Source organism: Panthera leo, chromosome A2 (genome assembly GCF_018350215.1).
Source record: "Panthera leo isolate Ple1 chromosome A2, P.leo_Ple1_pat1.1, whole genome shotgun sequence".
In the NCBI taxonomy this organism is placed as follows: Eukaryota; Metazoa; Chordata; class Mammalia; order Carnivora; family Felidae; genus Panthera; species Panthera leo.
The window spans coordinates 167,723,567-167,867,745 of NC_056680.1; the positions used below are offsets into that span (position 1 = coordinate 167,723,567).

The window sequence follows — 144,179 nt, forward strand, 5'->3', positions numbered from 1 at the left end:
CCGTCTCACCTGCTTCTAGTCTGGCCTCCTGCAGGTCTGAGCTCTAGCAGTGTGTGGCAGTCCTCCTGAAGGGAGGTGTCTGGGTGAGCAGGGAGTGTGCCAGAGCTAGGTTTTATTTGCCTGTGACATACGTGAGGCTTGGGGTCAGCGTGCAGATGCGCACACGTGCGTGCACACGTGTGTCGGCCCTGCCCCCAGTCAGCAGGTTCTCGGGTTCCTGTGTGTGTGCAGGGCCCTCACCCCCAGGGCTGCTGGGGCCACCGTAAGTCATGATGACCGTGGACCAGGATGCTCTAAGGAGGATGTCCTGGAAGGCGGCCTACGTGCCTTGGGGAAGGGTGGCTGTTTCCAGCGGCCGTGAAGGTGCCAATGCCTTCTCCTTTCCCTCCTCTATCAGAGCTCCGCTTTACGTGTGGATTTCCCCTGAAGGTGATGGTGCTCAGCTAAAAAGTGCAACCTCTCATCAGTGTGAGACCCGAGGACCACAGGACTTGCAGAGCGAGTCTACCAGCCTACAGATAGGAAATGGGGTTTTATTGAAGTTTCCACACGTGACTTGTGGGTGTTCCATACACATGGACAACATTTAAGACGACACATGTTGATTCTTAGCCCACCAGCTCCTGCTGTTAGTAAATATTCAATTTCCCGTCCCCCTTCCCGTTCCCAGGCAGGACAGACCGGTCGACGCCTCACTGGGCCTTGGCCATGCCGGCTGAGGAGAAGGTCCCTGGATGGCCAGTGCATGTCTAACCCCGGAGCATAGCCTGCGGCCCCACATAAGCCTGGGTCTGGCTCTCCGCTGGTCACGTGGACCCGGTTACAGTAAATCATCTGAGGTGGGGGCCCTGGCTCCAGGTGGCCTCTGAACACAGCCGCTCTGCGTCCCTGTCTGTCCAGGCCTTTTACACACACCAACTTGAGCTGCGGGACCCAAGACTAGCGGCTTCCACTCTGGCCCGCCCCCGTCTGCCCCACCCCACTCCCTGGCACCGGCCATCGAGGCCGTTGGCCCTGTGGCCTCGGTCTGTGGTGCCTCAGGAAGAAGACTTAGTGGCCTCATTTTGGGGGGGCAACGGTATCATAAAAAGGGTTGAGGAACTGAGCGCAGCAGCCGGATGGGGTTTGGGCAGAACGCCCGTCTATTGGGTGTGCAGGGTTAGGGCCGGGACAGTGTGGCCTCAGTCCGCTCGCTGACTTCCTGCTCCCTCTGTGGTTGCTCAGCCACCCAGACCTCCCTCCAAGTCTGTAGACATCAAGGGAACTGGAAGCTAGGACTGCTGCTTGTCAATTCTGGACAGAAGCGCTCGACACATTTTTATATTTTGTTAGACTAATTCTCCATTTAAACAGAAATGACTTCAAGATGATTTTCATTAAGAGGAGAATAGGATTCTGCTCCCACTAAATAAAATGCCTAGTGTCTCTGTCGCCCCGATGACCAGATCCCACAAGCCCAGCCTTCTCACTGCTCTTGGGGGAAGAGGCCTGAAGTGGCCTCATGAAGAGTCTGTTTCAGTGGTTGAGGGCCCCTCACAGAGCGCAGGTGCCCTCGAGGGGTGATGTGCCACCCCTCCTGCTATCGTCTGACAGCTGTCTCTGCACTTTCCTTGGGCCAGGCCGGCCGTCCTGGTGGACAAGCAGGGAGAGGAGGCCCTGGGGCAGGAGGGGAAAAGCAGGGGCGCCCAGCAGGGGCAGGTTCCACCTGGACTGGCCGGAGTCTCACAGAAATCCTCAAAGGGCTTCTGTGCATGAGTCCTGCAGACAAGAGGGCTGCCCAAGTGGGGACCGGCCAGTGGTGGGGGTCATGCAGAGGGAGGGCCCAGCCCCCAGGTCAGGCCACTGCCTCCTGCCCAGAACTGGCATCGAGATAAGAAAACCCCCTTGATTTCTTCCCATTACAGTTGGACCCGAGTTCTGGTCAGGGGCCGGCTCTGTCTCGCTGTTCTCTTTGAAAATGGGTCTATTTGGCCAGACGACATGGCCAGACGTCATGGCAAAATGACCTACCTGCTGGAGTTTAACACTAACTGGACTTAAGACCCAGTTACAGCGTAACCCAGTCCCGTGATGGGTGAGCAGAGGCCAGCCCCATCATGTTATGGAGGATTTCTCTACGGTGCTGGCTCCAGGGGAGGCCCGAGGGCTCTGGGGAGTCTGCAGCGTGGTGGCACGCTAGATGACCGAGGTCTCTGTCTGCAGGAAGGACGGGGCACAGGAGCCCCGGCGGAGCTGCAGGGCACTCTCCGAGCCGTTCCTCGAGACGGACGAGCCGTGGAACCTGTGGTCCCGGCCGCAGGGCTGGCTCGGACACCAGCCCCGCCACTTCCTCTTCAGCTCACTCTGCACCTGCGGCGGGGGCAAGGCAATGAGGAAGTGGGGGTCACACGGGGTGTGAGCTTGGAAACGTAAACTCGGGTGCCCTCGAGAGAGGCCCCCCCGGGCCGGGTCGGCCCCGACAGAAGGCGCCACCCCAACAGCGAGCTCCAGGAGGAGAGGTGACAAAACAGAAGGAACCGGGGATTTTCCTGACATCGGGTGGGGAGTCGGTACTCGGGAGCCCAGTGACAGAGGTGAAGGGTGTTTGAACTGATGAAAGGGAGAGGCATGTGGTGAGCAGGTACACAGAGCTGCAGGACAGGAAGGACGTGGGAAATGGCATTCAGCGGGCAGAGCAGGGCTCAGAGGGGCTCACGCATGGACGTTCTGATGAGATGTGGGCTGCGAACTCAGGGAGCAGGATTCTCATCTGTGTGTCCCTCCCTCCCCACTCGGCCCCATGTCCAGGGTCAAGGAGCAAGATGGCGACCGTGCAGAGTGGCAGGGTCCCTCCCAACCACCCAGCCGGAGAGCCTTCCCGAGCAGGGCCGGGGGAGGCCAGGGCGACCGGCACTGCTGGTGTGGAGAGAAGGAGGCGGCCGTGGCCGTCTGGGGCACTGGGGCTGCCCGACAGCAGACCTGGACCCTCGTTCAGGTGGGGGGGGGGGGCACATGAGGAAATCCCGCACAAGCTGAATGTCACCTGCTGTGACAGGGCACGTACTTCACTGTTGAGAAAACAGTAGAGAACCGCCACCACCAGGCCCTGAAAATGAGAAAGGGTCGTCAGAGGCCACTCGCCAAGCTGGGGGGAGGGCACGGTCCCTTCCCAGGTGTACCTGAAACGATCCGATGCACAGTTCAAACAGTATCTGGTATTTGGAGGAGATGCCGATAGGAAACACGGCAAACACCATATAGTGCACTCCAAACAGGGGGATGAGCAGCAGAGTGGACTTGGTCAGCCTCCTGCACCGAAGAGAAGGGCGCGAGCTCAGGCCTGTGCCGGCACGTGCACGCAGGCCCACGGCCAGGGCCTCCCCCGTCTGGGCCTCGTATCTCACGGATTTAAGCGACACCCCCGCCCCCGCCACGGTCAGGGTGTGCCAACGTGGGGAGGAAAACGAGCACGCCCGGGCAAGTTCTGAGACGATGTCCCACGAGTTCGCCAACTGCGACGCCGGCCTGAGGGGCCTTAGTGCCCCGGGGTCGGGGCCCATCACCAGCACCTGAAGGGCAGAGTTTTACTCTGGGATCAGAAGAGCAGACTCAGCAGGGGTGCAGCTGAGCGCAACGTGTGGCAGCAGGGCGGCGACCCACGCTCTGGGTCCCACGCGTTCTGTGGAGCACGTGCAGACCCTCTGTCCGTCACATTCCCGCCCTCCCCGGTCAGGTCAGAAAGCAGATCTTCCGCTCACTGCATCACGCGCTGGGCTCGCTCTGCCCTCCCCACAGCTGCACCTGTTGTCTGTGTCCCCGTCCCCATCCCCTGAGCGAATACAGCCTCTGTCTCCAAGCCAGTGCTTCTGGAGCCTCAGCCGCACCAGAGCCACCCGGAGGGCCAGCTCCACCTTCGGGCTGCCGGCTCTGAGGTCTGGGGTGTCATCTGAGAATCCGCATTTCTATCAGATTCCCAGAGGTGCCACGGCTGCTGACTGGGAACCCTGCTTTGAGAACCACTGCTCTGAGCCGGGAACTCTCACCACAGCACGTGACCATCATGCAGGGATTCAAACAGCTCAGTCCAGCCTCCTCACTCCTATTAAATCAGGTCTCTGTGGGCAGCACTGGCCCTGGCAGTTCTGGCTGGTTCCAGCGTGTGGCCAAATTTGACCCTTGCAGCTCCAACAAGGTCTGTGTCAGGAGCATTGGGGTCAAGTCGGGGCTGGTCAAGAATGAGGGTCTTGGCCCCAGGCCAGTCAGGCCACCTGGTGATGTGCGTGCAGGTCAAGACGCCCTAATGAACACCCTGCAGCCTCATGCTGAGGGAGATGAGGGAGGAGGCCCCCCCTCCCCCCGACCTTCTCTAGTTCGTTGACCTTACCCAATGCTTAGAAAAAGTCATGAATTTCTTTACGTATTTTTGAGGCACATGCTTCAAAGCTAGCACCTAGAGCCTGGGATGTAAGTTCTGGAAGTTTCCATCTCTTCTGATTTCCCTCACAACAAAATACCACGTCCTGTGGCATTTACAAAAAGCAGGGTGTCTCTTATTTCATGCAATCTGCACAAACCCCAGAAGCCCGGGGTATGACCTAAGCCTCGTCGCAGAGGATGGCCCATCAGCAAGAATTGCCCCTTCACAGCCCCAGACGTCTAACCTTACAAGGTTGCTGCCCTTAACACCTCGGTTCAGCATTAGCCTGTGGACAGAAGGCGGGGCTGTGTGGGGGCCTGTGTCCTTCAGTTCACTGTGAGACGGGAGCCTGTCTGAACGCCCTCCTGTACTATGCACCTTGGCAGCTTGCTATGATGCTTGTCTCTGGAGGGACTTCCAGCGAGGCTGGTCCTGTTCTGTTACTGCTACTGTTGTAACAATAGTTACAGAGAAGAGACATCAACATACAACCACAGGTCAGCGTCACAGACATGCTCTGCCTTTTTTGCTATCCTGGAAAAAGAACAGATTCTATCTCCCTACTTATTTTTGTTTGTAAAATACAAGCAAGTATCTCTAAGACCTACCTAATGAACACTCCCAAAGAACCCGCAGAAAAGGTCAGCAGGGGAGCTAGACCAGACTGTCCCCAAATCAAAATTTCAGTTTCCAGGGCAACCGAGAACAGTCCCAGCCCTGAGCTGCAAGTGTGGGTGGGCTCCAGGACCTCCAGGTTTATCCTTCGTGGTTCGATGTGGGATCCCATCTCTAGGTCTGGCCTTTTATGCAGCCTCCTCTGACGGGCCAGGCAGAAGGAACCAAGCGGTTCCTTGGATTTCACGTGCCCCGGGGCACAAGCAGATGTATCTGTTTACCAGACTTCCCCACAATACTTACTAGTGCCGGGGACTAAATGTCTTTAAAATATTAACTCAGTTAATCTTCATACCTTAGTGACAATTACTATTATTTCCACTTTACAGATGAGGAAACTGAGGCAGAGAGCAGTGGAGTCACATCCCAAGGCCTCTGGCTGGTATGTAAACCCAGCACCGGGCCTCTGACCACGAGAGATGCTGCCTGTCTGGCTTCTAGGTCCACTCCTGTTGTCTGAAGGGTGGAGAGGAAGGAGACACTGCGTGGGGCCACCCCCGGCCACTAGTCAGATAACCTGCCCAGGGTCACGCAGCTCTGGGTGGCTGAGATTCCAGACCTGGTCTACCTGATCCTGAGGCTCCCACGGGCTGGACCAACCACTCCACACCAGTGTCCACTTTATAACAGAGATGCGGGCTTTACTTTTTCTTTATAAATTCTTGATAGAAATTTATAGAAGAATCTTTACGTTCTTTTATAGTCTTCAGGCCCTCATTAATTAGCTGGATGACTGTGGGTGAGTCACTTAGCCTCTGCTCTCTTCCCCAAGATGATTACCATCTTCATGTAATTACTCAGCCAATAAACGTGAGTTACTATGAGGCCCAAGCCTGGCATTAGGGGCCAGCGTGAACCGCGTGGTCTGATGGGGAGGAAGAATTAAGCATAAAACACAAATAATGTGTGGCCAAGGAGAACAGGCAGATTACAAAACGGAAAAGTGGGCAAATGCTTCGGTAAGCAAGCTCACTAGAGGATATCCATGCAGAAATGAAAGACGGAGGCTAGCCCCGAATAATAACCATGGCACCATGGCAACCGCCCCCCCCCCCCCCCTTAGAGAAGACACTGCTGAATTAGCCACGAGCACAGTCCTGCCCCTGAAGGGGGAGAACCTGGGCCATTTCTTGGTGCACAGACCCAGGACCCTAGTGTCTCTGCTCTCCATACATGCCCATCCTCCCCACTCTCGGTTTCCAGGCAGCTCAGCCCTTGGACCCACACACATACTCACCTATACTGTGACTGGTCATTGCCGCCGACGTCTGGGGACGTCAACTTCTGGAGTAAAATCCGTATAATACTAACAAAAAGGACAAAATTGACCTGCACAAATAGAGACAACATGTGGTATGTGAGGTGGGTGTGGCCAGGATGTGTCAGCCCCCCTGGGTTGTCTCCTCGCCTGGGACAGAGCTCCAGGCACCTGTCACAGAAGCTCAGGAGCCCTGCCCAGCCTGGGTCTCCCCCAAAGTTGCAGCCTTGTCTCTTGACTGCCTCGTGTCTCACAAGTGAATTTGAGATGTGAGATGTTAAAGGGAAAAGCAAGTGAGCCCTAACATTGTGACCTGGTGACTGTGACTCCCACAGGTCTCCTTCGCCACAGGGGAACGCGCAGCTCTCTCCGCTGCCCCCGCCCTCACTGAGATCTCATCCTGAAGGGGGGCGAGTCCACCTCTGCGACTGCGGGAAGGGGCCGGGCCACTTGTGTGTGGTTCTCCAAGACCGAGTAGAACAGGGCTATTTATATTCAGTACAGGGAAAGGGGCTCCTTCTCTGCCCAAATGTGCAACCCAAGGGATAACTCATGTTTCGATACCGGAATTACTTACTATAATAGATATTAAAATTGGTGTTCGTATAACCCACCAGGGAACACTGTGGTCATTGGTATCCCAGCAACTATTGAAAAGAGAGAAGGAAAATCATGTTACCTCTGATTCATCCACAAACCAAGCACACAAGGGTCCGTGCACTGCCTGTGGCCTCGCCCCTGACGCGTAGCTCGTGTTCATGCCAGCCAACATCAGAAAAGGGAAGTTTCTCTCCCGAAAATTAATTTCCTCTCACCTCCCAAATGTTTTGTATTTGTATCTTTCTTAAGTTTATTTTTGAGAGAGAGAGAGAGAGAAATAATGATTGGAAGGGTGACAGAGAGAGGGAGACACAGAATCTGAAACAGGCTCCAGGCTCTGAGCTGTCGGCACAGAGCCCAACGTGGGGCTCGAGCTCCCCAACTGCGAGATCACGACCTGAGCCGAAGTCAGATGCTCAACTCAAGCCCCCCAGGCGCCCCTGTATTTGTATCTTGAATGAAGGGTCAAATTGCCTCTGGAACAACTGAGGCAGGCACAGCTAGGAGTGTCTGTCTAGCAGGGTGTCTCCATTCTCGGTCTTCAGCGTAAGGGTGGTCCCCAGTAGGAACTAGGATGGGGTGCTTGCAAGTGTCTCCATTATTCCGTCTGTTACCCACACCCCCACAGTGGGGCTTTGCAGCCCCTCCCAGCAAGGGCAGAGACCAATCCATGCCTCTGAATCTTAGCTGGTTTTGGCAGTAGGATGTGGAGCTCTTGGAACCTGCAGGATAGAAAGGAGCCTTCCGGCTGGTGCTGCCTCAGACTTGCCAGCTCTCGGCCAACCCGGCAGGTGCCCGTGGTGTGTGAGCAAGCCGGGTTGAGGCCAGAAGAATGCCATGTGCACAGAAACACACCATGTAAACCGTGATTATGTAAGCCACTGAGTTTCAGGGCGGTTTGTTACCGGGAGTAGATAAGTGGTAAACCCTGACAACCCTTTATGAGGCACAACATTCATGGGGGGGGGGGGGGCTGGTGGCACCTGAGTGTGGGGCCATGATCCAGCTCACTATGTATGTGAAACAGAGGAACTTTGGGCCCTGCTCACGCTGCATTTTAGAGAACAACTATCTCAGAGAGCTGCACTCCCGCTGGCCATTTCAACCTGGTCTTCAACTGGTCACCTCTCCATACTTGGCTCCGGGCAAACAGCGCCTGCGTTTTGCTTGGTTCCCTTTTGTGAACACTGCTTCTCCTACCTGATGCTCCTCCCCTCTCTGCCTGCATTATCCCAACCCCAGCTTCGCGCAGGACCTGGTTCAGTTCCCATCCCTCACACGCATCTTCTCCAAACACTCCCGCCCCAAACAATTCCTCCCTTGTGAAGGTCAAGGTCTTCCCCATGTTCAAATGTTCAAATGATGGCCGCGTTACTCTCCGCGTGGCTGCCACTGCAAACGCAAACCTGCCTTCCAAGCAGATAATAAGCTGCTTTCTAGTTTCCAAAGACGTAAAACGATGCCAGCAAGTAGCCAGCATAGCTCAAGAGGTATGAACACAGCACTCACCCTGTGTCTTCTAAGGAGAGCCTGGCCGCGGTCCATGCGCCTGTGCAGATGGTGGGGATGCCTGCAGAAAGACACCAGATTCCCCCCAACCCCGCGCTAGTTAGCAGCTGTGCGCCCTCCTTCACCAGAGTCGGCAAGGACAAGGGCTTTCTGACGGAAAGATCAAGCGGAAACGCTTCAGAAGCACACAGAAGTTTATGCTCATGCCATACAAAGCAGTGGCGATACACATGTGTTTGAAAGCTGGAGCTTCTCTGGGTGGAATGCGTCATGGTGCATCGTGAGTGTGGTCACTGTGGGCTGGAGTGTGGCAATGATCGCAAGAGGTGACCCTCGCTGTGAACGTGGGTGTCTCGTGGCTTCACAGCCCTTCCAGTCCCGACTAGTGGAGGCTCCTGCCACCTGGCATGTCATTGGGACCTCCTGGTAGAGGGCTTTCTCCTCCAAGGCCCTTCTTTCTGACTTTCCCACCACTGGGGGAGCCCCAGGAGTGGGAGCTTAGAATAGCTTCAAACCAGGTTCCTGATCCCCAGAAATATGCAGGTGTTGTCTCCAGGAACCTAGTCACCCGAGAAAAGCCCGTCCTAATAGGACCTGAAGAGCATCGTACAGGGGCAGGAAAGGGTTTTCTGAACTGAGAGGTCTGCGTTTATAGATGAGAGGGGCAGGAACAGAGGCCCGGAGGGTTGCTGGGTGGGAGACAGGGTGTCGGCCACACACGGGGAGGACAGTCCTTACCCCATCCGATTAGGAGATAGGCCACGAAGCGTCGGCCGGGGGAAAATATGGCCACCAGGAGGGTGTGCAGGTACAGCCCCTCCACCAGCAGCCAGTAGAAGTTCGCCATGATGCAGTACTGGAAAAGCACCAGGCTCAGCTTGCAGCCGACCTGGAAAGTCACGGACAGAGCAAGAGAACATGTTCAGGCCATGGTAAGACAGCTCACGGTGGGCAGAAGTGCTCCAGGGCACAAGCAGGCACACGTTTGTGTGACGAGCTGAGGACACCAGCACAGCAGTGTTAGAGTGAGGCCCCTGGCGTCCACAGCCCTGGGACCCAGAACTTGCTGGAAGAGAAACACGGGCAGGAGGCAGATGTCCACAGACGCCTCTGAAGGCAGCGAGCTGTGGGACTGTGGCAGTGAGCACACCCGCCTGTGCCCCCTGCCCCCCCACCCTCTGCTCACCTACCTGCCCCGCTCGTCCTCACCACCCACTTGAGAGGAGACAGAAAAGTAAAGGGCAAAACAAGGGAATCCAGCAAGCCCTCACGTCCCCAGGCATTTTGAAAGAGGTTCTCTGGGAACAACCACACAGCATATAAAATAAATGTATTTTAACCTCTCAGACCTTCACATGAACGTACGGGTGTTTTAGCCTCTTGAGCAAATATGAAATTGAGGCTTTTAGTCAGTAAGTTTGTTCAAGTGTACTAAAATGATCAGGACTTCATTTCTATTCTTCTATATCTCTGCTGCCTCCCCTCCCGAATACATATGTATCCAGGTGCGACGGAGATGCACGCATACTTCCACGTGCTTATATGTATGTGTGGGTATATTTGATATATGCGTGAGTATGGCTCTATAGATGTGGATATGCTCACATACATGTGGATATACCGAGACACGCGGATGTTCTGTAGAGGAATATGCAGGTGGACACACATGTGAGGTAGATACACGTGTGCGTATGTGGATATACTGACATGCTGACCTGTGTATTTGGGGGCTGATGTGCTTACAGGAAACTCACGGTAGCCCTTCCAAGCTGGTGCCTGGGGCTGATGGGAGCGTTAACCAGGTGGCCCACTGAAGATGCCCCTGCACTCTCTCCGGTATTCCCACCCTGACCCTGTTCCGGTCTCTCTTTCCTAAGTAGGGCAAGGCTCAGCTTATCTTTGTAAGGTGCTGCACGGAGAGTAGTTGCGGCTAGTTGAGGCTGAGGGCCAGATGCCCGCAGGGCCGGGAGCAGGGCTGGCACGTGGAAACCACCCACAGAATGTCATGACCCGGGTGCTGTGAGCGGAGAGGCGCATGTGGGGACGCAAGTACGGGAGCAGGGAAACTAACCGAAGTGAACTTGTGACTTCGTGCCACAGAAGTGCGTGTTCCGCGCCCACCAGACGGCAAAGCTCTGAAAAGCTGCACGTCATTGACCTCTGGGAAAGCCAAGCGGCAATGTTTGTTTCAGTTTTTAAATACACGTGCCCTCTGGTCCGCGGTCCCTCGTGACTTCCTTCTGAGGGAAGAACACGGTGCATGAAGACACGTGTGCACTGACGTCTGTGGTGCTTGTAACTGGTGGGACGATGAAATAAGGTCACGTCCACACGCTACACTATTGTGCCACCATTCGATGTGACACACCAGGGGACTTGGAGTGTTGCCATGGTGTCCTGCCGCTTGAGGAAGAGAGACGCAGGAAAAGCCTGTTTAACTTGACTCCATTGTCTTGGTAAAACAGCGAAAACGCCGTCTCTGCCTTTCTTCTCATTTGTTCCTTGACCATCATGTACGGACAGGAGGTCTGCAGTGACAAGCTCTCTGCTGACCTCCCCTTCCTGGGTGGTGGTTTCAAACTGCATCCCTCAGGGCAGAGAGCATGGCAGGACCGCCTCCGGGACCCGCTGCAGCCCGGACAACACACACACACACACACACACACACACACACACACACAGGTGCATGGGCCAAGGCCCGTCCCCTGGTCCCGGAGACTCCCACCAGTGTGCATGGCTGGAGTCAAGGGGAGCAAGCCGGGGGCTCCTGCTGAGGGTCAGCGTCCAGGCACCCACCTGGTGTTCATTGTCTCTAGACTAGACTATGCCTTTCCAGAGGCCAGACAATCGCCAGGCAAAGCCGTGCAGAGAAGGAGGCCGTGTGTGCGGAGCTGGGCGGTGGTAGGGTGGTAGGGTGGTAGGGAACTGGAGGTGGGGCACTGCCCCCTGTTTGGCTTTATGATAGAACACAAGGCACTTGGCCTCGAGGCCCAACTCCCTGGAGAGAACAGGAAAAGCTGAACCCATGTCCAGGTTGTCAAAGGTAAGAGTGAGTAACACACCTCACCGTGCAGAAATGTAAGGCGTGTCCCTAGTCCCTGGGAGACTTATGGCATCTGTAGTTGTTGGTTAAAAACACCAAAAAAAGAGGCTATTTAAATGTGTGAAAACACCATGAAGCAGAGGGCTACGGGGTGAACGTGGCCCTTGGCGCATATGTGGGCCTGGCACGGCAAGCGACAGAGCTGTGTGCCTGTGGTGATGTCCCCTTGTGCAGCTTCACACGTGTCCTGTGTCACAGCAGTGCCACACTAGAGGATGTGGGGCTCCCACCGCACCACGCAAAGCCCAGACCAGCAGTCCTTTCAAGCACAGATCCGAACGCGGACAGAATAAAGTCCGAAGGTACATGTGTGTTCCTGTGTGTGTGAGTCCCCCTGTGGGTGCACCCATGCTTGTGACTGTGTGTGTGCACCTGTGTCTGCACACCAGTACCTGTGTTCATGCAGGTGTGTACCTCTGTGAGCATGCATGTATATGTTTGCATGCATGTGCGTGTGCACACTCTCACTCACTCCCTTCCTCCTGACCCCGGCCATTCTGACCTGGGCCGTGGACTGGCACAGCCACTCGGGGGGCCCAGGAGCCTCCATGACGTGCAGACGCTCAGCCTCCAGCCTGAGTCTGTGCCTCCCATCCTATCCTCAGCCCCCCCTGGGGCAGCAGGCAGCGGCCAGGTCAGAACTTAGCTCTGGGCTGGGTGCATCCCTGTTCAGATGTTATGGCTTCATTGCAGAGCTCATAGTTGCCATGTACGTCCCGACCCAAGCCCTCCCTGGGGCAGGCTGCACTCAGGCTCTCAGGGAGCACCTTGGAAAGCCCGAGGGTGGGTTTTTGAGAATCCTTGTCAACTACACATGCCATCTGTTCTGGTCTCAGTGCGAATAGACTGCCTGTTCCAGCCCCCTCGGCAGCCAGGAGGAGACACACTGAGCCCAGGGGTCACTGTTACGTCCAGGGTGTGTACAGAGAGGGGCCGGTGGAGGGAGAAGCCTTCTCTTGGAAGGAAACAGACTCTGTCGGGTTCCCGGTCCTGCAAATGTCTTGAGAAACAGACTCCTGGACCTATGTGGAGGAGATGTGCCCTGGGTTCGTCCTGGGAGCATAATGTTGGTTTGATCAAACCCAGCTGAGAACAAAAACGTCCACACAAATGCAACTGTAAGAAAAGGTGTTTTTTCTGTGCCTCATGCTGCGGGCTGACTGCATCTCTGACTAACTTACGCAAAACCTCCAATTCTCTGGGCACAATAAGAAGGAAGACGCAGTCCTCCTTCTCTCCTGCCTTCTTTCCTCTGTTGGCACACAGCTCAGTGGCACCGTGCTGGAGGGGTGCAGCTGGGGACTGGGCAGGGGGACCCTGTCCCCGCTCCCCCCTTCTCACACTTCAGTCCTCAGACCTGGATCCTTGGGGGATCTTTAATGCCAGAGCGTGCTGTGCCCCTGCGGCTTGAGCCCTGCCTGCGGCCCCATCGAGTCCACCCGGCTGCTGGGCTTCCCTCAGCCTGTGTCCTCATTCACAAATTGCTCTCTGGAAGGTCACTGGGCACTCACCCTCGGTGTCCGTGCAAAGAGCCTTGTCCTCTAAGACTCTCGAGAAATGGCTGGCCGAGGCCCCAAGTGTTGGGCATGGCGGAGGGGTCTGTGATTCCCAGTGTAGGGGCAGGCGGGGAGCGGTGGGCAATGGCAGGGCACTTGCTCCCTCCGGTCCCCGTCACTCACTCCCCTGCCCCTCAGGAGCCCACCAGGTCTTGTCTATGTGTCTGGGAGCACGGCCCCGGGCTGGACGCCCCACCAGGGCCCAGTCCTTTAATAAGAAGCAGAGGAAGGAGGGCTTCTTCCAGCAGAGCCTTGAGGCCCCCCAGAGAAGAGAGTGGAGGTTTCTCAGCAAGAGGAGAGCCCGGACTGGCTTTGGGGCTCACCCCTTGTCACCTACGTGGGAGATCCCATGGTGGGGCGTGAGCCCCAGGGGCCCTGATGTGCCCTCAGGGGTGGGAGTTTGCTAGGTGAAGGATCTTGTGTTAATTTTATTATTACAGCAAACTCCTTTTATTAACTCAGTCCAAGTGTGTTATGAGCTGATTATCCCCAGAAATACGTTCACCTGCAGCCTCGGAAACAGCTGATGTTCTGTGATGTTACAAAAGGCTTCACTGTCTTACAACTAATTCCAACCTGTTCAGTCCAGAGCCACAGTGCCACGCAGATGAGTCCATCTGCTTGGAACTCGCGAGGAGAGCCGGCATGCTGGCTCCTTAGGAAGACAGGGGCCAGCCTCAGAGCCTGCGGTCAAATCCAGACTGAGGCACCGGAGCCCAAGGCCCTGAGGACACTGCATTGTGCGGCCGCAGAGGAAACTCAGTGGAGGGACTTGCGTATCGGAGGGCACAGCAAATGCACCAAGCACTAAAGGCCCGCCAACACCCACCACGAACACAGCCAGGGGCGAAGAGCGGCACCAGTGGTGTGCATTTCTAGAAATCATTGGCACGGCCTCCCTTGTATCAAAGAGCTGGGCCCAGGCATACTCACAGATGCGCACTGGGCTCCTAGCAAGTGCTGCAGGAGGGAGTTCATTCACCACACAGGCGACTTCCTCCCAGCAACCCATGGAAGCATCTATGCTCATAATCTGGGAGATTTGGGGTGAAAATAATGGCGTTGTGCATCTGCATCAGGTTTTCTAGCCCAGAGCGGCTGCTGATCACTGGAGGCAGTGCCCTTGTGTTGTTCTGCCTCTGCCTGGGCTTCAGTGCTCAAGGCCCGTGACCTCCAGCCTCTGGAGGTGCCTGGGACATTGCGGGTGCCTTTGTCATTGCAGGTGAGACAAAGGTGAGTGTGCCTTTGTCTCACCTGCCCACCTGGACCTGCTCTGAGCCCCAGCCTCTTGGCCGGGCCCCTGCGCTTCTCGGGCCTGACCCCTTGCCCTCACCAGTGCCTCAGAGACCCCTGTGTGCTGGCTATGGGACTTCATCACAGCGTGAGCTGGGGACAGAGACAAAGGGGTGGGGCAGTAAGGAGGCAAGGGCTCTGGGGCCGTTCACAAAGGCCACCCTCCCCTCAGTGACAGGATCCTGCTCACAGGGATAGCCTTACCCAGGAGGATGGCTGGTCAGGGCAGTGCAGCGTGCCTGAGCTGGAGTACAGAATATCGTCCTTGACCAACACTGAGATGGCTCTTAGGATGAAGGAGAGGAACAGGTTCAGGTGGATGTAGTTCCGGGTACAATGCAGCTTCCTGTGGTGGGGAAGGCAGGGATGAGGGTGGGGGAGGCAGGGATGAGGGGTGGGAGAGGCAGGGATGAGGGGTGGGAGAGGCAGGGATGAGGGGTGGGAGAGGCAGGGATGAGGGGTGGGAGAGGCAGGGATGAAGAGTGGGAGAGGCAGGGATGAGGGGTGGGGGAGGCAGGGATGAGGGGTGGGGGAGGCAGGGATGAGGGGTGGGAGAGGCAGGGATGAGGGGTGGGAGAGGCAGGGATGAGGGGTGGGAGAGGCAGGGATGAAGAGTGGGAGAGGCAGGGATGAGGGGTGGGGGAGGCAGGGATGAGGGGTGGGGGAGGCAGGGATGAGGGGTGGGAGGCAGGGATGGGTGGGGGGAGGGTTAGATAATCAAACTCGGATGTTGTGAACACATTAACAATTACCTATGTGGCTTTAATCTTAAGGTTTTCTTCTTTTTGTATGGAAGTTACTGTTCCTTACTGTATATTTGGGATGTTTTCAGTTTTGCATTATGGTAACTATTTTTCTACATCAAGCTTTTCCTTTATTTTTGATGAGCTCCTTAGGCTGGGGTTGTGAAATAGGATTTCAGGATAACACTGTAAAGCAAACGGTGCTGAGTCCGGAGCCTGCAATGGCGTGTGCCCCCTTCCAGCCGCCAAGACCCCACCTCCTCACAGCCAATTTCCTGCGAGGCCCATAGCAGTGCTGCCTTGGAACTCAACTTTAATGATACCTTGCTTCTCTAAAAAGTGCTCGGAACATTTTGTTTCTAATTCTCTTGTACCACTTAAATTCTGCTCTGGAGAACACTTGTTTGGGCATTTGATTTGCCGTGGACTTTTAATTCAGAGCCCTCAGGAAGCAAGCTTCACACAAGCGCGCTCCCACAGTCACTACTAGATCTTTAGGGTTAAGTAAAGGTGCCATTTTTTGAAGGACATTAGAAAACACACCACAGAAGTCTTGCACGAGAGGCTGGAAAGAAGCAGCTTATCTGACCACCTCCCCCCAGGGGGTCAGTGTGATTTCAGAAAGCCACCTGAGGACTCAGGATTGTGGCCAGAGTGGCCAGGACCTAGAGGGCCAAGACCCAGGTGAGAAGGGAGACACCGAGATGCACCCTACGTCCTCCCTCCGCCTCGGGTCTCCTCATGTGAGGCAGCTACCCACACAAGGTGTGCCGGGCTGGGTGAGAGGCCAAGGGATGAGGCCAAAGCAGTGGCTAAGGAAGTAAGGCTGGGAAGAAATGTTAGCAATCCCTCGCACTGAGCAACGGCTACTGGGATTCAGGGTCTGCAGGAACAGAGGTGCTCCTGGGCTTTAATTAGAAACCCCGGAAGAGCTATGGTCTAGGAACTATGACAAACCAGAAACAACAGACTTCCCAAAGCTTGAGACATGGTCTCAAATCAGCTCAACCCCCGAGTGGCTCAGGGTGATCTGCCCATCTTGCTAGAAAAATTAAATCCTCTCTGTAGCAAGATATCACCCAAAGCCTCTACAATTTAATTATTTGTAATTTCAAAAATGAATTACAAGGCGTGCCGGGAACAGGAGCTAATGATCAAATTCAACAAAACCCCCAGGGAATAGAAGGAGATTCAGATACTGGCATTTTAAGACATGCACTGTCTTGCTCAGATTTACATAGTCAAAAAAACTGATGAAGAGGTAGAGAATTGTATTAAAGAACGGAATTGATTATAACAATCAAATGGAACACTGAAAACTCAGAAAGAACCCTGAAATGAACAAATAGCTGAGTCTGATGTTAGATCAGACGTAGTACATGAGAATACTCTGAATTAGAAAACATATCAGTGGAGTAAGTACAGATTAAAGCACAGACAAAATGAGGGAAAGCACAGAAAAAGTGTAGGAAATATAAGGGAAAATGGTGAAAACCCCGAACCCATGACAATACGGTTTGGGAAGAAACAGGAGACAAAAAAGGAAGAAGCAATATTTAAAGAATACTAGGTAAGAATTTTGGGAAACTAGTAAAACCCAGTAACAGATTAAAGGAATGTTATTAACCCCGAGAAGGAGAAATACCAAGGAAACTGCATTAAGTCCCATGATGGTGCAGCTGCTGAAAACCCGAGACCAAACAAAACCCTCGAGGCGTCCGGGGAAAACGACGCATCCCTTCAGTGCAGCAGCAGTGAGACTGGCAGCTGACTTTAAAAAGAAAAACGAGGCTCATGTTTAATGTGATGACAGAAAATAGTTGCCGATAAGGAATTCAACACTCTTGAAAATATTCTCAAATGAAGGCAAAATTAAGGCGATCTCAGGCAATCAAAAACCATGAGGAGTCATTGCTGGCAGGCCTGTGCTGACAGATACTGAAGGGGGTCGTCAGGCAGAAGGGGAAGGACCCCAGGTGGGGACACGAAATACAGGAAGGAACTCGGGGAAGATGAAGACGTCTCTAAATAGATACTGACTCTAAATGGCGGCAACTATAATGACCTATGGCCTTAAAATAGACGTCGGATTAAAATACAGCACAAAACACAAAAGGCATGGGTGGGGGTAAGTGGAATTAAAATGTTGTAAAGTCTCGAATTGATGGGGAAGTGGTAAAAATAGCAATTGAAGGTTAACTCCTAGGAGACAAGGATGCGTGTTGCAATTTTGGGGTGATGCCTAGAAGAAGAACAGAATGTATAACAATCTTAAAGGGAAAAATTAATAAAAATATTCAACAAATTAAAAGAAATAGGTAATGCGTGTGAAAGCCTGCTCCTCGCGGGAACAGATCTCCTGAAAAGCGGCCCCTTTGCCCCACGTTGTCCTGTGCCCACTGCCCCTCGGGCTGGCTGCATTCACTCATCTCTCAAACCACCGTTCTCTCTTCCCTTCCCTTCCCTTCCCTTCCCTTCCCTTCCCTTCCCTTCCCTTCCCTCCCCTCCCCTTCCTTCCCCTCCCCTCCCCTCCTTTCCCCTCTTCCCCTCCCTTCCCTCCCCTCCCTTCCCCTTCCTTCCTTTCCCTTCCCCTCCCCTCCTCTCATTCCCTCCCCCTCCCCTCCCCTTCCCTTCCCCTCCCCTCCCCCCCTTCTCTCCTTCCCTCTCCTTCCCTTCCCCTCTCCTCTCCTCTCCTCTCCTCTCCTCTCCTCTCCTCTCCTCTCCTCTCCTCTCCTCTTCTTTTATCTCCTTCTCTCTCTCACCCATGACTTTCCCCTGAGTGCAGTGGGGGGTTTATCGCTGTCACTCAGAGATGAACACACACTAAATCCAAATAAATCACATTTGCTGAGTTTCTTAGCTGAGTCCTTTACCCCTCAGCGCTCAGTGTAACATTTCACTTCCGAGTATGGATCTGCACTGGATGAAGGGTGGAGCGGAGACCGTGGCCTCCAGAGAAGCCGCGCTGGAGCCCGCTAAGGCTCAGCGGCTAGAACGGAACCCCAACAACTCCCGAGGGTGGAGGGAGGGGCGGGCGGTGGCGCATCTGTCCAGTTCTGCAAGCTGGGTGCTCGGCACCTCTGTGGGCTGCCCTCCTCTCGCGGGTAGGACGGGGACAGCAGTGGCACTTCCCTGCCTGAGCTAACGTAAGGACTGAGTTAATAAACACCTATAGAGTGTGTGGTGTGGTCTGTGTTAGCAACCGGCGCGGTTACTCCTGGGCTCTTGGGATTGGAGCTGCTTTGTCAAGTGCCTGGACCTCACACGCACTCAAAGATGGTGGCTGCGACGACCACCCAGCGAATCCCACGCAAAACTAGGTCGTGTGTTTGTTGTTCAAGTCTATGCTGCACTTTGGACCTGGCGTAGGAGATACGTCACGCCGTTTCTGTGTGTGTAAAAGAAGAACGTGGTTACTTCATGCTTTCTTAGCTACGAGGCCACTATGAACAGCAAGTGTTCCACGACTGTAAGTAATTCTGTTTCCTGAGTGGTATTACTGGGTTGGAAATGGAGTTATTTTTACAGTCGGGAGTTTGAAATCGACACTTGTGGCATGGGACACATAAGCACAGCTGACAGATGGAGGCAGCAGCGTAAGCGCCTCTGTGGCCCAAGGTGGAGGCGGACCTGAGGGCTTGCACATCAGCTCTGGACACTTTTCCTGGCGGCCGTGACACTCCGAACCAGCAGCAGAATGACACCGAAGCAGACATGTCCTTTCCTAACCAAGTGTCACCAGTGGGTGACTAACGAGGTCCATGTATAAAAGTCTGTTTGATACTCATGATGCCATCTGAGATTCTCTTAAGGACCCACATCCACATTTGCAAAACTTCCAAAATGCCATTAGGCTGGCTAATTCAGTATGTCATGTATCACAAATCTGAGAGAAATCGCCAATGCCACGGATACGGATTGTTCAACATGGGAACTCTTTAAACATAAGCTGAAATTCCTCTAGTTCAAGTTACCCTTATCGAGTCACCAGCTTACCTCCCTACATTTTTCCTTTCTTTTTCTTTAATCTTTAACCATTTGAAGATTTAAAAATACATAATAAAATACGAAAGATAGAACAGATATCAATGTTGCACCAGAGTTGTTCCTTTTCTTTTCAGAACTAGAATATGATGGTGACTACCCCACACGGTTCTGGATTAAAGGTACTGACGTACTCTTTCTGAGAATTACTACCCTCTAGATATGTTTGAGATGCCTGAAAAAAATAAACGACTTTATTACATTTGAAGGGATTCTCAACTGCGTTCTTCATCAGTTTTCACTTGTTTACTTCCAAGTATGGATCTCCTAATGGGCTGTCTGTTAGTTTCTAAAATATTCCATTTGTTTTATCTTTGATTTTATCTGAATACTGGCCAACGTTTGAACTAATTTGTGTGAAGATAAATAAGATTAAATCCTTGTTAAAATAAGTGGGATATCATCCAGTTTATTTAGTGCTAGTGATACTCAAGCTTTTCAAGCCAGAAGTTTCTGTTCTGAAACCAAAGCCTCTAACTCTAACCCTGACCAACCAGCTGTATACAGTGTATGTTGTTAGTTACTGAAAAGACCTACCAGCGGTTCAGGTCGGGGGGAACTCTAACCTCACCAGCATATGAATAACGCAAAATTTAGAGTGCTGACTGCATGCCACAGAGCTTCACTAGCACCCACACTTTACAGGTCATAGACAAGTTAAGTAATTTGTCCAAGGTCATACAGCTACTAAGAGACTGACCCAGGATTTGAACCCAGGCAGTCTGACCCCTGCTTTCATATTCTTGACCACAGTGTAGTGTCTCTTAATAAAGCACTGATGCCCCAAATGTAGCTGCTTTCTGAGTAGCAGGGGCGAGATCACATTGCTTCTATATTTTCAAAAGATTTGCACGATGGCTAACATTCAGTAAACAGCAGTTGAACTGAATTCTTGTCCAAAGGCAGTATTATCTCTTTATATAAGAAATGCAGAATAGTTAAATAAAAATGTAAATATTAGCATCATATTTCACACAAGCATTCCCCGAGGGAGTTTTACTGATTTAACACACAGAGAGAGGGCTTGGAGGCAGTGACCTTCTGTCCTCCTCTGATGGGCCTAGACGGCTTAAATGGACAATTTCTGGTCTCTTACTGCAGAACTGCTCATTTCTGATACTTACCTGAAGAGGCAAAGAATTATGCTTCCGGTTGTCAGGGAAATCAGGGAGACACTGTAGCCCAGCGTGTAAATGGCTTTCACCAGAACGTAAAATGCAATCTGCAAAGAAAGAAAAACACACATGCGAGCTTTTGGTGGCCAGCAGTGGACAAAGCATAGGTTCCCACATCCGGCCACATGCTTCCTTTCATGCAGGGCTCTTGGCTGCTGATGGCCGGGCACATGAGAGACAGTGTCACTTCACAGCCCACCTCCATTCTTCTTAACGCTTATTCATTTTTGAGAGACAGAGATAGAGTCCGAGTGGGGAAGGGGCAGAGGGAGAGGAAGACAGAATCTGAAGCAAGTTCCAGGCTCCGAGCTGTTAGCAGAGCCTGACGCGGGGCTTGAACCCATGAACCATGAGATCCTGACCTGAGCCGAAGTCATATGCTTACCCGACTGAGCCACTCAGGTGCCCAAGCCCACCTCCGTTCTGAACCCAGACGTTTTATTCACCTCTTTAAATGCCCACCTTTTTCCTTAAAATTCATCGTGGATGACTTTGTATGGAGCAAGGAGAAGACTGACCTGAAGGGGTTCCCAGCTTCACTGTCTGATCACTGTTCTGCTGCTGAGACCAGAGGGGTTTGGAGGGGTGCTTCCTGTGAGAGAGCCCCAGCAACCACAGGAACTGGCTGGTTTTGCAAATGTGTTCTGACCTAACTGGGTTTACACTGCCCTGGGCCCTGGGAGTGGGGACCATGGGACATTCTGCACTGGCCCTGATTTCTCCATAGCCCGGTTCACACCAGCTTAGTTCTAAACTGTAGAGAGGGGTTGTGCCCACCAGGGACACACTGAGAAGAGCCCTCACCCTGGGGTCATTGAGCTAACTCAGGTGCAGGCTGGGGCAGGAGGGGTGGCCCGATGAGGCCTTTGCTCCTGCAGCTTCACGGGGCTCGGCCACCGCCGCAGGCCAGCGGACCCCTGTAGGCTGGCCTGCACCCACCACCCATCCCCTGTGTTGTTCTTAACATCAAGGTGATGACTTCAGCAAGGGTTTTCCCTCTCTGTTACCCTTGTTATTGCAGGCTCAATACTGAGTAATGACATATTTCAGAAGTAAACTATAATATTTGGAAAAATGAGTTTCTAGTTAAGATTTAATGAGAAAATGAAATAAATTAGTCTAGCCTCTCAAATAGTTCAGGCAATCAAGGTTAGCTTGAAGTTCGACCTGGCAAGCTAATGTATTATCTGATATCAGGAGGATTTTTCCTTGTTGAACCTTAAGACGCAAACCAAGATCCCCGTTGTAGACTTTAAGGAGTCTGCACCTGTGATGACACTGTTGGCATTCTTTTTAGCTCAAGAAGAGAGGCGAGGGCATGCTGGCATTCTGAAAGTGTCTTTGAAAACTCTAATTTTAAGTCTTTGTCCATTTTCTATTCTCTGTACTGAGTGAGGGATTATAAATAGGACTGGTGATTTTGTTTTGTGGTCAGAGTTCACATTAAATAACGGAAAATGCAATATTTTAAACCTACCAAAAGCATAGAAAACAATATAATGTATACATATCATATAATATCTAATATATACATAACATGTAATATGTTACATACATATTAATATAATACATCTATATATCTATAATATACGTTATATGTTATATACATATAATACATCTATAATATAATACATCTATAACATACCTACCAACAATCACCAAAACCAGGACGACAACTGAGTCAGACCCCGGGGATGCCCCAGGTAACCACTTTGCTTATGCTGGGGTGCTGACCCCCATGATGCCCTCGCAGGGTGTGTGCATGTGATCAGTACCTCGTGCTATTGCTCTGATGTTTTAGTTTTATTCTGTGCACGTGCTGCATGTAACTTTTATCTCCCCGTCAACTGTGTTATTTGCTGTCCAGTATTTACTTTACCTTGTTTTTTAGTGCCTTCTGCCTAATTTTACCATTGCTTAAAATTTTTTTTTATGTTTTTAATTTTATTTTTGACAGAGAGAGAGAGACAGAGCGTGAGCAGGGGAGGGGCAGAGAGAGAGGAGACACAGAATCTGAAACAGGTTCCAGGCTCTGAGCTGTCAGCACAGAGCCCAATGCGGAACACGAACCCACGAGCTGTGAGATCATGACCTGAGCCAAAGTCAGACGCTTAACCAACTGAGCCCCCCAGACGTCCCTACTGTTGCTTTAAATAGTCAAGTCTTTGCTAGGCTTCCTTATCTATCTATCTATCTATCTATCTATCTATCTATCTATTTATGCTTACATTATTTCTTGATTCTCAGTTCTTTCTGGCTTCATAGTCTCCCCTGAAGCACATTCCTTGGGCATTTTTAATGAGGGTTTCCTGGTTGTGGATCCTGTTGGTTTGTTTTTCTGAGATGTCTCCTTCCCTTTCATTTTTGGGTGGAAGTTCAGCTTCAGCACAGTCTGAGTGGACGGTCATCTTCTCCAGGCCCTTGGAAGGCACCTGCTGTCTGTCCTGCTGCTCTTGTGCATGCAGGGGGCCGTCTGTTCTTGGTCTCTGGCATTTTCTGGCATCGGCACCATTGCCTGGCCGTGGCCTTCTCTCTGTATTTGGGGTGATCCTGCTCTCCGCATTGGAGAACTGGTGCATCACCCGGGCTGTTAGCCATGGCATGTCCTCCTGCCAGGCCTGCCGTCAGACTGACCAGCTGTCCTCCCGAGTGGTTCCCTCTCCCTACCGCATCCGGTGCTGCATCCCTGGTGCCCACACTCCTCACTGCAGAGCCTGCCTCTGAGCTCCTATGTAATATATCTTCCTGACTTTTATTTTTAGGTCGATTTTTTCCCAGATAAGGTCTGGCTACAGCATCTTGTTTCAGGTTTATATTTTTAATTTCCACTTTTTCAAAAACATTTCAAATGCACTCATGCCTGCTCACTTCATTATTTGAAGCTTTGAGGATGTAGCCTCACTTTGGTACCTGCGGACTTGCACACACAGTGGCTCCTTCTTTGTGTAGTTTGTGCACTGGGGAGACAAGCTTGTCCTCGGACTTGGTCTGTGGGCACTTGAGGCCTGGGTGAAGATGCTTCCTTCCAGAAGCACCTGTGTACCAGAGCCAGGCACCCCCGCTGCGTCCAGTTCAGGACACTTTACATGAATGTCCCAGCTTAGGGTTTCTGTACCAGGCAGAAGACACAAATGGGAAAACCCAGCTTTCGGGGGGACACACCTGTGGTGACAGATTTTTAGATTTTCCTCCTGGAAAGCAAATGCGGGTAAGAAAATTTTCTTTGTCACCTCCGTGGTCTGATTTTTGGTCTAGCTCTCAACTCCAGCCGCCCACCACCATCTGCACTGGGAAGCCGTTCATCCCAGCTCTTCATGATGACCCAGCAGTTGCCCTGGGAACCAGCCGCCCCTGTTGCCTGGCACCTGTTCTCAGCTCTTTTATTGAGATTTTTTTTTTTACTTTCTTGAAATCTCAGCTGTGCATTTTAAAGCAGCATTGTTATACCTTACTTAGTATTTTTGGGTGATTTGTAGTGGGAAGTTTTTACCCCCAATTTCTTATGTAAGATTTTTATTTCTTGCTGAACTTGTGGTATTACTGGTTAATTTAATTCATTCTGCTCAACCCATTACCGAGCACTTAATTGGAACCAGACACTGAGCAAGGTGCTTTGGGTACAGGATGAGTGAGAGAAGGGCCCCACCCACGAGGAACAGGACACAATGCATGAGCTGGACATTGAGATAGGTATGAATTAAAAAATTTTTATGTGTTCACTAAAAAAAAAGGAATAAGAGAAAAAAAGAGGAATATACACATTTCAATTTATATTACTTTGCTTAAAGCTGGTTTAGGTTTTCCCCATCTTATGTTTTTAATCATTTAAGAAGGGTTAATTTGGTCATTTGCAAATTGCCTCTGCTAAGGCCTTTGCAAAGCAGAGCAGACCCCAGGGCCAGCTAGAGACCTCAGTGGAAGGCAGCACTGGGGAAGTCTCACAGAACAAAGCACAGAACAGCCAGGTAGCAGCAACTGAGAACCGTGATTACGTGCAGCGTGCAGTGCTTAGCAGACAGGAAACTTTCACACAGCCGACTTTTAAGAGAATGAGGCAAATCACAAGAAAATCAGGGGTGTCTGCAGGATGACAACTTTTGGGGTTTCTTCTGGGTGCACCCAAACTCCTGTAACACCACCTATGTGGACAGAACTGAAGAATAAAAATTAATGTTTAGAACATGAACCCTGAAAGACTGTGTGGAGTTTTCCATCTTTGATGCAAGTTTAAATTTATTTTCACTAGAAGTGGCTAAAACCAGCTAAGTGGTTTCAAGAACCGCACAGAGGGTCTACACAGGTGCTTTTGTCCCCAGGTTCCAGGGTCTTCCCAGGTCCTACCTCCCAATCCAGCTTTCTTCCCTGGGGGTCCCAAGTTAGACCCTCTGCCTCAGCCCCTGAGAGACCGCACATCCCCATTTGGGGCCTTCTGAGTAAATGCTTGTTTCCGAGAGGCTCCATGATCCTCAGTCCATCTCGTCATGAATACTGACTTACATTCTGCATGATTCCCAGCTGCTCTTAGAGTGATGTCCAGACCCATTCTCACACCCAACTTTGACCCAGGGCCCTGGACTCCCCCTTGCCCACCAAGGGAGTTCAGCCAACAAGAAGGAAACCTTAAATATTAGAAAGAGCGTTCACAAGAGAACAGATGCAAAGGCTTTATCCTTTTACTCTGGATCTAGATAAGACAAATGAAGAGTCATATGAGCTCCCAAGTGTTTCGATAAGTTGGAATTCACTGTGTATAAAAAACAGGAACAAAAGGCACAGTTATATTGCCCAGCACATTGCAGAGAATCATTAAATATTTGTGGGATGAATGAGTGACTGCACTGTCAGAGTGGAGAACATAGGTAAATAGAACAGACACAAATAATCAGATCTATAAAATCCTGTTTTTAAAGCTCATGGGACATGCTATGTATGATCGTAAAACTGAAAAGAGCAATGCAACTAATGAATATCCAACTTTTTTCTTAAATACACCTTTTTTGATTTTTTTGTTTGTTTATTTTTGAGAGAGAGAGAGAGAGAGAGGGCATGAGCAGGGAAGGGGCAGAGAGAGAGGGAAACAGAGGATCCGAAGCAGGATCTGCGCTGACAGCAGGGAGCCCGATGCAGGGTTCGAACTCACGAGCGGTAAGATCATGACCTGAGCTGAAGTGGGACGCTTAACCGACTGAACCACCCAGGCACCCCTTAAATACACTTTTAAAGAATAAAATTAGAACTAGAAAAACAGTAATTCATTTGAAAAATTTTGAATGGGAGCATTTCATAACAAATGTGTCAAAATTATAATCAGAGGCATAATTACGGCCTTAAATGTCATTGTTAATAAATAAGAAGATAAAGCATCAACGAAAGAAGCCAGAAAAATAACAGAATGAGCCAAGTAAGACAAGAAGGAAGTAATGATAGAAACAAGTCAGAATCAGTAGGCTGGGGCTCCCCAGGAAACAAGCCCACGAGGACACAAGTTTTCGAGTGTTTATCTGACATAAGTATGAAAAGCCTAGAACAGCGAGGACTCTATAAATCGTTGACATAAGTAAGTTAGGAAATGGTCAGACTTACAACACCACAGAGTAGTTTTTTTCTGTATAGGCCAAGATGAGATATGTAGTTGCCAAGTATCTAAAGGGGAAAAATAATGAGAAACAAATATCTAAATTGTATTTTATACACACACTCACATGTTTTAATTAAAGTACTAAACTCTGTGCTAACAAAGTCAAGATTTTACGAAAATGGATAATACTCTGGAAGCGTAAAAATTATCAGAACAGATTTAAGGAAAACCTAAAAATATCAATAACCAATGAAGAAATTTTTAAAAAGTTGATGACATACAATCTGTAAAAGTGACACTGGACCCAGCGGCTTTAACAGGTGAGTCCTTCCATATTGTCTAAGCCAAATTATCCCTGGGATGCAAAAATTGTTCCAGAGCATAATAACAAAGGAAAAGCACAACATTTTATTAATGAAACTATCATAAGTCTGGTATCAAATCCAGACAATATACTAAAACAAACAATAAAAATAAACAAAACTTACAGACTAATTTCACTTATGTCTGCAGAGGGAAAAGTCCCCCATAACTGTGCTCTCCTCGGCTACGCCTCCCTGAGCGGCCCGCGCTCCGTTCCGTGTCTCAGCCTCACGCCCTGCCCTTTGTGGCACATCTACCTCCCCTCGGGATGGATGGACCTCTGTCCACCAGCCCTTGCTGGACTCCTAGCATCATTCCCTCCTTGTCCCTCTCCTCCTTCTCCAAAGTGTTGATGGGTCCCCATGTGGCTCCTGCTCTCCCCCCTCCACACACTCTCTCTGCAGGGTCTCAGCGGCTACATGCAGTGCTGACTCAGAAACCGGAACGTCTAGGCCTGACTTCTCTGGCACTTCCAGGCATTTTGTCCTCTGGCCTTCTAGAACTTTCTACCTATGCATTTCTAGGCGTCTCACATTCAGCATGCTTGAAAACTAATGCACGAACACACCCCTCTTCTGCAGCACTTGGCCTTAAATCTGGCCCTCCTGATGCCCACCCCATTTCCCGACATCAGCACAGCAATTCAGGGTTGTCTCTGTGTGCGGTCTGTCACACACACTTTCAAGCAGTCAGCAAACCCTACCACGCAGGGGAGGGGCAGTCTGACTCTGAGCTTGCTTCCTTCCCATCCATGCAGCACACACCCTCTGTGTTCTGTCTACCCCGTGGCACTGGTCCTGTGGCCCACAGAGCAAGCTTCCACACCGGCCGTTTTCAAGCTTGGATGCAGGTGAGAACTTCCTGGCGCCCCCTCGCTGGTCTTGGTGGGGCCTAGGCTCCCAGGTGACTTTAGTGTGCATCTGGGTCTGAGAACCGTGATACCAATGGTTCTCCCAGTGTGACCCCCCAGACGAGCAGAGACAGCAGCACCCAGGAACTTGTTGAGATGCAAACTCTCTGACCCATCTGTCCCCACCTGCCCCAGAATCAGAACCCCGGAAGGTGTGGTCCTCCAGGTGAATTTGATGCAGCTCTGCTTCCGGAACCTCTGGTCTACACTGCAGATAGGGGTGAAATGTAAGTGTGACCTTCCCTGTCTCTGCTCCAAACCCCGCACAGAGGCTGCTTGTGAGCGAAGCCGTAACAAGGTCCCTACTGGCCCTCCTCAACCTTGTGCCTCCTACAAGGAGCTGGGAGCAAGTGCCAGCCACACGCTGTGTCCCTGCATTTCCATCTTTATTCTCCTACCCAGCCCTCAGCAGTTTTTATGAGGGGCCCCTCCTCTGGGAAGCCACCCTCCCTGGTCCTCTCCTGCCCTCACGAGGTCACGCTGCGGTGGCTGGAACTCCATGAGAACAGGCACAACTCCTGTCCCCTTCCCGACCCAGCCTGCAGTGGGCCCCTGGGAACCCGAGGTGCAAAGCCTTTATGGTTTTCAAATCTCTCGTTACCATGTCATCCGATCTTGAGACTGCGGGGAAACAGGCCGGGGTGACTGTCTCTGCCGAGCAGAAAGGGAACTGCAGCTCTAGGGCAGTGAATAAGTGGCGTGGGAGGGGTGGGTTTGGTCGCCCGGTGCTGACCCCCAAGTCTTGGTCCTTCCGTGGGAAGTGGGAAGGACAGCACCACGCCCTTTTTCTCAAAGACTCGGTGACTTGGCACTGGAGTGGGGAGCTTGGCCGTGGAACTGCCTGACCTCTGGGCCTTCCCTGAGGGTTTTCACAGGAGCATCTGGGGGTTACATCGGGCTGAACGCAGAGCTGATTAAGCACAGCGAACAGATAAGTGTGAAGTGACTAAATCAGAGTGGCTTCAGTGCCCACAGGAGACCAGAGCTGCCTGGGCCTCTGATGTGGCCGCCCTCTCCTTGCCTAGTGGACACGCGCTTCTTCCAGATCAAAGTTACGTCTCTCCGGGGCTTCACACGTCTCTCAGATTCTGATTCTTGCACTTCTTTCAGATTTTCCCAAGACTAAGGAGGGGTCAGGGCCGTTTGGCCACAGCTCTGCTTCCTGAAGACCTCTGTCGATGGGCACCGAGGGGAGAGAAATGTGCCTCCGTTTCCGCATGCAGGTGAAGTGATACATTCTGGCTGTGCCGTCTGACTGTGGATTTAGCCACCACGGGTCAATCAAGTGGGCGAACTGGCTTTGTTTTTCCCTCCAGTGAGTGGACAGAACGGATGTCCCGTTCTTAGCTGCCAGTGCCGTCCTGCCCTGAGGCAGCGCGAGAGCCGGGCTCAGGGGAACCTGAGGTCGGTGTGCCAGGATGATGATGGAGGCGAGGGAGCAGGGCCCTGGCTGGCCGTCCCTGAGCACCAGTGGCCGATGACAAGGAAGCATCTCCATCTGAAGAGATCCCAACTGAAGACCTCAACGCCCGATGCTTCAGAACCTGTGATTTCACTTTCACAAACACTCGCTTTCATGTTTGCTTTGGTCTTTTTAACGTTGTCTTGTTTCCCCACAGACAGCTCCCGGGTGTGGACACAAGGGGCCTGGTGGGAAGAGCCTGGCCGGCGGAGGGAACCCAGAAATGACGTCGCAGTGTTCTCTGACACAGAACAGGCTACAGATACTTTGGGCACTGAGTGCCATGGCACGGGCACGCCCTGCAGGCCGAGCGACCAGCGGCCATGTTTCACGCCCTCCTGCATGAGTGCCAGGATAATCCCAGGTCCCCTGCGGATGTAGAGCCATGTCTTATGATCACATATTTGGGGCCGATTTACTTGGAAAAGGTTTTCATCAGCAGCATCATCACAACATTGGGAAGTGAGACAAAACGGTCCAGGAATACTTTCCTGTCTCAATACTTCCGAGAAGCCAGAGGCTCTGGGGAGCCTGTGGTGGGCAGTGGTGGTGACGGGACCCTCCGCTCTGAGTCACTTCTGAGTCGCGCAGGCAGGCTGTATGCTCGGCTTTCGGCTGGCGGTCCTGCCTGGGAGGCAGTGACGTCCCAGCAAGGGGCCGGGTTGGCCTTTCCCCGTCAGCCTGTCACCGGGGCTGCTCCCACAGCAGCTGTGGTGGACAAGGTGATTTCTATGTCTTCTTCTAATTTTCCACGAATGCACGTGTGCTGGTGCTACAAGGGCAGACAGGGCCCTTCTCAAAATGCAGAAGCCCAGCCAGTGTTTTGCAAACAGTGAGTCATCACGAGGGTGACCACCCACTCCGATTTGCCCCGGGGCCAGGCCTGGCTTGCATCTGGTATCCTGGAGTAATTATTCATAGCTCCTCCTTTCTCTTTCGAAGGGCCAGGTTTGGCTGACATATGATACAGTCACCCTATTTATAACCCGTTAGTAGGTTATGTGATCCATTTAGTGGGCAGTGACCAACGTTTGATGAACAGTAGCAGAGAAAGTGTGGTTTTGTGAATGTTTGTGCTGGGTTGCAGTGTGAAATGGATTTCCAACTGTGCACTTTAATCAAAGGCATTGGAAGCCCCTTGGCTAGACCAGAGACTCGTGACTCAGCTGTCCCAGAAGCTTTCTGGTAAGAGCTGCACCCACCTCTCACCTTTCCCTTCAGCAAACTCAAGAGACGGACACTCAGCTGTGTTTTCTTCTGAACCCACTGATGCCTTCATCACACGCATCACTGTCCGGAAAGCAATGGTCTCCCAGAACCCTCTTAGTGAAGATTAACCTGCCCATCAGCAAGTACCCCTCTGCACCAGCGGCAGAAGAAACAGCTCTCAGAGAGCGTGTGTCTCAGGATGGGGCCCACACAGCTCCTGTCCTTAAGGTACACAAAGTCCTGTTGATAAACAAGACCATCACATGCCTGAAACATGAACGAGTCGCTGCTAACCTGCCTTCCTAACTCCGAATTCAGGCTGCATGGCCGAGGCTTGAGCAGGGGCAAGAAGTAGGTGGTGGGAGGCCGGGCCTTGGGTGGGGAAGGACTATGGTGCAGGTCCAGGCTGGAGGGAAGGGCAAGCTGGGGGGACGCTGGGCAGGAGGAGCAGGGATGTCCGGGCCCCAAGCGACAGCACTGGTGACACTCACTCTGCTTCTCCCTGACTCCGGGACTCGCACATTCCATTCCCCCCAGGTGGCCGCAGGCAGGGGTTGAGGGCGGTGCTTGCTTCACTCTGCAGGACACCCCGGATATGCCAGCAGGTCCAGGGGCTTTCGCCTTGGGGTGGCTTCTGGGCATGAAACCCTATTTTCAGGGGGAGTGTGGTCCAAGGTTCCATTTATTTCCTGACTGAAAGGCAGAACACCAAAGCCCCTGCCCGAGACTTACACCTTGTCTCAAGATGCAGGATGAAGCCCAGGATCGCGTGTTGTAAAATGTACCAAGTTGAAGTTTTCTTCCCGCTGGTTATCGGCAAAATACCGTGTAAGACCCGCCTATTCTACTACAAGCGATTCTGCTTGGGAGGCTGAACAATATTCAGACAGTGTTGCAGCTTCTATAATCCAAAACGTAGCCCAAAGTTCATTCACTTCTCCCAGCAACTTTGGGAAGGAAGTGGACTGAGTGTTATCGCCATGTTCCCATTACACTAATGAGGAACCTGAACCCCAGGAGGGGAGAAGCCAGTTTAAGGACACTGGGCCCTCAAGCTGCAGAGGTGAGACTGGAGCCCGAGCCCCACGGCATCATCCGTCTGGGAGAGACCAGTTACCCTTCTGTGCAGATTTTTTTTCTTCAAGAGGAATTAGCTGCTTGAAGGAGCTTGGATGTTGCCACCTCACCCTGATAATGGTAAAAGTCTGAACGACGTGACAAATCAACCACTCGTCATGGATCTGCCAGGGGGGAGGACACAGGACGAAGTGCTGCCCCAGGACTAGACAGACAGACGGTCACAGGGAGTCACTGCCAGGCACAGTCACGAGACTTAAGACCCACCGGTTCAGCTGCGGTAATCCAGCGGGCCTGGTGCAGCAGGAGGTCAGGCAAATGTGTCTGTGGAACAAAAGGGAGCTGGGACAGAGACCCACATAAGCGGGCACTGAAATGTGACAAAGGAGCAGAGTTGAGTGGAGGAAGGACAGTCTCTTTGCCGCATGCCACGGGAATGGCTGGACGTCGGCACGCAAAACAGGAACAGACACTCAGATCTCACACCTGCTCAAAAATTAACGCGCATAGATCACAGATTGAAATGTGAAATGTAAAACTGGGCAAGTCCTGGAAGATGTCTGAAAGAATGGAGATGCCCGGGTGTGGTGAGCCTTTGGAGCCACAGCACCACAGGCATGGTCTTCGGGAGAAAGAGTTGGTACCCTGGGCTTCATTAAAGCTAAACTCCTGCTCTACAAAAGCCCACGTCCGAGAGCAAGAAGGCAGGCACAGGCTGACAAAGGACTGTCACTCCAAACAAAGAACTCCCAAAACTCAACAGGGAGAAAATAAACAACCCCATTTAAACAAAACGGGCCAAACACCTTGACAGACAGCTCACCCAAGGACATGTCTAGACGGCAAGTAAGCTCATAGAGAGACGCTCCACACAAGGGCACCGCCCACGCTCCCCGTGGAGCTGAGACCCACACCCACGGTGCACGGGGTGGCAGGCACGTTCTCCGGCTCAGGCTTACGTCCCATAAACACACGACACCGCAGGCTCGTTCCCTTCTGCTCTGCTTTCCCCCTACCCCGCCCAATCAGAAAGTGACCGCAGTGCTGTGTTTCCTGGCTTGTCTGGGAATTAAATGAGATAGTCCATGTAGAGCTTAGTAACTGCTCTTAGTAAGCGATTTATGTTATGTGGTTTGATTTTATAATGAGAACCATTTTTATAATGAAAGAGATGTTAAAAGTTATGAATGCAATGACGCAAGTCTTTGTTCAGTTGAAGAAATAGTTCTCAAACTTCCTTTGTGCATGTGCTGTGTTCACAGAAAAGGTCAGAACACGCTGGAGAGTGGTCTCCTCTTCCCCATCCAGCCCCGACTGGCATTGCTGTGGAAGGGAGGGGCAAGGCAGGGGCCCCAAGCCAGAGAATCTCTGTGGGAGATTCTGGGTGGTCAGAGGCACAACTGGAGGCCGAACAGAGGGAGTGGGAGAGCCCTGAGCTGTGACTTGGGACCTTCTCCAGTCCTTGATGTCCCACTTTCAGAGTCGAGGAGAGGTGGGCACTGATCTTGTCTGCAGACATCAGAGACATCTGGGCAGCAGGGACAGGTCCTCACTCCAGGAAGGAGTTGGGCTCCGAGGTCAGAGGGCATACGAGGGCACACGAGAGCTCAGTGCTGATGACCCAGGAGACGTGTGTGTGTGACCAGCAGGTGTCTGTCCTGGCATCTCATGCCTTCCTCTCCTCTGTGAGGTCACCGGCTCTTCTGAGGAAGGAGCAGACATCTGGAAAATGCCTCTGGAGAGCTCAAATGCCTCATGGAGGAGCGGGTGAAGTCAAAGATTGTCCGATGACTCCTACTCCGAAATAAAGGCTGATCTTCCAGAGAAACTCTGCACTGTTATTTAGCTTGGGGCCTGCGGCGATATTGGAAATGTAATTTTGCGGCTTCTTCACGCGTGGCTGTGTGTTGAAATTTTAAAGAGGAGAGGCTCGGTGGGGAGGTGGTCGTGTCCCAAGGGGCTGCCACACCACTCAGCATGCAATTCCGCCCTTTACTTTAAGTAACTGCATGGAACATTCCTATGTTGGTGTGGAGGGCTGAGAGGAAAAAACGATTTTCTTTTAAATCCAAATAGGACATTTCTGAGGGAAACAGCCATAGATATTTTGGGGGCATTTTATCCCACTGAGACCTGAAAGTCACTATGAGAAACATCAGACAAATCCCAACAGACAGGCATTTACAACATCATAGGCCTATATGAAAGAGAAAGACTGAGGAATGTTCCAGATTGAAAAACACTGAAGAGTCATGATAGCCCAGTGCAACACGTGACCTTGTACTGGGCACTGACTGAAATGGTGCCTTGATGGCAGATAAGATAACATTGAATTTCCTAAATTGGAGAACAGTGTTGAGGTTCTATCAGAGAACATCCTCACTTTAAAAAACCTGCCCTCACGTTTTAAGTGGTAAAAGGCGTGTGTGTGCAACCCGCTATGTGCGGCAACGGGCATGCACCCACAGCTCGCCGGGACACAGCAGAGCAGATGTGGCAAGACGCTGCCTGGAGAATCGGGCTGGCGACGTGTGGGTTCCCCGCACCATTTGAACATGTAAACTACTTCCAGGTCATACCACAGGCTCGACAGAGACAACGGGACCGTCAGGCATCCTCATTGTCCTGACAAAGTCCAGGGTTAAAAAGCAAATGTAACTGAGAAATGATCTGACAAACTTGGCATAAATGTAAGTGTTTTATTTTGTTTTTGGACTAAAATTAGATTTATTTGAATACAAAAGTAATATATGTTTACTTCTGAGAAAGTAGAAAATGGAACAAAGACTTTTGAAAGGAAGAACACGGCTATTACAACGACTCCCCACTGCCAGGAGTTTCTGTCCTTTGTCAGCTGGGCCTCTGGCTCCCCGAGTGTCCAGCCACAACCTCCTCCAAGTACATCCAAGTGACTGACCATCAGTAGGTGAACTTTGGCAAAACTTCGTCTTTCTTTTGCTGGCTCTTTAACGGAGCTCTGTAGTAAGCAGTAAAGCAAACACTACTGGTTTCCATCCTTTCTTCAGTTATTCCACTTGGTCCTGACATGTGTACATCAAATGAAGAAACTAGTCGGACCGTCCAGTGAGTAATCTGGCTGCTCCCCAACCAGCCAGAGGACCAGGGCCTTCCCTCCCGTCCCCACCTAAGGGCCCGGCAGGGGCAGCCAGCACCCCAGGCTTGCAGACTCCCAGATGCCTGAGCCCCAAATGCCTGTCCCCCCAGGTAGGCTGCTCACAGACAAGCCCAGTGAAAAGGGAGCATCAGGGAGGTCAGACCCTTCCCGGGAGCACCGTTCCGGGCCGAGACCAGCCTGGTGCCGCCCACCCTTCTACCAGCGCTTCAGCCCAGCTCCGTGGACACCCCCCATCCCCGCCACTGTTCTACGAGAAACAGAGGCCTCCGCTCATCAGGGCAGGGCCCTGGGCTCGTGACCGAGCCTTCCCAACCCTGTGAGACTCCCTGGGTCTCCTTCCCAATGACAGGTGTTCTTTATATCCCTTCTTAACTTCTCATCCTGTTTCTCCTTTGGCCTGGGAAAGACTCATTTCTTTATTGGGCAAGCACTACACATTATTGTTACAGGTTCAGTTAGAACTAGAATAAAGATAGCTAATAACTGTGTCTGTCCCATGAATCTTGGTCAGATTTCTGCCCGGACCTGAGCAGCGGTCTCACGCGAGCTCAGGCTCCTCCCCGTGGGCAGCGGGGTGTTGTGTGCTCTGGTTATGGCATTCTGACCCAGTCCTCCTGCCCCGCGGCCCCTCTGGGTCCTGTCTGAATCTCTGAGCCCGGGCTTCCCAGTGCCGGCCTCGCTGTCCAGGATCCCAGTGTCACCCACTGCTGACGAGCGGTCCACCTCAGCTGGACTCACAGTGGGAAGCTCCCTCCTGCCATCTGATGTGAACCGAGGCAGACACAGCCCTTGGAGCTTGTTCAGAAGCTGAATTAAACGGCCAACTGTAAGGGAAGCAAACACCGGGTGTAGGTGGCCCAGATCTTGGTCAGGTGGCATCCTCAAGTCTGCCACCTGGGCACACTTTGCCATGTTGGCTCCAGCTCTGGCTCCCTGTCCAGTGGACAGCTGCTCAGCACACCCCCGAGAGACTCCTCCCAAGCCGTGGGCTAGCAGCGTGCTCCTACAGGTCCTTCTGAGGACCAAGCGAAAGGCCCAAGTGCAGCTGACCTGGGGGCACCACAGACACCCGAGTGGCCGTGACCCTTGTTGTTGGGTGGGAACCCTCAGGGAGGCCACACTGGCAGTTAGGCAGAAAGAGTTACTGGTGTGTCTGAAAGCTGAGAGGAGAGTGCAACAATATTTTTAGGAATATGGCATAATATGGAAGAAATGTGTCCACTTGATGCATGGGGAGGCTGAGATGCCAGACAGTTCTCTTGGCTAAATTTAGCTGAAGTGCTCTTTATTGAAGAACTATGTAGCAAATATATAACACAGGAGACACATGGAGCACACTGCTTTGGGTGTCCACTGCTCAAAGGACGCCAGTGTGTTGCTAGGGCTGCTGTCCTTTGGCGGGATGGCCTGCACAGCTGGAGGGCAGAGTCCTGCGTGGTGACTAAAGCCCCGGGTCAGCTGCAGCCCTGGGTCCTTCAAGATTCATCAGGAAGACTCCTGATACTCAGGGAAAGGAGGTACCCTGGCCCCACAGAGACTTGTGGGTGCTAATTTCTAGGTGTTTCCATGTTTCACCAGCTCTCAGCAGTCCTGGGAGATCGGAGAGGTACAGACAATGGGCAGCAGGAAGACACTAAGTCAGGGAGCCTGGCTGAAGGAGTGTCCCCACCTGGGGCCTCAAGACAGCCTTCACCACGGAAAAAAGCCAAGAGATTGGGATCTGGACAATGTGCTGTGGCAGGGAGCTGCCCTGGTCAGGAGAGCCCCAGGGCGGGGGATGGCCTGGAGGGTTGGATGACCAGACACATGACTCCAGGTGCAATGACGCTTACTGGAAGTCCCGCCTGAGGCTGAGAACGTGATGCCAGGACAGGAGACCCTCAGCTCCCATGGGTGCGGAACCCATGTGCCCCATAAAAGGGTGGGGGGCAGCTGAGAGGGTCTTGTGGTCTATACCTGACCCACCTTTCCCTATAACATTCCACGGGCTGGGGCATGGGAAAGGACACAGGGCAGCTGCTGGTGTGACCCCTGTGGGTCCCTGGGGGTGCTCCTTAAATCCCGTAATGTGATGAAGCCCTTTATGCAAAGACCCAAAGATAAATGGCCCAACAGGAAAATGCTCCTACGCCAGGGCACACACCGGAAGGTGGTTTTGGTGGGAGGGGGACATAGACTAGGAAGACTGCCATATGGAAACCATGGACCCGGTGACAGAGGGAGTCTGAGCCAAGCCTGGCCAGCTTCATGATTTCACTGTGAAGACCAGAAAACCAAGGCCCAGACCATTGCCAAACCCCCTTGCGACTCATGGGCCCCCTTGGTCCAAAGTGAGAAGCAGCTTCAGCAGCATCGTTCCTGCCATTGTCTGAGAGGGTCTTTGACAGTTTTTTCTTCCATGTCTTCGGACCCTCTGGGGTCTTTGGACACTCTCTTTCTCCATGGGACTCCCCCTTCCCGACTTCATTTTATTTGGTGATTCCTTTGCCATTGCAGACAAGCTTGTGGCTTTGGTGGAGGCTAACTTTTTTCTTGAACTTAATTAATTTTGAAGTCAACAAAGATTGCACACACAACACCCAGAGCAGAGCTGCTGTGTGAGAGCAGGAAATCCAATCAGAATCATAAAACCGGGAGGAGACTGAGCCACTGATGAGCCGAGGAGTGACATCAGAAGTGGAGTTCATTAGGCTCACGGCAAGGCTGTCCCCCGGCCCCCCAGTGCCCGGGGAGGCCCAGCTGGGCTCTGACCCACCAGGCCCTCTGTGCCGCTGCCCCGCCACATGCTTTCCATCTTTGACAGGATTCCTTAAACAAGCAAGTATTCAAGGTATTTGAACAGCGGAAACTGCAATCAGGGAGAAAAATTACTCACTGTGGTTTTGTGCCATCATTTTCTTCTCTTGTACACGTTAAAATATTTTGACTTTCTAATCCATTAGTAGGGAATATGCGTTCATGATATTTGTAGAATCTCCAAAATGTTTAATTAAGAAGAAAAATAGCTTTTCAAACTGGATGGAAAAGCATCAGAAAAGTAGGGATGCTCTGTGCTTCATGCAGGCAGGATTCAGTTCCAGGCTTTTCCAAGGACCAAGCGGACCCAGAAGAGTTTTCCATCAGTTTCCCTGGGAAGTGTGACCCGAGGGAAATGTAGAGAAGGAGGAGCCGCCGGCTTTGAGTTGGGAAGTTGCTAGTATTGCCTCAGATGTCAGTTAGTTCCCAGCTCCTGCTCACCCGCGACTCCAGTACAACCAGGTTGGGTTCATGGTAACTGAGGACAGACTCAGAAACTTGTGGTTCCCAAGAAATGCTTGTTTGTTGAATGGATGAATGAGGACGGGCCCATCCTCTTACAGGGACCTACAGCTGGCTCTGAATAAATGCTGCTCGGGATGTCTTGGGACATTCTGCTTCCACCCCACACAGGAGTCTGGGACGCCTGCACGCAGTGGAACGAGAGGTGTGGGTGGTCGAACTTGGGTGTCAGAGCCCCCACCCCCCTGGCCACAGAGATCCAAGACTTTCCTGGTCTTTGGGACCTGTTGTCTCGCCCCTGAAATGGTCTGACAGCCGTCCACCAGGGTCACCTGGGAGGCAGGTGACACGTGACAATGCTCCTGGAGCCCTGCTCATCGTGAAGTGGGGCAGTCTCCGTTCCTGGTCAGAATTCAGGGTCTGCAGAACAGGCCCTGTGAACTCTTCTTGCTACAGAAACCATCCTGACACTGGGGGTAAATTCTGTACCAGTTCAAGTTTTATTCTTAGAAAGCCAACAAGACCGTCTCCCGGGTTGGTCATATTAAATAGCTAAACAGCAGTTGGAGACTAGTCTGGAACCAGAAATCCACACGTATCTGCCTTTGAAAACATGTTCTCAATTTAGATCCAACATGAACAGGTCAGCGACTTAGGACTATGCTCTATCAGCCGCCAGGAACATGGCCCCAGTCCCCCCATCTTCCAGCTGGGGCAGCTTAAGCCAAATGGCTGCCACAGCTGTCGGCCACCATGTTCAGGGCTTTCTAGCACCTCACGTTTCCTGCCCGACAGGGAACTCATGAGAGGCCGACATCTCACTGGGACTTCTTGCAAAATCCAGTAAATATAAAAAGAACGATATGAAATACGTCCAAGGCTGAGCATCACTCTGGCGTGTAGCACAGCCCCCCACAATGTGCAAAGTCCGAGGTGATTAGACCCCAGGATGCGCACGACGGCTCTTACCTGGAGGCAGAGGACAGATGGGAAGCAGGCGAGAAGGAAGAACTGACAGCGCGTTCCGTGGCGTTAAATTCTGAATATGTGGGGCACCTGGGTGGCTCAGGTGGTTGAGCATCTGACTTGATTTTGGCTCAGGTCATGATCTCACGGTTTGTGGGTTAGAGCCCCACATAGAGCTCTGTGCTGACAGCGTGGAGCCTGTTTGGGATTCCTTGTCTCTCTGTCTCTGTCTCTGTCTCTCTCCCCTCCTCCCCCGCTTGCTCTCTCTCAGAATAAATAAACTTAAAATTTTTCTGAATACGTTACATTTTAGTGACGTCCTGAGATGCTCTGTGTCTACCCTCTCTGTTCACAAGCCCGGCTGAGGGTGGAAACCACTGCTCGCATGTCTTGGCACATGCGGGAGGGACGGAGTGCACTGGTACAGTTCCCTGTGTCCCGGGTGCACACAGGTCGCCAAGCGGCTCCTGCTGGCCAGAGAGAACACAGGTGCCACAAAGGTGACTGCATGCCAAGGGGGAGTGAAATACATTTGACGCAAAAAGTCACATTTCAGTGATTGTGCACAAGAGAAACAGAGCTGGGGCCTCTGACCGTGTCCTGTTTTCTCTGAGCCTCAGTCTTTCTATCTGGAAGGTGGTCTGTCATGAAGACTAGATAAGAGGTGGGGGAAATTTGGGCAGGTTAGTCAAAGTGCACAAACTTTCAGTTATAGGATGAATGAGTTCTGTGTCTCACCAAAAAAGAAGGTAAATAGGTGATGGATAATTAGCTCGATTGAGGTATTCATTTTACAATGTATATGTACATATACCCATCAAAACATCACACGTACCGTGTACAGACATGCCTTGGGGATACAGTGGGTTTAGTTCCAGACCACCACAGTAAAGCAAATACTGCAATAAAGGGAGTCAAATGAGTTGTTCGGTCTCCCAGTGCTTATAAAAGTTATGTTTACACCACAGTGTAGTTTCTTAAATGTACAACAGCATTATGTCCAAGGAAATAATGCACACACCTCAGTTAAAAAATACTTTACTGTTAAAAAATGTTAATCATCATCTGAGCTTTCAGTGAGTCATAATCACTGATCACAGATCACCATAACAAATACAATAATAATGAAAAGGCTTGAAATATTGTCAGAATTAGCAAAACGTGACACAGAGAGACGACGTAAGCAAACGGTGCTGGAAAAACGGCCCCCAGAGACTTACTCGACACAGGTTTGCCACAGCCTTCAACTTGTGAAAGCACAGTATCCGCCACGTGCAGCAAAACGAGGTGTGCCCGGACCTTAAGTATGTACAATGTTTGTCACTGACACCTCAATGGGAAAAGACCACATGAGACAGCACTGGTAACTGACCCGGCGCCCAGTACGGCTCAACACTGTCCACTCTTCTAGCACTCCTCCCTCCCTGACTACTGGCCAGGCGTCCAATTAGTGAGAAATCGGCTAAAACGGAAGCTACTTCCTCTTCTAGAATTTAGTGATTTGGTGGGGAAAACTGGCTTTTAACCATAAACCTTAGTGAGGAGAGCAAAGACAGCCCCTCTATAAAAAAGGGGCGTGAAAGATGATCCCGCAGGAAATCGTATCTGACGGTGACATCAGTACCAGTCTCACCAGCGGCCGGATGGCAGGGCCCAGGGTTGGCGGGAGGTGCACGAGTAGCTAGGTAGGCCCTCAGGCTCTTTCAAAGGGCCTCAAGTATGTTCCTACACAGCAGAGGTCTGCGGAAACACAGCACGACTTCAGGGTAAGGAGGCGTTCACCTGTCCGTATGGCGTCAGGGGTGAGTGAATGTTGCCCAAGGGGCAGGACAGCGATCTGGTTTCCCGGTGGTACACAGAGTAAGACTACAGTGGTACAACGTTGCAGAGTGAGTGTTGCGGAAAGAACAGCGACGCCAGCCCTGGGGCTGTGGGCTGAACCCACAGACAGGACCCCGAGCAGAGTTGAGCGGACTTGATTTGACACATCATTTAAGTGATCGCATTCTCAGAAAGGGGTCATCTTGAGCACACCGCCACGGCCCCCGTACACCATGCCGACCCCCAGCGCAGCCCCCAGCGCGACTTGGGCACTTGGCCAGAGACATGCTCCCTCTCGGTTTGCAAACACCCTCTATGCCCAGTTCCGTCCCCTGCTGCTGGCTCGGGGTCACAAAACTACCGCGGGGCTACTTGACAGCCCACGTTGTGGCAAAGCCTCAAACCCATCGGGGGAACGGATGCTCGTTAAAGCTCACTTCAGGCAGGCAGTGCCGCTCAGACACACTGAAGGTAGGCGAAGAGAGCCAGGCTTTCCGCCTCCACGACGGCAGAACAAGAAATGACTCCAAGTGCCTGGCGCAGAACTGAAATAGGGCCGTTAAGAAGTAGAGGAAAGGAAACCTGCACAATTCTCGCAGGGTAGCAAATGGACGCTGTTTCGTGTGCACTTCTGGAAAAGGGGCTGAAATGTGCAGGGAACCATGCAGGGGCCCTTACCTTGCTCTCGTCCTCAGGGTCATTATAGCCACACGCGTCTACGAAATCTGGAAACATCTCTGACCACCCATCACTTGTGCAGTTTTTGCTTATGTTTCCTAGAAGGTAAAGTTCAGGTGTCAGGTCTGTGGGTCCACGACAGCGGCCTTAGCAGCGACAGCGTGGGCAGTGCTTGGAGGTATGTGCATTCACCTGCCCGCGCTTCCCACCCATGAAACCTGGGTTGTGCAGGGCCTCGGTGGCTCAAGGGAGAGCTTCTGTGTCGCGAAGCACAGTGGTGGTGCCCGTAGCTATGCCAGCGATGGCTGCAATGTCTGGTGTTATCATTATGGAGCACAGTGGGCAACTTGTGTTCTGCCCAGTGACGGACCATTCTGGAGCCCGCTATCCCAGTCCACCCTCACTCAGCTGCCCCGGGCACAGTGACCAGGGAGCACAGGCCCTCTGACCACTGATGTTGGGACCAGGGAGCAGGGACCACTGACCACTGATGTTGGAGGAAGAGACTGTGGGTGTAAGATTTAAATCACATAAGGTAAAGGCAGTTTTGATCTTACAGTACCATTTTTTTGCTCCTAATTAATGTAAATGTGTATGTTAAACTCAGGGATGCAATGTTCCCTCAGGCTACTGAAATGAAAGTGTCCTCAGCAGGTGACCACAGTCATTGAGTGGTGATGAGTGAAATCAGGGCTGGGCACTGGTGGCCTGTGATGGGGGCGGGCGGGGCTGGGGCTCACTGGGTGGGCTTTGGGAGGCTGGAGCCCGGGAGGCTCTTCCTGTCTTGGTGATCCCTACCAGCAGCTGACCCCCCAGAGGGTCCTCTGTGACTCACAGCCCCAGCAAATCTTTCCACTCACACGAGCCAAGACTGTAAGGCATGACTGCTCCCGTTTCACCTGAGAAAATGAGATTCTGAGGGTTCCGTCACACGCCCGAGGTTCTGCAACGACTGAGCCGCAGAGATAGGTTTTTGAACTCAAAAACTCCTTATTTTGTCAACCCCAGGGCAGCCTACATGTTCACCCGCTTTGATCTATTAATCAGACAAAATTGAAAGCAAAGTGCGTTCACATGGAGGTGATAATATGTGTAAGCGATTCCTGGCATGCCGTGTGGAGGCAGGTGGGAGGGCCCAGACCCTGACCTGCTGGCAAGTGGGGAGGGGGTCTCAGCAAAGCCCCCGGCAGCATCACCTGGGCTCATGCTGCCCGGTCGCTCTCCAACACCACCGTCCTGTGCATTTTTCTGACTCCAGGCCCCCAACCCTCCTCCTGCTCCAGCTCCAGAGGGTGTCCCAGGGGAGTCTGGGGGCGGCTGGAGGGCAGGGACCATAGTAGGGAGTGGAGGCAAGACAGAGTCCTGGGAGATGAGGCCCCACTGCCCTATTTTATAGATAGGGAGACAGGCCCACAGGAGATAAAGATCTGCCCAGAGTCAGGAATCAGAACAGCAGTGGGAGTGGCTGTGGCTGCATATGGCTCGCTGAGCTCCTGCTGTATGCCAGGCTTGGTGCCCAGGCCCCCATTTAACCCTGAGACTACATGAGGGCCCTTTAGTGGTCCTACATCACAGGTGGGGGACCTGAGCCGACAGGCGAGGGGCCCTGTTCCAATCCCAGGCAGTGGTCTCCTCGTCTGCACAGCACACCTGCTGTCTGGCCCTCATTGCCCAGCTCTTGGGACCTGTACCTGAGCTCTGCGGATGCAGCCAGGAGTGGGCACTGAGCCGGTCATTCCTCATTAATACACAGCAAACACTAAAGAAGACACTGAAATGTCAGATCCCACACAGGTTCTCCATTTTGCCTGGAAGACACCTGGAGGCAGAGGCAGAAGGCATGCTTCCAGGAAATGCTTGAGGCAGCAATGTGTAGAGAGGGGCCTGGGAGGTGGGAGGGGGCCTGGAGGGGGGCGAGCGAGGGGCCGGGAGGTGAGAGGGAGACCAGGGAGGTGAGAGAGGGGCCGGGAGGTGGGAGGAGGCCTGGGGGGCGGGTAAGCGAGGGACCGGGAGGTGGGAGGGGGCCTGGGGGGGTGAGTGAGGGGCTGGGAGTTGGGAGGGGGCCTGGGGAGGTGAGCGAGGGGCCAAGAGGTAGGAGGGGCCTGGGGGGGTGAGTGAGGGGCTGGGAGGTGAGAGAGAGACCAGGGAGGTGAGAGAGGGGCCCGGAGGTGGGAGGGAGCCTGGGGAGGTGAGCAAGGGGCCGGGAGGTAGGAGGGGGCCTGGGGGGTGAGTGAGGGGCTGGGAGGTGGGGAGGGCCTGGCGGGATGAGTGAGGGGCTGGGAGGTGGGAAGGAGCCTGGGGAGGTGAGCGAGGGGCCGGGAGGTGGGAGCGGGCCTGGGGGGGTGGCTGAGGGGCTGGGAGGTGAGAGAGAGACCAGGGAGGTGAGAGAGGGGCCAGGAGGTGGGAGGGAGCCTGGGGAGAAGAGAGAAAGTCCAGGGAGGTGAGAGAAAGTCCAGGGAGGTGAGAGTGGGAACATATAGGAAAAGAGGGGAAGCCACAGCTTTATGACTCAGGAGCTTGGACCTCCTTCTCCCTCCTCTTTGAGTGGACCGCTTCCCCACCCTGGCTCTGTGGGTGCCATCTGCTCAATGGGAACCTCCACCACTTTGTGAGGACCTCCCAGTCTTTGTGAACTCTTCCTGCTGTAGTCCCAAGTTTAGCAGCCATGCCTGGCGCCCTGAGCAGAGCGGTGACAAGTGTCGCTCTCGCGTGCTCCCCAAAGCTGATTATAAACTCACTGGGTGTAAGTCTGTGAGGGTCCTTGGTCGTCTGCAGAGGCAGGGAGGGTGAGTGTGCCTGCACGGGGAGCACTGTGCCTATTGGGGCGTGGGGGTCCCTGCCCTCCAGACGACCCAGTCTGATGTGAGAGCAGCTCCCAAGTGTGAGCTCTGTGTTGCAGGCACTGCGTTAGGCTCCACAGCCCTCAGGGTAAGGTCTGACCACAACCCCAATGCCTAGCTAGTTTCGGGACTCGCTCTTGTCCCCCCGGGACAAGTTGGCAGAGCCAGAACTCAGAGCCAGGCTGCTTGGCTTCAGGGCCTGTGCTCTGGACCATTTTGTTGTCCATCTGTTTGGGCTTTCCCTCCGATGCAGTCACACCCACTGTCTCCCTGCCCTGGAGAAGCGCTAAGTGAGCAGGAACCACCATGCCCTAAGGGGTCAACTCTTCAGAACAAACCTTAGTCTACGAGCCTGCCTCCCTCCTTCACTTGATGGTTTGTCGCCGTCCCTTTTAAAGATTCATCCTCGGTGCTAAACTGAGTCCCCACAGCTTTCCTGTCACTCTGCTGGCCTGTGGGAGTGGATTTGCACCCCATATCCTAGCACAGCTCAGAGGGGCCTCCCACGGACCCTGGAGCTCATGCAGCATGAAGACAGCAGACAGCAAGGTGCTGGTTGCCATGACAATATCTAGAGAGCCCACCCAATTTCCCGCTACTGGAGGTAGGAGAACTCAGAAGAGAAAACAATTTTCATGAAAGCACAGATCTGTCTCTTGAACATCTGGGTCTATGGGCTGAAACAGTCACAAGTCACTCTATGATCTGGCTCTCCCCACAGGTCACTGTGGGAGCAACTATCCCATTCTAAGTGCTTTCTGCTAACTGGGAAGTAACATACAGATTCAAGCCCTACTGGTTCTCAACTGTATTTCAAGACCACACTTTATCCCTGCCAACTTTCCTATTTGAGGCCTCCACCCATTGCCATCCAATGCCTGTTGGCCCCAGCCCCAGCCCTACCCAGCCCCCAGCTCTGGATTATGTTCACGTTTATCTAAGGCCCACACTCTGTCCAACACTCCTAGAGACTGCACTCCATGTGGACCACAGTTTGTCGACAGTCTGTGTAAGTGCCTCATGGTTCACATGTTTTGTGACCAGTTAAATAAGGGGATGCATATACTTTTCAGATCACCTAGCTGTTTTATACAGACTCAGGAGAATTCCCTAGTAGTAGAGATCTCCCCACAGCAGCAAGGCAGTGTCATGCTCCCTGTTTGGATAAAAAAAAAGAGCATCAAGCATTTAACCCAAGGCAGACACGGAGTCTTCATTCTCCATAGCAGCACAATGACTCATAGCAGAGCCAGATTCTAGCCTGACCTGGGCTGGGTGCCCCAGGTGGCTCCCCTCTGGCAGAGGTTAGGCGCTCACAACAGGTGGCCCATTCTAGTCTGACCTGGGCTAGGTGCCCCAGATGGCTCCCCTCTGGCAGAGGTTAGGCGCTCGCAACAGGTGGCCCAGAATCAGAGCTCTCGTGCTCTCCAGTGTGCAACCCCCGGCTGCCCCCTGGAGGCATTTAGAACCCACCATCTATTAGGGGAAGCCTAAGTCTATGCCAATTCATTTCAGATTTCTGGGAGAATATTTATAGTCCAAACCATTCAGTACAAATGTTATTGATTAGATAGGATATTTTTTAGAGTTTAGATTTTCTAAAATAATTTAGTTTTTCTGACTTGAAGATGACCAATGTTGCTTATGCAGGTATGACCCCAAGTCCCCTCAAACTGCTTCATTGACTAACTCAGGAAGAGTCTCGCCTTGCAAGTCACAGGGATAAAAGGAAACCTTTCTTTTCCTCCATCCCAACCTGTGCCACAAATTTCTGCTTGAAGTGTTTCAACAATTCTACTTCTCAAGAGTTTTTACCCTGTAACGCTTGCTCAAGATGAAAATAAGTTCTCTACAGTGCTTAAAAGTATCCTGCCTTTCTGATTTCCAGATGTATCTCCTCTTTTCTATTCTTCCGGATAGATTTCTTCATGTTATAAAAGTCTGGATCCTTTACAAGAGAAAACAAAAACCACAGCACAGCACAGCACAACCACCTTCCTGGGAACAAGCCAAGAGATGTTGTGGCAGCGTGCGGAGAGCAAAGGCGCAGGACCGGTGGCACCCCAGCCCTGCCAGCCCCTCCGGACCCTGGAGACAGAGAGACAGTGGGTCTTCTGACCACATGGAGCCGGTTCAGAAAGTGGGAGCTGGGAGCTGAGCTCATCCAATGAGCAAGATGTTTCCTGTGGACAAGAGACTGCTTCTGGGCTTGAGGAAAGCCTGGCCACTGTCCCTGAGCATCAGGGTGCCTCAAAGCATCTGGAGGACGCTCTCTGATGGCTCACGGACACCCACGAGTGGCAGGGAGGCACAGGACTGCACGGATGTTTTCCTCGGCGCCTGAAGCCAGTGGCTCCTCGTCTGCATTGCCACCCGCCCCCTTTGGGGCGCTCCGTATCAGGCTCACTCGTCCATGCTTGTCTCGGGCCTGCTCTCCCCTGCTGTTTCCCTTGAGGTGGCTGACCTGGCAAGAAGCTTCTCATCCTCCTGCTCCTCAAACCAGCTTAGTAGATGATGGCACAGCTGTTCCCTGACTCAGTAAAGGAAACCAAGGAGCCTGCTTCCTGCTGCCTTCCATGGAGAAGCCAGCCCATAGCCTCTGCGGGGGTTTAGACACAACGCTGACAGACGGTACCTGGTTTGCTGTAAAAATTGCTGAACACTGTAGGACAGGGCACTGTGACAGTCTCGCCTACGTCCGCAGGGCGCCAGCACGTAATGTTGTCCCAGACGCCAGTGCAGGCTAGGAGGAGAGAGACAGTGTAAGAAGGACTAACCAGTGCAACGGAAGCATACACGTGGCTGCTTGGGGGATGCCTAGGTCAGCAGGAGCACATCTGTTCAAAGGCTTTGCAAGTAGATAGTCCCTTACTTAGGTAACGATCTTGCAAATTACCTTTTTGTGAAACAAGTTTGCACCAACAGAATTGCTGAGAATATAGTTAGCGTCTGAGTTCGTTTTAATCAGGTTTGGAGAAATAACCAGATGTGTGGTAGAAAGTATTTGAGTAATCCAATGTGCAATGTGCACCGATGAACTTTAATAGAATCGTTACTTCTCTCCTGCTGAGGTGCTTCCCCAGTGTGATAATATGAGTACTCTTGAAGGCTTAGGGTCCCCTGGATGGAGGCATACTTCTGCTTTTAGGGAATCTGACTTCAAGGATAATTTGCACATTTAAATATTGGATAAGATTTACTTGATTTAAAAAAATTTTTTAACGTTTATTTATTTTTGAGACAGAGAGAGACAGAACATGAATGGGGGAGGGGCAGAGAGAGAGGGAGACACAGAATCTGAAATAGGCTCCAGGCTCCGAGCTGTCAGCACAGAGCCCAACACGGGGCTCGAACTCATGAACCTTGAGATCATGACCTGAGCCGAAGTTGGACGCTTCACTGAATGAACCACCCAGGTGCCCCAAGATTTACTTGATTTTAATAGTCAAGATGACATCTATGTGATGAAATCTTAGGTCACCCTCATGCAGTTATCAAATAACCTAATTTGTATAATGTTATGACTTAAGTCATTCTCCAGATCTCTTACAGGGTCTTAGCAACCACCACACCCTATGCAAGGATACAAACGTGCCAATCATCCAAGGTGAAAGGCAATGACCTCTCAACGTCACACAAACCATGACAATCCACATTTGAACCCAAGGCTTTTTACTACAAGTCCCAGGTACTGATACTGTATTAATTTCAATATTGGAGGTGCTAGCCTAGGTAAAAACAAACAAACAACAGTTCTGACATGCCATCCAGTCCTGCACAGGAACCGTACAAAAACACCAATGAAGTATTTACATTCTTGGTTCGAGCACAGGAGTGTTTTAGCTCAAGAATGCAGATGCCTCTGATAAGTTGGGTATAAATCAAGTTTTGCAGGTGAAAATACTTTCTAGAAGTTTTTAAAATAAAAATGGGGCGCCTGGGTGGCTCAGTCGGTTGAGCATCCTACTTCAGCTCAGGTCATGATCTCACTCCTCCGTGAGTTTGAGGCCCGCGTCGGGCTCTGTGCTGACATTATGGAGCCTGCTTGGGATTCTGTCTCTCCCTCTCTCTCTGCCCCTCCCCTGCTCATGATCTGTTTCTCTCTGTCTCAAAAATAAATAAAGACATTAAAAAATTTTTTTTAATTTTAAAAAATAAAATAAAAATGAAAATATATTCATTCTAAAAATTTAATTAGATACCAATGATTAAGTGAGTAATAAATTCATACTATATTAATGTCCTTACATATGTGAGGAAAATATTGCTCTTAAAGAAATATTCAGAATAAGTCATCAAGTACAAATGAGTCACTAGCTACTCCACGTTGTGCCTAGGCTGAACAGACCAGGGCAGGGAGTGGCCCTGCAGTGACACCACACATGACGCCTCCGGACGCCGGCACAGGAGGGCAGGTGCTTGCTGAGCCTTGGATGAGGCAGGTCAGGGCCGGGGTTCCCAACAGAGCTCCAACGAGGGGGAAAGTGAGGTGTCCAGGTCTCCAGGGAAACACAGCAGTGGCCTAGCCTCTCCACCGTCGGGAAAGCAGTGTGTTCTGACCACTGGCCGTTGGTCATTGTGAAGGTTCAACCGTCCTCACCACAGAAATGACAAATTTCTGCTTAAATAATGAAATCTTAATGGAGACATATTAAATCCACGGGTTCATTTCAGTCACTTTTCCCATTATAGTAAGATTTGAGTTAAGTACCTAGAGTCTGATGGGTCAATCCCTTCAATCGCTGGCAAGCCGTCCCTTTATTTGTGCATTTACTGGACCCACGTGTAGCGGGCAGTGCAGGAATCAGAGGCTGTGGTGGCCTTCCCACCTACGGTGAGCGGGGAGAGCCGTCTGCCCGGCCCTGGGGCCGGGGCGCAGGAGGATGGCAGGCTGGTGATGAGGCATCCACACCTGTGGGGAGTCTGAGGGCCGGAGACCGCCAGTGACGCGTCCATGGCTTCTCTCTCCTGTTTCCCAATCTCACAGCAATGACACCCACAAGTGTGAAAGGGTTGCACCCAGAGATGTCGATAAACTTTGAAGATCAAAAGCATACATGTGCTAAATAATGACGCAGCACCCGCAGCAGGGTGAGAAGCAAGAGGAAGGCGGTGTTTGCGCACTGGAGGGGCCCCGGACGCAGGACGCCGGGCGCGGGGTGACTGAATTCGAGAGGATCACGTCAAGTGTGACTTCTGAGCATTGAGACTTCCATCCTTCCTTCCCCCATCAGTTGTTTGTGGAGGCTGACTTTTGCCACCTAACTGGAACAGGACCACGGGAGGCCCCAGACCAGCCAGGCCAACTGGGGCAGGAGGGTGGGGGCCCAGGAGAAGAGGCTCTAAGGAAGAAATGGCACTTTATGATAACCTCACGTTATCCAATTGTCTTGAGAGTATTTTGTTGTTCTGGTACAAAGTTTGATGCCTAATTACCAATAGATACATAGAAAATGAAGGAATAGAAAAGCCAGGCACTTACTGTTCCAGGAAAAGCATAAAGTTAGACAAGAAAGGAAATATTGATTGTTACGTGGTCAGCTGTGATCATAATAATGCAAACCGACAATTGCGACGTGACCGCTGGAGGGCAGATTGGAGGAGGGACGGAAGTGTGACAGGCGGGGCCATTCCCAATAAAAGAACAGTATGAACGAAGACATTACATTTGGGAGCAGAGACTAGTCTGAACAATGATGAGCAGTGTGGATCGTCTAAGACACAGCGGCCAGGGGAGGCAGTGAGTCAGGCCTGCACGGGGAGCTTACTGTTGTCATGCACTCGTAGCAGAGTCCCTCTGAAAGGAGGAAAAGTCTGTGCATATCAAATAGACTCTGAAAGGTTACCCGACAGAAGTTAGCAACCATTCCTGATGGTCAAAAGCTCCAAATAAGAAAATGATATAGGACACTTTAATAGGACAAAGACCGTTTGTTTAAATTAGAAAGTATTATTAGAGATGGTTAAACACAGTGTGCAAAGTCAGGAACCTGGCTGGAAACTTGCTATCACCATTGTTATTTAACAAAAGCCAGCAGTTTTAGCTAAAACAATAACTAAAAGAAAATGAACCTAGCGGGTACATTGCTATAAAACTGAGAAGTCCCAGAGCTGCACTTTCCAGTATGGCAACCCCTTGCCACGTGTGACCATTTAAATTTAAATCTAAATTAGTGGAGACTAAATACAATAAAAATTCAGTTCCTCAATCGCAGTAGCTGAATTTCAAACTGGAGCTCAGCGGCCAGGCGTGGTTTGTGGCTGTGACATCACAGCTCAGGTGGAAAACACGGCTGTCTTCACAGGAAGTTCTCTCGGAGCTCTAGTTAAAGGAAGCCACCAAACAGCCCACTAAAAGCCACTCTTCCAAACTATCAAGAAGCTTAAAGCGAAGAGAGAAAATGGAGCCCGTCATTGCTGTCTCTGTACTCTAGTGCTGAAGGTAAGCCAGTCCGGACAGGTGAGACTGTCTCCCTGTGCTGGTTTATCAGCCAAAAGTGCCCACGCACATTATCTGAAATACTCTATGAAGAAATATGTGAGACTTTTTTGGTAAAAAATGTATTTTCCACTTATCACACAAATATTTTCTGTCTTTCAAAACCCACCAAAGAGATGTGGAAGAAGCCCTCTCATTTAAGTGATGGTTAGTAGCTTGCTGAACTGAAAAGCTAGGGGAAAAAAAAAAACACCTAAAACACAGGGGTGCTGGGTGACTCAGTCGATTAAGCCTCCGACTTTGGTTCAGGTCACGATCTTGAGGTTTGGGAGTTTGAGCCCCACTTCGGGCTCTGGGCTGACAGCTCGGAGCCTGGAGCCTGCTTCGGATTCTGTGTCTCCCTCTCCCTCTGCCCCTTCCCTGCTAGTGTTCTGTCTCTCTCTGTCCCTCAAAGATAAATAAGCTTTAATAGAGAAAAAATAAAACACAAAAGTGTATGTTTATTACTTACACTTGGAACATATAGCCAAAGCCTTTCCTTTGAGCATGGGCCTGCCGACTGGGCTTTGCAGAGTCTCTCCTGCATACACATACCTGAAGTCTGTCTAGGATTCCCACTTTGAAAGTCTGGACATGGGCCGACAGACTCCTTCCAGACTAGATTTCCAAAGCTGACCCCAGCTGTCATTCTCACCTCCAACTCTACCACTGTTCGGCACCTCGCTTTTCCTAGTCTTCCCAGAGCGCACACGCTAGTTTTCTCAGAGACAAGTGCTTCTGTGGCTCTCCATCAGCTTGCATGCTATTTCATGGAGCAGTAGGGTGAGTGACAGCTTTAGGGGGCACTTGTATGTTGCAAAGTGTCCCAGAGGCTGCAGGGGGGTGACAGGTGGGCAGGGAGAGCCCTCGCCAGGAGCCTGGCCAAGTTGCCTGGGGCGAACCTGCCAATTCCAAGGGAAGAGCAAGTACAGGTGCCCAACGTAAACCGCACTCTAGACTCAGCAGCTTGGAAAAACTGACCCTCCACGTGTGCGGCCTGCAGACTTTTCTTAAACCTCACAGCATTGTCAATGGGGTACACACAGGACGTTGGTGAGCAGCGTTCAGGAAAGGCTGCTGTTAGAACACGTTCACGTGGATGTGCTGGAAACACGGGCACAGAGAACCGAACTCTAAGGAGGCACCTGTAGCTCAACCTTCTTGAGATCATCTCGTCAGAGGGCAGAGTCTCACCACGTGGGGAGGAATCTGCCATGATTAAAAGGAAACTAATCCTTCTACCAAATTTTCTAAAATATTTCCAGGCAAGTCATAACTCTCACAGAAGACGGTGCCTGTGTTGCTTTGACTTCTGGATCTTTTTCTCATTATCTCAATGACATAAACACCAACGAATTTTCAGGGAAAGCACAACGTGCATCTCACTCCTGTCATGTCACACTTTCTGCAGGAAGGAGGCCTGTGAGGCTGTGCTTCGTCCACACAGCTGTGACCCACCCACTGCAGAGAAGTCCCTTCGCACCTGCACATGTGCACAGAGGGATGCCTGTCAGTGCTCCTGCAGCAAACATCAGGATTTATGTTTCAGACGAGGCTGTGACCACGGCCACACACCCCGTGAGAGGATACTGCCCTCTCTGTGTGAGGTTCCTGGGGCACTGTGGGCGGTAGCCATGCCACGACCCATCTACCTTTCGACCATGAGAGAATCCAGTCCCTTACAAATACCAACTCCTGGAGAGAGAAGCTTAGGAAACCCTGGTGGGCCCGGCTCTTAGAGATGGACTGTGAGGTTCCCACATTCACAGAGTGATGGAGGCCCATTTGCCAGCATGCACCAGGAAGCAGTGAGTAGTGATGGGGGGTGGGGTGGGGGGTACTCAGTGGCTGCAGCCCTGCCTGTGGAGGAGAGGCTGGGAGACCTGCATCGGGAGGCCTTGTCCTCTGAGTCTCCGGGCTCTAGACAGAGTGAGGGGTGGGCCGCAGGAACAGGTGAGTGGGGAGAGGAGAGAAAGAGAAAACTGTTTCTGGCTGGGCACTGGTTGGCAGTATGCCTCCCTCCACATTTAAGAGTAAACATTACCAATAACTTCCTGCATTCAAAAACTCAATGTAAGTTTAAAGTCACGAGCAGCAAAGCTTCTTCCGGAATCAGACATTGCAGGGAAGCTTGGGAGGCCTGCCCAGAGCTCCCTCAGTGGGCACAACGGCTGCTGGCCAAGGAGCCTTTCTTCTTCCCTGTTAACCGGGCATTCGCCAGGTGGGAGCCCCGTGCCTCTCCAGGGGCGGTTTCTGTAGATGGACTTCTCTGCCGTCCCCACTGCCAGAATCCTGAGCAAAGTCCCGGAAGAGGAATTTCAGTGGGTTGGCTGTGGAGGCGTACTCTGCTAGGAACCATTTTACTGGCTTCCAGAAGCTGTATATGAAACGCTGTCAGCCGAGTCCATCTGCGTGAACACGCGAAAGAAATGGTTTTGATGCAGTGAGACAGAGATGGGTCCTCTGTCCTGGTCCCTGTCTCTGTCGTGCGGGTGGCTTGAGAGTTCATGCGCATGAGAAGATGGGGGCGGGGGAGACACTGAGAAGTACTTAATAACAGAGGCAGGAGGGGAAAAGGGGAAAGGCCTCCGTCTGGGATCCTCAGCCCGCAGTGGAAACACACCATCAAATCCAAGGGCTTTCATGACAGATGCTGAGTTTTCATTTACTTTTTAGTTTTTAAACCTTGCTCAAGAAAGACTAGAAAAATAGCACATCTGGTTCCGACCACAAGCACGTGCTTAACTTTTCTAAACCTCAGTTTCCCTCGCTGCAAAGTGGAGGTGATCCCTGACAGCGCCCCGGGCAGAAAATTTAGAGGCTATGAGGCAAGAGGATGCTCACCAGGCAGGGACAGAGCCTCACGTGCTCCTAAGGGTGCTGAAGTGCCCGCCCCTCCTCTGCACCTCCACAAACCCAGGAGTTGAGCCCGACAACCAGCCCCTCAGGTGTGGCCACTAAGAGAAACAGACGGGGCCACAGTGTTAGTGGTGATGGTGGCAGAGCTGACAGAGAGAACACCTCCTGTGGGCGAGACACTGCCCTCAACACTCTGGACACGTGAACTCATTGTGTCACCAAAACCCCAAAAGGCCAAAGGTGTATATTGCACAGAGGAAGAGGCAGGCACAAGAGCCTGAACCCCTGGCCCACACAGCCTCTGTGTGTTAGGGACTTAAGCAGGGTGGGGTGTCGACAGCCAGGGGGCCCAGTCTTGGGGGCAGCAGCCCATGAGGCAGTCCCTGGAAGTACCAGGCAGGCGGCTCTGCCCAGGGGTGTGGGGCCTCTGCAGGGGTTGCCCCGGGGGGCCGCTCCCCTGCAGCCCCTGTGGCCTGTATTTTGGTCTGGGGTGACTCAGGCCAGATTAATCACTGGACATCTCTGAATAGGGAAAAGCACTTTAAAAACAAATGTCACCTCTCACTCCATTTCCCTCATCGGTCCCTCAAAATAAGTACCAATGCTTTGCCAGGGACAAAAAGAAAGTAGGAAACGTGACTGTTCTGAGGGTCAGTGGGACAATCATTCTAAAAGACGCAAAATCGTGTCATCGGGAAGAGACTCACAGCTCATCTGGGAAACACTGCTGTGCGGCGGGGAGGTCCTACCTCAAGAGGCTGCGAGACTGTCTCAGGTCATGAGACCCGCTGGGAACACATCCAAGCCCTCATCAAATCCCACTGCCCCAGCATCTGTCCACTGAGGACTTCTCAGTACTTAAGGTCACAGTAAAAGCACCTCACTGAAATATGTCTTTAAAATTCGACGTATTTTTCCAGGTGTGCATTCTACACCCACTGGAAGCATGTTTCCACGCCAGATGAGCCCACGAAAGAGGAGAAGGGAGACACTGTGCCCACGTCCCTCTCCTAACAGTCTAGCATGCAGCATGCAGGGAAACTCACAATTCTCATGTTTGTTAAACCGTGCGCTGATATGCCTGTGCCAGACCTGATCTGAGAGGGCGCCGTCCCTTCGTGCCTGCCCAGTGGGAAATGCAGGCTGTGCCCCTCGAGTTTCTGATGACTGTGGGCTGAGGCACAGTCTGGTTTCCCGATCAGATATGGGCAGCCAGCGGCCTGTGGTGTGGCAGGGGCAGCGAGGGCTGGGCGGGCAAGGGGCAGATGTGCCCAGTGTGTCTGGAAGGCTGAGAGCCTCTCTTGGTGGAAACCTCCACCCCCTCCTTCCCTGTGCAGTCGGACAGGGCTTCTGTCTCTCAGCCACAGCCCCTGGTCCCTGCAGGCCGGCTCCTGGGCAGAGGACAAGGACGAATTCAGGGATGAGGCCGTGGCCTATGCCCTCATGGGGACTCATCCCATAGGCCCTGAAAACGCCTCCAAAGCAGCTACTCCCTTTTGCTTTCAGAGGGCCCACTCATTGCTATTGACTGAAGACAGAGCCCCGCTTTGCACTCTGTTCCTGTAGGACAAGGATGAACCAGACAAAAGCTGAGACAAGAGCCCCGCAGCACATGCGGCCTCACCATGCGGCCTGCCACCAGGAATGCCTGGGCCGTGTGAACTGTGTTCTCAGTCCCTCCCATCCGAGTGAGAACTGGAGGAATCCCAACAGGCATGGCTTGGCAGCCACCTAGGAGCTTTCCACAGATCCTCTGAGCTCTAAAATTCTTATGTAATGGTCTCTTCCTTTTGGTCATCAAAGTCATTGATCTGTTTCCCATTTCCAGCCCCCCTCCATGCCTATTATCAATTTAAAGAACTAAAAGTTCAATGGAATGACTCACCAATTTAGTTGGAAGAAACCTTTTGTACACAGTGCTTTGTCTGTGAACACAGCCATTTGTTCTGACCTGAATCCCCAGACAAGCCGACTGCTGCCCAGCCCCTGCCTGCTGGCCCCACAGAGCTGGCCCCAGGGCCGTGCTGCACCAGGCTCACTGAGGGGACACGAACTTTTCCTTTCCTGCTAGGTGCTCACGAAGAGGTGAACACACACGCAAGTCTCCGAGAGCCCCAGAGCCAGGAAGACTCTGTGACCAGCATTCTCCCCTCACTCTAGACACCACATACTGGTGGGCACCCAGGATTCAAAGGACCAGATGTAGCCCCAACGGGCAGCTCTGGACCCTCTAATTTCTCCCAGTGGCGGTCAGCACATCATCAAGTAACCCTCCCACCTCGGGGCCTCAGGTCACTGTAAGATTTGTCCCATGTCCTGCAGTCAAAACTGGGCTACTTGTAAATTCTGCTTCTGGAGTCTTCAATGGGCAGAAATGGCAACGACTTAACACTCTCCTCCCTACCCAGCTTTGACTTTCTGCTCAGAGACCACCCCATACACACAGAGACCACTTCCGACACTCAAGGCAGGGTTTCCCAGGAGCCTGAGCTGAGCACACAGCACAGGAAGGACCCCAGGGTCTCTGTGTCCCGAGACACGGCAGTCCTCCCTCCAGCACTGCCAGAAGCAGAGAACACTTCGTGCTGGGCTCGTCTCAGCATTTACTGTAAACAAGGCTCCCCAGTGTGGCTGACAAAGTCCAAAGGAAGCTGCCTGGAGATGCCCAGCAGGTCCAGATTCCCAGCCCTGTGGACAGTGGACAGAATCACCGGTAAACCTGCCACTGGGTCCGGAGGCTCCAAAACACACTTCCCACTCCTAAGTTTTCCCACCAGTCCTTCCCTGGGTTTCTGGTTTCCTCCTTGTATATTCTTTGCATGTTGCCAGTTGGGGGCCAATTACAAATATCCTGTTATGCTAAATCCTATAGAACCTTAGTTAATCTGAGCCCGAAAAGTGATGATCAAATCTTACTAGATGAGGGATTCCTTCTTTCTGTTGTTCTAAGGATGCATATTTACATTGTTTGTTCTTAAAATATTTACCAGTAAGATACGGCAAGATACATCCATGCATTTGCTAAGCTGGGTATGGTGCCAAATGCTGCTTTAAAAACGCTGCAATCATGGGGCGCCTGGGTGGCTCAGTCGGTTAGGTGTCTGACTTTGGCTCAGGTCATGATCTCACGGTTCATGGGTTCAAGTCCTGCGTTGGGCTCTATGCTGATGACTTGGAGCCTGGAGCCTGCTTCGGATTCTGTGTCTCCTTTCTCTCTGCCCCTCCCCTGCTCATGCTCTGTCTCTTTCAAAAGTGAATAAACATTAAAAAATGTTTTTACAATGTTGCAATCAGGAATGATGAAAATAATGCTTACTGGCAGAAGCACAGCAGAAAGGGGACTTTTGAGGGGACGTAGCCAATGCAGTAACTCTTCAGGACTAATGAATGTGCTCTGGACATTCACAGACCATCAGTGTAGGTGAAAGACAAGCACACGCCAGAAGCGTGTTCCCGGAAGGGTCTGGAAGACAAGTTGATAGAACAAGCTTGGGGCATGGTGACAACCTAGCTGTCTGTTGTCCGTGGAAGCAGAAACGAAACAACACACTGTCCAACCAAAAGCCTGCACTTTCTTCGTGATGTAACAGGCTCGTAGCTGACATGAGCCACGCCCTCTTATCACCTGCAGTAACAAGTATTCATTTCTTCAACCCGTGTTTAGTGAGCAGCTACTATGTTCCCAAGGCTGCACTATCACGAGTGACCTCTGCCAGGAGGGCCTTGACCAAGATACAGCAGGAGAATACACCACAGAGACATCAGCTGGAGACTGGTGCTTCATCATTCCTGGGGCTTGTGCATGAGTCCACAAAGCAGGTCCCTAAGCCTTAGGTCCCTGAAAGAAACAGCTAAGCAGGCCTGGATGAGGCCCTGGGGCCATACTGCTTCTGTAGGTCACTTGTGAGACACCTCGATTTTACACATTAGAAAACCCAGGTCCCACGGCCGACCTGGACTCCAGAGACATTTAAGGTGCTACAAGGAATATTTTACAGGGAAGGTATTTTTCAGACAATGCCAGGATACCCCAATATTCTGTCTAATTAGGGTGCCGAATGAAGTAATGCTCTTCTCAGTAGCCTGGAGGCGAACTACAACTAAGGTCTGGAAATGCCATTTGCTACGACGTTGCCGCTGGATGGCACTTTATAATAGATCGCTTTGAAACTTTGCATCTGGAAGCAGGAAAGTTTTATTTTGGGGTTGGTGGTGCAGGTGGATTCCATTAGTGAGAGTCATATTCTGGGACTCAAACTCACATTAAACCAAGACTCAAAACCCAGAATTAACCAAGGCTGTTAACCAAACAAAAGGATTTTTCAACAAAGAGATCAAGTTTGAACTCACATGTTTTAAAAATATGCCAAATTTGGGGCGCCTGGGTGGCTCAGGTGGTTAAGTGTCCGACTTTATCTCAGGTCATGATCTCACGGTTCGTGGGTTCAAGCCCCGCATCAGGCTCTGTGTTGACAGTTCAGAGCCTGGAGCCCTGCCTCAGATTCTGTGTCTCCCTCTCTCTCTCTCTCTGCCCCTCGTCAGCTCATGCTCTCTCTCTCTCCCTCAAAAATAAATTAAAAAAAAAATTTTTTAAAAAATTTAAAAATATGCCAAACCCAATAAATCCCAAACATCAGAATGTCCTCCAAGTTGAGCCTGAGTGAATCTGATGCCTGTGGGTGGGACCCTCCGGTCAGCACCGCTGCCCAGGGATGGGCCGCCAACACCTCAAAGGCCAGGGCAGCACCCACACCCTCCTCAGGCCGCCTTCAGAAGCCTGTGTAAGGCCCTGAAATGGTGTCGGTTTAGGGAAACTGATGTGTGTGCTAAATCGTGTCAACCAGCTTGTGCCTTTCACTCACTGAAGTGTTTGCTGTCATCGCCGTTTACAAGCAGCCTCTGTTTCCTTAAATGTCAAAAATTCTCCAAAGCCTTGCTCCCAGTGTCTTCGACAAGTCGGGACCACGTGAACTCCAGGCGGGGCAGGGCACTGCTCTGCTGAGAGGCTAATATGCTGGGCCCCCTGCCATGTTATTCCCAGGATAATCCTCCACAGATTTATGATCGGGACTTGGGTGACTTCCCAGGATCGTTCCAGGACATAGATCTACCAGTGTTATGAGGAGCGTGACAAATCGTCCTCACACACATCACAGCAGGCGCACAGCGGAGTGTGACCCCGGGTGTGAGAACCAGCCCAAGCACAGACACGCCCGGCCCTGCTCCTGCAAGCCAAGGGCGCTCCAGCTCCCTCTGGGACCGGCCGCCGTGGGAAGTGCAGCTGTTAAGAAGGCCAGTACGACACAGCCGCCAGGGTCCCCACGAGTGTCTGCCAGTCGGGGCCCCGGGTCCAGGTCTGGTGACCTCCTCAGCCCCATCCCCCCGGGAGTGTGGGGGCCCCTGATACCTCACCCTGTCCTCCCTGCCCGCCTCTTCCTTCAGCTCTGCCCTTGAGCTCGCGTCTGCACGCAAGGCCTTCTGCCAAACACAGTCCCACCCGCTCAGCGGCCCTCTGCCTCTGCCTCTCTCTTCGGCTCCCACGTGGACTCAGTGGTCCCCACCCCAAGGCACCTCTTCCTCGGCCCTCAGCTCTGTCTCTGGCTCCTTTTGCACTTCTGGAGGGCAGCTGACTCACACCGTCCAGCCCCCAGGGCCTCCCGGTCGCCACCTCTCCGCAGTTGGGCTGCTGGCTGCACCATCTGTGGCAACGGCTCTTCCCCTCCTCCCCTACAGCGGACACCTTCACGTCCCGCCTGGGATGTTACTCACTTAGCAGGCTGCTCCGCTCCCAGGGCCACCCTAACGACTCCTCTCAGAAGCGTCTGCCTCAAGAGCCTGCCTGAGGTGCAGCTCACTTTCCAGAATCCCTCGGTAGGCTCTTTATTCTCAGCAATCCAGGCTGGGGGTCAAATCCGTTTTCCTTTCCCTGTTCCTAGCCCTTCCCCGGGCTGACGCCCTGCACTCCCAACGCGTGCCTCTCCCCTTCACTGTTGGTCCAAGCCCTGCCTCTCGGAGCTTGAGAACACAGCCAGCACCCGGCCCCCCAGTGGAAACACTCCCTCCTCTGAACTCCTGAGGAGCAGGCAGACGGGCTTGCGTGGATCTTTTAGTGTCTCAGGGTACTGAGCCCAGGGGCTCACAGGACAGAGCTGAAGTGCCGGGGAAGGGGCGGTAGGAAGGACGTGCTGCCCTTGTCTTTGGGGCTACGTGGGCAGGACCCCACCAGACATCCTGGCTGCACCCCCACTGCCCTCCCAAAGAGGCCTCTGTCCTCTCTCCGCAGGAAAGGAAGGAGCTGGGAAGAAGTCACAGATTTAAAAAGCTGTGTTAATATCTCCCTGGGATAGGAGGGAGGGAGTCTTCGGAAGTAGCTCTTGGGCTGCCAGAGCACTGCTGACTGAGTCACAGTAAGCATGCCATCCCAGGGGGGTGCAGACGTCTGGGAATGCTCTGGGCCATGGATCTTTCATCCCGGACCTCCCGGTCTCCACCTGCAGAAAGACCACAGCAGCCGGTGACAGGCCTATGTCCACACAGAAGAGCAGAGGACTGAGGGACCCCACCAGGGGTGTGATGAGGAAACTAAGGCCAAAGACACAAGGTACCAATCAAGGTCCTGTCCCGAAACTTCAAAACCATCACTGTAGGCCAGAGAAAAGGAAATGCTGATTTCACAAATGACGGAATCCCTTATGCAAAGAGGTAGCTTCAGCTGAACATGCTGACAGTTAAAGTGAGCACTCAAGAGACTTAAGCACAGTCTCGGCTAACAGATCGTGTAGTGTCAAAGGAATCTCCTGTCTCTTTGAAGCAGACACTAAAGAGGAAGGAAAATCCTCTTCTAAAGCATGTTCTCGCTAAGATACCAAACATGGCTTTGTAAAAACAGTATTTGACTAGGAGGCCAGGGACCTGGGCTCTGTCTGCCACCAACTTTGGACGAGACTCTCAGAATGTTCTTTCGCATTTCTATACTTCGACGCGCCTTGATCCAGATCAGGATGGAGGGCTGCCCTGACATCTGCCGTGTGCACACCTGCTTCCTTCGTCCTGAGACAGGGCCCAGCCTCTCAGGGACGCAGCATGCCTGGTGCCTCCCTCTGCCCTGCACACTGGTGGAATTTGCACAGCCTGTGCTTCTCAGATCAATCCGTGCCAGAAAGGAAGGGTCCCTCCAGCAGAAGCCTTTGTGCCAAGAGGCTGAGGAACCCGGAGAAGGGACGCCTGCAGTACAAGAGGGCATGTGCTCACTGTCATGACAGAAGCAATACCGAGATGCAAAAGGGCTTGGCCTGGTGGCAGGGTGTCTGGGAGCCACCAGGTGGGAGTGAATCCATCCCAGGTCTGACACAGGACACATGACGTCACTGAACAGGAGGACTGCTGTGCATAAAGTGTGTGTAGTAAGTTCGCAAAATACTGGCCGCTGATTAGCTTATTATCAAAAAGCATCAATTTTTCTTGGTAGTGTTCCCACCCACCCTCACTCTGTCTTATCTCTGAGTAAAGATGATGTAAGTCCTTAATCATTTTTCTATCACTGTCAGTTTCTGGTTCCAAGTAAACTGATGTTATTGTATGCCTACATTCTCTGGTTTCCCCTCAGAAATCCTACTGCCTTTTGACTCAAAGCCCTGTTATCCCTGCTCACCCCATGCCGCTGGGGACGTGATTTGGGGTTCCGAGAGGGGGTGATCATGTTCCGTCCAACTTCGCTTTATGCCTTCCCTCCTGGTATACACTCCATAAAAACATGCTGAAAAAATTAATGAAAGACAGACTCAGCCAATGTGTCCGCAAATGACAAGACAGCCTCATTTTCACTCATGCCATGATACAAGGCAGCCGCTCAAAACCAGAGGCTTGGCCACAGGGCATTTCAAGGCAGCTCCCCAGAATTGGTGCTTGACCCAGAAAACCCTACAAAGCCTTGCAACTGAACACCTTCAAATCTCCAAGTCCTTGTCAGGAAGGGCTGCCCAACAATCAAAACCGTGCAGGAGAAAATCCACCAAGGATCTGAGGGGGTCACGCCATAGTGATACTCGTTACCTTCCATCCTCCAAAGGCAGCACTGGGCCCGTGCCAGGACAGCCAGTGCCAGGCAGAAACCGTGGCTCTGTCTGACGTGTGTGCACAGAGCACAGGTGCGGGGGGGCTGGGGGCCTCCACAGGGCTCTCGTGCCAGGGCAAAAGACCCCAGAGACAGCAGGCCGTAGAAACTCCCGCCTGTACACACTGCACGTGATGGGTGCGCAAACGGGAAACAACAGAACATCAGTCGGATCAGAACTTGTGCTGCCAGGGTCATCTGGAGAAGAAACCCGGCTTTACAGCCCAATTCCCACCAACCAGAAGAGCAGGAGAACATGCCACTGGTCCTGTGAGAATCTGGGGGAAGGAAGAAATTTGGGCTTAGAGGGGAACACACGAAGCAAAGAGGCAGAAGCAGTGAAGGCCATCGTTGAGCCGCTGAGCTGAGCCTTGGGGTCACCAGCACCAGGGACTTGGGCCGGTCTTAGAAGGAAGGACAGGAGAAGTGACCCTGGTCTGAATCAGTGCAGTGCGAGCCCACTTCGAAGTCCCTTCCTGGGATTTAACCTCAGGTTATAGGCTTCTTCTTCCAAATAAGATCAGCGATCGCCGTGGCTTCTAGGTGTGCAGGTATCTCACTTACGAGAAACCGATTTCTTGTTTACGATTCCTGTTGTGAGTCTAAACATAAAAATTTAATTCAAGGTAGAATCTTTCTCAGTGAGATTTTTTTCCTGTAAAAAGTAAACTTAGAGTCATTCCTTTCAGAAAATTCAATAAATGATTATTGATTATTTATATAACCAAGGCTACTAGCTGATTCTAAGGAGTTTAGAATTACGAGAAATCTAGTCCAGAAAAAAAAAAAAAGACCCAGTTCAATGGGAAAAAACAGATCAGGCTATTTAATCTATCGGCCCAAAGAGATATTTGGACTAGAACAAGAGCCCACCACGTCAGTGGGGAGGGGAGGGGGAAGAAGCAGGCCTCTAGCACCACACTGACATCAGAAGGGCAGCTGCATTCTCCTTGGCCGTGCCGTAAACTTCCAGAATGCCTCCCTTCAGACCCACATGAATAGAAGACGGTGGGTACTCTGTTTACGCATCTGCTCGCGTGTCTGTAAGGACCAGGGATAGAAAGCCACGAATATGGAGCTTGCTCTTCAAGGGCTCGTGCTCTGCAGGGAGAAAGACAACCACAAAGCAGATGAAGCATGTGACAGCAGGGCTCTCTGTGCACGGGCCACGCTGGCCAGAAACAGGTGCCTCGGACAGGTGGGGATCCAGGAAGAGTCTGCAGAAGAGACAGCTTCCTCACTTGATTTTCTGAAAGGTTTAGTTCCCTTTGTGATAAAAAGGTGCAAGGAAGAGATGAGACGTAAAATGGGATGTAATCACTTACATTTTATGTGACAAAACCATCACAGAAATAAGAAAGCTGCTAACAAGTTATTCAGTCACATGAGGAGAATGTTTCAATTTCATGATCAGTGGCTTGAACTCCACCGTCAAACGCTGGTGAAGTATTTTATTCACATGAACAAATGCAGGCCTTAGAGTACAGCTTGTAAGCTCCCTAAAAGCCTAGGAGCCTGGGACAGACAGATGAATAGTATGTTAGAACACTACGCATCTCTTAATAGAATATTTAAATACAGAGCGTGACCAAATACATTGCTGAAGTTAAAAACAAAAAGAAAGACCGAGTACAGACCGGAGTGTATGGGTACGTGGTGCCTGGCTCACGTCTGTACAAAAGGGAAACGGGGACGCATTACACACTGTGTGCGCACGGTCTTTAGGCGGTAAGGGAGGGGTGCTGGAGGTTTGGAGTGGGGAACATTAGCCATTAGACACGTTTTTGAATGGTATTTTTTCATGTGCATATATCACTTAATTTTTAATGTGAAAATTTTCATTAAATTGTTCAGCAAAAGCTTACTCAGTATCTTTTTAAATGCCAAGTACTGTGTAAGACCTTGGGCCGTGATGGGGACGAAATGCCCTCTCCCCCTTGAGGACAGTGTGTGGGGGTCAGCGAGCCATGGTTACGACAGTCATGCTGTGAAGAAGAAGGACATTCAAGCCTACTGAGAAGCTGCTGTCCTGGGAAGAGCACTGACAGCTTTGTCCCAACTGTCTTTTTGAGAATGTCTGTGAAACAGGTTTGACAGACAGGCACAGTGCCTCCCTCTGGGCTGAACCCAGTAAATGAGAGAGCATCTTTCTCTGGAGCAAAGGCTGGGCGGGAGGGCCAGCAGCCTCCCGTGACACTGAGGGCTTCTCAGCTGTGACACAAACTGCCCGCGGGCACCGCGTCAGTCCTGTGGGATCTGGGGAAAGGGAGTATGTGAACATGACATCCCAGCTGCCTGTTTGCTGGGAGCGGTCAAGTCTGTCTCTGACCTAGGGTCCCAGGCCCGCAGGCATCTGTGAAACCATGGCAGCCCAACTGGTTAGCTTGCAAGTATGGGGACTCCAAACCCCTCACAGCTCTTGACATGTCGATCAAAATTAACGTAGTAAGCACCCTTTGTTTAAAAAAGTCAGAGAAAAGTAAGTCTTCTAGTGGAGCCCTTCCCATGGCCCTGGTCCTAAGCTAACATTTGCCATCACGGCCATTTCAGCCCAGCACCTTCATGGTCCAGCTCAGGGGGTGGAGCTGCCAGGAAAACCCAGGTGCCACCTCTGCTCCTCTCAGGCACAGTCCACACCCCTCCAGGTCTAGGCAGGAATAATACAAAGTCCCACGGAAGCTCCTGTCCGATCTGTGCACAGGCAAAGCCTGCAGGAGCTGACTCATGCCCTCCCCACGCAGGTCAGCCCGGGCCACCGCTAGGGAGCACTGCCGGATTTTAGCTGTATTTTTAGGCACCTGTGGCCTCGGAAGGCCTCATACGTCTATTAGGAGCATTAAGTTAGTCTTGTCGATGAATTAATATTAAGTGACAAAGCTCTAAATACTTCCTAAGCTTTTCTTCCTTATAAAGTGAACACTTTAAAGGGGTTTAGAATTGAAATTGTTTATTTTGTCTGGATTTATGTGTTTGTGTTTGTTTTAGATTCAGCATGTAATAAAAAGAATTCCTTGTCAGATTTATACGAATCACCTTACTATAACTGAAAGCTGGTTTTGTTTCTGTTTTCACACCAATTTCTGAATCCTACAAATTTAAAAGTAGATACTACGGACGCTTAATGTCTCCTCTCACTTTTACTTTTGCCGAAAGTGAGCAAACGTACACTTTCATCCGATCAGAATGCCTTCGCTCTGCTCCTGGCTTACCTCATGTACAGTGTCTTTATTCTGGTGACTTATTACTATCTATAACCCTGGCATTTGAGCTCTGTATATTTCAAAAAGTAAGAAAAAAAGGAATTTAGAACACAAATTGTCTCTTTTTACAGAAGCTGACGGGTGGCCAGGCCTAAAGGACTGTCACAATGCCACCTGTCTCCTGAAGGGCAGCTGGCCTGTTAGCGGGCTCTTCCTGCAGACCCAAAGGTGAAATGGGTCACACGCAGATATTTTTGCTATAGAGCTAATAGTAATAATAAAAATTTTCAATTTAAGAATATGTCTAAGGACTCACACTTTGTCATTGCAAGAAAACCGAGGGACGTTTTTCTCTACCACTCCACACAAGGAAGATGTTTGACGGCCTCTATCTAAAACTACCATGTTCTCTCTGCTCCAGCTGATGTCAAGGTGAACTTAGTGATTTTCAAAGACTCTGCCCTTACTTAGATACTGCCGTCCAGCCATCTGGTGTGGGTCACAGACAGATCACCTCTGAGACCCTGAAGACGAAGGCAGGAAGGGCGTGTGAAGGAGACCCTAATGAATGTTGGAAACGTCCTGACCCGTCTTCGTACCGTCCCATGCAAGAATCTGACAGCTTTCAGGCAGTGTCTGTCTGCCCCAGAGGGGGTTTGCTTGTCTCCTGCCAAACTTTTTAAAAGAACTAGTTGCAAACTCTTAAGAAATTGGAATATTTTATGTATAAGTTTGCATTTCCGTGTTCTCTGACCACGGGAACTGGGCAGGCTGGCACCTGCATTTCCTCATGGTAACTGAGGGTCGTAAGGAGGAGCTGCCATCCACAGTTCCTAACATCCCCACCGTGCCACGTTGCCCCTGCCCTGCCACACGGCCATCAGCTCTCTCTTAGGCCAACACTTGAGACTCGTGAAGGGCTGGCCAGGGACTAGGGGTCAGACCCGTGCCTTTGGAACAGAGTAAAACTAAAAGGACATTGTTTTGAACTAATGAATTCCACACTCCATCTCACTATGTGAGACAACTAGGGATAAAGAATCTTTCATATATTAAAAAAACCCTGATTGTGGATCGTAACATCCTATTTCATAATGGCAGAAAACCTAACTTCCCTGAACTAGTCTCGTTTCCCGCCACACAGCACCCATGAGGTGAGTCACTGGCACAAACTTACAGATGCCCCTTCTGTCCTGCTTTGTCCGTTATCCAGCCACCCCCTGGCCAACTGTGAGGGGATTCCTCAGAGGGAAAGTCATGAGCCATATTCTAGTTTTTAAATGTTAAGTGTTCCTTGCTGCCCACTGAAACAGTGCCAGTTTTCTATTTGTTAACAAAATGTTCTTGATGAATGTGGATAGTCAAGAGTGACAAACAAGACACACTAAGCATTCTAGGAGCTTTTCCCTAAAACATCAGTTGTGAGAGAAGCAAGGGGAGGGAAGTAGACCCCAGATGCACGCGAGGGACAGGTGTGTTGTCTGCAAACAATCTATCAACAATCATGAAATCGAGTACAACCTGTGGGCATGTGCCAGCCATGTCAAGGCAATCTTCCCTCCCCCATTTCGGGAGTGTCTGTGCGTATCCACAGCGGATGGCAGAGGGCCTGGGGAGTTTGCAGGAATTGGACGTGTTCGGCCCCATGGAGCCTGTGAATGAATGCCCTTTGAAGACTGGAAGAACTCACATGAAGAAGCAGGTCTGTTCATGCTTCAGGAGAAAAATTAACGCCAGTGAGTGAACACCATTTGTGGGCAGCCTCAGAACACGTCAACAACTTGACTGTGCAATAATGGCGTGAGGGGGTAAATTTCCCACTCTCCAGGAGTCTGTAGACAGCCCGGGGTCACCTACCGAGGATGCAGCAGACAGCATTCCATCCCCCTTCATGCAGGAGGCAGTGTGGACGGAGCTGCAGGGCCCTGGGTCCACTGGCCACTCACCAGACAATTCTTAAGTCTGTCTCTTCTCAGCATTTATTTGTCTTAAATCTCTTAATTTTCACCACAGGGAACAGACCTCAGTGGCCATGACGACTGTTTCATCTTGAGGTTCTGGCTGCCCGAACCAGTGTCTCCTCTGTCCTCACACCTGGCTCGTGGTCAGCATAGAGTTCTGCACAGGAGTGACGCCTGGTCCACATTTGCTGTGGGGCTGAGCTGCTTCATTCGCCTTTCTCTGGTCAGAGCTCTACCAGACCATTTGGAAGATGTGGCCTCAGGGCCACGTGTGCATTACCAAAATCACAGATCTTTAAGGCTGCAGGAGTCCTGGGGTCACAGACCTCATTTTTCAGCCAAGCAAGCGGAGGCTCCAGAAGGGACCAGAAAGAGCACAGGATGTCTATGTTAGTAGAGGTCTGGTGCCATACTGTCCAGCATGGGAGCCACTGGCTGTGGTGAGTACCCGAAAGGTGGCGGGTCCAAACTGTAGAGCAAAATAAATGCTGGCGTTCTAAGACTTGGTATACAAAAAAATGTAGATTTCTCATCAATATTTTCTATTGATTACAAGTTGAAATGATAGATTTGGATGTATTTGGATATACAGGCTGGGTTTCTAAGACTTAGTATACAAAAAATGTAAAATTTCTCATCAGTATTTTATATTGATTACTAGTTGAAATGATAATGACTTGGATACAAGTATTAGGATAAAGTATATTAAAAATAGTCTCACATTTTTAAAACTTATTTTAATGTGGCAACTAGAATATTAAAAATTCCCTATGTGGTTCATATTCTATTTCTTCTGGGCAGTGTTGGTCTAGAACAAAGCCCGTGTCTGTAAGTCTGATCTGAAGTCCCTCTGCAGGACACTAAACTATTTGAACACATAACACAGTCTTACTTTGATTTTAATTTGAAAATGGACAGAGAAAAAGAAAGTTGAAGGACAAAAGGTTTTTGCTACTGTTATAATTTGGGTGTTGTCACAGCACCTTCTGAGTTTATAGACCTGGAGTGTGTCTAACTGGAATGTATGTGGTCCCAGCATGTGTCCTTTGACCTGGAGAAAATAAAAGGAGCAAATTCACGGTATTCACAATAGGGGTTAGACACAATAGTGTCTTTGGGAAAACACAAGTCTCATTTTCTTGTTTGATTTCTGACATTTCCACCATTCTTTTTTTTTTTTTTAAATATATTTGGTGGGTTTTTTTTTATTGTTTATTTATTTATTTATTTTGAGAGAGAGAGAGTCAGAGTGTGTGTGTGTGTGTGTGTGTGTGTGTGTGTGTGTGTAGGGGAGAGGCAAAGAGACAGGGGTACAGAGAATCCCAAGCAGACTCCCCACGCAACATTCATCAAGGAGCCCAACACAGGGCTTGATTCCATGAACCATGACATCGTGACCTGAGCCAAAATCAAGAGTCGCATGCTTAACTGATAGAGCCACCCATGCGCTCCTCCACCATTCTTAATTTGACAAAAATAATCTGTGATGTGACTACAGTTTTTAAAGGAAAGAAATCAGATACTCATTCGGTAGAAATGGGAGTTGCTTTTGCAAAGCATAACAATGCCCATGAAATTATTTCAGTAACTGTTGCTATTATGTTAAACGATGGATACCGTTACTATTAAGGATTACGGCTTTCTTTTAAAAGGTTTATTGTGTGAAGGATTCTGCCGCCCCTAATATTCATAGGAGTTTTACCAGCATTCATTAGAAAACAGTGGAAACAGACCTTTTCGTGAAGACGCAGGTGACCTTAAAACCTCAATGTTTAGAGTGAGGCATCAGCTATCTGCCCGTCAGGTTTTCTAGCTAGGACCATACACTCACCCCGTGACTACCTTACCTTTGTATTTTTCTGTTTGAGTTCTTAGAAGCTCTGCACATTTTGTCTCTTCCTCCTGTATTTCCAGATGAAATCGACATTCTGGGTGAACACTGTTCACCTGGTCAAGGTTTAAAAAAATGGAAGTGACTAAAAATTCCACCAGAAGAGGAAAGTCAAACAACAGTTCTACAAAATAAAATAAAACACCCTTCGGTTCCAAAGTGCTCCCCAAATAACACTCATTTAAAAGCAGTCACCTTCATATTTCTGGCATGGTTATGAAAGCAAATTCACTTTGTGAAGGAATTCTAAAACAAACATAAAATCTAATAAAATATTTTTTTTACTGAGCAGGAAAACAGCTTACTAACATCATACACTGTATGATGTTGGTACTAATCTGGCAGTAATAAAGCTCTTCGATCCTAATCATCTTTCAGTCTTGGAGCCCTCCATTTCGTGGTCCTTGATTTAATTAAAGGATGTACATATCTCCTCACAGACCATTCTCAATGCCCACACGCTAGCCCAGACGCCTACACGCGTCACCTAAGGACCACAGCCTCTGCATCTCAACAGAGCTCTAACAGGATAACGTTATTCGTAGAGACTGCAGGTCACATCTGAAAGTTTGGAATTGGTGTGAAGGAGATTTTCAGGACGATCAGAGGGGTAAGCAGGGAGACAAAGCGTGGGAAGGGCTGCGTCACTGTGGTTGCCACCAAACAAGAGGTGGTTGATTTCCCCTCCCAACGGGTCGCAGGAACCAAGGTGCAGTTAATATTGCCCATTAACGGTGAAAAGACAGAACGACACATTTCAGCCTTAGAAGAAAGTATTCTCTGATTTGCTTTCATGAAAATCCAATGTTCTGTTTTTATCCCCCCACCCCAAGTGCTCACACAGCAGGCTGCATACCCCCTCCCGTGTCTGACCAAAATTTTATTTTTACGCTAAGAGAGTCATGCTCTGGGTAGTATACTATGGTCATCTATACTTAATTATCCTACTATCAAAGAGGTCAGCTAGAACTCTAACCAGGAATCCAGTTTCTGAGCAGAATTAAGAGGGAAACGTTGATACTTTCGCCACATCTACCCTCATTTTAAAAAAGACACCATCTCTCTCTGTCCCAAAAATAAATAAAAAACGTTGAAAAAAAAAAATTAAAAAAAAAAAAAAAAAAAAAGACACCAAGCGCCTCCCTGCAGCCCACTTCGGACAACCACCAAACTGTAGAAACTCCTGGTTTCAGACAGATTGTACCTTCCTATCTGAACAAGCCAATGGTTTACATTTCAGAATTAGGAAAGTTATGTTGACTTAAAACGTGTTTGTCAAGGTATAAAAAGACACTGTGGTTCCTGACATTCTTGGAACATGCAGAGCAAGGACTTACTTTGGGACATCTTAGAAATGAAAGCTGCATCAGCCAGAATAACTCCTGGTACTCCTAACTCGCTGGCTCTTTCAAAGCATTAAAACCACTAACAAAGGTCTTGTCCAACCGCCTTCCTCTGAGGGAGGAGAGGCCTGCTAAGCCTTAACACCAGACAGGGGAGTTAGTAGGTAGGTTCTCTGCTCCCCAAGCAGTGCGATCACCACCTCCCTACATAGCCCCGCCCTCGGCCTCACCTCCTCAGGAGGGGCTGGGGCTCGGTGGGGCCGGGACCGGCTGCAATGCGCACTCAACCGGCCACAACGGCCTCGCTCTACGGGGGAAGCAAGACACAAGGCTGACAATTTTGTTTAAAAGGTCTTCAAATGACAGGAATGTCCCACTAATACAGTCATTTAACAAACTGCTCTGCAGGGCATCATTTCCTGCTGTGCTCTCGTAGCGACGAAAAGGGTGTTTTTCCGAGAGGAAACTTTCTTTAGCCACAGCGTGTCCCTCGGTGACACCCCGGAGCAACTACGGGAGGTGGGGGACTCCTCACCTCACTTCCCTCCTGCGGGGGAAGCCCGTGCAGGTGGCCGCAGCCCGGTCCCCTGACCCCGCTCGGGGCGCCCCGCGCCTCGGGAAGACGCGGCCGGAGCAGCTCCGCCGGGACCAGCGCCCTGGAGGAAGCTGGGTCCCGCGCCCCGCGAACCCGGGGCTGCAGACGCATCTCCCTGAGCCGCGGGGAAGGGTCCGCAGCTCCCCCAGACCCGGGGCGGGGCGCGCGCGGGCGGGCGGAGGTCTCGGGCCAGCTCCCACCCCCCACCCTCCGCCGCCTGGACGCGGGAGGGCAGCGCAGCCGGGGAGCCAGGGCGCGGACCCGGGTGGCGGGGCGCACTCACCGGGGCGAGCAGCCAGCCGCAGCAGGTCAGCAGCGCGGGCGGCAGCAGCGCGGGCGCCCTCATCCCCGCGCCCCCGACGCCCGCATGGGCCGAGCCGCGGGCGCGCACCCCCGGCTCCCGCGGTCCGAGCACCGCGCGCCCTGCAGCTGCAGTGGGGCGGCCGCCTGCTTCCCCGCCGGCCCCGGCTGCTCCCCGCGCCCCGCGGCTCCGCCCCCCGCGCCCGCGGCCCCGCCCCGCGCCCCCTCCTCCCGCTCACCGCCCCACCCCCTGCCCCCGCTCGCGCCTTCAGCCGCTGGGAACGCGGAGAGGAGATGGCAGCGGGGGGGGGGGGGGGGGGGGGGGGTCAGGCGCTCGCAGTGCCTGCCCGACCCCAAGTGGAGAGGTCAGGGGAAGAGCCACTGGGGAGTGACCCCCTTTGGGAACAGGCTCCAGGTGTGAACCGAGATGGGTTTGCGCCCACTTGTGTCCTCCTTGTTAAATAATAAGCGAAAAGACGCCCAGGAAAGTGTCCAGAAACCCAGTTAGGGTGCGTGTGCTACCTTCGAAGCCGGGGGAGGGGGCTAGGGGCGGGGGTGGGTTGGGGTAACTGGAAATTAAGAGGAAAATCAGAGTGCGTTTGGGTTTGGGCAGATTTCCCCCTGGTGGCAGGTCCTGCCTGCGTCCAGCGGTGAAAGCCAGAGGGGCCGGCAAGTGCAGAGGCCTGAGACAGAAATGAGCATTTCTTGAAGCATCGCGTCCGCTTTTAACTTCCCAATGGATTATTTTAGCATTACAGCTAGTTGCTGGGTAGCTAGCAATGAAGAATGAAACAGGGAATTTTGTTGTGGTTTTGACTTTTCCTTTGAAAATAATTTCAAACTTACACAGAGGTTAGAATAAGAAAAGTTCAAAGAACACCCTTTAAAAAATTATTTTGGGGGCACCTGGGTGCTCAGTTGAGCATCAGACTTCGGCTCAGGTCACGATCTGATGGTTCGTGGGTTTGAGCCCCAAATCGGGCTCTGTGCTGACAGCTCGGAGCCTGGAACCTGCTTCAGATTCTGTGTCTCCCTGTCTCTTGGCCCCTCCCCTGCTCATGCTCTGTCTCTCTGTGTCTCTCAATAATAAATAAACGTTAAAAATTTTTTAAAAATTATTTTTAATGGTTATTTTTGAGAGAGAGGGAGAGACAGAGTGCGAACAGGGGAGGGGCAGAGAGAGAGGGAGACACAGAATCCCAAGCAGGCTCCAGGCCCTGAGCTGTCATCATTTATTTAGATTCAGCTATTAAAGTTTTACCTCATTAGCTTTTTATCATTTATGTCCTCTGACCACTCCTCACCCTCCCCGCATGCATCCATTAATACGTATCAGCCATCTGTCTATCGTCTATCTATCTGTCTGTCTGTCTATCATCTGTCCTTCTGCTGGGAACAGTAGGAGAGGCCAAGATCTGGATGCTCTACGTGTGCAGTTTGGGGTCTAGAAGCTTATTGATCCTGGGTCCAGTTTGACAAACATTTCTTTTACTCACTATTCAACCCTGAGCAAGGCAATGAACTTTGAGCTGTATGTCCATTTGTAAATGAGAATAAGGGTAACTGCCTTCCACCTCAGAGTGTGGCTGTAAGAACCAAGATCATTAATGCATGCATATATGTTTTGTTGTTGAGGGCCTACACTCTAAACATTACTACATCGGGTTCAGGGCAAGACACAAGGTGTCTTCCCATGTCTGAGTTCATCTGACGTGAAGGAAGCGGGATGACAATGAGATACAGGCTAATGGGAGAAGGAGGGGTTGGCTTCTTGTGGGAGGGGCTCGGAGGAGTGGACACTTAAGTGTGACCGTTCAGAGGAATGGTTACAGGTGGGAGACCAAGACTGGAGAGTGGAAAGCATCTCAGATAAAGACCTTGGGCAGGAGCACAAGGAACAATGAAGGTGCTGCCAGCATCGGAGAAATCATGAAGTGTGGCCAATTTGGGAGGCTTGAGAACCTGACAGATAATCAACCCGATGGGGAGCAAAATCCATCCTGTATGAGAGCCACAATTATACACCCTGCAGATGGCACGCACAGCCAACTGTTCTTTAGTTCTGACTGTTCTTACCTTGTTCAGAATTCCCCCTGATGGTGGGATGGGTGGTGCTGTCCCTTTTGGATAAATGCCCACTCTCCCAGGAATTTTCCTACTTTCCTTGAAGAAGGGCCTATGTGTTCTCAGAGCTGGGAGAGGAGTTACTATGTGGGGGCCTGATGCGCTGCAGCATTGGCCTAGTTTTCTGGGCCTCTGGCACTGGACTTACCGACCGTGTTGTGCTGATGCCTTGCAGAAGTGTTGGTCCCTATCCTGGGCTCTGGTCACAAGGGCCCTACCTCTGCCTCCTGCTCCCCCAGGTCTTCTGACCACACCTGCCCTCGGCACCTGCACTTGCCAGCGGAGAGGGCACCCAGGAGGGGGTGGAAACTGTAGGACACATTTCAGCTGCCCTCCCCACCTGCTACCTGGACACCTCTTCTGCCAGCACTCCCTTGCCCACACGGCACACATTTTCTGGCACTGTTTCGCCTGTGGCTCCCCTGGGTTTTCCAGGCTCAGCTCTGAGTGGAGAGAACCAAATCTTTCATGGTGGAAGCTTGAGCAGATTAGAAGCCCAGAAACCTATTGATTCAGTGAGGGGAAGCCTCAGATCTTCCTGGTCAGAAGGGAGTGAAATCGCTCACAACGAAATACCAAAAGAGGAAAGTAAGCTTTGAATACACATGACTCTGAAGTCCTTCTGGTTCCTCTGCCGAGATGAGTAATTCTGGGCACCATATCTGCTTGGGTGGAGGTCATTCCCACACCCCCCAAGGCCACTGTTAACTTGTACCTATGAGGAAATTCGCCATTTGCTGTATCCCAATTTGTGTGACTTTTAAAAGCCTGGATGCTAGATTTCAAGAAAACATGTACTTCCTCTTGCCCCCTAAAAAAAGCCTGGGGTGTTGGAGAACACTTTTAGTCATTTGCCCGCTCACAAGTGTGTGTCTAGGGGGATCAGAAGGCGGTCACAGGCAAGCCCTTCTGGGCCTAGACCCTGGCCTTGCACCCCATGGGTCTCCTGTGGTTTCCAGTTCCTATAGGCACCGAGCAGCCTGGCCTCTTATGCTCTATGTACCTCAGGGTACCCTGGGGCACAGAGCTGATGCTCAGTGCATTGTGCCACGTAAGATTGCATTATTTTCCCAAGCTGTGGAGTAGAATTCCTGACACGTGTGTGGCCTATTTCTCAAGATGATGACAAAGATAAAAATCAAATATGAGCCATGCAGAGCCGATGCAAACGTTTTTAAAAGTATATGGATGTGAAGTGCGGCCTTGGGGATGTGTCCCCCTTGGCCCCACTCCTGGCCCTGGCTGCCTGGATGGACAGATACAACCCAGGCTTCAGCCCCAGGCTGGGTTAGTGGCATCTGGCTGCAAGTCTGCCCGTGCCATTTCCGGCCCTTCCTATGTTCAGCCAAAGCTGACCTATCCAGTGAGGTGGGTTCATTTAGAGTAAATTCCCTTTACGCCTGCAGCCTTGTGAGACCCTGGCAGCCCTAGGTCCTTTTCTGGTGAGGATCTCTTTTCCAGATAGTAAAGTCGCAGTGCTGTGGGGTAACAACTCTCAACTGCTTAATTTAAAAGGTCTCTCTCCCAGCAGTCCTTATCAAAATAACACCAACGTTCTTCACAGAGCTAGAAAAAACAATTCTAACATTTGTATGGAACCAGAAAAGACCCTGAATAGCCAAAGTAATGCTGATAAAGAAAACCAAAGCTGGAGGCATCACAATTCTGGACTTCAAGCTGTATTACTAAGGTGTAATCATCAAGACAGTATGTTACTGGCACAAAAACAGACGCTTAGGTCAATGGAACGGAATAGAGAACCCAGAAATGGACCTACAAATGCATGGCCAACTAATCTTTGACAAAGCAGGAAAGAATATCCAATGGAATAAAGACAGTCCCTTCAGCAAATGGTGTTGAGTAAAACTGGACAGTGGCATGTAGAAAAATGAACCTGGACCACTTTGTTAAACCATACACAAAAATAAACTCAAAATGGGTGAAAGACCTAAATGTGAGAGAGGAAACCATCAAAATCCTAGAGGAGAAACCAGGCAACAACCTCTTTGACCTCAGCCACAGCAACTTTTTACTTGACATGTCTCCAGAGGCAAGGGAAACAAAAGCAAACATGAACTATTGGGACCTCATCAAGTTAAAAACTTCTGCACGGTGAAGGAAACAATCAGCAAAAGTAAAAGGCAGCCTACAGAATGGGAAAAGATATTTACAAATGATATATCAGATAAAGGGTTAGTATCCAAAATCTATGAAGAACTTATCAAACTCAACACCCAAATACCCAAACAATCCAGTGAAGAAATCGGTAAAAGACATGAATAGACACTTTTCCAAAGAAGACATCCAGGTGGTTAACAGACACATGAAAAGATGCTCAACATCACTCATCATCTGGGAAATACAAATCAAAACTTCAATGAGATACCACTTTACACTTGTCAGAGTGGCTAAAATTAACAACTCAGGCAACAATAGACGTTGGTGACGATGCAGAGAAAGAGGAACCCTTTTGCCTGCTGGTGAGAATGCAAACTGGTGCAGCCATTCTGGAAAACAGTATGGAGGTTCCTCAAAAAGTTAAAAATAGAACTACCTATGACCCAGCAATAGCACTACTAGGTATTTATCCAAAGGATAATAAAAAGTTGATTCAGAGGGGGACATGCACCCCAATGTTTATAGCAGCAGTATTGACAATAGACAAAGTATGGAAAGAGCCCAAATGTCCATCAACTGATGAATGGATAAATAAGAAGTGGTTTATATATACAGTGGAATACTACTTGGCAGTGAGAAAGGATGAAATCCTGCCATTTGCAACAACATGGATGGAACTAGAGTGTATCATGCTAAGTGAAGTAAGTCAGAGAAAGACAAATATCATATGATTTCACTCATGTATGGAATTTAAGAAACAAAACAGATGAACATAGGGGAAGGGAAGAAAAAACAAGATGAAAACAGGGAGGGAGACACACCATAGGAGACTCTTAAATACAGAACACAGACTGAGGGTTGCTGGCGGGGTGTTGGGTGGGGGGATGGGCTAAATGGGCGATGGGCACTAAGGAGGGCACTTGTTGAGATGAGCACTGGGTGTTGTTGCATGTAAGTGATGAATCACTAAATTCTATTCCTGAACTCATTATTACACTATATGATAACTAACTTGGATTTAAAATAAAAATAAAAGTAAAAAAAATAAAAATAAAAATAAAAATAAAAATAAAAATAAAAGGCCTCTCTCCCAGCCCAGTCCTGTGCACGGCATGGTAGGGTAGGAGCCTCCACATGACTTTACCACTGTAGCCTGGGCATCCTCTAGGCCAGAGGGAGGGTGGGAAGAGTCAGACAGCCCTACTTACTGGCACAGCACGGGTTGCTTTTTGAGTTCCTCAGGCCTCCCCTGATCCAGTAATGCTGGAGACACCTCAGCTGTAGCCCTTTCTACGTGAAGGATGCCTCTCAGGATGCCTGCAGCTCCCACAGGTTTCCCTTCTACTGGGGTTTTCTTTCCTCTCCAGTCTGTCTGCCTGAAAGGAAGAGTTTCAAGATATTCCATGGGAGTTGACAGCTGGCTAAGGAGAATAAAAACACACCCTTTGTTTTGCCAAATGGGGCAGTCTGCCAGATGTGGCCTCACCTTCAGACTCCCTGGGGGTCAGAGTGACTCCTGCTTCCTTCAGAGGACACAGGCCAAGCTCCCCAGATGGAGCTTGAGGTGCTATACTTGGTCTGAGGGAGGGGAGGTGTCCCCTCGCTCCCTTATGGGGAAGGGCGGTGTCAGTGGGGGCTGTCCTCTAAAAGTCCTGCCTTCCTGGCCTTCTTCTCCCACTCAACTTGGAGCAGAGTCTTTGGGGTCATTCCCTCGGCAACTCTTCTGTTGATGGTCTAGCACCTCACTTTGAAATGTGGGGTAATTGGTCGTCCTTTTTTGGCCTTTGAGTTTAAATTCTGACATAACTGGCTGAGTCACCTTTGATGTTCTTTCACACAGCCCTGAGCTGAGCCTGGACCAGCAGCCTTCAGAAACACTGGAGAGGGGCCTGTTCCTTGCCCTCCTACCCCCTCCCCCCAGAATAAAGGAAGCATGGTGGTGGTGTGTAAGATGCATCTGGAAAGGTGTGGTTGCAGTTACTGTCCACAGTAAAACTGAGTAGAAAGGACACAGTTCTGACATCCCCTTCACATTCCACATCACTGCATTGTTTATGCATGACTGACATAAGAGTTTCCTTAACATTGTTATTTCAATACCTGAAGCTGTTCTGTTACCTCTGGGCTCTCATTCTCTCCAATTTATACAGAGAAGCCCATGCAAATAGGGAGAAGCTCAGTATTGGCTTCTCCCTCCATAACTCCCACTTCCTCCACTGCCTCCAGGACCAGAGCGTTCTCTACCATATGGTCCCCCCATATTCCTGCTGCCACCAAAGTTTCCACTCTTCATTTGCCTGTTGTTAGAAAGTTGCTGTTTACAATTTCCAAAATCATCGTAATTCCCACCTCTGTAATTTCCTCCTCCAAGGTTGTCATAATACGCTCATGTGGGGCTCAAACTCATGACCCCAAGATTGAGTCACATGACTGAGCCAGCTGGGTGCCCCAGTTTTCTCTTTATTAACATCTTGTACTATTGTGTCACATCATTAAAACTGATTAGCCAATGTTATTATTAACTAAGGTGTGAAGTCTCCTGTTTCCATAGTTTTGCTTTGGAGAATGTCACATAGCGGAATTATACAGTGCATAGTCTTTTTAGATTGGCTTCTTTCACATGACAACATGCATTTATGGTTCCTCCATTTTTTTTCTTTTAGACTTGGTAGCTCATTTTTTTTTTTTAGCATGGAATAGCATTCGACTGTCTGGCTGCACGTTTGTCCATCACCTACTGAAGGACATCTTGGTTGCTTCCAATTTTAGCAATTATGAATAAAGCTGCTATACATATTCATGAGTGGGTTTTTTTGTGTAGACATAAGTTTTCAACTCATTCAGGTAAATACCTACAGGTGGAATTGTTGGATAATATGGTAAGAGTGTGTTTAGTTTTGTAAGAAACTGCCAAACTCTTCCAAAGTGGCTGCACCACTTTGCACTCCCACCAGCGATGAAGGAGAGTTTCTGTTGCCAGCTTTTGGCATTATCAGTGTTCCAGATTTTGGCCACTCTAAGAGGGGCGTAATGGTATCTTATTGTTTTACTTTGTATTTCCCTGATGACATACAATGAAGAGCATATTTTCATATGCTTATTTGCCATCTGTATATCTTCTTTGGTGAAGTGTCTGTTTCAGATCTTTTGCCAATTAAAAAAAATTGTGTTGTTTTCTTATTGTTGAGTTAAAAAATTTTTTTGTACCTTTTTTATTCTAGTCCTTTATCAGATAGGTGGTTTGCAAACATTTTCTCCCAGTCTGTGATTTGTCTTCTCAGTTTCTTAGTATTTCCTTCACAGAGAAAAATTCTTTAATTTTAATAAAGTCCCACTTACCAATTTTTTTGTTTTTTGGGTTATGCTTTGGTGTTGTATATAAAAAGTCATCACTAAACCCAAGGTCATCTGTAGTTTCTCCTGTGTCAACTTTTAGGAGTTTTATACCTTTGCCTTTTACATTTAGGTCTGTGATTTATTTTGACTTAATTTTTGTGAAAGGTGTAAAATATGTGTCTAGAGTCACTTTTTTTTTTTGAATGTGAATGAGTTGTTCCAGTACTATTGATGAAAAGACTATCCTTTCTTTATGAATTGCGTTTCTTCCTTTGTCGAAGACTAGTTGACTGTATTTGCTTGGTCTATTTCTGGGCCCTCTATTCTATTCAACTGATTTGTCTACTCTTTTAATTGTTTTGTCTTTTAACATATTATTTTAACACTGTCTTGATAACTATAGCTTTATAGTAAGCCTTGAAGTCTAGTACTGTTAGTCCTCTGACTTGTTTCTTCTTCAATTCTGTGTTGGCTATTCTGGATCTTTAGCCACCATATAAATGTTAGAATCAATTTGACCATACCCACAAAATAACTTTTGGGATTTTGATTGAGATTGTGTTGAATCTACAGATTAATTGGGGAAGAACTGACCTGTTGACAATATGGAGTCTTTTTATCCATGAACCTGGACTATCTCTCCATTTATTTAGTTCTCCTTTGATTTCATTAATCAGAATTTTGTACTTTTCCTCATACAGATCTTGTACACATTTCGTTTGATTTATAGCTAAGTATTTCATGGGTTTTTTTGGTGCTAATATAAATGGTAAGTTATATTCCAATTGTTCATTACTGCTCTGTAAGAAAGAAGTTGACCTTTGTATATTAACTTTGTATCCTGCAACTTGGCTGTAGTCACTAACTGGTTGTAAGAAGTATTTTTGTGTTGATTCTTTGGGATTTTCAACATAGACAATGATATCATTTGTGAACAAAAATGGTTTTATTTCTTCAATCCCAATCTGTATACCTTTTATTTCTTTTTCTTGTCTTATTGCATTAGCTAGAACTTCCAGTATGATGTTGAATAGGAATGGTGAGATGGGACATTCATGCCTTCCTGATTTTAGGGAAGTATCTAGTCTCTCACCATTAAGTATGATATTAACTGTAGGAGTCCCCCCCCCCCCCCCGGATGTTCTTTTTGATTTTACCTTATTTTCCCTTTTTTATTACTATTTTTTTCTTTTTCAAATTTTTATTTAAATTTTAACAGCATATAATGTAATATTGGTTTCAGGGATAGAATTTAGTGATTTGTTGCTTACATATAGCACCCAGTGCTCCTCATAACAAGTGCCCTCCTTAATACTCATCACCCATTTAGCTGATCCTCCACTTATCTCCCTCCATCAACCCTAATTTGTTTTCTATCATTAAGAGTCTGACTGACCGACTTATTTCACTTAACATAATATACTCTAGTTCCATCCATGTTGTTGCAAATGGCAAGATTTCATCCTTTTTGATGGCATACACACACACACACACACACACACACACACACACACACACTACAGCTTCTTTATCCATTCATTAGTCAATGAGCATGGGCTCTCTTCATAGTTTGGCTATGGTTGATATGAACCATATCCTGCTATAAACATCGAGGTGCATATATTCCTTCAAATTTGTATTTTTGTAGCCTTTTGGCAAGTACCTAGTAGTACAATTGCTGGGTCGTAGGATAATTCTATTTTTAACTTTTTGAGGAACCTGCACACTGTTTTCCAGAGTGGCTGCACCAGTTTGCACTCCCACCAACAGTGTAAGAGGATTTCCCTTTCTCTGCATCCTTGCCAACATCTGTTGGTTTCTGTGTTGTTAATTTTAGCCATTCTGACACGTGTGAGGGGGTATGTCATTGTGGTTTTGATTTGTATTTTCCTGATGATGAGAGATGCTGAACATTTCTTCATGTGTCTGTTAGCTGTCTGGATATTTTCTTTTTTAAAAAATTTTTAATGTTTATTTATTTTTGAGAGAGAGAGAGACAGAGTGTGAGTGGGGGAGGAGCAGAGTGAGAAGGAGACACAGAATCCAAAGCAGGCTCCAGGCTCTGAGCTGTCAGCACAGAGCCCAATGCAAGGCTCGAACCCATGAACCATGAGATCATGACCTGAGCCAAAGTCGGACACTTAACTGACTGAGCCACCCAGGCACTCCTGTCTGGATGTCTTCTTTGGGAAAATGTCTATTCATGTTTTCTGCCCATTTCTTAATTGGATTATTTGTTTTTTGGGTGTTGAGTTTGATAAGTTCTTTATAGATTTTGGATACTAACCCTTTATTCGATGCGTCATTTGCAAGTGTCTTCTCCTGTTCTATATGTTACCTTTTAGTTTCGTTGTTTCCTTTGCCATGCAGAAGCTTTTTATGTTGATGAGGTTGATATGTATTTTTATGTTGATGTATCCTAATAGTTCATGTTTGCCTTTGTTTCCCTTGCCTCTAGCAATGTGTCTAGTAAGAAATTGCTGCGGTCCAGGTCAAAGGGGTTGTTGCCTGTGTTCTCCCCCAAGATTTTGATGGTTTCCTGTCTCACATTTAGGCCTTTCATCCAGTCAGAATTTATTTTTGTGTATGGTGTAAAAAAGTGGTCCATTTTCATTCTGCATGTCGCTGTCCAGTTTTCCCAGCACCACTTGTTGAAGACACTGTCTTTTTTTCCATTGGATATTCTTTTCTGCTTTGTCGAAGATTAGTTGACCATATAGTTGTGGATACATTTCTGGGTTTTTTATTCTGTTGCATTGATCTATGTGTTTGTTTTCATGACAGTACCATCCTGTCTTGATGATAACAGCTTTGTAATATAGCTTGAAGTCTGGAATCATGATGCCTCCAGCTTTTCTTTTCTTTTTCAGGATTGTTTTGGCTATTTGGGTGGATGTTCTTTTTTAAATTGAGGAAGGTCCCTTCAATTCCTACTTCATTGAGAGTTTTTATCATGCATAGGTGTTGGGTTTTGTCAAATGCTATTTCCATACCTACTTCATGCAATTATATAATTTTTCTTTTGTAGCTTGTTGATGTAATACATTACATTAATTGATTTTCAAATGTTGAACTAGTTTTGCATACCTGGAATAAATTCCACAAGTTTGTGCTGTGTGATTATTTTTATAAATTGTTGGATTTAGTTTGTTAATATTTTGTTGAATATTTTTGTATCTATGACCATGAGAGATATTGGTCTATAGTTTTCTCTACTCACAATGCCCTGGTCCAGTTTGGGTGTTAGGGTAATGCTGGCCTCGTAGAGTGATTTCAGAGTAGTCCCTCTACTTCTACCATCTGGGAGAGATTGTAGAAAATTTTTATGTTTTCTCCCTTAAATGTTAGATAAAATTCACCAGTGAACCCATCTGGGCCAGTACTTTCTGTTTGGAAAGGTTATTAAATGTTTATTTTAATTCACTTTAATAGATATAGGCTTATTCAGATTTTCTGTTTCTCTTTGTGTGAGCTTTGGCAGATTGTGTCTTTCAAGGAATTAACTCATCTTACCTAAGGTATTAAACTTTGGGGCATAGAGTTGTTCCTAACATTCCTTTATTATCCTTTTAATGTCCACAGGATCAACAGTGATGAACCCTTTTTCATTTCTGATATTAATAATTTGAGTTTTCTCTTTTTTGTTCTTAGATAACTTGCCTAGAAGTTTATTAATTTTACTAATCTTTGTAAAGAACCAGTTTTGGATTCTTGACTTTCTTATTGTTTTCCATTTCATTGATTTTGCTGTAATTCTTTATTTTTTTTATTTTTGGATTTAATTTGTCCCCCCCCCCATTTCCTAAAGTGAAAGCTTAGATTACTGATTTTTTATCTTTCTTTTTCTGTAATGTATGCATTTAATGCTATAAATTTCCCTTTAAGCACTGTTTTTCCCGTATCCCACAAATTTTGATTAGTTGGATTCAAGTCCACTTTCAAATAACACTATATCATGAAAGAGGACACATCCCTGTAGAGATGTAGTGACAAGACAGTCAAAGAACAGGAAGAGAAAAAACACTGAAGTCAGCAGCTCTGGGTTTGCGTCCCAGCCGGGGACTGGCGTTGCTTCCTCTTAGGGCATAAGAGTCCCCATGTGTGAAATAAGGAAGTTGGACAAGACAATCTCTCAAGCCTTCCTCTGGTTCTAACTCTTCGAGATTTTAATATGTCTTTTGGGGAATCTGTTAATATATGGAAGTGTCCTCTTGAGTAAATTTTTCTTCACAAAGTGAAAAAAAACCCCACATTGTACCACTTTATAGGCAGAACAAGTACCTTATAACAGAGTATTCCCAATAAATCCTTCTGTCTTTTATAATTTGTCATTCATTTTATGTGTCAATAAGCTATAACTAAATGCACTATTCTATCAGTATTTTGAAAAATTTGTTATCTGTTAGATCAAGTAGAAATAAAAAAAAAAACCCCAAAACCTTAAGTTATTCCTTCTCTACCAATCTTCTTTATGGAGATCCAAGTTTCTAACCTACATCATTTTTCTTTTTTTCTGAAGAATTTCTTTTCATATTTCCAGCAAGGCAGGGCTACATGCAATAAGTTCCCTCAGTCATATTTGTCTGAGAAAGTCTTTATTTCTCTTTCACTTGTGAAGGTTAATTTTCATGGATACAAAACTTTACGTTGGTAGGTTTTTCATCAGTGCTCCAAAACATTTCACTCCTTTTTTTCTTGTTTGCAGTTTTTCTGAAGAGAAGTTGACTTCAATTTTTTTTAACTCCTCTATATATAAGGTGTGTTTTTTCCCCTTCTTCTGGTTTATTTCAAGATTTTCTCTTTTCTTAATTTTCTGCAGTTTGAATATGTTATGTCTAGGTGTAGATTTTTTGGTACTTATTCTGCTTGATATTCTCTGAACTTCCTGAATCTTCAGTTCCCACCATTAATTTTGGAAAATTCTCAGTCATTATTGTTTCAAGTATTTCTTCCATTTATTTCTCTTTTTCCTTTTCTTCTTTTCCCCATTATGTGTATGTTACAGCTCCTGGAATTGTGCCACAGTTATTGGATATTTTGTTCCATTTTTTTTCATTTTTCCCCTCATTATATTACAGTTCTGGAAGTCTCTATGGACATTTCTTCCAGTTCATTGATTCTGTCCTCAGAATCAATGCATGTCCTACATGCATTATATGAACCCATCACTTGTGTTCATTTCTGGTGATAGTGTTTAATTTTCTAGCGTATCCTTTTTTAAAACTTTTTAAATGCTTATTTATTTTTGAGAGAAAGAGAGAGAGACAGAGTATGAGTAGGGGAGGGGTTGAGAGAGAGGGAGACACAGAATCCGAAGCAGGCTCCAGGCTCTGAGCTGTCAGCACAGAACCCGACGTGGGGCTGGAACCCATGAACCGTGAGATCATGACCTGACCCGGAGTCGGACGCTTAACTGACTGAGCCACCCAGGAGCACCTAATTTCCTTTCTTATAATTTATTTTATTACGCATCTGTAGAAGACAAAAGTTCAGAACTGTTTTCACACCTGGAAGCAGTGAAAATAGCCGATTACTGTGTCTGGTCTTACCCTCACTGTGCAATTTTGACCTATAACTTGCAAACCAGCGTGAGTTCTTCATCTGAGAGAGAAAAGTATCGCCGTGACCATTCACTTATCCAAAGATGACCTTGCTAGGAGATCACTGCTTGGCCTATGTCGCTGGCAGGAAAGCTGGCAAATGACTCTGCTCCTCAGGGCTGGGGACTCACTCAGGTCGGTCACCTCCGTTTTCACTGGGTGTGGAGCTTGGTTATCTGACTTTCTGGCGGCCAAGTTCCAAGAAGTTTAGAAACTCTGAGTCAAGTTTACAGAAAACCATAAAAAATTAGCAGAGCAGATATTAAATTAAAACAAAAAGACACAGGAACTGAAAAGTCATGCCAGTGGCGTGTCTTTGCATGTAGATGGTGTTATCTGGTATTCACAAAGGTGTGGCTGAAGAACCAAGCAAATGCTAGGCACTTGGTACCTTTAGAAAGCTGAGAAGTGAGAACATTTTTCACAAACGGTGGTTAAGGTGGCCTCAAAGAGTAGGCTTCAGCAGGTGGGTGGGACATTTGCTCCTGTGGAGCACCCTGCTAATGGCTAAGGCGAGGCAGGTGAGGCCCAGTAGTCCTGCATAGAAAGCGAGGAATGGAAACTGCTTCTGGACTCCAAGGGACTCAGGAGGGGCTGGCTGGCAAGATGCTGCATAGCTAAGGTCTAGGGACAGGGGCACTTTAAATCTGTATTCGAGTTGTTGAAAACATATTTGTATTTTACTTTTCTGTCGGCATCAAGATGCATTATGGAGATGCTTGTCACATTTGTGCTTCGCTATCAAAAATTTTAAAAACCGTCTGTAGTGCTTTCTGAACTGCTGTGTGCAGGCCCGGGCAGCCTGGGAGCCCCCGTCTCTGTGTCAGGACATTCTGTGCCTGCCTACCTCGCTGCATGCGTGCCCAGGTCAACACTTTGTTGTGCCCTTGGTTAAAGAAGGTTGGACTGATTGTCTTAATTTCCAGAGGGGGAAGAAGCCAGCTCACACGGCTTAGAGGGGTCGTTAACTGGGCATTTTGGTTTGGTGGGGGCCAGTCCTGTTACCAGGTGGACTCTGTATAATAGAGACTCGAGGCCCGGACAAGCCCTGCCTGAGTGGGCCTGTGTGAGGCTACCAGGGTCCAAAGAGCATCTTTTGGGTGTCAGACGGGTGCATATTGGTGGTCCTCAAACCGTGGATCCAGCTACTTGGGCTATTTTGATGACTTAACTGGACCTAGTTGATTCTTGTATCATTAGTTAGAAAGATGATCAGATAAGCCATTTCTTAACCATAAACTCAAAGAGGACATAGCAAGAACGACCCAGGACCCTACTCACCCACCATCCCTCAGTCCTTTCAGACTCCAAGGCTGCTGCCTGGAGCTTCTCGGGTAGGGTTTTGGCTTCTAGCTCAAGGCTTTGGTCAACGTTTAAATACAGAAACTGGGTGGGGAGCCGGAGCTTTACATTGGACAGTAAGGGAGGGCTGTGCAGAAAAATTGGGGAATGAGCCATGGAAGAGGGAGACAGAGGTTCTGAGGATCAATTTGTCAACTCTGACTTTAAAACTTTGTTGTGGTTTTAGTCTCGACTGAGCTACTGTTGTGATGGTCATTTTTGCATACTAAAATGCAGGGCTCTAATCTGAGTCTTTTGCATTTTTTTATATTTCTGTTTATTTTTGTTAAAGTTCCTAAACAATTACTTTATAAACACAAACAAAAGTTATTTTTGAAGTTTTTAATGGAACAATATATACCTGTAGAAACACATTTTCTTTGGTCTGTTTTTTCTCATAGTTTCTAGCTATATTAGGCTTTATAAATACTTATACATTTGTTAGTACATCTGTGCTGTGCACCAAGGCCAGGTGCGGGAAATGTGAGTCACCAGAGGTGGGTCTCTGCCTCTCAGGGGCTGGCACCTCGGGGGGCTAACGGAGTCTTTAAGGAAAAACATGTGTGCTTGTGCTTGCACACACAGCACGCCTCATCGAGAAGATGGGTGCATTTTATCCCTCTTTTTAGTGCTGAGATTCTCATAAGATTTTGGGATGTCCCACTTCCAGCTGGAAGAGGGGCAAAGAATAAAAGTGTCAGAAGACTCATCTTCCAGGTACTTAACTGTTCCATTTGTGACAAGTTTTGAGTTTAAGGATCTTAGATGAGAAATTTCCTACACAAATGGACAGGAGAGGACCAAGACAAGCCTTCCGGGTGGCACATTTTCCAAGAACCGCGTCTGTCTCTCTGCCTTCTCCAGCTTGTACTGCCAGGTGCCAGCAAGTCTCTGTGTGCCAGGCATACACACGTTTCTGGATTCAATTAAACGGTGCACGTGTCTGTTCTTTGAAGCACCTTTCCCTCTTTCCTTTCTCTGGTTGATGTGTGTTTTACATATGGGCACACCAGTGGACCCAGAGCTGGAACATTTCCAGAAGCCAGGGGCTCCGTGGCCTCCTCCCCATCACTGTTCCGTCTCACCACCCAACACGGTTGTGTCAAGGCCACAGTGAGGCAATGAGGAGAACACTGGCAGGGCCTGGCCATGCAGCACAGAGAAAATAGCAGGGCTTGGCCGTGCAGTACAGAGACCATGGCAGGGCCTGGCCGTGCAGCCCAGAGACAATGGCAGGGCTTGGCTGTGCAGTATAGAGACCGTGGCAGGGCCTGGCCGTGCAGTACAGAGACCATGGCAGGGCCTGGCCATCCAGAACAGATACTGTGACAGGGCTGTGCCACTCATTTTGATATTTAATCCCGTGTTGATCTGTGTGGCTGTTTGTTTGTTTATGGCTGTGCCACCTCTCAGCTGAGTTGTAAACTTGTCAAGTTCAGGCCATGACTCACATTTCTGTTGCCCCCTGTGGTGCCAGTTGGGGCCTCCCATATGGCCATACTTGCTGTGAATTAATCCGCAACATTCCATCACTTGCCAGCCTGTCTTCAGAGGACCACACAAGACAGAAAACCTGATTATCCAACTGACTCTTCACTAGTCAGCAAGTATTTAGTTAGCACCCAGTATGAATGAAAGACATCACTGAGAACCAGACTTGCTGCTGGGCTCGAGGGCTTGCCGTCTGCAGGGGAGACAAAGATCCGATGACTGCAGGAAAACCATGCTCTGCTCTAGCAGCTCGGCTAGCCCATTACACAGAATGAGTAACTAGATAGGTAGGTGGGGAGTAAATGAAAAAAGTTTTGAGCTTTAACTGAAATGCCTTTATGAGTCAATGTAACAGCTAAATGCATCAACTTGGACACATTGCAACTGCAGAAAAGGAAGATTTGTTAGCCCACAAATCAGCCCACATTCCTCCTGAAAATGTTCCTTCTTATAATTGAGAGCACTTTAGCTGATTGCTTAAAATGTTTCATCCTTCAAACAGGTCACATCCCGCTTTAATTTTCTTTATGGAGTGTACTGTCCTTCCAGCTTGTCAAATATGGTTGAGAGGATTAAAAATAGAATGTGCGGAATCTGGAGGAGGTACCGAAAAAGCAAAATGCAGACAGGATATTACATTTCCCTTGTGTTGGTTTTCCCACACCACCCATAGGAGGCCGGCAGTTTCGGGGACGCCCATTTGTTTCCTTGCTCCGGAAGCACCGTGTGTGGGTGGCCGCAGTTGGGTTATTTGAGATTAGTGGACTCCATAAGGCCGCCACCTGTCCACGGTTCCCCGGGGAATTCCTCAGCGGCGTCCCCAGGTGATCAGCCACAGGGGCCGAGGGAGGACACCCCGTGGGGACACTGGCTAGCCGGTGGGTGAGGTGTTTGCTGCAGGGCACACCTGGGCTGGTGGCTTCGAGACAGATTCCCTGACCCATGCTCCCTGCTCCCCTGACCAGGGGGCCTGAGGCCCTGGAGGACAGTCATGACTCCAAGATTTCGTCCCCGCCACTGTCGCCATCTGTGACGGGCTGGGTGCGGCTTCTCAGAAGGCTGTGATGAAAGGATTTGAAGACCCGACCCAGGACACTGCAGAATTACCAATTCTGCTCCCGGCAAGAAGGGAGGGGCAGCACGGGGTGCTCAAAGCTGTAGCTCAGGGCAACTTTTGAGTCCAGCTCACCAGCTCTGGGCGAGTGCAGAGCAGGGCGGCACCTCTGTGAATCCTCCCCAGCCACCTGCTGCCTGTTCCAGGCTGCCTCCCTCGGGCCCTGGCCGGGAGCCAGAAAGTCAGGCACTGTGCACAAATACCTTATGAAACCCCATTAAACCCTATTGCGCAAATGTCATTAGTATTTCTGTTTCAGCGACAAGGAAACTGAGAAGAGAGTGAGAAACTGAGATATTAGGTGATAGAGCCTGATACAGAGTCGCAGTCACCTAATTTCAGGGACCATAACTTTAATGTCTACCTTATGTTCCCTCCTTGTTTTAAGATGTCTTTCTTCTGGGATTCAGAAGGGCAGGAGCTGGCAATCTAGCAGGAACCAGTTGAGCCTCTGCCCTCTAACAGATTGGAGTGTGGCTGGGTGCCCAGAGAGGAGCTTACCCTGGCTGCCTAAAGGTTAATTCAGCCACTTTGAGATAAATGTGGAGCAGACTAACTATGGAGGGAGCTGCCCAGCAAGGGCCAAGCCTGGGCACCTCCCTGCCAGGCCCTGGTCTCGTGTGTCCTAAGGAAGAGAGAATCCCATGACACCACAGTCAAGTCCTTGTCTGGTCATCAGAGAAGAAAACCTCAGTTATCCAGGGACCATTGTTATACTTGAGAAAACATGTCATTTGTTCATCTAGAGACAAGGCCCGGCCCAACCTGCTACAAATATCATAGACCTGTTTTTGTTCCTCCTCCTCTCCCCTCCCCTCCCCTCCCCTCCCTTCCCCTCCTTTCCTTTTTCTTTCTTTCTTTTCTTTTCCTTCCTTCCTTCCTTCCTTCCTTCCTTCCTTCCTTCCTTCCTCTCTCCTCCTCCCTCCCTCCCTCCCTCCCTCCCTCCTTTTCTTTCTTTCTTTCTTTCTGGAAGAAAAAGACTATTTTAAAAAAGAGCCATTGATTTCATAGACACCCAAATGGATGGACCAGGTAGTAGCAAACTCCTTAATTTCAGGAAAGGGAATAAATGAAGGATGGATTTAGGGGATTAGAGAAGTCCATTAAACACAGGTCAAAGGTCACTACGATCTTATTACTGCAGTTTGGCTGCTTCACATTGTCTTTCTTTTGAATGAAAAATATCTCTTTCAATATTTCCAATTCCTGACAGCCCTTTATGAGCAGAAGCAGATGAGGTATACGCTGAATCCATTTGAGGAAAGACTAAGATCTCTAACATTTAACTTCTTGGATTCTTTTTAGCCAGTTGGTGGATTTTCTTCTGTATTTTATACACTTCACATGACTTCAAGAGACAGTGAAAATGGTTCAAAACTGAGAGCTGATCAAAATACTCCTTGAAAATAGCAGGCACCATTTCTCAGTAGCATTGTTCTTGGCTCCATCAGGAGGAAATTTTCACATCACACACCTATGCAGCTAACACTGTTCAAGGGGTCTGACTGGGAGGTGGCCCTGAAGTGCTGGTAGGACAGCCGGGACAAGAGACAGGGAAGGGAAGGGTCATTAACAAGCAGATTGCCCGCGTGGAAGGCTGGGGCTCAGGGTCTCTGGGGGTGATACAGAACGTGCCTCAGAAGGGTTTTGCCCAGGGGATAGGATGCCAAAGCAGTCAGCCTCCAGGTCCCACATGCCCTTGGAGCCCCTGGGGCAGTAACGCTCCACCAGAGTTCCAGGTAGAGACTTGGAATCCCTTAAGGCAGGCATGCCCTGGAGAGGTGAGTGGCTTAAGCCCCGACACAATGGTGCTTCCCACCCACATGCATTCAGAATGTCAGAATTCTTTCTTTCTTTTCTTTCTTTCTTTCTTTCTTTCTTTCTTTCTTCTTTCTTTCTTTCTTTAATTTTTAGAGAGTGTGAGTGGGGGAGGAGCAGAGAGAGGGAGACACAGAATCTGAAGCAGGCTCCAGGCTCTGAGCTGTCAGCACAGAGCCTGACGCGAGCTCGAACTCATGAACTGTAAGAGCATGACCTATACTGAAGCCGGCACTTAGACTGAGCCACCCAGGCACACCAGAATTGTTTCCAAGTTACATTTTAAAATCAAAATAAATTTTTTTTCCCTTTAGCACTTTTTCTTTTGTCACAAATCTGGTTTTAACACCATGATGAAGTGGAGACAATCACTCTGGTATTTCAGACAATATCTCCTAACTCCTGGTGTAAAAAATTAAGGGATCTTGGTCCAGATGAAATCCTTTCCTGAATGGCTCTTTTGCTGAGGGGATTAGCCTGCCTTTTTTCTCCCCTTTGGTGTCCTCATCCTTTCAGATCCCCTTCTATTTAGTACAAGGAAAACTGTTAAGACTCAGTGAAGGCGTGCTCCCAAGCTCAAGTTTCATGTATTTCCAGTAGAGAGAGGGATTTTGAATATAAATTATTTTTTTTTTCCATTTGAGCTTGCAGCCCAAACTCAGTTCAGACTCCAAACGCAAGCTGTATGTAGAACAGAGCTCTCCTTGCGATTTGTCCTGCAGGGAGAGGGGCCAAGGGGAAAAGACCAAGAAGTAGAAACAACTGTTCTGAATTCACATCTTTCAGGCCAACATCCACATAATGTTTGGGCTGCTAGACTGTGCAGGAATGTGGCCATTGGCCCCGGGAGATTTATTGTCACGACCTGGGACAAACTTTGGGGGAACATCTACTAAATGAAACCGAGGATCTGGTGCTAAGCCTGGATTTGTGCTGTGCCAAATAAACTCCTTCACTTCACCCGCCTTTTGGCGTTGGCTATCACATGCGATGTCACTGAGTCATTTATAAAGATTTTTCTCTGGGAGACTATAATGTACAGAATTGGCAACAGGGAGAATCACTGAGTTTGCATTGCTTTGAGAGCAGAACATAGTTTCTGACTCAGAGCATAAACCGAGTTTATCCCAACACTGTGTTGGTCCCTGTGCGACACTTTGCTTGGGCTTCGTAACCTTTAGAAGGCAGATGAGGTCTTTAGCAGCAAAATGAAGATAATAATAGTCTCATCGACACAGGCTATTATGAAGATCAAATGAGAAGAAACACACAGAAAATCTAGAACGGGTCCAGGCAGTGCGAGCACTCAGTAGGGGTTAGCTGGTCCTGGTGGTGGTGGTGTTTCTGCTCCTGGCACTGCTCTGTTCCCCTAAAGGCTCTTTGTCTCCACCTGCTTTCTTGCCACTTTGCTCAGCATTTCCCCGTGGGCCAGTCTGTTCTTCCCTGCACTGACCTCCCCCGCCCTCTTTGGTTCCCCCCCTCCCTGGAGCCCTGTCCTGTTCCCCCAGATTCCCCTACAGGGCAAGCTTCAATCAGGATTAAGCATTAAGCTATTAATGGGTAGTCACAATTTAAAGTGGCAGGCCACGCAAGTGACCTCCTACTTCAGGCTTTTTAATTCAGCCTCCAAGGGTTTAACCCAAAGGAGTGAGTGAAACAAGGAAGCAAACAGACAAACAAATAAATAAAGCTAATGGTAAAAGTTCTTAGGGACAGAGGAGGCTAACCCTGCTAATGTGTTTTTCAATGTTCACCTTGATCTTGGTGGGCCTCTCTTACTAACCAGCCCACTTATGTCCACCACAGCCTCTGCTGAACAGCAAACGTCTCATCTTGCAAGACTAAAGGGCACATGTTGTTCCTGGCTGCGTGCAGTGCTGTCTGTCCACCTCCGTCATTCTACAGACCTCTACAGAGGGACCTCGCTGGCACCTCACACCTGGGGGGATCATCAGCAAGTCACTTTTGCCTCTTTGGGCCTTGATAATACAACAAGAGGTCTGAGCCTTGGCACTTTCGCTCTTCCTGAGGAGTCCCTGGAAAACACCATCATCCCCAAACCCTCCTCTACGCCAGAAGCTCCTCCACAGCAAGCCAGAGAAAATGGTTCTGAACTGCCTGTGGCTGGACTGACAAGCACAAGCAAGATTTATGACTTTATTTTCCAGACAGAAGGAAGTCTAGTTTCTTAACATGTGCAGATTTTCCATCTAAGAACCTTCGTTTATTCCCGTCAGTCATGGGCACGATTTCAAAGCAGGTCACTGCCACTTCTTGTGTTTCCTCCCTACTTTTGCATCTTGGACCCAGTGCGCACTTAACCATCTGAGGGCCCTGGATGCAAAGGCTGTTGTCCCTCACGTACAAAGGCAGTGTGAAACTACTGCCAGAGACCCAGTGACAAGAGCTCAGCTGGCAGTTTGAGTAGCTTCGTGGGATAGAATCTTGTTAGTGAAATGCCACTAGTGTGTTGATGTTGCCTTATTAGTAATTACAGAAATCATTTTGTCTCAGTAAAATCTCAGTTCCCCTGGTGACACAGGAATTCTTAGTAGACCAAAGGACTTCATTTCTGAAGACCAGTCATCAGCCCCAACACAAGTAGTCACTGCCATTCATAGGGTGCACTACTGTCCTGGAGCCCTTGCTTGCCCAGGCAGCCTGTGTTCACGTGTCTGGTGTGTTCACGGCTTGAGAGGCTAAGAGAAAAATTACCAGGTGTACTCACAACTGCAAAGAAAAGATCCCCCTCCCCACCGTTCCCGAAACCAGCCAGGGTGTGCCCGGTTGTAGTCTGACATAAAGGCGGGAACCAATCAAGTTCTGCTGAATGGTTTAAAATAAAGGCGGGAACCAATCGAGTTCTGCTGAGCGTTCAAATTTAAATGTTAACCAACAACAGCTCTGTAACCTCTAAAAAAGGTCCCTAACTTGTTTGTGCCGGGCTATAAAAGAAGCTGTAAGATCCTTACTCGGGGCCTCTTAGCGTCACGGGCAACCAGTGCGCGGAGGACCAGGTTCGAACCTGCAATAAACGATTGGCTTTGATTCTGGACTCTGGTGGTTTGTTTTCGGGGGGTCTCTCGAATCGGGGCATAGTAGGCTCTGTCGTCTCCCAACCTGGGATCATTCCGTATTCTGATGCCGCTTCCACCTGATGAGTTCGTCAGCGTGGTGCTTTTAAATTCTCTTTTTTTCTAATCATGGAAATAATTAATCTTTACTGCAGGAAACTTGGTAGTCATAAACAGAATTAAGTTTCCAAATATCTTTCAGGGATTGTTTCTGTAATGTTTTGATCTATATTTCCCCCCATCTTTTCATATCTATGTTCACTTTTTATTTATTCAATGTGCATATAATTATTAGGGGCTTATGGTGCGTAATGGGCTATCTGGAGGTGTGGGAAATACATTGAATTTCCTCAAGGGCTAAAAAAGTTAGCAGAAGACATCAAATACCCATATTCTTTCATTTGACCAGCATTTATCAGTATCTTTTAATGAGTGTCCTCAAGTGGCTTAGAGTTTAGGGTGATGGTGGATACGGCAATAGGATAATGAGGTGTTGTGAGCCCACAGAAGAGATGTGCTACACACGGGTACAGAGTGTTGCAAGTCCGTATAAGGGGTGTGTTACAGGGGCATGCAGGGTGTCGTGAGTCCGTAGGACAGATACGTTACCAAAAGCATGTTTGAAGTGTGGATAACAGAATCAATCGTCGTATCCTGCAGGTACACCACTCCACAGTGTCAAACAGTAGTCTAAGGCAATCATGTAAGAGATGTCACATGGCCAAATGTTATTAACTGCCAAAAAGGTGGTAAGCATACTCTTTAATTAAAACTGAGATCGAGATTTTTTACAAGGGGCTCCAGGAGTTGAAGGGGCAGAAATTGCCAAGTGAACCCCCAGCTTGGGGCCTGGAGCCTGCTTCGGATTCTGTCTTCATCTCTTTCTGTCCCTACCGCGCTCATACTCTGTCTCTCTCAAAAATAAATAAATAAACAAACAGTTTTTAAAAAAATTAAAATATTTTTGACAAGCAAAACAGAAACTTTGTCATAAGAAGCATGAATTGTCTAAAGGAATTATGTAAAGTCTGCTTAAAATATTTAAGAAGGACAGTGATACTGGATGATAGAAACTCAGAAATTCAGGGAGGAATAAAGAACAATGAAAACAGTGAATATGTGTGGTAATTCTGAGTGAACATGGATTGTATAAAATAATAACAACGATAACAGCAATAATGTCTGAAAACATTTAAAATACATATAATATGGGGCACCTGGGTGGCTCAGCTGGTTAAGCATTTGACTTCGGCTCAGTTCATGATCTCCTGATTTGTGTGTTCAAGCCCTGTGTTGGGCTCTGTGCTGACAGCTCAGAGCCTGGAGCCTACTTTGGATTCTGTCTCCCTCTGTCTCTGACCCTCTCCCACTCCCATTCTGCCTCTCTGTCTCTATCTCTCTCAAAAATAAATAAAACATTAAAAATTTAATAAAAATAAAAAAATATATAAGTAGCATGATTTTTGGGGTGGCAAATGAAGTAAAGCATGTTCTAAATCCCTTGAAATTTTAAGAAAGAGATAAAACACTAATTTAAATTTGAATTTTCTAGTAAAAGATGCATGTATAGTATAACCAAAGTTATACTTTGGTATAGTATAACCAAAAAGAGAATAGTAATAGAATATATAACTACCAAGCTAATAGTTAGAAGAAAAAAAGGAAAGAACAAAAAGTCAACTAAATGGGATGTGAATAGAGAAAAAGAAGAATGTAGAACATATGAGACAAATAGAAAGCAATTAATGAGGTGACAGATTTCAGCTGAAATATATCAACAATTACGTTACATGTAAATGAAACAGATACTTAATAATAGGACCAAGATTAACCCCCAAATTTATATGCTGCTTCTAAGAGATACACATAAAATATAAAGATAAAACTGAAAGTAAAAGGATAGGAAACAAATCACTATGCGAACATAAATAAAAAGATTATGAAGCTATATATCAATGCAGACGTTAAGATAAAAAGTACAATTTACTGGAAGCTCTACTAATGCTAATTATGTATACTCCAAATAACAGTGTTAAATATATATAAAGAAAAAAGTAGGCAAAACTAAAATACAACAACAAAACCCCAAATGCCCTGCAACAACAATGGGAGAATTTCATGCACTTCTCTCAGTACTTGATAGAATAAGGAATCTAAAAATGTCAGATAAATTCGGCCTGTGTGTGGGGGGAAACTAATCCCCCAAACAGCACAATACATATTTTTATCAAATACACATGGAACAAAAATTGGCATGCCATAGAGTACTGAGTAGATTTTGAAGAATTGAAATCAGATGAAATAGCTTTCTGATTACAGCACTGTTAAGTTAGAATAAAAGAAGGAAAAAACATAACTATAAAATTTCTTTGTGTTTAGAAATTAAAAATACACTTCTGGACTAACTGGATATTTGTTGGCTTTAATGAGTTATTTTAATTTTTAGTGTGTAATATGTAATTGTGGCTAGATTTTTAAAAGATTTCTTATAAAAGAAACATGATTAAATAATTATGAATGAAATTATTTAGTGACTGGAATATGTTTCATAATCATCCAATAGAATGTATGGGAAGATAGATAAAACAAAATTGGCCCTATATAAGATTGGCTGATAATTATTGAAATAAGGGATAGTTTTATGGAGACTATTTTCTCTTCTTTTGTATATTTCTCAAAATACCTATTACAGCAGGTAAAATAAATCTATTTTAAATAACTATGGTTCAAAAAAAGGCAAAAAATAAAAAAATATTTGGAACTGAAAAAAGTGAAAATACTATATACATCAAAACTTGTTATATGCATAACCAAATGAGCATAACAAAAACTTTGAAAAATAAATTGCTATTGTAATTACTACCTATATAAGGTGGGACAAAATTTTAGTTTGAACCTAACCAGGTTGAGTGCCTGATAGAACAAAATATCAGTGTTCTCTATAGGGTTTAAAAAAAATTTTTTTTTAATGTTCATTTATTTTTGAGAGAGAAACAGAGTGTGAGTGGGGGAGGGGTAGAGAGAGGGAGACATTGAATCTGAAGCAGGCTCCAGGCTCTGAGCTGTCAGCACAGAGCCCGACATGGGGCTTGAGCCCACAAACCACGAGATCATGACCTGGGCCAAAGTTGGACGCTTAACCAACTGATCCACCCAGGGATCCCTAGAGGATTTTAACAGCACCCTCACAATTTAATAGACTAAATGCTAAGTATACCATCCAAAATTCCTCAAAATACTGCAAACCAAAAAGTATGTCCAATTCTTAAGGGAATTGATAATAGATGCCAGCCTTGAGATGATTCAGATGTTGGAATTATGGGAAAGACTTTAAAGCAGCTATTGTAAACATGGTCTGTAAGCACTTTTGAAATCATGGACATACAGAAATTCTCAGCAGAGAAGTAGAAACTGTTACAAAAATTGGGTATTTTGGAACTGAAAAATATGTAAAATAACAACAATAATAAAATAATAATGAAAATAATAGCAAAGCACCTTGTTGGATAGGTTCAATAGCAGAATGGAGATAACAAAAAAAGACAGTGAACTTGAAGAAGAAGCAATGAAATTTATCTGTCTGAAGGACAGAGAGAATAATAAGGAAAAAATTTTGGCAGCCTGAGGTATCCATTGGACAATACCAAAAAGTATGATTTTTATGTGCTTGGAGTATCCTAAAAATAAAATAGACTGATGAAGAAAAAAAAACATTTGAGGATAATATGGCTGAAAACTTGATGATTTGGTGAAAGACATATTTACAGACTGAAGAAGTTTAGTGAACTTCAACCAAGACAAACTAAAAACAAATAAACAGACAAATAAATTGCATGCAGATATACCATCATTAAATTGCTAAAAAAACAAAGATTAAGAAAAACCTTGAAAGCAGCTGAGAAAAATGACATGGCAATTTGAGTGACTGAATTTCCCATGAGAAAGCATGGAGGTGATGACAGTGAAACATTTGTAAAGTGCTAGAAAGAAGCACTGTCAATCTAGAATTCTGTATCTAGTGAAAATATACTTCAGGACTGAGGGCAATGAAAACATTTCTCAGATGAAGGAGAAGAAAATATTTTTTTATGCTGTATAGAAATGCTGAAAGACATTCTTCAGGTGGCAGGAAAATGGTAACAGAAGAAAACATGGAACTTGAAGAATGAAAGAAGAGGAACAAAAGTGGTAAATATATGGGTAAATATAAGAGACTATCTTTCTTCTCTTAAGGTCTTTTTTATTTACTTTTTTTAATGTTTATTATTTATTTTTGAGAGAGAGAGAGAGAGAGAGAGAGAGAGACAAAGCATAAGCAGGGGAGGGGCAGAGAGAGAGGGAGACACAGAATACAAGGCAGGTTCCAGGCTCTGAGTTGTCAGCACAGAGCCTGATGTGGGGCTTGGACCCATGAACCATGAGACTGTGACCTGAGCTGAAGTCAGACATTTAACTGACTGAGCCACCCAGACACCCCTCTTAAGGTCTTTAAAGCATACAATTGTTGAAAGCAAAAATTATTAAAAAAACTTTTTGGGGTGTCAATGCATGTAAATGTAATATATTTGGAAAGTAGAACATAAAGGCAGGAGAGTAAAAGGACTTTTAGACTGTGATGCTTCTGTTTTACTTAAAGTGGTGCATTAATTAATCTAAGTTAACACTATAAAAATGAATACAAACCATAAAAAACATGATAAAAATAATACAAAGAGCAAAAATTTAGATAAATTAAGGTGGAATACTATTAATACTCAAATAGCCCTAAAGAAATCAAGAAAGGTGAAAGAGAAAAACAAAGAAGAAAAAAAATAAAATGGTAGATATAAGTCAAAATATCTCAATCCTTATATTAAATGTAAATGGTTCAAACACATCAATTAAAAGACACTATCAATTTGGATAAGTAAAGAAGACCCAACTACATGCGGTCTATAAGAAACCCATGATATACCATGCAAGCACAAGTCAGAAGTGAGCTGGTCAGTAGTGACCATATCATCAAGAGACAAAGTAGACCAGGACTAGGAAAAATAAAAGGCATAAAAATGATTTTACACAAAAGGTCAATTCATCAAGAAGACACAACAATTCTAAATGTTCATGAACCTAGCAATAGAGCTTGAAAATACGTAAAGCAAGTATTAATAGAAGTAAGATATAATCCACAATTATACTTGAAAATGTCAATACTCCTTTCTCAGTAATCAAGGGAACAAGTAGACGAAAGATATATATCAGTAAAGATATACACATCTGACAAACATTATCAAACAACTTGACCTAACAACAGAATATACACTTCAAGTGCATCTTCTCAAGTGCAGATGGAACATTAATCAAGATAGACCACACTCTGGATCATAAAGCAGTTCTTACTGAAGTTAAAAGAATTGAGACCACAATGTGTGATATCTGATTATAAAGGAATTTAATTAGAAATCAATGAAAGAGAGATAGCTGAAATTTTTCCAAATATTTGGAAATCAAAAAAAACATCTCTGGGTTATAGATGGGTCAATAAGTAAATATCAAGGGGTGCCTGGGTGGCTCAGTCGGTTGAGCGTCTGACTTCAGCTCAGGTCATGATCTCACGGTTCATGGGTTCAAGCCCCGCATAGGGCTCTGTGCTGACAGCTCAGAGCCTGGAGCCTGTTTCAGATTCTGTGTCTCCCTCTATCTCTGCCCTTCCCCCACTCATGCTCTGTCTCCCTCTGTCTCAAAAATAAATAAACATCAAAAAAAATAAAAAAAAGAAAAAAGTAATATCAAGATAAATCAGAACATATTTTGAATTGAATGGAAACTAAAATGAGGCATATAAAAATTTGTGGGACTTAGCTAAAGCAATGGCTAGAGGCAAATACTCTAGCATTAAATGTTTTCCTTAGGGGAAAAAAAGAAGGAACTCTACCTAAAGAAAGAGGAGAAAATTAAACACAAAGGAAGACAAAGGAAAGAAATAATAAATATAAAAACAGAAATAGATAATATTGAAAACAATAAAGAAAATTAATGAACTCAAAACCTTGTACTTTGAAAAGTTCACTAAAATTGATAAACCTCTAGCCAGACTACCCCATGATGAGAGAAGACACATATTATTATTATTATCAGAACTAAATAGAGACATCACTAAAGAACCTGAAAATATTAAAGGGAATTTAAAGTACTACTACAGACAATTTTGCACCCATAAATTGATAGTTTAGATCAAATAGAACAATTTCTTAAAAGATACAAACTACCAACTCTCATTCAAGAAGAAACAGATGATCTGAATAGCTCCATATTACTAACAAATTTATAGTCAACAACCTTCCAACAGAGAAAACTTCAGGCATAGATGATTTCACTGGTAAATTCTAGAAAATATTCAAAGAAAAAAAAACCTAACTCTATACAATCTTTTCCTGAAAATAGAAGAGGATAAAAAAACTTCCCAACTCATTTTATGTGACCAGTTATCCTGATGCCAAAACCAGAAAAAAAATTACAAGAAAATAAAACTACAGACCAATATTCTTCATGAATAGTGACAGAAAAATCCTCAGCAAAATTTCAGTAAATCGGATCCATATTTAAAAAGGGCTAATACATAGTGACCAAATCAGGTATATCTCAGGAATACAAGGCTTGTTCAACAGTCCAAAATCAAACAATGTAAGTCACCTTCCTGCATTATAATCAAAATAATGTACCAAACAATGTAATCATCATATTACAGACAAAAAAGAGAAACTATATCATCATATCAATAGATGCTCAAAATGCATTTGATAAGTCAACATCCACTCATGACAAAAGTTCAAGATACACTAGGAATAGAAAAGAATTTTCCCAACTTGCCAAAGGATGAAAAACCACCATGCTTAATAGTGAAAGAATGTTTTCCTTCTAATATGGAAAAGAAGACAAGCTGTTATTGTTATTGGTAATAAATCAGTAGGAAAGCTCACACCGCCTGGTCCTTCTCACAACTTCTGTAATAAATATAAGTTTCCATTAATATTTCAAGTGAAATTTTTAGTCTAAACATGATACTATCAATTATTTTAGAGAAAAATGAGCTATGTCACCAATCATAATCATAGCAATATTAATTTTTCTGTTTGGTTTTTAAATTCAAAAAAGTTATCTTTTTTGAGAAAAATCCTATGAAACAGCAACTCAAAAAATAATTTCCAGTTCACAGACAAAACTATTGAATTTAGAGTAGTATAGCCCGTTGGCCTAAGTGAGACACTCCGTCTCATCGCCCTGGGTGTTTTCTTCACGATGCTAACACAACATGCATTGTAATCATCTTGTTCAGTTTTGTTGTTTTTAAACTCAATTGTATGCCTCCCTGCCAGAATGTCAGCACTGTTGGAAACTTTCTTGGCACTTGCTTGGCATGAGGTAGGTGTTCAGCCAGTTGGTTGAGGATTGAAGATCCTCCTGACGTTCAGTCTAAATGCTGTGTGTCTGGCCTTATCTTGCATCCAGGAATGAGGGAGGCCAAGCCGTAGCTGGCTCTCAGATGTAAAATGCACCAGTGAGGACTGTATGGTAACATGAACAAATGCTTATGCTACAGGGCCGCCTGGGTGGCTCGGTCGGTTGAGTGTCCGACTTTGGCTCAGGTCATGATCATGCAGTTCATGGGTTCAGGCCCCGCGTCGGGCTCTGTGCTGACAGCTCAGAGCCTGGAGCCTGTTTCTGATTCTGGGTCTCCCTCTCTCTCTGCCCCTTCCCTGATCATGCTCTGCCTGTCTGTCTGTCTGTCTCTTTCTCTCAAAAATAAACAAACATTAAAAAAATTAAAAAAAATACTTACGGTATAAAGATTACTGTAAGAGCAAATTACAAGATTGTACATATACTATGATTACTTTTCTTTTTGCACAAAATATGCATATAAAAAGGAATATAAGGAAATTTATTCAATTGGTTATGTTAGCCATACTTAGTGGTAAGATTAATGATAAGAATTTTTCCCCTTTAGTTTGTTTTCAAGATTTTCTCAAATGTGATTATATTACTTTGACCAACTACCCTAATCAAAGAGGCAATACCCTGCATTACTTATTGTATTTATGAAGAGAATAAAATGCGCATGGTTTGCTTGCTCCTTGGGAGACAGTGTGGTATAAGGGGGCACGGTGGCTTGGAGTCAGCCCCACCTCTCCCAGCCCTGCCTTGGGTCTAGATGCGAGCCACACAGAGCTATGTGTGCTTTGTATGCTCTGCTCTCTGCTTCGGAAACTTCTCCAATCATCCCTCATTCATGTGTCTGGTTAACTCCTTTAGGAATCAGCTCACGGGCCCCCTCCCAGAGAAAGCTGCCCCAAGCCTCTCGTGTGGAATTAGGCCCTCCCATGGGCTTATCTTACGTCTTTGAATTACCTGTTTGCCTGTGGTTCCCCCATCTGGACTCTGTTTTGTCAGAGAACCCCATCCTGGCATGTTACAGACGTTCAGTACACACGTGCTGGAGATGTGAATGGACAAGTAAGTGAGAGACTCTCACTGGACTGTGCTCCTTCATATGTGTCTTTGGACGAGTCTTATAGCCTAGTTAGTATGTGTCTTCGGATGAGTCTTATAGCCTATCGGTGGTGATGTGCCACCTGCAGATGACAATGCAGAATTCCAGATGCACATTTCTCTTACCCTTTGCTCCTTCCTGTTTTTCTCTTCCCCTCCTTCCTTCATAAAATTTTGTGAGCTCCCGTCATCCACTTGCCAGAGAAGGAGACAGTCCCCAGAGGGTCAGAACAAGTGTCCCCGCTCTCTGGATGCTGAGAGTCCCCTGGCCTTGAATATGCCAGATGGACAGCTCCTTCATCCCCTTCCTTTGGAAGTGCCAATGAGCTTTTAGTCGTTTGTATTAGCCATTGGGCCTATATACTAATGAATTTGTCACTTGGGTCAACTTCAGGATCACTCTCCAGGAGGAACCCTGACGTGGGTCTGCATAACTCAAGTTCTGCTCTGAGCATGGCTGTGGACACTGGGCCTAGTGGAGAAGAGGGCACCAGGCAGAGACAGGCAGGATCTTCCTGGAAGGAACTCCAGCACTCTCCTCCTGTGTGGGTGGGTCTCGCCTTCTGTCTTCATCATCTTCTTTTTTTTTTTTTAGTTTTAGTTTTTTTTAATGTTTATTTATTTTTGACAGAGAGACAGAGCATCAGCGGGGGAGGGGCAGAGAGAGAGGGAGACACAGAATCCAAAGCAGGATCCAGGCTCTGAACTGTCAGCACAGAGCCTGACGCGGGGCTCGAACTCACAGACTGTGAGATCATGACCAGAGCCAAAGTCAGACGCTCAACCTCAACCGACTGAACCACCTAGGTGCCCCATTCATCTTCTAATAGAAGTGTTTTCCCAGTGAAAGGCTGAATGATCAAGGGAAGAGGTAGGTCTCTCCTCCCCACCCCATGCCTATAAACTGAGAGGCTCGACTTGTCTGCTTTACACAGTGACTTCTATGGGTGATTTAACTTGAAAACTTAAAGAAAGGGTGTGTGTGAAAACTACTGTTCAAATAGATCTTTTCAGGGGTTTACTGTAAGGCAACCACAAAACAGGGCAGCACACAGAACTTACTGTGTCCCACCTCTATCCCACACATACACGCACATTCATGGGGTGCGCACTTGTACACACAAGAACACACCTCGCATGCTCATGTGGGCACACACTTACACACACGCATGCCCATCAGTGCTGTCCAAAACCCAATAAAATCACAGATTGAAGGACCTACCAGCCCTCTCCAGATAAGTTCCAGGAGTGGAGGGGACTTAACTCCCCAGGAGCAAGGGACTACTCGAAGTGTGGTGGCCACCCACGGACGGACGAGAGAGCTTCCAGAAACCTTACAGCAGCGTAGCACTCCTGGTAACCCAAGGTGTGAGCTCCCTGCCGTCCTGGGTGGGCAGAGGCAGCCCTGGTGGTGTGGAGCTTGTATGTGCATGGGTGCTGTCAGCCACTCCTGCACAGCCGGTCTACCACATGGGTGTGGCACCTTAGGACACATTTGTCAGTCTGACAGAACAGTGACTGTGACTTTACAGCATGCACAGTTAGTACCGATTCTTGATGAGAGGTTGAGGGTACAGCTTGCTTCTCTCCAGGAAAGTTAACAGGGTTACCCTAAGCCTGCTAAAATGATGTCTTATCTTTCCTTCCAACCCATCAACAACCTGCATGCCCCAGGAACCTTGGTCAGACCGGTTTCTCTGAGCTTCTAAAGACCAAGCACGAAAACTGGTCGGTTGTACATCACCCCTGCACACAGTGTCTCTCATCTCTCCTGCTTAGATTAGATACACCAGGCAAGAAGCAGCTTCATTTGTAGCCTCCGACACTTGTTACCTCCAAGACTTGAAATGCTTTCAAAGCATGCATGTGGGCAACTGCTTTCATAAATTTTCATGTAGCTATGATTGCAGAGTGCTGAAGAGTTATATGTGTCCCAGCATGTACAGTTCAGTGAACTACTCATGCATTTATGGTAATTTGTCCGTACTATGCTATGTTCTGGTTATATTTATTAAAGTATGATTTTATGTCTCCTAAATCTAATAAAATCCAGGACTTGCTTTTGTATGTATTTTATTATTTTTATTTTATTATTTTATTTTTTTAGATATTATCTTAACAAATTAATCCTTTTTTCTAGCATTTTTTTTACTTTCTATAATTTATTTATTTTTTATAATTCACATCCAAGTTAGTTAGCTCATGGTGCAACAATGATTTCAGGAGTAGATTCCTTAATGCCCCTTACCCATTTATCCCATCCCCCCTCCCACAACCCTCCAGCAAACCTCTGTTTGTTCTCTATATTTAAGAGTCTCTTATGTTTTGTCCCCCTCCCTGTTTTTATCTTATTTTTGCTTCCCTTCCCTTATGTTCATCTGTTTTGGATCTTAAAGTCCTCATATGAGTGAAGTCATATATTTGTCTTTCTCTGACTGACTAATTTCACTTAGCATAATACCCTCCAGTTCCATCCACGTAGTTGCAAATGGCAAGATTTCATTCTTTTTGACTGCCGAGTAATATATTACCATTGTATATATATATACCACATCTTCTTTATCCATTTGGGCTCTTTCCATACTTTGGCTACTATTGATAGCACTGGTATAAACATTGGGGTGCAAGTGCCCCTTCGAAACAGCCCACCTGTATCCCTTGGATAAATACTTAGTAGTGCAATTTCTGGGTCGTAGGATAGTTCTATTTTTAGTTTTTTGAGGAACCTCCATACTGTTTTCCAGAGTGGCTGCACCAGCTTGCATTCCCACCAACAATGCAAAAGAGATACTCTTTCTCCGCATCCTCGCCAACATCTGTTGTTGCCTGAGTTGTTAATGTGAGCCATTCTGACAGGTGTGAGGTGATATCTCATTGTGGTTTTGATTTGTATTTCCCTGATGATGAGTGATGTTGAGCATTTTCTCATGTGTCGGTTGGCCATCTGGACGTCTTCTTTGGAGAAGTGTCTATTCATGTCTTTTGCCCATTTCTTCACTGGATTATTTGTTTTTTGGGTGTTGGGTTTGAGACGTTCTTTATGGATTTTGCATACTAATCTTTTTTCTGATGTGTCATTTGCAAATATCTTCTCCCATTCCATTGGTTGTCTTTTAGTTTTGCTGATTGTTTCCTTTGCTGTGCAGAAGCTTTTTATTTTGATGAGGTCCCAGTAGTTCATTCTTGCTTTTGCTTCCCTTGCCTCTGGAGAAGTATTGAGTAAGAAGTTGCTGTAGTGTACGTATTTTTAAATTTTATTTTTCTGGTAATTGATTTTTCCTGTGTTTTATAGCAGTATTAGTCTGTAATGAGTTGGACATTAGAAATGTAATTTAGTCTTCTCCACAGGTGGTCTGGGAAGCACTCAGGATTCCCCATCACGAGCCCTGAGCAGCGTGAGATGCCTCTAGGCTGACAGTGCCCTGTAAAGTAACAAGTTCACACGGCAGTTTGGGGCCTCTCAATGCAAACTTGATGAACCTGGAAAATATCCCTGAGGTAGCCGTAAGTGGAGCCAAGCCCAATAATTAGTGACTTAGCTATGAAACAATACAGGGACATTCTAGTTTATCAAAATTTAGCAACTCAGAACTGTACTTGACTTTTAAGAGAGAAGCAGAGGACCTGAAAATAAGCTGCTCACAGAGAGTTATTGGAGGCGTCAGGAAGAAGAGCTTCAAGCTTGGCGACCCCTGGGGGTCAGTGCAGGTTCATCGTAATTCCCCACACTTGCTACAAACAATGAGAATTGATATTCTGAGCCATGTCCCAAATCACAGCGAGACGCTCCTGTGCCTTCTGAATCATGCAGAGGGTCAAGTGTATTCAGCCAGAAAAGTGAACCAATCCATTTCAGAAAATGTTCAGTGTTAAGTGATGACCCAGAAAGTGCTCTGGTGATCCCAGAATTACCTTTAGCTCCCAGTTGTAGGGTTTGCCCTGTGTGTGGGCTTCCTGAAATTCTCTCTTCTACAGAAGCTGGGTTTCAGTGCAAGGCAGCGGGAGGTCGGTTTTCTTTCTTGCCCTGAGGCCTGGTTCAGTTTGTTCTTCCCTCATTTGGCAAACATGACGTGACCCCTTGGTGCGAGGTCCTCTGCTGGGCAATGAGACACAGGTGAGGTAAGGTCCACGCACTCTGGTCCAGCACCCTCTGTTCCACTAATTTGACCAGAAATTCATAAAAACGTTAACTTAAAGACTAAAGTACATTCACTTTCCGTTCAACTCATAGCTTGTCCTTGGACAACGTCTGCTGTCTGGAATTCTCCATGTGTTTCCTGGAATAAACCTCACCCGTAATACATCATTTATGCTGTCCACTTTTTTGTGAGAGTAAAAATGAAAAAGAATTTAAGGACTCTGAGGAAAAGCTATCTGAGAACTGCATATTCTGTTATTTTTGTGATTTAAAAAAATCTTACAGAATTTTGTGATACTGGCTTAAGCAAATATTTGGCAATTTGCTTTATTAATTCTTTAATAAATTCAAAGGAATTACCATAAAACAAAAAACCTGTTTTCACTTCTCCATTCATACTTCTTCAGTTTATGTGCTATTACTTAGTGTTGTTTCTTAGTGAGTACAGGTGGCACACACTGAAGGACAGCGAGTGCCCCACTTTGCTGGTGTGAGGGAGGGTCAGAGTCACCTAGAGCCTCTGGCACGCTGCTCACCTTGGGCATCGATCGGTTTCATTAACGCAGTGACTTGGTCCTATGGGTTTTGGGTTAAACAGCTTCTACCGTAAGGAAATATGTCATAAGAATGGCCCTAGTGGAGACAAAAATGAAAAAGTAAGCAAACTCGCTTGTGGACTGGGTTGAGGGGACTACCTTTGAGCTGTGTCTGTCAGGAAGAGATGGTGTTTTCTTGGCTAATGGTGGGTGTCCCGGGCAGAGCCTGGCCTGAGAAGACAGGCTGGCACCCGAGTGTCATGACTCTGAAGGAGGCCGACCTGCCCAGGTGCTCAGGGCCCCGCCCTCCAGGGATGGGGGCTGGTGGAAACATGTTGAGGCAAGGAGTGTCGGGGTCAGGTTCCATTAATAAAAATAACTCCAGGAGAAGGGTGGAGGTGGAGTCAGAGGGGTGAAAGTAAAGTCAGTAGGGAGATAGGCCCGTTAAAGGATCCAGCTCCCACAAGAGACAGCAAGGGGCTAAATCCAAACAAAAGCCACGGGATTGGAGAGGAAGGGACAGACTCCATGGATAGGAAAGAATTAAAATTCTCCAACGCCAAGGTTCGCCGGGCATGACAGTGAGGAAGAGAGCGTCCCGGTCAGTGGTTACTCCATCTGCCAGCAGAACACCGAGGTTGTGAGTAGACAGCAGGAGGAAGCAGAGGAGGAAGACATCGGCACTTAAGCCTCTGACTCGCATCGTCCCACTCGGGCGTTATTAAAGCCTTTAACATATGCTTCTGCACAGACCGCTGAGGCCAGAGGCTGGGTAGCTCACCCAGGATCGCATACCCCCCTCCCCACAGCCTGGGGTCCGTATCAGGAGGAGGAACCTCAGTACTCACTTGCCTGTCTGGGAAGAGGTGTCAAGAGTGTGGGCCCAGGTTGCCGCAGTCAGAGGGCATGGTGCAGCCTCAGGGTGCAGAAGGGCCAAGAGGGAAGCAGTGCTAGGGGAAGACGCAGTGTGACCGGAGGGACAGCCTGTGGGACCAGAGCAGCCGGCTGAGGTAATGCGGCATAGAGGGAAATGGACAGACACTTGAAAGGAAGAGAAATTCCTTAGCCACTGACCTAAATCCTACAAAATTTTCAAGTTCACACCACTGTGCCCATTTTTTAAGCATTACCTAATTTTATTCATAAATTTGAGCTCTGGCAGGACTGGCAATAATTTAGTCCTGCAAACAAGCACATCAAAATACAGCAAGCGATGAACAAAGTAACATCTATGCTGCAAATGAAGGCAGCCACCAGCCGAAGAGAGAGAATCCCTGTAACTGCATCGTGCACAGCCCGCCAGCCCCTTCCGCTCAATATAACCTTTCCTGCCAAATGGGCCCCCCCCACCTCCCCGGGAGCAATGCTGGGGAGCCTGGAGGGAGCTGTGATTATTTGAAGGGTTATTTCATCCCTCTTAAATGCTTGTTTTGCAGTGAACTACAAAACTGGAAAAAAGAATATGCAGCTAGAACTTCAGTAGTATCAGGATTTAGATTTGACTTTTTATATGTTTTAAGGTAACAGGGTAGAGGAATGTTAAGAAGCACATTTGATACAAGATTTTTAAAGACTTGTTCATTTTTGAGAGAGAGAGAGAGTGTGTGCAAGAGGAGAATGAGCAGAGAGAAGGGGTTACAGAAGGGGGCTCTGTGCTGACAGCAGTGACCCCGACGCCGGGCTCGAACCCACAAACCGTGAGACTGACTGAAGCTGAAGCTTAACTGACTGAGCCACCCTGGCGCCCTGACAAATCTGTTTTTTAAAAATTATCGTTGAAAAGCATTCCCCCACATCCATTTCAATGAGTTTATCAGTGGCGTTTCTCCAAGTGGTTATCTTTATAGCAACAAATTTCTCCCTTGGATGCCCTTAGAAACAGACAGCCTAGGGGCAACTCGTGCGTTATTCATCCTCAATCATCCATGAGCCAAGCGCCAGGCCTTGTGGGTACTGTGTTTATACCTGCTGACGGCTGGAGGCAGCTGGGGCTCCCAGCTTTCAGGGCCTTAAGCCAAACAAAAGCAAGGCCAGATGGACCACATTTGCACCATGAAGGCCTCTAGCTACTTACTCTGCAGAGCCTGACCGGGCAGTCCTTCTGAAGCCCTTGGCAAGGCCACCAACTTCGACACATCCACAGGACAGCGTTCGCATTTTGTTTGATATAAACACGGGATCATGTAAAAAGCCTCACGGAGAGGGCACATGGCTGACACTTGTTGTTGGTTTAAGATAAGGTTTTTTGCTTTAAGGTCCCTCTGGTCAAGCAACCATTTCAGAGGGCTCCAAGTAGCTCAGGACTTTGGGTTCTGTTCCAAGGCACTTCTCATCATTTGTTTCTTTCTTCAAGTGTTACAGGGATCCTGACATGGGGTGACTTGGCAGGGAAATCTAGAGGGAAAGATTTGCATGTCCCAGGTTTTTCAATGTTCTTATGAGTCCTGGGTTTAAAGCCTAGCTATTTATTGTTTGTTCATTTAACTGAAGTATAGTCGACACAAGATGTCACAGTCATTTCCCATGTACAACATGGTGACTCACCAAGTCTGTGGGTTACACTGCCCTCACCACAAGTGTCACCGCACAGCTCTAGCACAATCCTATTGACTGTGGCTTGCTTAATCCTCCCACTCCCCTTCACCCCTTTTGCCCACCCCCTACCCCTTCCCTCTAAAGCCTGGCTAACTAGATGCAATTTTGATTGTACGTTTAATGGGAATATACTGGTTCAGAAGCAGGTGAAACAGTTCAGCTCCAGAACTTCAGACACAGTGGGCAGGACACACAAATCCTGAATTTTCCCAACTCCTGTGACTTGGAAAGCTTGGTTAAATGTGTGCCTTACCAGAAAAGATGTGGGTTCTGAAGGAAGCAAAGAAGGAAGCATCACAGAATCTAGTCAAGGCATCTAAAGATGATCTGGTGCGATTGCACAGACTGTCCAATCGCAGCTTAGAGACTGGCCATGCCTAGAGATGGTTGTTGCTCAGATGGAACCCGGACCATCCACGACAGAAAATTCCCACAAGCAGAAGGGAAGAGGCACGATGGGAGGGAGATCCAGCCAGCACACCATAAGTGAGTTCAGTGTGTGCATGTGAGGGAGCAGGACTCCAGACAGACCCTACACTCTGCCAGGCTCAACTCAAAGAGACACTGGGAGCACAGGACAGAAGTGCACCTGCCCGAGGCAACATTAGGCAATTATAAACATTTATATTTTTCTGTGTCTGATCCTCAAAGGGCCTCTGACACTTGAATCTACACACTACAAGTCCTGTGTGGTAGGAATACAAACACTAGCTGTGGCCTCAAAGAGCTTAGCGTTTACCAAGGAAGGTGAATAATAACCAGTATGAAGAGGCTACATCCCCAGAGCCCTGGAGTTTGAGAAAGGTCTTTTAGTGGAACCAACATTTAATCTGAGACCCAAGTGATGATAAGGACTTAGACAAGATCGTTCCAGATGGAAAAACAGTACACCCAGTGCTGAAGCCTGTAGTGGAGAAGGACGTGCATTTGAGAACTGAGGAAGGCCTCTTCCATAGGGTAGAGAGGGAGAGGGTCAGAAGAGGGCTTGCGGAATAAGATAAAGATGCAGATTCTGTCCAAAGGGCAATAGGAGGGCTTGAAAAAGGCATGCCAGACAGGAAACTGTGTAACGTGGGAGAGAAATGCTGGGGATTTGAACAGGACTGGAGGCATGGAGACAGGAAGAAATGGCAAGATTCGTGTCACAGTTAGGAGCTGGAGTCAGCAGAAGTTGGTAATGAGCTTCTATAAAGGCTATTTCTAAGTTTCTGGCATGAACAACTGGATAGATGGCAGGTTCTACTGATTATTCTCAATTCCCCTCCTTTCAGGATCCATTTCATACTCGGTTTTGCTTGGCTCTGTTCCCTGGGGGATGGCCTGACATAGAGTCTGGAGGAAAAGGAGCTGGGAGAAGATAAGGAGTAAGTTTCAGATATGTCTAACCTGAGGTCTAAGTGAAGATGTTAAGAAGCAAGTTATATCTACAGTTTAGGAGCCCAAGGGAGAGTCCTTTGGAAATTATTACTTTATGTGGTAGTTAAATCCAGGGGAGCTTGTGGAAGAGGAAGTAGAGTCAGGAAAGAGGCCAGGGGGACACCATCACATAAGGCAGTGTTTCTCTAAGTGTGGTCCACCAGTCTCCAGTGCCAGAATCGCTGGGGACGCCCATGAAAATGCAGATTCTTGAGCCTCTGCTTCACAGCAGGAATAGATGACAAATGAGACCGTGGGGTAGCAGTCAGGGAAGTGGTTAGAATGCCCGGAGTGTGTAGCATGGAAGCAATTAGAAAATGGATGTTTCCAGAGGACAGGGCAGTCACATTTCAGTGCTGCTGAGAGATCACTCAACTTGAAGACTGAAGTGTGTCTGTCAGATTTACAGTCATCATCAACGGCGTTGGCACGGTCGGTTTCAGAGGAGTGGTACAAACACAAGGCAGGCTGGTTGGTCTGTGAAGTGTGTTCAAGGCAAAGCAAACAATGCATCTGGACAAAGGATCGGAGAAGCTTGGCTGCAAGTTCTAAGGGGAGGATCAGCAGCTGAAGGAGATATGACAAATATCAGGGTTTGGGCTTGTTTTTAAGATCAGAGACACTTAAGTCATGATGGGAAGGAGCTGATAAAGAACTAGATGTTGAAGTTGATTGGCCGATCAAAGTCCTTTAGAAGGACAAGGTCCCCCACACAGGGAGCTTAGCTTCACATTGTAGAAGAAGAGATGTTTGCATCTTATAGCAAGATCGTTTCGTGCTTACCCATACTCCTCTAGAATATACCCAAAGCCAAGAAGCACCCGAGGTCTTCACCCAAAGGCAACACAGGCTACCTCTGGACAGTTCTGACTGAGCCCAAATCCCCACCTGAATGTTCCGTCCCTTGCTCCTAATTTAACCCTTGGGAATTTAGAATAGATATAATCCCTCTTCCACATTATGGAACTTCAAATATCACGCTTCCCTGTGTCTTCTCTTTAATGTGTTAAATTCCTTTACCATCAACTTTTCTGTGCCTCTCACTGGGCCTCTTGACTCATGGTGCCCAGAACTCAATGCCGCACTACACTTCACAGGCACCTCCACCATGGAACCAATAATCCCTTTCCACTAATTTGAGAGGTGTGTTGTTTCTGCTTCTACATGTGAACTCTGAGTGCCTGTTTGCTATTTGGCCAGTATAAAATAACAGAAAAAAAGGGAGAAAAATGTGGCTTCTGCTCTAGGAGTTGAATGGTATTATGGGATCTCAGTGACTCTGGGTTCACTAAGAATAAATCTTTCCAGGCTAGTTTACCTAATTCTCCACCCCCTCTCCCCCGCCCACCAATTCATGAAAATATACCCGTTAGAAAGATCTCTTATTATACAAAGAACATTTAAAAAAAACATTCAACTACCATATAAACCATTATTGAGTGTCATCAGGCCAAGTGATGGGTTTGTGTAAAATTCTGAAAGTAAATGGTGTTAGCATATACTATGTATTAGGATCTGATAGCGAAACATCGCTGATAGAAAAGCTGATTCCTAACTCTGTGTTTTCAAAGATACCAGGGTATATGATACCAGAGAAATTTTAACAGTCCATTTCTCAAGTATTTGGCATATTTCTAGGTGTTAATCCTAGAAGAAATGGTAAATTAATTTGGCCAAGCATAAGGATAATTAGCTTGGTTGAAATCTGACTATCTAACAGATGGCCAAGGGTGGGAAAATCAGGGGACTAGGAAGGGGACAAGTATCAGGGAGGTTGACCACATAGTTTATTCCTCTACCTCCGAGTCTGGAAGAAACGATTTAAGAAAAGTTATTATCTCCTTCTTCTGTGAAATCCCTGATAACCTTCCCAGACTGTGAGCTTGTGGCCCCAGCTCAAGTCAGGAGCTGGCACCCAGTGGTAAAGGGATTTGCTGTAGGAACCATTTCTCTTGTAGGCTTTCCCTTATTTCTGCCAGTCACTCTTCTTAGGATGACAGCATCCTGATTTTCTTTGGTGAACCATCTGTTCTCCACATTTTCCAGAAGCTGCCATGACCTAGCCCTGACCATCCAAACATTACATGTCCTGGCTGCTGTGATTACTTCAGGGACTGGCACACGGCCCTTTGAGCCAATGAAACTGAACTCCTGACTTGGGACAGGATTATAGGGAAGGGAAAGTGCCTCCTTTCTGTTGGCATTACTCAGGGAAGGGCACATGAGCCATGTGGCCCGGGAAAGGAGCTGTCGGTGAGCTGAGAAGAGCAGGAAGGAGGAGAGACCAAGTCCCCACTGCATCATTGTCCACAACCCCTTATCACTCCTGGACTTCACAGCTACAGGAGTAAAAGAATTCAATTTTTGCAAACTGGTTTTAGTTTAATTTGTATCATCTGTCCCAGAAAGTGTCTTGACTCTATAGCCTGCTTTGTGTTCTTGCTTCTGTGCCTGACCTTTTGTCTCACTCATTTCCCCGAATCCCATTGGCCCTGTACTTATGGTGGCTGCTCTTCTGAAGTTAGCATTGGCTACGCCCCAAGGCTACAACGTGTACTTACCCTTGGGCTACAGCTAATTCTGGCTGCTCTGGGTAACAACCAACACAATCCAAGCTTGGCTGCTGTTTCTGCTGTGTTGCCAGGGAACCACAGGCAGACAGGGAAAGTTCACAGCCTCCTTGAGTAAAGTATCCTCAGGTCTCTCAGAACCAACAGAAATTCGTCCCAATTTTTAAACTAAGTTAGTCATGGAGAGATACATTTCAACATTAGTTAAAGGCCTTTAGACTAAACGGAGCAGGACGGTCACTTCTTCATAGTCAAGAGCCTCCCATAATTCCTGCCTCTGCTTCTTCCTTCCCAGACCCTGCCTCCTGGTCTCGTTCAGCCTACGGGAAGGAATCACGGCTGCCCTGGGCCAGGCAAGTGTCAAGAAGTTGTTTTGTCTGCATGCCCTCCTCCTGCTGGGGAATGGGCTCCCCAACAACCACCAAGTCAAGCTGAGGCTCTGCTGCCTGGTTAAGGTCCTTTACCACGGGCTCCCTGCTAAGTTTTCATCTGTTTTTCGTTGGGGACTCTCTGCTTTATTTTCCCTCCCTTTGCTCCCACTGGCCTGTGCACCATGATGCCTTTGCAACGGCTGTCAATAGCCACATTTCACCCCGAATCTTCAACGCCCAGGTGGGACTCTAACACTTCCATTCATCACAGCTCTTGGAAAAATCAACCCGATTCGTCACTTATGAAGATCTACTGTGTGTGGTAGCAGCTGTGGTTTAGTGGTAAAAAAGATGAATGATACCCACTGAAAGTTTACTTCACAGTGTAAGTGGTAAGTTATATAATAAAGGCATATGCAAAATGTAAAATGTGGAGAGGGGTGAGGGAATAAATCCCTCAGCTTGGGACAGTGGACAGGCACAGTGTGCTGGTGGAACTGGGGCTCTGGAAGGGGGGTGCCTCTGCCCTTCCAAATACAGAGAAACTCAGACGGAGGGCACGTGACAAAGGGCCTGAAGCCAGGTGGCTTTGAGTGCAGCTTGGCTGGGGGCTACAAGGGCAATGCTCACAGCCCACTGCAGCATCCCTGTGCCTTCCTGAGGCTGCTCCTTCACATTGTTATGAACCAGTTACTTTTTTATTTCATTGCTAAATAATTTTTGGTCACTGCCTTATAAACTCTCCTGGGAAGAGAGTTGCTGTATACCTCTTAGCCCTGGCACAGCAACAATGATTATAAAATAGATGCTTACTAAATACTTATTCGTTGATTTTCTTTTTAATTTACTTTTTTTAAGTTTATTTAAAATTATTACATTAAAATTAAATTTTAAATAATTAAAATAATTATTAAAATTATAATAAAATATTATTTATTTGAGAGAGAAAGAGAGCAAGTGGGGGAGGGTCAGAGAGAGAGAGAGAGAGAGAGAATCCCAAGCAAGCTCTGTACTGTCAGCACAGAAACCGACAAGAGGCTTGAACTCACAAACTGTGAGATCATGACCTGAACAGAAATCAAGAGTCAGATGCTTAACGGACTGAGCCTCCCAGGTGCCCCTTTAATTTACTTTTTAAATAAGTTTAGGGAGAAGGTCAAATTTATGGCATATATTCGCAAAAAATCCGATCTCTGAGGAGATAGAAAATTGATTGAAAGGAAGTAAAACTTTTTTCTCAAGTGTCAGTCCTAAGGAATAACAAACAAAAATGGTTTTTAAGCGTAGGGATGACACTGCCCCAGCTGCCTCCCTTCTACCTGTACCTCTCACTCTAGCACGCACTTGAGAACTGGGTAACCACCCTGGTTTCTTTCCATTTCCTCATAATGAAGTTGGGACTTACATGAGCCTCAAAAAAAGAATCTTAAAATCCTAGTGGTGAGAAAGACCTCCCTAATTTTAAGGATCAGAAAAAGAGGCTCAGAAAGGAGAATCAGTGGCTCCAGATGATAGGGTTGGATGCCTGGGCTGGAAATCCCTGCCTTGGGAAAGTTTGTGGAAACTCTTTTTTTGTGGGAGCCAGTGGGCTAAACGGCCGGAGAGAGCCATATGGTACTGGTAGTATCAAGTATACATGGAATGCGAATTTATAGCCTGTAGATTGAGAATTGCCCAGAATGGAGTTTTTATCAGTTTGTGTGAGGCAAGTATCCTAGTGGGTATCACTTGGTGATGTGATTATAGCCCTCAAGGGCATGTGCCACTTGGGACTCAGGTCGAGCGGGAGCTAATGTTCCATATGCAACTTATAAAGTGATACTTTGTCCTAAAACCTCTCTTTCCAATCCAAAGATTAGGTTGACTTGAGGCACTTTCTTGAACCAGGTAAGAGAAAGCAAGTGTAAAGATGGCTTGAACTTACAGTATATGTCTCTTCTCTCAGTTAAGTATCTTTGCTTTAAAGGAAGCTGAATATAATTATTGATAATTAAAGAATTAATACTCTTTTTCAGACTTTTAAAAGATGTGATTCCTTGTGAACTCAATAGTCCTATGCCAGTAATGATTGCAGAAGAGCTTGAAAGTGTTTCCAATTACTAAGTCTGCGTACTTCTGAGAATAGGCTTAATTTGAAGTTAGTGTAGATTCACAAAAAGCAATTCGCTGACCTCTTAGCTGGTAATTTCAACCCTTAAATTAACCAAGGACCAATTATAGATGAATGGATAAAGAAGATATACATATACAAAATGGAATATTACTCAGCCGCAGGAAAGAATGAGATCTTGTCATTTGTAATAACAAGGATGGACCCGGAAGGTATTATGCTAAGTGAAATGAATCAGAGAAAGATAAATACCATTTGATTTCACTTACATGTGGAATCTAAAAAACAAAACAAATGAATAAACAAATAAGCCGGCTCTTTTTTTTAATTTTTAATTTTATTAGAGTGAAAGCGGAGGAGAGGGGCAAAGGGAGAGACAGAGAATCTTAAGCGGGTTCATGCTCAGCACAGAGCCCAATGAGGGGCTCCATCCCATGACCCTGGGATCACGACCTAGGCCAAAATCAGGATTTGGACACTCAACTGACCGAGCCACTCAGGCACCCTAAACAAACAGACTCTTGAACACAGAGAACAAACTGGTGGTTGTCAGAGGGGAGGTGGGAAGAATGGGGGATGAGCAAAATAGGTAAAGGGGATAAAGAGGTACAGACTTCCAGGTATAAAACATCTACGTCACTGAGACGAAAAGTACAGCATAGGGAATAGAGTCAGTACTACTTTAGTAAGGGTGTATGGTGACAGATGGTGACCATATTTATCATGGTGAGCCCTGGGTAATGTACAGAATTGTTGAATCAAGATGCTGTACATCTGAAATCAATATAACATTGTACATTAACTATAGTTTAATGATTTCTTTTAAAAAGTGTGACTCTTTAAAAAAAAACAAGGAGGTACGTTTTTTGTAAAACATACTTCCCATAGAGAGTTTCATGTCCATGTAGACAAAGGCCCAGATATAACAGTGTAGGGTCTCCAGATGTTGCACTGGGCATTTGCTCTTTGAAAGTGAGGATTGTGGGGGCGCCTGGGTGGCTTAGTCAGGTAAGTGTCTGACTTTGGCTCAGGTCATGATCTTGCGGTTTGTGAGTTCAAGCCCCTTCGGGCTCTGTGCCGGCAGCTCGGAGCCTGGAGCCTACTTTGGATTCTGTGTCTCCCTCTCTCTGCTCCTCCCTCGCTCACACTCTGTCTCTGTCTCTGTCTCTCAAAAATAAATAAACGTTAAAAAAATGTTAGAAAGTGAGGAGTGTGAGGTCATTGTGGGTGAAGGGCAGACTGCATTCCCCAGATCACAAGCCTGACTTTTCTGAGGTGACTTTCTTGCCCACGTGTATAGCGGTATGGATGGAACGATAGTTAGGAGGGAGCTGGGAAAGGTGGGCATAGGGTCTGCTGGCTGTAAAAGTAAGGAAGAGAGGACTAGTTAAATCCAGCTGTTAACGAAGGGAGGTGTGCAGCTCGTGGTGTGCAGGCCTGTGCTGTTCCTCGAGCTCTGAGCTGGGTTGGGCTATTGCTATTGGAACAGCTGTGCCGGGCCATCAACTTCCAGGGAGACAAGCAAGCTGCATGAGTCCTGGACACTGTGTACGGACCCTCTGCCCACCCCTAACATATCTGTCTTTTGAGCAGATGAGGACATGAAAGTCCACAGATTTTTATATCCTATTCTCTATTTAACCCTCAGAACAGTAATAGAGATCAATGGGTTTAAACCTTCGAAAAAATTTCATGGTCCATGCTTCTTTTTCTTTTCTTTTCTTTTTTAAGTTTATTTATTTATTTTGAGAGAGAGAGAGAAAGAGAGTGCATGTAATAGGGACAAATCTGTTATAAGGTGGCCAACGGGACTGATGGGGGATTCCAGTCCCTGCCCGAAGACTCCCTGTGTTTTTCTTCCCACCCCGCTTGCTGTGCTCAAACAGACTATAAACTGTCCCCTCTGCTTTTAAGCTCAGGACTCAGACCTCTGGAGAGCAATCTCCTCTGAGCACCCCCCCCACCCCCCACAACCCCCTGTGAAATAAACCTCCTGCCTTCCAGTATCTCCGAGTGCCGCTGGTTCTTCTGCTGTGATCCTGACCAGTTTCTGAAACACACGGAGCAGGGCAGAGAGAAAGAAAGAGAGAGAGAATCCTAAGTATGCTCCACACTCAACACAGAGCCAGATGCAGGGCTCGATCTCACGAACCATGAGATCATGACCTGAACCGATATCAAGAGTCAGATGCCTAACTGACTGAACCACCCAGGCCCCCCTCATGGTCCATTGGAGAGGCTAAGAGAAAAATTACCAGGTGTACTCACAACTGCAAAGAAAAGATCCCCCTCCCCCCCCCACCCCACCGTTCCCGAAACCAGCCAGGGCGTGCCCGGTTGTAGTCTGACATAAAGGCGGGAACCAATCAAGTTCTGCTGAATGGTTTAAAATAAAGGCGGGAACCAATCGAGTTCTGCTGAGCGTTCAAATTTAAATGTTAACCAACAACAGCTCTGTAACCTCTAAAAAAGGTCCCTAACTTGTTTGTGCCGGGCTATAAAAGAAGCTGTAAGATCCTTACTCGGGGCCTCTTAGCGTCACTGGCAACGAGTGTGCGGAGGACCGGGTTCGAACCTGCAATAAACTACTGGCTTTGATTCTGGACTCTGGTGGTTTGTTTTCGGGGGGTCTCTCGAATCGGGGCATATCACATGCTTATTTTTCAAGTCATTCTGCCAGGCATCTGATATTCCTGCTGGCTAACCCCATTGGGAAACCTGCCAATTGCTCTGGAGGGACCCTGAAAGATCTGTGCTCTGAGCTCTAAGGTGCCTGTTTACTGGCCCTCACGAGAGGTTCTCACGGATTGTGCTCAACACATCCAATACTGGCTGCTTGGCAGCTGGGAAGGCACCAGGAGGCAGGACCCCCTCTGAGGTAAGCACATGGCTCCTGGTGGTTTGGGGTTACAGTTGTCTGAGACTGACACTGGAAAATAAAACCTTTGTCTCTGATCCCACATCAAGAGTGAAAATATCTCCCAGAAGTCTTCAAAGAGGTAATTTTTCCCATGAAAACACACATTATCGTTACAAAATTGGTGAGGGAGCATGGGGGAGCTGAGGACAAAGTGCAAGCTAGCACGCCCCGCCCCCCCCAGGTGGGGTATGTGTGACATTCCTCAGGCACTTCTGGCTGCATGAAGACAAAGGAAAAGAAAGAAAATAAGCAGTTAACTGATAAGAGATCACAGTTATGCAGGACAGGAGTCTCCATCAGATTGCAAATATCTTAGTATATTAGAAGAAAAAGGCATCTTATCAATAGCCTAATCTCCAAAAACCCATAGACTCCATTTCTTGTACTCCAACATCACCCTCCAAAGTGATGTGGGGAACAAAGGCAAGGAGGAAATGGCAGGTAAGATTACATTTCCTTATAACCTGCAGCCCATTGACAAATATTTGAGGCAAATGCACAGTACAACATTTCTCCAGGAACCTCCTGCCATCCTAATCTTAATGGTTTCCTGGAGGAAAAACAACCTTAGCTTGACAATAGCCAGGCCTCAGGTATCTTCGGAGTCCTCTTCAGCACATCCAAATCCCTCTGGAAGCCTCCCTTTTCCCTTACCTCCCCAACTCCATAGTATAAAAACAGTCACTCTTCACAACCCCAGGGCAGCTCTTCCTGCCCTTGGGTCCTGTCCCCATGCTTTAATAAAATCACCTTTTTGCACCAAAGATGTCTTCAAGAATTCTTTCTTGGCCATTGGTTCCAGATCCCACGGACCCCCCGTCACCCAAAACCTCATCAAAATCATCTGGTAATTACAGAAATTTTGTGTCCTGTCATTTCAAATCTTTTCTTTCTCTTCTTGTAGTACCTCCGTAGCCTTGACAAAATTGACCATTACTTCCACAACAGCAAAGGCTGTTGACTTGTTCAAGCCACATGAAGGCATGTGGCTTCTATTAGTTTCTGCTAGTGCATGAATGCCGGTGCCCTGAAATGGCTTTTTAATAAAGGGAGTTTATACCCTGTTGCCTGCATTTTATATTCTAGAAAATTGCGTTTTACACTACTTTCTCCCTTAAATTCTAATGCCATTGAACTAGGTAGGGTGAGCCACCTCATATTCTTGGGTGGAGAGTAAAAGGAAATCACCATAAAATATTCAAGATGGCAAGGAGATTCATGCGCGTCATTTCTATGCAATTGTGTGCTCTCTGAAATACCAACTCCTGCTAGGTCACAATTGCTCATGTGATACTTCTTATTGTGTCCCGTAGCCAACTGTATTTAGTTTTTATGCTTTTCCAAAAACAAATTCTTTGTTTTGTAAATAAACATGTAGCTAGGAAGCTATTGCAGAAGATGACATCTCAAACAAAGTTATTTAAAAATATCTTGTCAGGAAGTTTTTGCCCTAGAAAATCTTAGGAGCCAATTGCAGACACAGAAAGGGTGGTTTCTCAAACTTCAGTTTGTTCTCTTTTGGTTTACATTTTGGAATTTACTCATACTGACGAAGTTTTGGGGTGATGGGGGTTCGTGGGGTCCGGAGCTCGATAACCAAACAAGAATTCTTGAAGATGTCTTTAACAGGACCCGTGGGCAGGAAGAGCTGCCCTGGGATTGTGAAGAATGGCTCCTTCTGTACTATGAAGCTGGGGGTGGGGGGAGTAAAGTCAAAAGGGAGGCTTCCAGAGGGACTTTGATATGCTAAAGAGGACTCCTAAGTCACCTGAGGCCTGGCTATTGTCAAACTAAGGTTGTTTTTCTTCTAGTAAGCCATTAAGAGTAGGATGGTAGGGGGTTCCTGGAGAACTGTTTAACTCTGCCAGCCTCTTGTCAGTCTTACCTGTCATTTCCTTCTTGCCTTTGTTCCCCACATCACTTTGGAGGGTGATGTTGGGGTCCAGGAAATGGAGTCCACAGGTTTCTGGAGATTAGGCTATTGATAAGATTGTCTTTTTCATGTAATATACTAAGATATTTGCAAACTGATGGAGACTCCTGTCCTGCATAACTGTGATCTCTTATCAGTTAACTATTTATTTTCTTTCCTTTCCTTTGTCTTCGGGCAGCCAGGAGTGCCTGAGGAATGTCACACTTGTCCCAACTGGGGGGAGGGAGGGTGTGCTAGCTTGCACTTTGTCCTCAGTCCGCCCCATGATCTCGCATCAATACCACCTAAATATAATGAGGCTGAATCAATCTGGCAGTACAGAAGATGTGCCTCACTAAGTGAGTTCTCTAAGTGCTTCACTAAGGCAGTTCTATTATCAAACTGAAAGCTCACAAACACCAAGCTCTCAGATACTCACTCAGATTTATCCAACTAGAGTTTAGATGCAAAATATTAAAATAAATAAAAATTCACACTTTCAAAGAACCTACCAAATGAGCGCAGGAAACATTTGAAAGTTGACTAACAGGATGAAAGCTTCCTAGATAAATGACCTTGTGTTTTGATAAGTCCGAAGCATCATTTAAATAAAGAAGCTATCATTTGGGGGGTTGCTCATAGAATGCCGGCTTCTGCGTGGATGACAGAGACAAAAGTTGGATGCATTGCAGAGGATTCCATTTCCATTATCAAAAGATGCTGTTCTGGTTATCAATATATTGCCTCTCTGATTGAAATTCATCTTTCTTGGCCTTGCTTTGTGATATGAAAACTGTACACAGAGATGTCTTTTGCCAGCTGGCAATGTTAGGGTTTGTGAATACCAAGTGGAAGGTGTGGTTCTGCCATCTGCCAGTGGGTGGACATGGGGTGGTGTGGCAGGACTCACCTTAGGGTGCTGCATTCCGTCAGCCCCACCTTCCAACAAGGTCTTCTCAGCCCTGGCGCATTGTGGCAGCCACACCCTCTCCCAAGACACCGAGTCTGGGCTTGGGGTAGATGTGCTCATCTAAATTGAGAGTTTCTTTATTTTTCATTCTTCAGGCCTTCTACATTTCCTGCTTCTCTACCAATTTATTAGTCCCTAACTACTCCACATTTTAGTTGTTAACCACCTATTACTAGGTAAATATATACATTATTTAAAAATTTCCATTTTCAGATTAAACAGCCTTCCCAGAATAGTGGAGTAAGGACTGGAAAATCTATTCTTCCATAAAAGCAATGAGAAGACTGGCAAAATTGTCAAAATAAACTTTTTCAATAATCTAGAATTTAACCAAAGGCTTGCAACATCCCAAGGAATTTTTATTCAAGAAAAATGGCTGAATCTTGGTAAGATTTTTGTGGCATTTTAACTTTTCCTATGCCAACCCTTCTCCACTACTTCTGCAGTGGCACTGAAAACCAACAGAGCCACAGTCATGGTGGCTGTGACAAGTAGCCATTGGATGGAGTAGGATGGGTTTGAAGCTGCCCAAAGTCCCATGCCCAGATAATTGCCACTATTTGACATGTCTGGCAGTTCTCTGGAAACCTCCACTCAAGGACTTGTCTTTATTTGACCTGACTCAGAGCTTACTCAGTATAAACAATCTTTTCCCTGGGTCATTTATGGAAAAAAAAAATCAGTGGCAATTGCTTAACACACTAGCTGCCTGAGGCAGCAATTACTTCTGGGTCAAACAAGAAGCTGACTGGAATAACAAAAGGGATATCTGAGGTATAACACATTCATAGGGCTTTGAAAAGCTCCAAAATATTCCTGAGAATATAAAAAGCCATGCACATGTTGCCCAGGAAAGACCTGAGAGAACCCAAATCTCTCACTTTTTGTCTGCCTTGAAGATCTCCACAAGCAGGGTATAAATGGATGATGCAGAGTTGTAAAGTACTTGCCAGAGCATTAAAGAAACACCAACTCACACACAAAGCCCCACAGCAAAGGCTAGGAGAGTTACTGGTTCAAGGCTTTTAGGGAAATGTCTGTCCAATCATTAGCTGGCCACAGCTAATGGAGCAGAGACTTCAGTGACCACATGTAATAGAAAATATAGACTTTACAGAATTAATTCAGGAAAGTCACAAAACAAACAGCAATGTAATAATAACAAAGACAGAACAACTACTTTGGAGCAGGGCAATGGTCTGATTCCCAGCGCTGCCACATTATATTATTTAAAATGCCCAGTTTTCAACAAAAATTATGAGATATCCAAAACAGGAAAACTTGGCTTGTAACAGAAAAAAAGTAGTCAAGAGAAACTTTTTGTAAAAAATCAGAGACATTGGACTTTATAGGCATAGGCGTTAAATCAGGTATTATAAATATGTCCTAGGTACTAATGTTAGATCTGGTTTGATGTCTAAAGAACTAAAGGAAAGTAAAAGAATGACATTTCACCAAAAAGAGAATGTTAATAAGCAGATTAAAGTATAACGTAGTATCAAAGAGAACTTCTGAAATTGAAAAATGGAATGACTAAAATGAGAAAAATTCAGTATCATAGCTAATAGCAGATTGAGGTGTCAGAAGGAAGAAACAGTAAACTCAATTGACGATAAATCAATTGAGATTTTCCAGTCTGAGAAACAAAGAAAAAGAAATACAGAAAAATGGAGACTCAGATCTGTGAACCCCATCATATGCACCAACATACACATAATGGGAGTCCCAAAGGAGAGGAGAGAAAGAATATTCTTTACCAAATTTGATGAAAAACATAATCTATGCATCTAAGAAACTCAAGCGAATTTCAAGAAGGACAAACTCAAGGAGATATACACCTAGAAAAATTAAAGTTTCAAAACACCAAGAAAGAATCTTAAAAGCAATTAGAGAGAAGAGACTTCTCATGTACAACGTATCCTTAATAGTACCAACAGCTGATTTCTCATCGGAAACCATTATAGATCAGAAGGCAATGGAAAAGTGCTAAAAAATATTAGTCAACAAAGAATTCTAAATGCAGCAAACTGCCTTTCAAAAAAGGAAAAGCAAAAATGGTAGAGTAAGGAAATCCAAAATTCTATCCCTCCATAAAATCATCAGTAAATTGACAAAAACGATTAAAATAAACTTCTTTGGAATTCTAGCTTTGATTTCACTGGGTCTTCAGATCTGAACAAGACCAAACACTGTCAAGGTAAAATTTTGAAAATTCTGAATGTGTCTCTCAGCACTTTTTATTTCTGCTATTAGCATATTATGTTTAGCTGTGAGCCTACCCTATTAAATTATATCCAGAATGCTCTTCCTCTCAAAATCCTTGAAGCTTTTTGAAAATTATAACTGTAGTTAATATTCTGACCTATAACTTAAAAAGTTTCCCAAATGTTGTTTATTTTTAAACAGTGATCATTGCAGTGTTAAACTGTGTGATTCTGTGTAACTGGTGTGAAGCGTACATCTGTCAGCTCAAAGACCTTCCATACTCAGGCCACAGTTTCAAATCCAAAGCAAGACCCAGTTTGACTTACATTTTACTGGACTACCAATGATAATGTAGTCAAGTAACAAGTATTTTTCAACCTTGAAAGTCATATTCAAAGTAGTCAAAAGAAGGGTCTTAAAAGCCCTTTAATTTTGTTAACTTTTCTATTTTTGAAATATCTCTCAGGTATTGAAGTATTAAGGTAAATACAGAATTGTAAATTAAATTACGAAATACATAATTGATGATTTATAAATAACTAGTAAGAAAAATTCAAGTGCAGTAAGCTAGCCTTTTCATAGTCAGTAGAGAATGCATTGTTAATAGGAAATGCTGGATTGAAAAAGGAATACATATTACATATGTAATTTATAAATATGAATGATAATTTCATTTTTATACGTATTCATGTACAGATGTGTAGATAGAAGATTAGCTCTTAGCAGTCTTATCTTTCTGTCATTAATTGTTTAATTATAAGCACACACATAACAGGTGAATGGTATATTTCACAAAATCTCAAATAATATAAATAAAGGCAAAATCTCCTGCAATGAGAAAAAATAGTTTCTTATGATCATAAACATTCCACTCTCTGGATATTCCCTCCATTACTTATTCTTTCTTCCTCCTTCAGTGCCCAGGTACTGGGATGTGTTGGGATGTGAACTTAGATGTTAACCCATAGTTGAGGGTGACTTTGGGAGTATCAGGGACCTAGAGTCTTCACTGATTTGTTGCAGAATCACTGTGTACCCCCACCTGCTCTACTGACATGCAAGACGTGTGTTGCTGGCAAGGTTGCTCCTTTCTGTGGGCTTTGACCAAGTTCATGATGAAGGTATATCCACGATAAATCCACTGGCCAAATTATATTTAGAAAATCATTCCCAGGCCCTTCTCTAAATAGATCTACTACTGATGCACATTCTGAAATTATACCATTATTATCATTATATTACAATAAAGCATTCCTTTTGAACTTGAAGATATTTTGTATTCAAAAATTCATCTTTTGGATCCATGAACTCCAAGGAGGAATAAGCCATTTATTAGCTTCAATGTTAGAAGAATTAATTGAGAGAGAGCTAGGATGCCAAAGAATAGGAGTGGAGCTGGGACCCTAAGTACGGGTTTCAGGAAAGCAGAAGCAGCCCAGAGAAATTCCCCATGCTTTGATATTAATTAAGAACAATCCCTGATTGTAAGATTTCAGGAGAAATTGGCTGTAGGACCATAATCATAATCATAACCATGCCATCTTCCATTACAGCCTGCAAATGGCTCCACAGACCACCTCACTTCATCCTAGAATTCCAGGGCATCCCCCTTCCTGTCACATGATTCTCCTTTATAGCATTCACCAGGGGCACCTTACTGTTGTGTACTGATCTCACTAATCACTGTAACTTCAATGTCCAGTACTGTGCCAAGAACATTAATGCAATCAGTATTTGATAATTCGATTGCATGTGGTGAGATTTTCAACCTAAGGAGGCATTTGTCTTGACTATACTTGGTTTTCTATTCTTTCATATACATTAAAAATTTTTTTAAAAATCTTTATTTTTGAGAGAGAGGGAGACAAAGAATGAACGGGAAAGGGGCAGAGAGAGAGAGAGAGAGAGAGAGAGGCAGACAGACATAGAATTTGTAGCAGGCTCCAGGCTCCGAGTTGTCAGCACAGAGCTTAACACCGGGCTCAAACTCACGAACTGGAAGATCATGACCCCAGCCGAAATCAGATGCTTGACTGACTGAGCTGCCCCAGTGCCCCACCTTTCATATACATTTTAGAGTCAGCTTGTTAGGGTCCATCAAGGAAACCCTCTTGGAATTTTGATTGGTATTGAATTAGATTTGCGCTTTATTTTTATGGAAAATTTTAATGATATTGTTTTCTTACCCATGAACGTGATTTCTTTCTGTTCATATCTTTTAAAATAAATTTTAATAAATTTTAACAAATTTATATCACTTTTTCCAGAAGAATCTTGCCCATAATTTGTTAGATTTCTTCCTAGATATCTCCTATTTTTATTGTTATTATAAATGTACCTGTTAGGGCGCCTGGGTGGCTCAGTAAATTAAGCATCTGGCTCTTGGTTTCGGTTCAGGTCATGATCTCACAGTTGTGAGTTCAAGCCCTGCATTGGGCTCTGTGCTGGCAGTGCTGGGGATTCTTCATTCCTCTTGATCAGTCCCTTCCCCACTCATGCTATCTCTCTCTCTCAAAATAAATAAATAAGCATTAAAAAATTTTTTTAATTAAAAAAATAAATGTACCTGTTTGTAATTGCATTTTAACTGCTGCTGGTGTTTATAAAGGCAATGAATTATATAAAGTGTAGAGTTTAAGCCTAGGGTGCATTTAAAAATCTTTATTAGGTTATTAGTCTTTCTTTTAAAGACTACCCCAATCCATCTTTCTACCCCATAAAGTAAGCACTAAAAATATCTCTCCAAATCAAAGTCCAACAGTTAATGGTGGTACATCATTCAGACCTGAAACAATGGATCTAATTTATGGCTGTGGTTTATTGAAACCTGGGGAAAGAATATAAAAGTGGAATTGTGATGGTGTTACCACATTTGTTTTCAGAGGGTTTATTCTGGGAATACAGTAGGGCCTGTGGGAAACAGCATGGGAGAAATGTCTAACATTTTTCAGTGACCTTCTCAGTTACGGTTCACTAAAGGCCAGTGAAGATCTACAGCATCATCTTATTTATTGGCATGGTAACTGCAGCAACTTTAGAAAACACAGAATAAACAGGGAAGGAAGCAACGATCTCCAGTAATTGTACCTCCATGGAGAACCACCAATGACTTCTGTGTATCCTTATCTTTTCTTCCACTCGTATTTATCGTTTGGCTGAAAGTCAGCAGGTCTAGGCTGTTTAGTTGGTTCCAAGTTACAGGTGGGGCAAGGTCTTCTTTACTTGTCTATCATCCTGCCAATGAGCTAGCTGGGCCAGCACTCTTCTGGGCAATGGCAGAAGCATGGAGAGCAAGCCCCATTTCAAATCTTTGATAACAACACACCTACTACAATCTTGTTGGCCAGTGCAAGACACTGGCCAAGACCAGCACCAATGTGGGAGGAAATAAACTCGCCTCTAATGGAAGAAACTGCCAAGTTACATGGTGTAGAGCTTGCATGCAGAAAGAGGTGATAATTTGTGGCCAATAGTTCAGTCTATCATAGTTCTATTCCAATAACAGAATGCTGTTACACCTGCTGTTAGTTTGAACACTTATATAGTATCATCATTTGAGTGTTTTACTGATGGACAGGAAAATAACATGGATTCACTTTTAAAATTCCATTTGCACATAAAAGGTGCTTATTTTGCCAGACCCATGACTTCCTAAGCCCTGTAATGTTCTACAAATGTTTGTGAGTCGTTCTTGGTAGAGAGAGAATAACCATCTTGAAAATTTTTAGATATTGATATTAAAAAAAGTAGTATACTCAGGGCAAATCTCTAAGCCCTAGGCCACTAACACCCTAGCAATAAGAAGTAGTGTATGAGGTGCTGACCGCAGCTCTAGAGGGAAAGTTGGCTTGGGGGATTGGGCTCCTACACCTCTGGCTTGTGCTGCCGGACTTGTTCTGCTTCATCTTACACAAGCACAAGCTTCTTTGGAGACCTACTGTCTCTTCTATGCAAAAACCAATAAGCCAATAATAAGAATTTAGGGCTTAAGGAATAATTGTGGATTCTTAATTGAGGACACGTGTAAAGAGTGGCAAGGTCATCTGGATGGAACTTTATCTTGTGGATCCCACTGCAGAGAAGGTGCAGGGGTCCTGTCTTGCCCAAGTGCTATTGTGAGTTGCACCACCAGGTAATCCTTCATTTGACTTTTCCATTCTCTGATGATAATAAAAGGAGCAGGATGATTTGAAATATCAGGAGCATTTTTGAGAAATCACCTACACACTAACCAGGTAATATCATCTCAAAACTATTACAGATGGAAAACCATAGAAGTCAGAGGATTTTCAAGCTCATTGGAAGAACTGAATCTTGCCAGATGTTAAAAAGTGATTAATAAATAAAGCAAATCTGATTAAGTCCAGGCTGTGACTGAAGAATTGGTAATTTGGCAGAGAATCTGGTTTCACATTATCACTTATAAATGTGATTTTTAAAGTAATCTTGGACAACACTTATGAGTTAGGCAGCTGTTTATTCCCTTAAAAATGTTGCCCTTTTCTTAGCTGCCAGTAAATGTGTATGTGAGAAGGGGATGGAACTTGGGGGTGGTAGTGGAAGGGGGAAGGGAGGGGATCGAAGGAGCAGATGTGAATCATAACAATTCTGAAAGCAAGGGAAAGAGGGAGACAGAGACTCTTTCTCCCAAATAAATACAACACACTCTAAAATTTGTCTGCCCCCAAATAAATATAACACATTCTAAAATTATCTTTTTAAGTGATTGTGTCTCCCACTAAATTTTAAACTCCATTTCTTTTGGTCAGTATTGTATTCTCACAGCCTGGCACAGTTCCTGGGATACAATAACTTCTCAACAAACATGTTTTAAAGAGCGTTTGGACATACATAAGGGCTGCCCAAGCCACAATGCCCAGATGGAAGAGTTTGCTATGACAGAAAAAATGAAGCAGGAAGAGGTCCTTCACAGTTTCTCATGTTCCCCTTCGATTGCGTCTTTCCTAAACAGGTGCAAGACTGGGGCAAATAACATCATGGAAATCCAATTAAAATAAGAAAAGGGAACCCTCTTGCATTATTGGTGGGCATGCAAACTGGTGCAGACACTCTGGAAAACAGTATGGAGGTTCCTCAAAAAGTTACAAAGAGAACTATCCTATGATCAAGCAATCACATTACTGGGTATTTACCTCCAAAATACAAAAACACTAAATCAAAGGTATACATGCACCTCTGTTTTGATAGCTGCAGCATTATTTACGACAGCCAAATTATGGAAATAGCCCAAGTGTCCATCCACTGATGAATGGATAAAGAAGATGTGGTATGTACAATAGAATATTACTTGTCGATCAGAAAGAATGAAATCTTGCCATGTGCAACCATGTAGATGGACCTAGAGAGTATTATGCTAAGTGAAATAAGTCAGTCAGAGAAGGACAAATACCATATGATTTCACTCATATGTGGAATTTAATAAATAAAACAAATAGGCAAAGGGGGAAAAAAGAGAGAGGGGGACAAACCAGAAACAGACTCTTAACTATAGAGAAGAGACTGATGGGTTACTAGAGGTGAGGTGGAGGGGAGGGTATGGGTTCAATAGGTGATGGGGATTAAGGATACACCTGTGATGAGCACCAGGTGATGTATGGGATTGTTGAATCACTATATTGTACACCTGAAACTAATGCAACACTGTATGTTGCTATACTGGAATTTAAATAAAAACTAACAAAATAAGCAACGGAATAAGCTTGGTCTGAGGGGATGGGCTAGGAGGTCTGGAAGGGTGCTGTTGGAAGGCAAATGTACAAAGGCCACAGCCTTGGGAAATGAGTGTGGCACCTTCTCTCTCCAGGCCGATGGACTCTTTGAATTACTTCCAGAAGTGTTCCTTACCACATCTTATGACCCTGACTCAGTCCTTCACCTCTGAGGTCACCCCAAGCCACCCAGATTACAGATCAACATGGTGTAATCACACCCACAATCCAAGTCAGAAGGATTGGAAGGAGCTCTTGGTTTAATGCAGGGAACTCAGAAAGCTTTTTCAGTTCAACCAAAACCTTAAAATATTTACTTGACTGCTACTCTGTCTTAGTTAATAAAGTATAATGTATCGAAATTTTCGTTTGCTTTTTGAGCAAAAGATTGTTTTATTCACTGAAGAGAATGTTTACAATGCTTTTAGCATAAGAACATTTGTACAAAGCACATACTTCCACTCAGTGTTTCTCAACTTTTAAAACTGTAACCCACTTTGTCAAACGCCACTATTTATGAGCTCTCTTAATGTTCTAAATTTCCAAATAAATAGCACAACTGAAACCAAGTCAAAGCAGGAGTCAAAGCACCCTATTTCCTCCCAAACATTCTCTCTTACTCATTTGGGAAGTCTCTACAGTATACAATTTAACCTGCATACTAAACCTGTAAAGTAAGTTGAAGATATGTTAGCATTTCCATGTTTCAGAGAAAGAGCAGGAAGAAAGAACTTGAACTGACCAAAGACCCACCACCAAGGTGCTACCTGGGAGTAGGACCTAAGTTTATAAATTCCTGGTCCAGACTATTGTGGTTTCTTAAATTATTTTTTTACATTTATTTATTTTTGAGAGAGTGAGACAGAGCACAAGTGGGGGAAGAGACACAGGATCCAAAGCAGGCTCCAGGCTCTGAACAAGAGTTCAGCACAGAGCCTGATGCGGGTCTTGAACCGATGAACCGTGAGATCATGACGTGAACTGAAGTTGGTCATTTAACCGACTGAGCCACCCAGGCATCCCAAGACTGCTATGGTTTCTAACTGAAGTTTAATGTCAAGGGATTGAATGATTCCCTCTACTGAAATTATGAGGTCAATACTGAGACATCTTCTGGAAACATCTCTTTACTTTTAAAATAAAAAATTCCTACATTGCCTTTTTTCTTATATTATTTCTCACAAACTATTCAGGTTAATGAAAGAACATGAGAATTTACATTTTCTATTGTGTGTAATTAAAAAACACTCTTTTCAAAAGAAAAGAATTAATCCTTTGTGTTCATAGCCAACAGTTAAATCTATGAATACAAGAATAAGTTACCTTAAAGAAATGTTTTTTCCTTTCCCAAAACAATGTTTAAGAATATAGAGAAAAATTTATAAACAAAATTGTTTAAGTAGCTCAAGCAGCTGAGACTCATGACGATGACCACATACATGGAAAGCAGTCCAAGATCCCTTAAGAGGTATTGTTTAGGAGTCGAATCCTTGTCCCTATTCCTGAGAAGCAGAAAGGACGGTGAACCCCCAAATTAGAAGGGATCTCGAAAGAATCTACAGCCTCCTGCTAAATAGCAGAGCCATGTTCTCTGACCTCTTGTGGGGATTATGTTCTGTTTCTACTTGGTGTGAATGGAGTCCCCTGGGGTTGCTGGAGACACCAGTTCTCACATCACACAACATCCTGTGCGAACATTCTAGAGCCACAGGTGACAAAATGTGAATATATTTGCTGAGGGGAGGGAAAAGGAAGAGGTGGGTAGAAAATGAGGATGGAAATATGTTGATTATTGAAAAAATCATGGAGTTAAAAGTGGAAGAAAATTTTCCAACATCAACCAGGAAAAGTGTCAGAGGAGAGGAAACTTAGATTCTCTTTCAGCTTTTCTGCCACTGTGTCTAACTGCATAGTCTTCCAAAGAGATCATAGAAGACCCCAGTTCATAGAGACATTAGCATTCCCATGACTTTTCCTTGCTTGCATGAAGGGAGAGTAATGAATACTGTTGAGTAATAATACAAAAGTGCTGGGTAATATTTTTGGGGCACTTACTATTTGATACATACTATACCAGACACTTTTCCTGCATCACCGATCTCATTTAATTCCTGTAATAATTACGAGACGTAGGCACCATTATCCCTACTTTACAGACAGATAATAAGAAGCATGTCTGGAATTCAGACCCTGGCTTGTCTGACTCCAAAGTTCATTGTTTTCTCTTCACATGTATGCTTCTCCAACTGTTGTGTAGGTGGCTAGGAGCAAGCAGTGATGCATAGGGCTTAGGCCATGAGAACATGCTCCTGAAGGATTTAGTTGAAAAGTTTTGAAGTTTTGAACATTTAAAAAGTTTTGTCAAACAAATTCACAAAAAGTCTCACCTTTATACATTACTCAGTCACATTTTATCTGGTATGACCTGGATAATTGAAAATTTTATGTGCAGTGATTATAGAATTGACTAATTTATGATTTTAGTAAATTCAGTGATAACTGTGCTAAGAACATGCGTCTGGGGTGAGAATGGCTAGTTGCAGGGTTAGTCTACTGAAATAAATGAGCATAAACTAAAATCTTTGGCAAGTTTGGCCAGAATCAAGTGCCTGGATTTTTGAGGCATTCAGTTTGTCCTCTTGCAGAGGAATGTGATTCTATTCTTTTATTCCACATTGGCTTCCCACTAGAACATAACCTCCCTGCAAACATGGATTTTGCTTGCTCTGTTTCACTAGTCTATCCTCAGAATCATTTCCCAGCATGTAATACACAACACAGTTGTTCAATGGAGTAAACGAATTGACATTACACAAAATGTTAACAGTTCAACTTTCTGCCACAACTGTATTCCACCAAATGCTTTGTCTATAAACAAAAGATTAGGCCTAAAGTCACTTTTCTTTGCAAGGAGTTTCCTGATAACAAAAGACTAAAAGTGTTGAAGTGGGAACTTTACCATTCATCTCTATTTACCTTTTATAGTTGAACTTTTAAATTGGCTAAATAGATCAATGTTTGAAGGTAGGAAATTTGAATGTGAGCTTGAAGTTGATGAAAATATACAACATAATGAGATAAGTTCAGAGGAACCCAACAACACAGGGAAAGAAGTTATAAATATAGATGTAGATAGACAGAACATTATCCCTTAGACTCCCCACAATGAATCTGATAGCCCTCGATACCCCGGTTACAACTAGTTAATAAGGTAATGAACAGCAATAGTAAATCTAAAACTTGTGTGACATATTGGCACAGGAAGTTGGGAACATTACCATTTTTAAACATAAGCTATTTGACCAGGGTACTTAAGACCATTTAATTGTGAAAAGATACTTTTTTCAATAAGCAGCTTTGGGAAGACTTAATATTCACATGAAAAAAAAAAAAAAAGAAAGAAAGAAAAAAGAGAAAAGAAGTTGGATTCCCTACCTCACACAGTATAAAAAATTAACTCAGGATGGATCAAAGACTTAAACACAAAAGCTAAAACTATAAAAATCTTAGAAGAAAACATGAGGGGAAAGATTCATGGCATTGGATTTAACAATGATTTCTTCAATACTAAAGGCACAAGAAACAAAAGAAAAAAATAGACAAATTGGACTTCATCAAAATTAAAACTTTTGTATATCAAAGAACATCAACAGATTAAAAGGACAGCCCATAAAAATAGGAGAAAATATTCGCAAAACAATTTTCTAAAAAAGGATTGCTATCCAGAGTACATAAAGAACTCTTATAACCCAACAACAACAAACAAACAAAAAGCTTAAAAAATAGGCAAAAGAGCCAGTACCAGATTGTTTTGATGATTACAGCTTTATAACATAGCTGGGAGTCTGGAATTGTGATGCCTCCAGCTTTGTTTTTCTTTTTCAGGATTGCTTTGACTATTTAGGGTCTTTTCTGGTTCCATACAAATTTTAGGATTGTTTGTTCTAGCTCTGTGACGAATGCTGGTGTTAATTTGATAGGGATTACATTGAATATGTAGATTGCTTTGGGTAGTATTAACATTTTAATGGCATTCCATGAGCATGGAATGTTTTTCCATTTTTTTGTGTGTTTTCTTCCATTTTTTTCCATAAGCTGTCTATAGTTTTCAGCATACAAATCTTTTACCTCTTTGGTTAAGTTTATTCCTAGGTATTTTATGGTTCTCTGTGCAATTGTAAACAGGATCCATTTCTTGATTTCTCTTTCTGCTGCTTCATTATTAGTGTATAGAATTGCAACCAATTTCTGTGCATTGATTTTGTATTCTGCAACTTGGCTGAACTCATTTATCAGTTCTAGCTGCAGTTTTTTGTGGAGTCTTTTCAGTTTTCCACATAGAGTATCATGTCATCTGTAAAGAGTGAAAGTTTGGCTTCTTCCTTGCCAATTTGGATGCCTTTTATTTTATTTTGTGGTCTGATTGCTGAGGCTAGGGCTTCCAACACTATGGTGAACAATGGTGGTGAGAGTGGACATCACTGTTGTGTTCCTGACCTTAGAGGGGGAAAGCTCTCAGTTTTTCCCCATTGAGGATGATATTAGCTGTGGGTCTTTCATATATGGTCTTTATGATGTTGAGGTATGTTCCTTCTATCCCTACTTTCTTGAGAGTTTTTATCAAGAAAGGATACTGTATTTTGTCAAATGCTTTTTCTGCATCTATTAACAGGATCATATGGTTCTTACCCTTTCTTTTAGTAATGTTATCTATCACGTTGCTTGATTTGAGGATGTTGAACCACCCCTGTAGCCCAGGAGTAAATCCCACTTGATTGTGGTGAATCATTCTTTCAGTGTATTATTGGATTCAGTTTGCTAGTATCTTGTTGAAAATTTTTGATTTCATGTTTATCTGGGAGATTGGTCTGCAATTCTCCTTTTTAGTGGGGTTTTGGTCTGGTTTTAGAATCAAGGTAATTCTGGCCACATAGAATGAATTTGGAAGGTTTCCTTCCATTTATATTTTTTGGAACAGCTTCTAAAGAATAGGTATTAACTCTTCTTTAAATGTTTGGCACAATTTCCCTGGGAAGCCTCTGGCCCTGGACTCTTGTTTCTTGGGAGATTTTTGATTACTGAATCAATGTCTTTACTTGTTATGTACCTGGTGAAATTTTCTACTTCTTCAGTTTTGGTAGTTTATATGTTTCTAGAAATTTGTGTATTTCTTCCAGATTGCCCAATTTGTTGGCATATAAATGGACCCACAAATGTATGGACAATTAATCTTCGGCAAAGCAGGAAAGAATATCCAATGGAAAAAAGTCTTTTCAACAAATGGAGCCTGGAAAACTGGATAGCGACATGCCAAAGAATGAACATGGACCACTTTCTTACACCATACACAAAAATAAACTCAAAACGGAGGAAAGACCTAAATGTAAGACAGGAAACAATCAAAATCCTTGAGGAGAAAACAGGCAGCAATCTCTTTGACTCGGTTGCAGCAATATCTTACTAGACATGTCTCTGGAGACAAGAAAAACAAAAGAAAAAATGAACTATTGGGACCTCATGAAGATAAAAAGCTTCCGCACAGCAAAGGAAATAATCAACAAAACTAAAAGGCAACCAATGGGATGGGAGAAGATATTTGCAAATGGGATATCAAATAAAAGGTTAGTATCCAAAATCTATAAAGAGCTTATCAAACTCAACACCCCAAAACAAATAATCCAGTGAAGAAATGGGCAAAAGGCATGAACAGACCCTTTTCCAAAGAAGACATCCAGATGGCTAACAGGCACATAAAAGATGCTCAACATCACTCATCATCAGGGAAATACAAATCAAAACCACAATGAGATATGGCCTCACACCTGTCAGAATGGCTAACATTAACAACTCAGGCAACAACAGATGTTAGCCAGGATGCAGAGAAAGGGGAACACTATTGTGCTGCTGGTGGTAATGCAAACTGATAAACCTTTTTGGAAAACAGTGTGGAGGTTCATCAAAAAATTAAAAATAGAGCTACCCTATAATCCAGCATTTGCACTACTATATATTTGTCCAAAGGATATAAAAATGCTGGTTTGAAAGGGCACATGCACCCCAATGTTTATAGCAGCACTATCGACAATAGCCAAAGTATGGAAAGAGCCCAAATGTCCATCGACTGGTGAATGGATAAAGAAGATGGTTAAAGAAGATGTATATATATATATATATATATATATATATATATATATATATATAATGGAATACTACTTGGTGATCAAAAAGAATGAAACCTTGCCATTTGCAACAGTGTGGATAGAACTAGAATGTATTATGCTAAGCAAAATAAGTCAGTCAGAGAAAGATAAATATCATGATTTCACTCATATGTGGAATTTAAGAAACAAAACAGATGAGCATAGGGGAAGGGAAGGCAAAATAAGATAAAAACAGAGAGGGAGGCAAACCATAAGAGACTCCTAATATAGAGAACAAACTGAGAGTTTCTGGTGGGGAGGTGGGTGGGAGGATGGGTTAAATGGGTGATGGGCATTGAGGAAGGCATTTGTTGACATGAGCACTGGGTGTTGTCATATGTAAGTGATCAATCAGTAAATTCTACCCCTGAAATCAATACTATACTATATGTTAACTAACTCTGATTTAAATAAAATAAAACACAGAAATAGGCATAGAATTTGAGTAAAAATTTCTCCAGAGAAAATAGACAAATGGCCAAGAAACACAAGAGGAAGATGCTCGATATCACTAGTTCCTGGAGAAATGAAAATCAAAACCACAAGAGATACTTCCTTAAAACCCAGAAAATACAAGTGTTGGCAAGAATATGGGGAAATTCAAACTCTAGAGGGACGTAAAATGGTGTAGGTGCTGTGCGAAGTGGTATGGCAATTCCTCAAAACATTAAATATAGAATTACCATATGACTCAGCAATTCCACTTCCGGTTGCATAGCTTAAAGAAGTGGAAGCCTGGACTTGAGCAGATATTTGCACACACCTGTTTGTAGCTGCACTATTCACAATAGCCAAAAGGTGGAAGCAACTCATGTGTTCATCAATGGATGAAAGAATAAACATGTAAGATATGCATATGATGGAATATTTTCAGGCTTTAAAAGGAAAGACAATCTGTCACATTGATTGTCGCCTCGAAGACATTATGCTAAATGAAATGAGGCAGTCAGAAAAGAATAATTATTGTGTGATCCATCTAACATGTTCCTAGAGGCCTCAAATTCATAAAGACAAAAATGATGGTTTATAAGAGCTGGGGAAGGAAATGGGAGTTTTATAATGGGGACAGATTCTCAGCTGGGGAAAATGAAAAGCATTTGGGAGATGGACAGTAGTGATGGTTGTACAAAAATGTGAATATTTTTAATACAACAGAACATCTACATATGAAAATGGTTAAGACGGTTGGCACAAAAACGGACACATGGATCAATGGAACAGAATAGAGAACTCAGAAATGGACCCACAAACCTATGGCCAACTAATCTTTTTTTTTTTTTAATATGAAATTTGTTGTCAAATTGGTTTCCATACAACACCCAGTGCTCATCCCAAAAGGTGCCCTCCTCAATACCCATCACCCACCCTCCCCTCCCTCCCACCCCCATCAACCCTCAGTTTGTTCTCAGTTTTTAAGAGTCTCTTATGCTTTTGCTCTCTCCCTTTCCAACCTCTTTTTATTTTTTTTCTTCCCCTCCCCCATGGACTTCTGTTAAGTTTCCTAGGATCCACATAAGAGTGAAAACATATGGTATCTGTCTTTCTCTGTATGGCTTATTTCACTTAGCATAACACTCTCCAGTTCCATCCACATTGCTACAAAGGGCCATATTTCATTCTTTCTCATTGCCATGTAGTACTCCATTGTGTATATAAACCACAATTTCTTTATCCATTCATCAGTTGTTGGACATTTAGGCTCTTTCCATAATATGGTTATTGTTGAGAGTGCTGCCGTAAACATTGGGGTACAAGTGCCCCTATGCATCAGTACTCCTGTATCCCTTGGGTAAATTCCTAGCAGTGCTATTGCTGGGTCATAGGGTAGGTCTATTTTTAATTTTCTGAGGAACCTCCACACTGTTTTCCAGAGTAGCTGCACCAGTTTGCATTCCCACCAACAGTGCAAGAGGGTTCCCGTTTCTCCACATCCTCTCCAGCATCTATAATCTCCTGATTTGTTCATTTTGGCCACTCTGACTGGCAAGAGATGATATCTGAGTGTGGTTTTGATTTGTATTTCCCTGATGAGGAGCGACGTTGAGCATCTTTTCATGTACCTGTTGGCCATCTGGATGTCTTCTTTAGAGAAGTGTCTATTCGTGTTTTCTGCCCATTTCTTCACTGGATTATTTGTTTTTCGGGTGTGGAGTTTGGTGAGCTCTTTATAGATTTTGGATACTAGCCCTTTGTCCGATATGTCATTTGCAAATACCTTTTCCCATTCCGTTGGTTGCCTTTTAGTTTTATTGATTGTTTCCTTTGCTGTGCAGAAGCGTTTTATCTTGATGAGGTCCCAACAGTTCATTTTTGCTTTTAATTCCCTTGCCTTTGGGGATGTGTCAAGTAAGAATTTGCTGCGGCTGAGGTCAGAGAGGTCTTTTCCTGCTTTCTCCTCTAGTGTTTTGATGGTTTCCTATCTCACATTCAGGTCCTTCATCCATTTTGAGTTAATTTTTGTGAATGGTGTAAGAAAGTGGTCTAGTTTCATTCTTCTGCATGTTTCTGTCCAGTTCTCCCAGCACCATTTGTTAAAGAGACTGTCTTTTTTCCATTGGATATTCTTTCCTGCTTTGTCAAAGATTAGTTGGCCATACTTTTGTGGGTCTAGTCCTGGGGTTTCTCTTCTATTCCATTGGTCTATGTGTCTGTTTTTGTGCTAATACCATGCTGTCTTGATGATTACAGTTTTGTAGTAGAGGCTAAAGTCTGGGATTGTGATGCCTCCCGCTTTGGTCTTCTTTAATATTACTTTGGTTATTCGGGGTCTTTTGTGGTTCCATACAAATTTTAGGATTGCTTGTTCTAGCTTCGAGAAGAATGGTGGTGCAATTTTGGTTGGGATTGCATTGAATATATAGATAGCTTTAGGTAGTATTGACATTTTAATATTTATTCTTCCAACCCATGAGCACGGAATGTGTTTCCATTTCTTTATATCTTCTTCAATTTCCTTCATAAGCTTTCTATAGTTTTCAGCATACAGATCTTGTACATCTTTGGTTAGATTTATTCCTAGGTATTTTATGCTTCTTGGTGCAATTGTGAATGGGATCAGTTTCTGTATTTGTCTTTTTGTTGCTTCATTATTAGTGTATAAGAATGCAACTGACTTCTGTACATTAATTTTGTATCCTGCAACTTTGCTGAATTCATGTATCAGTTCTAGCAGACTTTTGGTGGAGTCTATCGGATTTTCCATGTATAATATCATGTCATCTGCAAAAAGTGAAAGCTTGATTTCATCTTTGCCAATTTTGATGCCTTTGATTTCCTTTGGTTGTCTGATTGCTGATGCTAGCACTTCCAACACTATGTTAAACAACAGCAGTGAGAGTGGACATCCCTGTCGTGTTCCTGATCTCAGGGGGAAAGCTCTCAGTTTTTCCCTATTGAGGATGATATTAGCTGTGGGCTTTTCATAAATGGCTTTTATGATGTTTAAGTATGTTCCTTCTACCCCGACTTTCTCGAGGGTTTTTATTAAGAAAGGATGCTGAATTTTGTCAAATGCTTTTTCTGCATCAATTGACAGAATCATATGGTTCTTATCTTTTCTTTTATTAATGTGATGTATCACGTTGATTGATTTGCAAATGTTGAACCAGCCCTGCATCCCAGGAATGAATCCCACTTGATCATGGTGAATAATTCTCTTTATAAGCTGTTGAATTCGATTTGCTAGTATCTTATTGAGAATTTTTGCATCCATATTCATCAGGGATATTGGCCTGTAGTTCTCTTTTTTTACTGGGTCTCTATCTGGTTTAGGAATCAAAGTAATACTGGCTTCATAGAATGAGTCTGGAAGTTTTCCTTCCCTTTCTATTTTTTGGAATAGCTTGAGAAGGATAGGTATTATCTCTGCTTTAAATGTCTGGTAGAATTCCCCAGGGAAGCCATCTGGTCCTGGACTCTTATTTGTTGGGAGATTTTTGATAACTGATTCAATTTCTTCGCTGGTTATAGGTCTGTTCAAGCTTTCTATTTCCTCCTGTCTGAGTTTTGGAAGTGTGTGGGTGTTTAGGAATTTGTCCATTTCTTCCAGGTTGTCCAGTTTGTTGACATATAATTTTTCATAGTATTCCCTGATAATTTCTTGTATTTCTGAGGGATTGGTTGTAATAATTCCATTTTCATTCATGATTTTATCTATTTGGGTCATCTCCCTTTTCTTTTTGAGAAGCATGGCTAGAGGTTTATCAGTTTTGTTTATTTTTTCAAAAAACCAACTCTTGGTTTCATTGATCTGCTCTACAGTTTTTTTTAGATTCTATATTGTTTATTTCTGTTCTGATCTTTATTATTTCTCTTCTTCTGCTGGGTTTGGGGTGTCTTTGCTGCTCTGCTTCTATTTCCTTTAGGTGTGCTGTTAGATTTTGTATTTGGGATTTTTCTTGTTTCTTGAGATAGGCCTGGATTGCAATGTATTTTCCTCTCAGGACTGCCTTCGCTGCATCCCAAAGCATTTGGATTGTTGTATTTTCATTTTCGTTTGTTTCCATATATTTTTAAATTTCTTCTCTAATTGCCTGGTTGACCCATTCTTTCTTTAGTACAGTGTTCTTTAACCTCCATGCTTTTGGAGGTTTCCAGACTTTTTCCTGTGGTTGATTTCAAGCTTCATAGCATTGTGGTCTGAAAGTATGCATGGTATGATCTCAATTCTTGTATACTTATGAAGGGCTGATTTGTGACCCAGTATGTGACCTATCTTGGAGAATGTTCCATGTGCACTTGAGAAGAAAGTATATTCTGTTGCTTTGGGATGGAGAGTTCTAAATATATCTGTCAAGTCCATCTGATCCAATGTATTATTCAGGGCACTTGTTTCTTTATTGACCGTGTGTCTAGATGATCTATCCATTTCTGTAAGTGGAATGTTAAAGTCCCCTGAAATTACCACATTCTTATCAATAAGGTTGCTTATGTTTGTGAGTAATTGTTTTATATATTTGGGGGCTCCCATATTCGGCGCATAGACATTTATAATTGTTAGCTCTTCCCGATGGATAGACCCTGTAATTATTATATAATGTCCTTCTTCATCTCTTGTTACAGCCTTTAATTTAAAGTCTAGTTTGTCTGATATAAGTATGGCTACTCCAGCTTTCTTTTGACTTCCAGTAGCATGATAAATAGTTCTCCATCCCCTCACTTTCAATCTGAAGGTGTCCTCAGGTCTAAGATGAGTCTCTTGTAGACAGCAAATAGATGGGTCTTGTTTTTTTATCCATTCTGATACCCTATGTCTTTTGGTTGGCACATTTAGTCCATTTACATTCAGTGTTATTATAGAAAGATATGGGTTTAGAGTCATTGTGATGTCTGTAGGTTTCATGCTTATAGTGATGTCTCTGGTACTTTGTCTCACAGGATCCCCCTTAGGATCTCTTGTAGGGCTGGTTTAGTGGTGACGAATTCCTTCAGTTTTTGTTTGTTTGGGAAGACCTTTATTGCTCCTTTTATTCTAAATTACAGACTTGTTGGATAAAAGATTCTCGGCTGCATATTTTTTCTGTTCAACACATTGAACATTTCCTGCCATTCCTTTCTGGCCTGCCAAGTTTCAGTAGAGAGATCGGTCACGAGTCTTATAGGTTTCCCTTTATATGTTAGAGCACGTTTATCCCTAGCTGCTTTCAGAATTTTCTCTTTATCCTTGTATATTGCCAGTTCCACTATGATATGTCGTGCAGAAGATCGAATCAAGTTATGTCTGAAGGGAGTTCTCTGTGCCTCTTGGATTTCAATGCCTTTTTCGTTCCCCAGATCAGGGAAGTTCTCAGCTATTATTTCTTCAAGTATACCTTCAGCACCTTTCCCTCTCTCTTCCTCCTCTGGAATACCAATTATGTATAGATTATTTCTCTTTAGTGCATCACTTAGTTCCCTAATTTTCCCCTCATACTCCTGGATTTTTTTATCTCTCTTTTTCTCAGCTTCTTCTTTTTCCATAATTTTATCTTCTAGTTCACCTATTCTCTCCTCTGCCTCTTCAATCCACGCTGTGGTCATCTCCATTTTATTTTGCATCTCATTAATAGCATTTTTTAGCTCCTTCTGGCTGTTCCTGAGTCCCTTGATCTCTGTAGCAATAGATTCTCTGCTGTCCTTTATACTGTTTTCAAGCCCAGCGATTAATTTTATGACTATTATTCTAAATTCACTTTCTGTTATATTGTTTAAATCGTTTTTGATCAGTTCGTTAGTTGTCGTTATTTCTTGGAGGTTTTTTTGAGGGGAATTCTTCCGTTTGGTCATTTTGGATAGTCCCTGGAGTGGTGCGGAACTGCGGGGCACTTCCTCTGTACTGTCTTGAATAACTTGCGTTGGTGGGTGGGGCTGCAGTCAGACCTGATGTCTGCCCCCAGCCCACTGCTGGGGCCACAGTCAGACTGGTGTGTACCTTCTCTTCCCCTCTTCTAGGGGTGGGATTCACTGTGGGGTGGCGTGGCCTGTCTGGGCTATTTGCACATTGCCAGGCTTGTGGTGCTGGGGATCTGGCGTATTAGCTGGGGTGGATCGGCAAGGTGCACAGGGGCGGGAGGGGCAGGCTCAGCTCGCTTATCCTTCGGTGATCCGCTTCGAGAGGGGCCCTGCGGCACCAGGAGGGAATCAGACCCGCCGGAGGGATGGATCCGCAGAAGCACAACTTTCCGTGTTTGCGCGGTGCAAGCAAGTTCCCTGGCAGGAACTGGTTCCCTTTGGGTTTTTGGCTGGGGGATGGGCGAGGGAGATGGCGCTGGCGAGCACCTTTGTTCCCCGCCAAGCTGCGCTCTGTTGTCCGGGGCTCAACAACTCTCCCTCCCGTTGTCCTCTGGCCCTCCCGCTCTCTGAGCAGAGCTGTTAACTTATAACCTTCCAGATGTTAAGTCCCGCTTGCTGTCCGAACACACTCCGTCTGGCCTCTCCCCTTTTGCAAGCCAGACTCGGGGGCTCTGCTTTGCCGGCAGGCTGCCCCTCTGCCCCGGTTCCCTCCCGCCAGTCCAAGTAGCACGCACTGCTTCTCTGCCCTTCCTACCCTCTTCCGTGGACCTCTTGTCTATGCTTGGCTCCAGAGAATCCATTCTGCTAGGCTTCTGGCAATTTTTTGGGTTATTTAGGCAGGTGTGGGTGGAATCTAAGTGATCCACAGGACGCGGTGAGCTCAGTGTCCTCCTAACCCGCCATCTTCCCAGAAGCCCCAAGAGACTCTTAAATATGGAGAACAGACAGAGTTACTGAAGGGGTTGTGGGAAGGGGGATGGGCTAAATGGGTAAGGGGCATTAAGAAATCTATTCCTGAAATCGCTGGTGCACTATATGCTAACTAATTTGGATGTAAATTTAAAAAAATAAATTAAAAAAATAAAATGGTTAAGATGCTGAATTTTGTGTTATGTATATTTTACCCCCCACCACACACAAAGGATAAAACATGGGATCCTATAAGCCATATCAGGTGAGGTTAAGGGTGAGAGTATGAAGCTGAACAATTCTCCTCAGAAGACAAACTGTGGTTTATTAAGAAAATATTCATAAGACTTTTGGTAAAATCAGGTGAGGCTGAGACACAGTGTAAGAGAGAGAGAGAGAGAGAGGTCATGATACAGAGTTACACTGCTCCATACAAGTGAGACAAACATGCTGTCTCCAGACAGAAACTTACTCTTATGTAAACTGGTTTTTGGTTTTTGGCTGCCTTCCTTGACTTGTACCCTTGGAAATAGGTCAGATTGGGGCCCAAAGATTTAAGAAAGAGGGGGGAGGAGAAGTCTCCAGAGAAGCGGGCGTTTCCAGGACCTGGAGAGCCCAGTTCTTGCTGTTAGTGTTGCCTGGGAATGAGGGCAAGTAGGGTATGTCTTCATGATGAAAGGGAGGCAGTGGGGAGAAGGCCACGAGCTAGCAGAGCTGGGCTGAGCCTTTCAGGGAGGGTCATGGCTAAGTATTGGCTTAGGACAGACAATAGATCAATAGGACAGAGTAGGAAGTCCAGAAATAGATACACACATATATGGTCAATGTGTTTTCAAAAAAGCACGAGAAAATTTTAACAAAGAATGTCTTTTCAGTAAGTAGTGCTGGAACAATGGAATAGCCGCATGGGAAAGGAGCCTAAACCTCAATCTTACCTCACTCTATGCACAAAAATGTAACACAGGATGGATTTTATATCTAAACATAAAATCTTAAACTCTAAACCTTCTGGAAGAAAACATAGGGAGCTTTCTGAACTTGAGATATGCAAACATTTCCCTAAACATGAAACAAAATCAAAACAAAACAAGAATTAAAAAACCCTTATCATCCACAGAAGTAAAATGAACTGAACTTCACCAAAATCAACAGTTTCTACTCATAAAAATGCACCTTTAAGAAAATGAAAAAATAAGCTACGAACTGGAAGAAAATATTTTCAATACATATAACTGACAAATACTCCAAAATATACAAGAATCTTCCATGAATCATTAAGAAAAAGACAGTCCAGTGAAAAATGGGGGAAAACTTCACGTGACAATTTGCACGTCATCATTAGTTATCGGGGGGAAAAGTCCAATGGAAATCATAACGAGATATCATTTCACACCTGCTAGAATAAATAATAACTTAAAAGTCAAACATTACCTGTTTGAAGATTAGTGACCATCTAGAACTTTGAGTCACTTTTGGAGTAAGGGTGGTGGTTTCCTATAAAGTTAAATAGACTTACCCTATGACTTAGAAACTCCACTCCTTGTACTGAGCAAAGAGATATGAAAAGCTATGTCCACAAAAAGACTGGTATAGAATTTTAAACCATTTATTCATAATAGCCCCAAGCTGTAATCAGCTCAAATGTCCATCAACAACAACAATAACCAAAAACTGGTGTAGTCATACTACAGTAATAATACTCAGCAATTAGAAGGAATGAGCTACCAAGAGAGGAAACCCCCTGGACGACTCTCATGGACACTATACATTTTTACTGTTGTTGTTTATACAGGTGTATACAGCTGTCAAAACTCATTGACTCTACTCCTATGATCTTCACGTTCTACTGTATATACCTACAAATCCTAAGAATTCCAATTATCAACTGTTTAAAAGATACACACTTTAAAGTACAAAGGGAAATATAGTTAAATTAAAGAATAAGAAAAGATATACTATGCAAATCTAACAAAAAGAAACTTAGGCTTGGGGTGTCTGGATGGCTCAGTCGGTTAAGTGTCCAACTTCAGCTCAGGTCATGATCTCACGGTTTGTGAGTTCGAGCCCCGTGTTGTGCTCTGTGCTGACAGCTCAGAACCTGGAGCTGCTTTGGATTCTGTATCTCCCCCTCTCTCTGCCCCTCCTCTGCTCACATTCTGTGTCTCTCTGTCTCTCAATAATAAATAAACGTTAAAAAAATTATAAAAAAAAAGAAACCTAGGCTAGCTATATTAGCATCTGACATAGTAGACTTTGATACAAGGACTGTTTTAAAATATGAAGGCATTTTGCATAATGATAAAAGGGTCAATTCACCAATAAGACATAAAAATCTTGCAAATAATAATATAAGTTTAAAATTATTTAAAGAAAAATGTTACAGAATTCAAAGG

The 144,179-nt window shown here is 46.3% G+C and overlaps 1 protein-coding gene across 1 annotated transcript; it reads right to left on the minus strand.

Annotated features, from left to right (window-relative positions):
- Window positions 1-347: 347 nt before the first annotated feature.
- On the minus strand, window positions 348-70,436 carry VIPR2 (vasoactive intestinal peptide receptor 2). The gene is made up of 13 exons (XM_042927281.1): window positions 70,374-70,436; window positions 68,109-68,208; window positions 46,286-46,393; window positions 40,811-40,908; window positions 20,302-20,399; window positions 14,595-14,736; window positions 9,177-9,327; window positions 8,439-8,499; window positions 6,907-6,976; window positions 6,309-6,400; window positions 3,159-3,288; window positions 3,044-3,085; window positions 348-2,349 (listed from the first exon to the last, which is right to left on the minus strand). Exons 1-13 carry the CDS (start codon window positions 70,434-70,436, stop codon window positions 2,176-2,178), a joined length of 1,329 nt encoding a protein of 442 aa, XP_042783215.1. The 3' UTR covers window positions 348-2,175.
- Between the last annotated feature and the right edge of the window lie 73,743 nt (window positions 70,437-144,179).

What these genes read in the sequence shown, in the direction of transcription:
- VIPR2 (XM_042927281.1), bottom strand. Translation starts at nt 70,436, where the DNA reads ATGAGGGCGCCCGCGCTGCTGCCGCCCGCGCTGCTGACCTGCTGCGGC. An exon ending in ACCCTGAGGACGAGAGCAAG is followed by an intron (nt 20,400 to 40,810) that starts GTAAGGGCCCCT and finishes CTTTCTTTGCAG; the next exon opens with ATTGCATTTTACGTTCTGGT. An exon ending in ATAATTCTTTGCCTCTTCAG is followed by an intron (nt 14,737 to 20,301) that starts GTAAGTATCAGA and finishes TCCCCACCACAG; the next exon opens with GAAGCTGCATTGTACCCGGA.